A 137598-nucleotide genomic window follows, 5' to 3' on the forward strand; every position below is an offset into this window, starting at 1 on the left:
TGCTCACCCACACAAATGTTAGAGATGAGTTCAGTATTGTTAGTTATTACAAGGTCCAAAAGAGAGTTATTCCTAGTAGGTTCTTGAACGAGCTGGAATAAAAAGTTGTCATTCAGCATATTTACAAACCTACTAGCTTTTTCTGTCTTAGCAACCCCATTACCCCAGTCAATGTCTGGATAATTGAATTCACCCATAGCAACAACTTGACCCAGCTGTGAAGCCGCTTGTATCTGCAAGAGTAGCTGGGCTTCATACTCGACACTTATACGAGGTGGTTTATAGCATACACCAATGATAATTCTTTTTGTTACCTTTTGCCCAGTCAAAATCTCTACCCAGAGTGATTCTACACCCTCACCAGTGCCAGCTATTGTTATTTAGAGCATGGCTTTAATTCAGGCTTTACATACAAACACACTCCTCCACCCTTTTTAATCCCTCTGTCCCTCCTAAAAAGGGTGTAACCATTTAAATTCACAATCCAGTCACATGTTTCATCCCACCAGGTCTCAGTGATACCAATTATATCATAATTTTTAGAACATGCAATTAATTCTAGGTATCCCATTTTACCTGACAAACCATTTGCCAGCATACAGCGGAGGTTACTACTTTTACTTTTGAAATTTGCATTACTTAGTGAAGAATTATATGTTAAGTTAGTATTATTCTGTTTTCCTTGTAACAGAGGGACCTCCTTAGCTGGTAAACTGTATGCCCCCCTCACTCAGGATCTTGATAAACTGGCAATCTGGACGGAAGATGAGATTCAATATCAATAAATGTTATGCACCTGTAAAAATATGCAAGCCACTTAAACCTTTACTGGGACTGCACTAGGAAAATCCATAATGGAAAAGGACCTTGTAGTCCTTGTAGATGATAAACGTGGCTGTAGCAAGCAATGCCAATCAGCAGCTTCAGTTGCCAGGGCTGCCATCAGAAATCACGGGGCCCCGCACAACAATATTTTCTGGGCCCCCCTAGCCACCCCTCCCTCAGTATGAAGGCCACACAGGACACAGGCATTAAAACATGAAGTGCCCCCCTACAAGTTAAAAAAATAACTTTGGGGCCCAGACCCCTCCTACAAGTTTTGGTGGTCAGGTGGTGGTTAAAGAAAAAAAAAACATTGGTGGCCAGGGCCCCCACACATTTAAAAAAAACAAAACAATTAGCCATGGCCCCCACACATTATTAAAAACCAATTAGCCAGGGCTCCCACACATTTAAAAAAAAAAACAATGAGCCAGGGCCCCCACACATTAAAAAAACAAAAAAAACAATGAGCCAGGGCCACTACACATTTTAAAAAAAAAAAACAATTAGCCATGGCCCCCACACATTAAAAAAAAAAAAACAAAACAATTAGCCAGGGCCCCCACACATCTTAAAAAAAAAACCTAGCAAAAGGGCCCCCACACATTTTAAAAAAAACAATTAGCCAGGGCCCCCACACATCTTAAAAAAACCAAAAAAAACAATTAGCCAGGGCCACCACAAATCTTAAAAAAAAAAAAAAACTAGCAAAGGGCCCCCACACATTTTAAAAAAAAACAATTAGCCAGGGCCCCCACACATCTTAAAAAAAAAACTAGCAAAGGGCCCCCACACATTTAAAAAAAACTAGCAAAGGGCCCCACACATTTTAAAAAACCAACTGGTCAGGGCCCCCACAAGTTAAAAGAAAAAAAAACTGCACGTACCTTAGCCAGGGAGTAAAGATGCCGGTATCTTCAGTTTCTTGTGCTCTGATTCGCCAATGAAATGTAAGTCCCGGTAAAGCCGCATGGTGATTGGATAAAGTAGAGGTGAGGTTCAAACTTCTCCCAACCAATCCGCATGTGGCTTTACCGGGACTTACATTTCACTGGCGAATCAGAACACAAGAAGAAGTCATCGGAGCTCAGATTCAGGGGCCCGGCTGTGCAAGTAAGTGCAAGTAAGTGCAGCACGGCCGGGCCCCCCTTAACTCCCCAAAAAATCCGGGCCCGGGACAACAGTCCCCCCTGTCCCCCCCTGATGGCAGCCCTGTCAGTTGCAAACAGGTCTTGAGCTGTATTAAAATGGGCATAGATTCGCAGGAGAGGGGTATTCTTTCACTGTACAGGGCACAGGTAAGGCCCCATCTAGAATATGCTGCACCGTTTTGGCCTCCAGCACTCAAATGGGAAATTATTGAATTAGAGAGGGTGCAGAGAATGGCAACTAAGCTGGTAAAAGGTATGGACAATCTCAGCTATGAGGAAAGATTGGCCAAATTGGGGTTGTTTACTCTGGAGATGAGGTGCTTAAGGGGGAATATGATAACTATGTATACATATATAAGGGATCATATAATAATCTCTTTAATGCTTTATTTACCAGTAGGTCTTCCAGCTGACACAATGGCACCCATTCCGATTAGAAGAAAGGAGGTTCTGTTAAAATATTCGGAAGGGGTTTTTTACAGTGAGAGCGGTAAATATGTCAAATTTTCTCCCTGAATCATTCATATTGGCTGATACATTAGATTGCTTTAAGAAGGGGTTGGATGGCTTTTTAGCTGGTGAGGGAATACAGGGTTATGGAAGATAGCTCATGGTACATGTTGATTCAGGGACTGGTACAATTGCCATCTTGGAGTCAGGAGGGAATTTCTTTCCTTCTGAGGCAAATTGGAGAGGATTCAGCTAGCAGTTGGCATACAGGGCCAGACTGGGAGGAAAAAGCAGCCCATGTATTCACACACATACAAAGCATGATATATATATTTCCAACCCCAAGGTTAACTAGAACTAGTGTTTATTAATAGATATTTCAAGAGTCCATTACTATATAAATCCCAGCAATATTATACACCCTATGTGCTGGAACTGGCCCTTGCAATAAATATTTCACCATAGTTTTTATCACAAATTTCAGATGGATTAGTGGCCCCATACTTACAGTATATTCTACATTTTCCTTTGTGTGCCCCCAGCTAGACCATGCACCTTGCAAATAAGAGGACTTTAATTACCATGTTTGTCACAGGCCCAAAGTGTGGTGTACTTAAAGAGACTAGGCTGCCTCATGCATTTAATACAGTTTTCCATATACAGGCTGAATTGATTGTTCTGAGCATGGATCCTCCTGTTGCCATTATATCTATCCAGGGCCGGACTGGGAGTAAAAAGCAGCCCTGGCAAAAAAAAATCAAAGCAGCCCACACAGAAATGCGTGCTGGTCTTTAATTTAAACACGAGCATATTTTATATATATATATAAATAAATACAAAAGGAGTACATTTCAGTTTCTAATAGTGCATCCTATAAGATACATACCAATAGACATTTAAATTTATGTTTGCTTATCATTTATAGTAGGGGGTACATTATCCCTTATAATACATGAGTGATACTCAGAGTTCCCTGTATAACTCAGCCTGCAGCCTTGTGCCTTTATATGGTCACAGAACAACCCCTCAGTGACTTCTAATATCCTTATCATTTACAGTAGGGGGTACATTATCCCTTATAATACATGAGTGATACTCAGAGTTCCCTGTATAACTCAGCCTGCAGCCTTGTGCCTTTATATGGTCACAGAACAACCCCTCGGTGACTTCTAATATCCTTATCATTTACAGTAGGGGGTACATTATCCCTTATAATACATGAGTGATACTCAGAGTTCCCTGTATAACTCAGCCTGCAGCCTTGTGCCTTTATATGGTCACAGAACAACCCCTCAGTGACTTCTAATATCCTTATCATTTACAGTAGGGGGTACATGAGTATACATGAGTGATACTCAAGAGTTCCCTGTATAACGCAGCCGGCAGCAGTTCTAGAGGTACGCAAGTTAAGTGCAGCACCGCAGGGCCGGTCTTATCAAGAGTGGGGCTATTTTGGTGGGGACCGTTAGACTGAGTTGCCAGCTGGCATACCACAGGGACTCTAGTGCCTGTCTCTGCTTCTCTCCTGCTAACTGTTGCTGTAACCCTGCCTTTTAGTGATGTTGCGGGCCGACCCGAGGCCCGCGGAACCCGCAGGTCGGGCGGGTTCAGGCCCTGGACAAAATGCGCGGGTCACGGGCGGGTGCGGGTTGAGCTCTTCTGCTGCTCTCCCAGCCGACCAAGTACTGCCGGCTTCAGGCGCCGGAATATATAGACTTCCACCTGCCCTGCCCCGCCTGTGACGTTACTGCAGGGCGGGTCTATAAATAAAGGGGAGCAGCGGGCCTGGGTTGGGTGCGGGTAGGGAGCGGGCGGGTTAGGGTCGGGTGCGGGAGCGGGCGGGTTAGGGTCAGTCACTACTGCCTTTGTACCGTATCACTTCCTTGTTCCATTAGCCCTAGCACTTAATGGAACATAGTGGCCCACAACTATTTCATACTATCACAGCCCACTGCCGAAGAATTACAGAAAGAAAAGAGGAGAGATACTTTCTACTTTTTTCAAATTCTCACTCATAACCCTTCATTTTTACACCCTTCACCATTTAGCTTTACTTTTTTTTTCCAGATTTCTCTCCTTTAATTCCTTATTCTGCTTCCCCATCTTCACTCCTATTTATTTTGCCCCATTATTTTTTATTAGATCAGCCTCTCCTTTTTTTTCAATTGTTTAGTCCAAAAAAATGGATAATTGCCTCTTACTGTGGCAGGGAGCATTGCATTCAGGCGCAGCACAGGCAGGCCAGCAATCAGCATAAATATGATCCGCACCTCTCCACACCTATACAGTAGTGTGCTGCAGCTGTCTGTGCTGATGTGGGCGCGCTGAGACAGAGGACTGACAGACCATGCTGCAGGCCCTGTTCCTCCGACTTCCACTGTGAACGCAGCAACACCAGCAGCAGAGAACGGAGAGACGTGGGAGGGGCGGAGCCACAGTGGGAGCTAGGACGGAGGAGCGGTCCTAGAGCCCTCCAGATGCATTGAAAGGTACAGTAAAGTCTAATAAATATTATTTCTCAGGAGCGGCCCACTTAAGCAAAATATAGAGCGGCCCTTAGGGCAAATGCCCGACCACACAGATTGCCAGTCCGGGCCTGTATCTATCATAAGCACAAGGGATTGGGTATATAGCAAGCAACTCTAATATTACTAACTGAAGTTGGTCAGAATTCCTGGTTCTGCCCATATGTCAGTACTGGCATGTGCACTAACAAATGCAGGCATCGTCTTAGCTGTGGCTGGCTGTTACGGACAGCTCATTTACATTTCTAAAGTGAGTGGCTCATTTACATATTACAGCAAGCGGCCCAGTCCGGGCCTCTATATATATATATATCTGTAAACGGACAGCACCACTTCTCCAAAAAAAGCTAACTTGTAGCTGCCCCTGTGCTCGGTATAAACTTCATACACAACTGGAACACCTCTAGTACTGCTCTAAGATATTTTCTCCTCCGTTCAGATCCAGTGTTTCCGATCTCTCCTCCTCCCTGCCAGTCATGTTTGTTGTTCCTGCTGTCCCGTCTCCTCGGTGTTCTTTACAGGTAGTTTATATTTAATTACAAATGGATGCATTTAAAAAACAGAAAAATAACTAAGTAAAAGTCTTTATAATTGTTATAATTATGCATTGTTGTTGGAGCATTTAATTCTATTGCTTTACATTGGATGAGTCCATCATCACTATCACTCCACAAATGGATCTTTCTAATCAACTCAGCTCGAGCTGTATAATAAGCTTACCTACTTGGCTAGAGGATGCCCAAAGAAATTTGAAAACATCTGCCACTTCTAAATAATGACTCTCTCACTCTCCAGCTCTCCTTCTCCCTCCTCTTCCTTCCTCTCGCTTACTGCCAACATTCAATATAATTCAGCCTTTAAAAAATTGACTGTAAAGGATATTGTTCAGCCATTTTTTATGGTGACAACTCTTATTTAAGATAAATCCTTTACAGTCTGCAAGTTTTCAGTACAGATTTGTTTTTAATTTCCCATTCTCTACGAATATTACAAAGTCTGAAAAATGTACACCCTGCTAATGCTAATTTGTAAGCAAATTTTTTATTGTTATTTAAAAAGTATTTTTTCAGACTTAGTTTCCAGATAAACTGATGTACATTAACTTGTATATAGGTGTGGAATTTATTTAATTTATTTGTTGGAGCATATTTTAATCCCTTAATGTGGAAGGGGTGTAATGTTTTGTTTGTAAATTTGAAAATACCTACATGGGAATCCATATTTTCCTCCTGTCCTTTCATTGCTCTCTAATGCAGGAATGTAATAAAAGTCTCAACGAGCAAAACAATTAGCACACATAAGAATTTTGCAATGTAACACTTTTCCTTAAACTGTTATTACATTGTGAATTCTAATTGCAAATTGCCCACTTTTAAGAAGTGTCCTAATCTTTTGAAGGAAACATAACAACTTTTCCAGTAAGAAGTTTTAAGACATTCACTGCGCACTGGTGCTAACTATAAAAAAATCGCAAACCTTCTACTGTTGTCGGAAGTGGTCACTAAACAGTTTCGGGGTTTGCAAAAGCTATATTAAATTTGCACAAAGGCAAATTAGTTTGCAGAGAGGCATAACGTTTCGCATTGCGAATATTTTTTCCCGTTAACGACTTTTATTACATTCCCCCATAAGTCTTTTCCCTCCTCTTTTTATGAATTTTCTTCTCTTATTTTTTTGTTTTGAGTACCTGGTGTGTCTCTCATCCTTTCACTGAAAGAAGGGCTTCTTCTTGTGGCCAGGGTTGCGGTGGTGTTTTTTTTTTTATTGCAGATAATTGAATGTGGCAGTCGGGTTGGGCAATCTTTATTTATTTTTTGTCACTCTTTTGGCACTTTGGCAGCTATATTTCAAGTCTTTATAGCCTGGGTGTAATGTGGGGAGGGAATACTTGTTGTAACTGTCTGGAGGTGATTAAGTGTGCTGTGACTGTAGTGTGGGTGGATGTATCATGTGATTATTTGTAGAGATGGTCTGGGCTGCTGTGCTGTGTTACTATTTGGGATGCTGTGACTGCAGGTGGGGGGGCAAGATTGAAGCACTTGCCTTGGGTGCCAATGTATATTAACCACCACAACCTTGGCCTTCTTGGTTCCTCCACCTAACCTCCTCCTTTGAACGTTATATTCCTATATCTTTATTGTTCCTGAATAATTGCAGGTTACAGTGGCATACAGAGTAATCAATTACATATTTGTTTCTGGTAGTACAACATATTATCTATCTTAAAACAAATTCACCATAGTTTTACTCAGTTTCCAACATTAACCTGTAAACAAGCTATTTTCACCTGGTTACAAATTGCTCATAAATGTTTATTAATAATCCCAGGCCCCCTTTATCTTTAGGTAACATTAAAATTGTTTTTTTTGATTCGTGAGAATTTCCCAACGTATTAGTTTAGAACTAAACCTATCAAGATCTTATATGAGAACTGGGATGGAGAGAGTCATAAATAGATACAATAGTTTGGGAAGTATGGTCATCTTTATAGAATTAATGCACCCAATCCAGGATAGATGATGTTTCCAATTATCCAATAATGACCCCAAATTTCTAAACATTGGAGGGTAATTGTACCCATACTTTATCAAGGGTCAAGTTTCGAATTGAAAAAACGTCGAAATTCGATTTCAAAAAGACCAACTGTAGTGAAGTTGTAGTTTTTTTGGGTGGAAGAGGTCCGTATTCGGCCGAATTCTAATCATACGATCGAAGGAATAATGCATTTCATCTAATTCGATACAAATTTTTTCCCCCAAAAAATTTAAATTTTCAGTCCATCAATTGACTCCATATAGGTTCTAGGAGGTCCCCCGTAGTTTAAAACAGCACTTCGGCAGGTTTTAGATGGTGAATGGTCGAAGTTGAAGTTTTAAAGAGACAATACATGATAAATTTTGATATTCGAATTTCGAAGTTTTTTTCAAATTCAAATCGAAGTTGGACTATTCCCTAGTCGAAGTACACAAAAATTAGCTTGAAATTTGAAGTTTTTAACTAATTTGTTAGCTAGTTTACTAGGATTCCCTGTCCGGTCCCCTGGGATGTTCTAATCCTACATTATGTACAGTAAACAGTTTAGATCTTTCATTTAATTTGCGTGCTAACATTCTCCCTGGTTTATCTAAATTACCTTATAGTTTATGTTAGGCCAATCTTAGTTAATCTCTGTGAATGTTGTTAAAAGGAGATCTAATTCTTTCTGTAATTGGTGAATTTGGGCGGAGTGATCTAATTCTGCGGATTCATATTGTGCCGTAACTACACAATCAAGTTCTTGGGTTAGGGAATTAATAGCTGTCACCCTAGCTTTTTTAGAAGTGTAGCCTTGTTGTATAAAGACTACTCTTACTACTGGTTTATGTACGTCCCAAATAGTGACCGCTGACGGGACGTATGGAGGTTTTTCTTAAAGTAATATGTGAGAGATTCTTTGATCTCCTTTACAATTGTAGGCATGCTCAATAAGGATTTGTTTAATCTCCAGACCCTAGGGCCTGGCAGCTCTAAAATATCAAAAAGAGTGATACAGTTAGGGCAATGGTCTGATCTGCTAATATTAAACAGTTTGGCAGATTGGAAAGATGTTAATATAGCAGGGGTAAGAAAAATGTGGTCAATTCGTATTGATAACTTGTGAGGAGCAGAGTAGTGGGAAAATTGTCGTGTATCAGGGTTATACTCTCTCCAAACATCAATTAACCCATGGAAGGCCAAAAGCTTCTGTAGGGACCTTAAGGGTTAATTTCCCTTTAGTCAGAGCCTCATAGTATATACAGGGTTTCCTAAGGGGCAGAGCCCTTGTGATTGGTGCAGCATGGCTGATCCCAAAGGCAGCCACAAGGTGTTGCTGTGCAACTATATAAAAGGAGATGCCAGTCAGCCATTACAATTACAGATTCACAGATTACAGATTGCTGCAGAACCTTGTTTCACTGTGGAGATAGTGAATCCTATCCGGCAAAATGTAGGCAAAAGGGAGTTCGATAGGCCTGCCAAAGCTGGGCAGGATCCTCCAGTGCCTGAACGCTCAACCAAGTAGGGTTTGGAGTTTGGATTTCTGGATTTGTATGTTCACACTATGGAGAGTGTTGAGAGCTGCAATTCAGCAATGGATGTTGGGAGAGCTCACGCTATAGACAGTGTTGGGAGCAAATACCCGAAGGATTCAAGCCGTGTTATGTGCTCGACTGGGAGAGTCTTTAGCCTATAAAGAGATCATTGCTGTGGATGCCTGTCAACTCTGTATGAGGCTACCCGTCTGTGTGACTCCTTTGGGATGAGTGTTACCTGAGGGAAGGGGTAGGAAAGGATAAGGATCCAGCCATCTCCTGTTTGGAGAAACAGGCTGTTTGTGTGCCTGCCATGTGGGAGCAAATACTTTCTATCAGGAAAGTATGTGGAAAGGTAGCACTACCAATGGAGTTGCGGGACTTTTCCTGGCAGGGAATTACCAGGACTGGACTGCTACAGGTCCGTAGGGTAGTGGGTCATGCTTTGAATGCATTTATGTGTATAATGTTACAGTTTGCTTCCCCTTTAAAATTGCACTTCTTTGAATGAAGTTTATATTTTTATATAATAAAGTGTGTGATTGATTTGTTTCCTAACAAATCAGGTGTATTCCGGGACCCCATTAGGTGGAGGCACTGCCAGAGAGGAGTTTCCCAGTACCTTTCACTTAGCAAAGGGGACTCAGGACCTGCATCGGTAAGAATTATGTGATGTACCACCTTGGAACCAGGGGGGGTGGCCAAAAATGGGTTACACTTCTTAAACTTAATAGTGTCTTTACTAAATTCCCCAGTATTCTGGGCCTTAGCAATAAGTAAACAATCAAGATTCTAATTCCAAACAAGATTGGCGTCTCCGCATATAATCATTTGACCTTGTTGTATGCTGCCTCAGAGATCACCTGACCAAAAATACTGCAGCTCTACCTGTAACAGGAAGAAGTCTTAAAGCAAAAGACAGAACTCTGTCTGTTAATTGTCTTATGTGACCTAACAAGTATGGTTTGTTGGTATGCTTGTGTGCACAGTGAATCATACTGGGGTTGCCCTTATTTTTTTAAATGTTCTATTTAAGATTACCCAATGGCACATACTACTAGAAAAGTATATTATTATGAAAATTGTTTATTTACATGAAGCAGGGTTTTTACATATGAGCTTTATGCAATATCTTTTTATAGAGACCTACATTGGTTGGGGGGTATAGTTTTCCTTTAACACTTACTCCTGGACCAGCCTCAGGAGTCTTTAGAGGAATCGCTTCCAAGGGGAAGAAGCATTGTCCAGCCTGCAGTTAACTTTAAATGGGTTACTAAGTTCGTCACGTTTATAGATAATACTCCAATGTAGAGGATAAGTGGTTCAAGTAGTAGATGAACGTGATTTCTGAGAATTAGTGGTGGGCGAATTTATTTGCCTAGCGCAAATAAATTCCCTCGATTCCCTCGATTTATAGATAATACTCCAATGTAGAGGATAAGTGGTTCAAGTAGTAGATGAACGTGATTTCTGAGAATTAGTGGTGGGCGAATTTATTTGCCTAGCGCAAATAAATTCCCTCGATTCGCCGCCGCCGAATACATTTGCAAAACCACCACGAAAATTCACCAGCAGCAAAAAAAAAAAATGGACGCCAAAAAAAATGGTCGCCAAAAAAAGCACACCGCCATCAAAAAAACCAAAGAGGCACCGGCGCCGTTTTGCGAATTTTTCGGCAAAGCGAAATGCCCCAAATTCACCCATCACTACATTAACCTTTTCCCAGATTGGGAGTATCTTTCTTTGGGATCCACTTAAAGGCAAAATATCTCTCTAGGGTGTGTCTGAGAATCCCAATTTTACCAATGTCTCTAGTCCATCTTCTGGGGTAGTGATAGTATACTGCTTATTGTTAAAAGTGAATGCTAGGCAGAATGGAAACAGTCATCTATAAGGTATCTTACATTGCTGCAATACCTTTGTAATGGGTGCCAAATTACCGTGCTTCTGCAGTGTAGCAGGGGATAGGTCCATATATATTTGATATGGATGCGTGCGGAACAATAGTTTACTGGCCTTCCTAGCCGCAACCAAAATAGTTACCTGAGTTTAGTCGTAGTGTAGGCGCAATATTATATCTCTCGGAGGGTCATCTGGTCTCTTAGGTCTCAAAGCATGGTGAACTCCATCTCCAATCGTGTTACAGGTAGATCCAGATGGAGTTCTTGGAGTATGTCTATGATTGTTTGCTGTAAATCCACAATAGATTCTGGCAGTTCTCGGATTCTGTTGTCAGCATCTTCAATACAGTTGAGTGTATCCTTCAGTTGGGCTTGCAGAGAAATAATGTCCTGTTCATGAGAGTCAATCACAGTTATTATATCATAAATTTTGGCTTCCGCATCATTAATATGATGGTCCAGATCCACCATTTGTTTAGTGAGGTCTGTTGTAATTTTGTTGGTCATAGCGTCTAATTCCTGTTGAAGCAGAATTTTAAATCTCCCTAGAACTACCTCATCCAAGGAGAGTGAAGCATCACCCTGTTCCAGAGAGGGTGAAGCCTGGCTCCCGAATAAACTGCTTTGAGATGCTATTGTGCTATTGTGATGTTGCAGTTTGTTGGGCCTTCTCTAAGAAGTCTGAGACTGGGTGTGTCCCAGATGTTGGGGAAGAAAGGGTTTTAACTTACCTTCTACGCGTTCCGCTGGCTGGCCATACACTTGGGTGGAGGATTCCCCTAATCGCTGTAGTGACTGAGAGCTAATTTGGTGCCAATGGTAGCATCCAGTAGCTTAAACTGCATGGCTGGTGCGGAGCTGTCTCAAGTGATGGCCATTTTGGACAGTGCACGGAGGTGCCCCCTCCTCCTTTGAACTTTAGCAGTAGACAAACACCCCAACTCACAACTCACTAGCCTTTACTATAAATCTCTCTCTCTCAGATTTTAACCCTGTCACTTCCAACGATTTGGCCGATTTGTTATTTTTATTTCAGACCATTTTTGAACATTTTTACCCATAAAGTGGATCACCGACCAGAGGCTAACTCTTTAGACTAGAAGAAAAGAACTTTCATTTGAAGCAACGTAGGGGGTTCTTCACAGTCAGGACAGTGAGGTTGTGGAATGCACTGCCGGGTGATGTTGTGATGGCTGATTCAGTTAATGCCTTTAAGAATGGCTTGGATGATTTTTTGGACAGACATAATATCAAAGGCTATTGTGATACTAATCTCTATAGTTAGTATAGGTATAGGTATATATAATTTAATTAAAAGTAGGGAGGGGTATGTGTATGGATGCTGGGTTTTCATTTGGAGGGGTTGAACTTGATGGACTTTGTCTTTTTTCAACCCAATTTAACTATGTAACTATGTAACTATTTTGAGCTCTTTCACTTCACTAGGGGCCTTTCCTGGGGTGGTCTTTTAGTTTACCCAGGAAAACAATGCTTTTTGACATGTTAAAAACAATCATAGGGGCAGATTTATCAAGGTTTGAAGTGGAGATTAAAACTTTTGAATTTGAATTTTATGGCCAAAACTGTCGAATTTGGCTAGGCAATTGTTAAAATTCGGGTATATTTAAAAAAATTCTAATTAGACTTTCAAAATTTATCATACACTGGCCCTTTAAGAACTCAAATTCGACTATTCGCCACCTTAAACCTGCTGAATCGAGTTTTTAAAATTCAAATCGAATTTGATTCGAGTTACGGGTTAATCCTATTCACTTTATCCCCTAAATTCAACACTTGATAAATTTGGCCCTTAGTGTGTGATAGGTGCAAAGCAGCTTCGTGTGTATATACAACATGCAAAAGGAGCCCTCAAAGTAATACCTCTTCAATGCAGTTGTTAATTCCAGGGATCACTTGTGCCCTGTACTTTGCACCCTGCACACAATTGAGAACTTTTATCTAAGCAGTGAAACTGGCACATTGGCTCTAGGCAAAAGTTGCAATGAGCAAGTTCCTTTATGAATAATTTTAAAGAGTGCCTGATATCACACTTTGCACTTGTACTTGCATACATAATCAAGCTTATAGTACAGAGTCCGCTGTCTATAATTTCACTGGCAGTAAAAATGTGCTGAAATAAATATATATATTTGTATTCTGTATACCTAAATTGCATACATAAAATTCAATTATGTGTTCTAGTCATTTTATGTGGCTATGTTTACATGTAAGTACATGATTACATGACATGGAAAATTGAGTTTCTGTCATCTATAAGGGTACAAATTATCACTGTAGCAGAGAAACACAAAAAAAATGTGTCAAACCTTCCAATTTAAAGGGGTTGTTCACCTTCCAAAACGTTTTTAAGTTCAGTTGTTTTCAGATTGTTCATCGAATAAAAATATTTTTTTTCCAATTGTTTTCCATGTTTTATTTTCTACTGTTTTTCCAAAATTGAGGTTTAAAGTTTAGTGTTCCTGTCTCTTTTGTTTCAATCTGGCAGCTAAGTAATCCAGGAGCAGATTCTGAACTGTTACAAATTGCTACATTAGTTCACATTTCTTAGCAGTATCTGTGGAATATTAACAACTATTGTATCAATTCTAGCTGCTGCTTTTGATAAAACTTTTTAATTCTGCTCAGCAGGGCCAATTATAGGAAATGTATCAGTCTATCAATTTACAAGTTTACAATACTAAACTGGAGGCGCAAAAGTTTGGTGCTAGTTTGAATAGAAAAGTTGTATGGAACAATTGTATATGTGCTTCTTTAAAAGCACACAAAAATCCAAATGAGCAGAGCAGGGGAGTGCATGGCTCAACGCGTTTCGTGACTACAGCGGTCACTTCATCAGAAGCCAAAAGCGCCCCCTGCTGGCAACATATTTATACATATTGCTTAATCCATTGATTAAAAACACCTGGTAAATACCAATCAATCTGATTAAAAACATCATAGTCACATTTATATAAATCACAGTATGAAGTTTCAAAAACACATCTAATCAATATGATCTAATGCATTGTAATATGTTATAATATAACGATATAAACTAGGAAAAATATGTATAAGTATATAAATAAATATCTGTATATGTACACATTGATGAGTTGTATATAATGTAAATACACCAATAAATGAAGTTGCCTATCAGAAATAAGTAGCTCCAAAGCACACAAAATAAAGAAACCATATAGACCCAGATAAAGAACCAAAATAAAGGATAAGCTGCTGTCATATACAATGGGTCCTAAAAAGAAGAAGAAAGGAAGAGAAAAAGAGAACGAGGAAGCAGAAGATAAAAATAAAAAGAGAAAGAGAAAAAAGAGAGAAAAAGGACTTCCAAAAAACTGTGTAATGGAAAATATGTAATAAAAAAAAAAAAAAAAAATATATATATATATATATATTGAGATATAATGGAATATTTGTAAATAAATAAATGTATATGAAAAATAGATGCTATAAGATTTGACATTTACTCTATGAAGCAGTTAAGTTCCCATTCTCTATTTAAGCCTCTAGGTGTCACCGTATCCATGGTGAAAATCCAAAAGGCTTTTTTTTTCAAAAGAACTCTCTCTATATCTCCCTTCCTGAAACAACTCTATCAATAACCTGGAAAGATATACATTTTTTGCCTCCATGTTGTTCTATTAAATGTTTAGCTACGGTATGGCCGAACTCCTATCACCTCTCGACACTCCATTCATATGTTCAGAAATGCGTTTCCTCACTGGTCTATTAGTTTTACCTACATACTGGATACCACATACACAAGTAGCCAAATATATCACATCTTTCGTACCACAGTTGGCATAGAACCTGATATTGTGTGGGTTATTTCTAGACACAAAAAACTTGGATGGATTCATCAGGGTACAGGCATGACATTGTGGTTTACCACATCTATAGCTACCCTTAACACTAAGCCAATTAGAAGGGCCCATTGGTTTCTCTTCCAAAAACAAACTCGGGGATAAAGAAGAGCCAATCGTTTTACCCCTTTTAAAGACAAAACTTGGTTGAGAGGGTAACATCCTTTGTAGAACAGGGTCCTGTGTCAAAACCCCCCAATGCTTATGTATAATTTTCTTCAAAAATGGGGTATCCCTCGAGTAAGTGGTGATGATCTTAGGGAAATCGGCCTGGTTCGCTGAGAGTTGGGTTACAAATCTGCTAGATCTATTAGAATGTGAGTTCCTAGAGACCCTGGCCCTAATCTTTCTCTTGGTTCGCTTTTCAATAAATCCTTGCGATCCGCGCCCACGGCTCTATCATATGCTCTTTTTATATCCATAGTAGTATAACCCCTTTCAGCAAAGCGATCCCACAGATCCATTGCTTGAGAATTAAAGGAATTCCATGTCGTACAAATCCTGCGCAACCTTAAAAACTGGCCAAAAGGTATACCTCTCAAAACATGTTTGGGATGACTACTGTTCGCGTGGAGAAGGGTGTTACGGGTAATGGGCTTACGGTACAAATCTGTATCTATAATTCCATTTTCAGATGTAAATTTAATATCCAAAAAAGCTATTTCATCTACAGAAGTTTCACTAGTAAAGGAGATGTCCCAACCCGTGCAATAGAGTACAAGTTTGTCCACAGTGGCGGAATAACCATCCCAAATAAGTATTAAATCATCGATAAATCGATAATAGCATACAATATTGTCACGAAAGGGATTAGAATCATCATAGATGAATTTCCGCTCCCATAGACCCATAGAAAGATTGGCATAAGAGGGTGCGAAATGCGCCCCCATTGCCACACCCTTTTTTTGTAGATAGAACGACCCATTAAACATGAAATAGTTAGCACTTAGGAGGTAATATAGGGCCTCCATCAAAAATTCATTCTGTACACTTGAGTACAGTCCATGATGGGTCAACCAGAATTGAACAGCAGAAGTACCTCTTTGATGGTCTATGGAAGAGTACAAAGCAGTGACGTCTAAAGTAACTCATCTATATGATGCCTTCCAAACGACTTTCTGTAATTTGTTAATACAGTCAGTGCTGTCTCTCAGATAACTCGACAAATTAAATACCATTGGAAGTAAAAGGCGATCAACGTATTCAGATAAGGGTTCATTCAAGGAACCAATGCCTGATATTATAGGTCTACACTTAACCTCGGTCAGACTTTTGTGAACCTTAGGCAGCCAATGAAAAATGGGTATACATGGATTGGTTCTATTCAGATACGAATACTCAGAATAATTCAAAATTAATTTGAATTTAGCCCAATCTAATAGTCTCAAGACTCTAGTATGGAATACAGTAGTAGGATCTTTATCCAAAATACGATATGTGGTTGTATCATGTAGCTGTCACAATGCTTCTGACTTATAGTATTCTGCATCAAGAACCACAATAGAGCCACCCTTATCGGCATTTTTTATAACAATAGATTTATCTGCTCTAAGATCATTCAGAGCCTTGATCTCCTGATCAGTTAAATTTGCGGATTTGTTACTACAAAATCTTCTACGATGCAACCTACTTAGATCTTTAATAACTAACTTTTGAAACAAATCAATGTGTGCGCCCCTACTTTCTACGGGGTAAAAATGGGATTTTTCCTGTAGCCCAGTTTGTACAATAGATGTACCAACACCATCATGTTGATTTGATTCGACTAAAAGTTCCTCCATCAAGTTAACTGTACATAAATCCTCAAAGGAAAAATTGGTAGTTTCCAGATCATTATGTAGATCTTGTATGTTATATATAGACCGAGAAATAGGCGAGGTAAATGAAATAGATAAAGACAAGGGATCAATCTCATTACTATACTCATCACTATCACAAGAATCAATAGACTGATGAAAATGATTCTTTAAGGTTATTCTACGGATAAAGTTATTGATATCCAGAATAGTATCAAATGTTTGCATGTTCTTGTCTGGGACAAAATTTAATCCCAGACTCAAAACCCAGACAAGACACGATGAGATAAGTTGATAACATTACATATAGAGGTTATATGATTATTCAAAACAGAACTTGGTTCTGGTATCACAGTCGGCCGATGTTTCCTCTGTCGCCACTTCCCCTGCGATTCCACATTAAATCCTCTGGATCGATTGGTTGAGATTGGCTCCTGGTTTTCACTCTCTCTCTGGGACAAAGGGTTCTTGTTGGTCCTTCCTCTGGTATCCTCCTCCGATTTCCCGTGGGAGTGATCCCCCTCCGTGTGTAAAAAATCAGAGGACAAAACTGAACTATCAGATTGTTGGTTATCCCCATCCCTAAATCTCACTTTTTTGTCATGCTTCTTATAGCCTTTATTGGACTTTTTGCCAGCAGTGGATTTATAATGGGTAGTGAAATCCTTTCTCCGAATGTTCCAGTCATATACACGATTAAACTCATAATCCTTCTTATCCCTCAAAAATTTTTCCCGTTTAGTATGCTTTACCTCCCTCTCCAATTTGTTAACAAGATTTTTGATGGTATCCAATTTCTCCGCTATTTCAACACTCACCTCACGTCTTAACAGATCCGATTGAAGTTCCTTGATGCCATCCTGTATTAACTTATGTTTTTTGGTATGGAAATCAATAATAAGTTCCATTAATGTATGGGAACATGCTGACAACGTGGAATTCCAAGATTCAACGAAATCCCGTGAGACATCCGAAAAGGCAGGAAACTTCTTTATCCGGAGGCCCCTAGGAATACGGCCAACTTTTATATAATTTTGTAAAGTGGAGATATCCCACCATAAACGCATCTCCGTAATCATATTTATTTCTTTCCAGTTCATAACACAGATCCATTGCGTCATCAGTAAAACATGTGAATAAATCTTCATTAGTATCTGAAAATATATCAGCAGCTTGTCTTTCTCGTGTGCTAAGGTTACTCATGTCAGCGCCCATGCACTCCACTCTGCCAGCATAATTAGAAATAGAAACATCCTCCATATTGTATGTCATATATGTTGTGGGGGAATGGCTCTTTAGGTAGTAGCAGCAGCAACTCCTTTCACACAGACAGTAGACAGTACACAGGTTTCCAGCTGATCTCTCGTGTGCATTTATTTAACACAGCAGCTTAAACACCAACATAACAGTTCATACCCTTTGGGAAGGCAGTAAACAAAAATAGTCCAGCTGTACTGATAAATGAAAATGTCCTTTTCCCAAAGGTCCCACAGTCGCCCACTTGGGCAATACAAGTCCAGCAAACAAAATTAACTGTTAACTCACAGTCCTTTGGAGATTCCTTGTGGTTTCCTCCTGGAAGCAGCCGCTCCCCAAACACTTAAGGCAGTAGCTGGTAGCCAGTCCTTGCTACCAGATAACTTGTCTTTTTCTGGAAACTTGCACCCAGCAATAAAAGTCCTTATGCTTTAAACACAGGTAACATGCAGTTACTAAGCAAACTTTTAACACAGCACTCCAGTAGCTCTCCTTTCTCTCTCTCCAGGGCAGAGACCAGCCTTAATTGAGACCCCACCTTTTTACTCCAGGTGAGGCTAATCACCTCCCTGCTACTCACAGCCTCATTTTCACATCCCTTTGCACTGCTTCATAGAGGATTCTGGGAGGGATATACTTTCCATCCATGACTTTCCCAACCATGCTACAATGTATACAGAGATGTGTAGGTAAAGTATAATAGTCAAATATACTATATATATATGACACGCTGGCACTGTACACTGCACTCAATAAATAAGAATAAAAAGCATTGGTAGTAACGTTCAATGTTCCAAAAATAGATACTTGTCTTATCAGCAGCAGTAATATTTAGTGTACCAAAATCACTACTAATCCTGTCATTTCAAAAATGTGCATTGTATCAACAGAAACATTGTAGCCAGTGCAGGTGTTTCCAGAAACGAAAATCGAGAAAATGCATATGCCGAAAATACTTGATACAGTGTATCCCTCACCTTGGCTACAGTATAAAAACAGTCAAATCAGGCCGAACTCAAAGGCATAAACAGCATACCAGGTACGCGTTTAGGATCCTCATAGGAGCCGCATATATCTCTCACCACCGCTGCAGTAGAATACCGATACAGGCCAAACTTGAACATGTGTATGCAGCCGATTCAATGAACCGGGACTGCCAGGAGGGCCCGGTGGGCCCCCAAGGCTCCAGTCCGACCCTTTAAAATCCTTCTAAACCACTAGCTGCATCTGCGCTGGTTGAAATGTACAATATATAGTAATATATGTATAGCAACATTGTTTAAAACAAACTTATCTGTATGTAAAATAGGTGCAATGCAGGCTGACCAGGGCCAGTTTACACCCACTGTCTCAATTGAAGTACATAAATTTGGAATATCTCACCTAATTAGGGGATGGTAGGAGGTATGTTAGGAGGAAAGAACAAAAAAATTATTAAAATACTCACCTACATACATGTGTTTTGGTTTTCCATAGGCATAGGATTTCGCCCCCTTGTATAACCCCATTATTGTGGGGGAGGTCTGGGGGACCAAGGCCTGCTCGAAGATACAAAGGGGGTAACAATCAACCATCTAGTCTATCATATTTGCTTTTCTACTTTTCTACTAGTATCACATTGTAACAGACTTTTTCTGTGCAAATGCAAATTAGGGTCAGGAAAGGAAAAAGTAGAAAAAATTTTTACATCCTTGTTTTGTGACGAAAAGTCAAGTAATTTTTCCTTCCTGACCTGCATATGCAAATTAGGATTTGGTTCACCCAGGTACAAGGATTTGGCCGAATCCTGCCGAAACAGGACCAATCCAGGACTGAATCCTGGATTTGGTGCATCCCTACTTCTCTAGCACCAACCAAGTCTATCAGCACTATGTAAATGTATATAGAAATGGTTACTGACTGGGAAATATGTCTTTCTATCTTCTGCATTATATAATGTAATGAACTTGTCTCTTAAATGTATACAATCCTATGAAATGTAAAGTTACTTACAGAATTAATTATGTTGAAAAAAAACTCGGACAAAATATATAATGATGAAAAATATATGTAAAATATATAATCTTGTAAATAACTACCATATGCCAAGCTATACAATAAATATACTCTATTATACAAATATGTTAGATTTAAATGACAAAATAGGTACTTTTCTCAGAATGGAAAATTACATACCACTGAATCTATTATATGAAAAAAATGAATACCAAGTTCCATAAACACTTTAATTACCACAAAATCAGTTCTTTCAGATAAGCCTAATATTGTTACACCACATTATTCGGAACCGGAATTATATGTATGTATATGTATGTATGTATGTATATTTTTATTTTTAAAGCGCTCCTTGAGGGCAAAGCACTGTACAGCAAAACAATAAATTAGTAGTAACAAACAAGGGGTCATTGGAATAAAAAGTAACAATAAATGCATTATTAGAAATACAATTCACATAAATATAAAATATAATTACAATACAGATTAAGTGCTCAGTATCAAGGAAACAAAAGGCAAGAGGACCCTACCCCGTAGGGCTTACAGTCTAAATGGGACTGTAATTATATGTCCGTATGCATGTGCCAACATTAATGCTCCCAAGATTGTATTACCTGATAAGTCTTCTGGACACCACAGCATCTTCGGGACTTTTGTGACTGCTTGTATGCTTCTGTTTTCCCTTAAACTGCAAACCTACTTCTCTCAACAAGTTAATCTGTGGTAATCATTTCACTTTTGCAAAGTCAGCCACAAGCCTTTTCAAGTTCAGTTGATGGAACAACAAAATCCTGTCCTCCAGTCAGTTGAATAGTTTCTCATTGCATCTCTTCGTCTGAAGCTGCCTTGCATAATCTACATCAAAGGGCTCATCCACTGCAAGAGTATACCATGGAGTTTCGGCAGTATTCTTTTGCCACTGTCTGGAACCAGGCAGCCCTCATACATCAGTAATGCTTAGGCCTCTCTGCTCTGAAAGATGAAATTGCTGAGCTGGGGTTCTAGCTTCTTTAAAGGAACTTATTCTGCTGTCAGTTTAGATTGACCAGAGTTTAAGGGAAAGAAAAACTGAAAAGACCAGTCATCCTTTTGCTTCTTGGCTTATGCTTAAGGCTCCTCCTTCCTTCTAAGACAGATTAGAGGCCCTTGACTTCTTTGGAACCTGAACTGATGCAAATTTGTGGTCTAGTTTTTCCCCAAAAAAGTGGCTGTGTCACAGAAGAATGACCCGTTGTCTATATTGTGGTTTATCAGGCAACCTCCTTAACAACTGCCTGACACAACACTCTTGTAAGACTTTTCATAGAACCTTGAAACCACAACTTGACTTTCTCCTCTCCTCACTATTTGCCTTTCTCTGCAGTGGGAGGATAAGGCTCTGGTCCTGCCAGCCATACTGGATTCTGGGGCATGCAGGTGTTTCTTGGACTCCAAGATTGTGAACAGTCATAAAACTCCTTTCAGAGCTAAACAGTATTTTGTTTGCAGCTGAGTTCTGGCCCCATTCTCAAAGAGATAATTCCATTGTGTGTTACCTTAAATAAAATTCAATCTGAAACACTGTTTTGAAGTTGAGGCCTCTATTTCCATTTATTGATGGTTTACCATGGTTACGCAAACACAACCCAACAATCAATTGGGATACTGGCAGTTTTTGTCACATTTACGGTCTGCATGGTTCATCTTTTAAATCTCTGAAATGATGTTGTTTACCTGCAGAGCAACTTTTCCTAGGCTTACCGAACAATATGACTTCTTAGATATCTTTGATAAGAAAGGAGCTGACTCTCTTCCTCCTCGCCGCATCTATCATTTCCTGTTGATCTTTTCTCACAATGTCAAATTCCTTTCAGGAGTATTTACCAGATGGTTGAACCCAAGTTATAAGTCCTGCAGGAATATTTGGATGAGAACCATGCTAAGGGTTATATTTGTCCTTCAACTTTTCCTGCCAAGGCTGGAATTATTGTTGTTGAGAATAAAGATCACTGTCTCAAGCCCTATATTGACTTTTGGAACTTAACTCAATAACAGATAAAAACCAGATATCCTCTCCCTTTAATTCCAGGACATTTCTAACATTTAAGGAAGGATAAAATCTTCTCCAAATTCGATATCTGTCGGTTTTCACTTTTCACTCCAAGGAGAATTGTATGTCCAAGGCAACCTGAATTACCTTAACACTGACAGCAGGTAAGTCAGGTTAAGTCAGGTTAACCTGCTGCCCTGTGACTAAGGATGTGTATGGTCAGATGGCAGCAGCTCTTAGAATACCACTCTTGAACATTCTGAACCAAGCAGAGTCAGCCTATGAGTTTCCCGCTAGGCACCACCCACTGCATCATGAACCAGATCTAGCAGCATATTATAAGGCTAAATTTAATAATTTGCATAACAAATCAAATAGGTTTCTAGCTAATTTGTTTAAAAAAGTAATAGACAACATAAGCCAATGCTTCTTAGAAATAGTTTAAATCAACTAACTAACTTACCTAAATATATAGTAAATATTTTTAAAAACTATTTTGAATCTGATTACTCTCCTTCACATACAAGTTTGCAGTTTCTTTCAAAAATGAGCTTCCTGAAATTATCCAAGGAACAATTTGATTTACTTAATCAACCTATTAATACGCAAGAAGTGCTTTCCATTATTAATTCACTTAAAGATTTTAAAGCAGGAGGTCCAGACGGATTAACATCTCCATTTTATAAGTCATTAAAATTGGAAATAGCCCCTTTCTTAACAAACCTGTACAACAAAATTTATTGTAATGGGAAGACATTAAAGTCTAGCTCTATTTCTCATAGTAAATTAATTCCGAAGGAGGGAAAGGATCCTCAACCAGCCTCTTTCAGACCTATTTCCTTAATAAATCTTGATTTTAAGATTCTAAAGAAAATAATAGCTGATAGATTATTGCAGTTATTACCTAGTATTATTTCTCCTCAACAAAATGGTTTTGTAAAGAATAGAACAGGTGTTAAAAACATACGTACCTTGTTGAATGTTATCTATAAAGCTAAGAAATCTATGAATCCATGTTCAATATTAAGTTTCGATGCTGAAATGCTTTTGATAATGTTTCATGGAAATATCTTTCTGAATGTTGTGATAGGTTTGGTCTTAAAGAACAATTTATTACTTTACTTAACTCTATTTACTCAAATCCTAAAGCGAGAATCGATGTAGATGGAGAACAAAAATGTTTGGTCTTTTCAGAGGTACTCGTCAAGGATGTCCTCTGTCTCCTCTTTTGTTTAATATCTTCATGGAACCTCTGATTTTTCTAATCTTTTTCAAGGTTTGAATATTGATGGTAACCATATTAAATCATTAGCATAGGCTGATGATCTCCTTTTGGTTGTTAGTAATGCCACTCTATCACTTAAAAATATCTTACATTTTTTTGATTATTACAAAACTTTTTCAGGATACATTATTAACTCAAGTAAGACTGACATATTAAATGTTTGTAATGTTATTCCAAGACAGTTGCTTGTAGATCTTCAACTTAAGCACCTTCTGGTAAAATAAAGTACCTTGGTATTCTAATCTTTTCAGACCTTTTTAAATTATACTCTTTGAATTACACTCCTTTAATCCAGACTATGAATGCCCTTTGCAAAAAATGGATTAATAGTTCACTCTAATTGGTAGAGTGGCATTATTTAAAATGTTAATTTTTCCAAAAATAATATACCCCATCCTTAATCTTCCTTTATTGTTAAAACATTCGGACGTACAAAAGTTAGATCGAATTTTGAGCAATTTCATTTGGCAAAACAAAAAAACAAAAATCTCTTTAGCGAGATTGAGAGATTCTAAATGGGAAGTAGTTAAAGAGTTATATAATCTTTCAGAGAAGGAGAGACTAAGCTATTCACAAATTATCTTTTGTAAAATAGGGGCAATCCTGACCAGGGCCAGTTTACACCTACAGACTCAATTCAAGTACATGAATTTGGAATATCCCACCTAATTAGGGGATGGTAGGAGGTATGTTAGGAGAAAAGAACAAAAGAATTATTAAAATACCTACTTACAGGTGTTTTGGTTCTCCATAGGCACTTCTCCATGAACAATAACTGAAATATGACAGTAGAGAAAATGCCCTATGTGTCATACATCATGGAGTCGCAGTCTTTAAGGATTTTCCCCCTTGGTACTTGAACAGGTTAAGATTAACAAAGGTCCAGGGCCAGATGGTATTCATCCCAGGGTAATTAGCGAGCTTAGCTCTGTGATTGCCAAACCTCTTTACTTAATTTTTCAGGATTCATCGAGATCTGGTATTGTGCCAAGAGACTGGCGAATTGCTAATGTGGTGCCTCTATTCAAAAAAGGATCCCGTTCTCAGCCTCAAAACTATAGGCCAGTTAGTCTGACGTCAGTATTAGGAAAGCTTTTCGAAGGGTTAATAAAGGATAAGATACTGGACTTCATAGCAAATCATAATACTATGAGTTTGTGCCAGCATGGTTTTATGCGTAATAGATCTTGCCAGACTAACTTAATTTCTTTTTACGAGAATGTAAGTAGAGACCTCGATTCTGGGATGGCAGTGGATGTGATTTACTTAGACTTTGCTAAAGCATTTGATACAGTGCCACACAAAAGGTTACTGGTTAAATTAAGGAATGTTGGCCTGGAACATAGTATTTGTACCTGGATAGCGAACTGGCTAAAAGATAGACTACAAAGAGTGGTGGTAAATGGAACATTTTCTAATTGGACCAGTGTTGTTAGTGGAGTACCGCAGGGCTCTGTACTAGGTCCCTTGCTTTTCAAATTGTTTATTAATGACCTGGAGGTGGGCATTGAAAGTACTGTTTCTATTTTTGCAGATGATACTAAATTGTGCAGAACTATAGGTTCCATGCAGGATGCTGCCACTTTGCAAAGTGATCTGTCTAAACTGGAAAACTGGGCAGCAAACTGGAAAATGAGGTTCAATGTTGATAAATGCAAGGTTATGCACTTTGGCAAAAATAATATAAATGCAAGTTATACACTAAATGGCAATGTGTTGGGAGTTTCCTTAAATGAAAAGGATCTAGGGGTCTTTGTAGATAACACGTTGTCTAATTCTGGGCAGTGTCATTCTGTGGCTACTAAAGCAAATAAAGTTCTGTCTTGCATAAAAAAGGGCATTAACTCAAGGGATGAAAACATAATTATGCCTCTTTATAGGTCCCTGGTAAGGCCTCATCTGGAGTATGCAGTTCAGTTTTGGACTCCAGTCCTTAAGAGGGATATAAATGAGCTGGAGAGAGTGCAGAGACGTGCAACTAAATTGGTTAGAGGGACGGAAGACTTAAATTATGAGGGTAGACTGTCAAGGTTGGGGTTGTTTTCTCTGGAAAAAAGGCGCTTGCGAGGGGACATGATTACACTTTACAAGTACATTAGAGGACATTATAGACAAATGGCAGGGGACCTTTTTACCCATAAAGTGGATCACCGTACCAGAGGCCACCCCTTTAGACTAGAAGAAAAGAACTTTCATTTGAAGCAACGTAGAGGGTTCTTCACAGTCAGGACAGTGAGGTTGTGGAATGCACTGCCGGGTGATGTTGTGATGGCTGATTCAGTTAATGCCTTTAAGAATGGCTTGGATGATTTTTTGGACAGACATAATATTAAAGGCTATTGTGATACTAAACTCTATAGTTAATATAGGTATGGGTATATAGAATTTTAATTAAAAGTAGGGAGGGGTGTGTGTATGGATGCTGGGTTTTCATTTGGAGGGGTTGAACTTGATGGACTTTGTCTTTTTTCAACCCAATTTAACTATGTAACTATGTAACTATGTAACTATGTATAACCCCATTATTGTGGGGGAGGTCTGGGGGACCAGGGCCGGTACGAAAAGACAAAGGGGGTTACAATCAACCATCTGGTCTATCATATTTGCTTTTCTACTTTCCTAGTATCACACTTCAGCAACAGACTTTTTCTGTCACCACCACTACAGTTTTTTATCTTCTCTATAGGGATGCATCAAATCCACTATCTGGAATTTGGCTGAATCCCTGAATCCTTTGTGAAAGATTCAGAGGAATACTGAAACAAATTCAACTCCTAATTTGCATTTGCATATGCAAATTAGGGTCAGGAAAGGAAAAAGTAGAAAAAAATGTTTGCATCCTTGTTTTGTGATGAAAAGTGATTTCCCTTCCTGCCCCTAATTTGCATTTGCAAATTAGGATTCAGTTCGCCCAGAAAATTTTAAATGGGAAGTAGTTAAAGGGTTATATAATCTTTCAGAGAAGGAGAGACTAAGCTATTCACAGATTAGACAAGGGGTTTTTTTTTTGATTGGTAGCAGAACAAAGTCACAAATAAAGAAGCATCAGTTTTATGAATCGATATTGCAACTATCTGAGGATCATAGACTTAATAGTATTCCTTTGATATCATGGCATTTACTTAATAAACTGTCCAATGATAGTGACCCACTAATTAAATCAAAAGACAAATGAGCTTCCTTTTTGGGAATAAATATTACATCTGAGGATCTCTTGAAGTCTCAGGAAAAATGTAAATTCTGAGGGATGGAGAGACCAACAATATCAGTTCATCCACCTTGGTTATGGAATATTATTCCAGAACGCAACTGATTCTCAAAAGATTTCTTATTGTCCTAAGTGTGAAGAACAAAATGTAAATTTTTTCACTATATTAGGTTGTGTCCATTTATTAAAAAGCTTTGGGAGAGTGTCACTTCTTTTGTTAAAAGATCAATTAATTTAGATATTATATTGAATTCGCATTTTGCTTGATTAGGTATGAAGGATGTGTTGGTAAAAAAAATTTTCTTCGACTAATTTTCCAGTTGAAATTTTTGATTTTTGCTGGTTAGTTATGGCAGCCACTCGAAAATCCATATTTTTGTGTTGGATTAGAGATAAATCTCCGACTATGAAAGATGTTTTTTCATATTTACATCATTTATGTATCCAAGAAGTCATTAGATATAGAGTGGATGATTTATCTCAGAGGATTAAAATTGAGCATAGATGGTCTTTTTATATTGCAACTTTAGAGGATAACAAAAACAAATGTATTCATTCACTGAATAGGTGAAAATGTAGTTATAATATATAAATTTTATTAGAAAGAAAAGTTAACTCTTACAATAATAAATGGGTACTCAGACTCTACAGTCACACAAGGTATCAGTTAATTGTAATGAAAAAGAAAAGAGAAAGAAAAGAACCTTGTTTTGTAACTGTATCAAATACTACACCTCTGTAGTTCAACCAATTCTCTCCAAATATAGTTTCAATTCGTTGTATAGTTTAGAAAAGGATACCCTTAATTGTTACAGTAATCCGAATTGAAACTATGTTGGTAATCTTTAAAATAAACTGATAACACCAGATTAGCAAATTACAATGTTGCTTATTGTTACAGTCTAGTGAATCTAACTCCTCTCTACTGGATATGGCAAATCATATGCAACATTCACCTTCAAACACCTTTTAATAATGATTCTAATAAAAAAAAAACTTTACAATTGGTATCATTTGTTATTTTATTCCGGTTTAACCCACACGGCGATAACCAATTGAACTAAAGATTAGGAGTTAGTTACTCCCTATTCAATCACTTATAATTTAAGGTGCCGTTTATCTTATAAGGATTCCATTTCATTCAAAAAAATTCATTAAATTCACTCTCAATATTCTTAATCAATTTAACCAATAAAAGGTTTACTATTGTAATTCATTAAAATGTACAATATAAAGTGACCTGTCCAATCAATTCAATGTTGAATAATTCTAATTCTGATTAATAAAGTGCCATGTGCAATTAATTAGTTCACCATTCCATTTAGTGACTTGTGCATAAATTAATTAAAATCTAGGAGTTAATCACTATAGTCACAATTAAGAAACCTCCTGGTTATCGACCTCTTGATTAAAAGTTGAGAAAAGTGAAATTGTATAGAGAGTGGAGTTGCTCCCAAGAATATAACTATAGTTTTTTTTCTAAGTCCCTAGGAGCACCACAAAGATGTAGAACGACAGGACCTGTAGGGCTGCGGTCTCAATTGTACCTTTCTATCTGTTTGAAGGCTATCTTAACCTACAAAACCGCAAACCCCACAGTCCTTAGAAGAGAAAATAGATAAGTAAAAGAGTCTGAGAATATTAAAAAGATTTTTAGTTTCAATCCCGCCCCACCATCCGGTGGTTTAAAGCTAAAAACAAGGAGACCCTCAATAAAAAGAACACCTGTTAAAAAAAACAAGGAGACCGTCAGTTGCCCTGACGCACGTTTCGCAATTCGCTTTTTCAAAAGGCAATTTTGAAAAAGCGAATTGCAAAACGTGCGTCAGTCCGTCCAGCATTTAGTGATGGTCTATGTGCTGCCTCAGAGATCACCTGACTAGAAATGCTATAACCAGGTGTGAAAGAAGTGTGGAAGCAAAACACTGAACTCTGTCTATTAATTGGCTCATGTGACCTAACAAATATGGTTTGTTGTGTGCACAATGAATCCTAGGATCCCAAGGGTTGGCCCTTATTTTTTAAAATGGCAATTTTCTATTTAGAATTACCCAATGACACACACTACTAAAAAAGTATATTATTATGAAAATGGTTTATTTACATGAAGCACGGTTTTACGTATGAGCTGTTTTATGCAAGATATTTTTATAGAGACCTTCATTGTTTTGGAAGGTATAGTTTTCCTTTAAAATATTGAGTTAGGTGGTTTTGTATTTCTTTTTGATTATGTGAGAGCTTTATAAATGTGTAATTGAGTCTCCCCAATTGGGGTTGTTATAATTTTTGATGAGAGCACGTGGCATGGGGGTTATAGTAAAAGGTATAGTTTTTTCTCTTGGGATTCACTTCCTTACAAACATTAAGGAGTTGCAGGAAGGCTAGTGTTTTCTTAATGGAAATGATCAGTATAAAAATAAAAACTAGATAGGCAAAAATAGATAGGCAAAATAAAAAATGTTTTCAATATACTTAGCCAAAAAAGCAATCTATAAATGCTGGAGTGACTGGATGTCTAACATAAAAGCCAGGACACTACTTCTTGCTTTGCAGCTCTCTTGGTTTACACTGATGAGTTACCAGACAGAAACTAATCACTGTCTTGAGGGGGGGGGGGCATGGGTCATAACTGCTTTTGAATCAAGCCTGCATGCTAAGGATCAATTGCAAACTCATTGAATGTCCCATGTGGCCCCCCTCAGGTCTGGACTGAGATTCAAAATTGGCCCTGGCATTTCAGGTAAACAGAGGCCCAAACAGGCCACACAACAGCCCAAATAGTAGCTCATGGTAACTTACAGCAACCCCTCTGGCATTTGCCAGAACCCACAGATTGCCAGTTCGGGCCTGGCCCCTCTTAAAGTCACTGACTAACTCAGAGTTAGAGAGCTGAAAAGTAGGAAGTTGGGTTCTGTTCTGTTGTGTTAGACATCCACTCACTCCAGCCTTTATAGATTATATTTTTGGCTAACTAATTATATTTGAAACATTATTATTTTGCACAGTCTATCTATTTACTAGTCTTTATTTTTACACTTAACTGTTTTTTTAACATAGGCTTACATATGCTTTTCAGTGTTGGTGGTCAGTTTGTTGGAGGGGTTAGATCTAGCCATCACAGGATCAAACAAAATCATTTTTTCATAAGCATGATCTATAGTTAAAAGCATTGTTTTTATTCCATCATATTAAAATATCAAAACAAACCCTCATGGAGCCTAACAAGTTTTATGCTTACCTAGCACTTAGTCATAGGCAATCCTATGCTCAATTTTTTTTGTATTATATACCTCTGTTTGGTCACTAGAGGTCTATAGCATGCCACAAATTGACATTTACTACATATATTTCTGTTTCCAAGGTTTCTTATGTGTATCACAGGATCAAAACGAAGGTTTGAGCAGGGCCGGATTTATATAGTGGGCGTCCCTAGGCCTACTGCCGTTTTTCACCCCTGTCCCCTCCCCTTTATTCATGCAAATTTTCATCATCAATGGGGAAATTTAAAAAATTATTGTATCTCCAGCGCATCCCCAATACCAATGTGGGTGTGGTTGGGCAGCATGCCGCCCCCCTAAATCCTGCTGCCCTAGGCCCGGGCCTAGGTGGCCTTTCCCCAAATCCGGGCCTGGGTTTGAGTCCCCATCCATTAGAAGGAACCCTTCTTGATGCGTTTGATACTCTTTGTACTCTGTACTCAAGCAAAAAAGGAAATATCTGAATGCACTGAAAATCAACTGGGGAAAGGGTGACTGAGCAGGCAGGACTCTGTATTGCTGAAGGTGACTGGAATGTTGCATCTGTGGGGCGATAGAGTTGTAGAGCTCATGTCTCCGTCTGTGGAAAAGGAGTGCTGCTTGCCGTTAGAGAGAAGTTGAGGTGTAAAGAAAAAAGACCCGCAATACTTCATGTGTTATGTGACTGGAGGATAGTCAGAGCTGGTTTGATAATAGTTTCTTGCGATTGGAAATAATCAAATTTGACAATTATGTTGTGAGGTTGGCCTGATTGTGCTGGTTTGAACTAGAAGATCTGCGGACCCTATCGTGGTCCAATTTAGCCGGAGATAGATGTAGGGCAAGGGTGGACAGTAAGGTGGCAATTTCTTTTTCCAGATTTGTATATGTTTCTGGAAGGCCCCTTATATGAATGTTATCTCTCCTTGAGAAGTTTTTCTGGTCTTCGTATTTGCCTTGCAGGTCCTTAGTTTGCTGTTTCTAGTCTAGTCTAGTTTTAACCTGTTGGAGGTCAAAAGAGGGCATTTTACAAGCCTTCACTATGGTCTGCTTTGCTGCTAAAAAGATATATCTAATTAGTCATTGTAAATATTTATTCCCACCTACTACTCTCCTGTGGAGTAAAGCTTCAGCAGGGGATTTCCTAAATATTATACCAGTAATCATTATGTAAAACCTGGACCACAATCTATCTTTTTTAGGGCATTGCCACCATATATGTACGAAGGAGCCAACCTGTCCACAACCCCTAAAACATGTAGAGGAGGAAGATGGATACCATTTGGATAGCCTCTTTTGGAATGTTTCCTGTATCAGGGTGATGGGAGAGCATTTGATCATATCATGGAGCATGTTAAGCCAGGTGTTATCATCTAGGCATATGTGTAGGCTTTGCTCCCACTACACAATAAAGTGCAATGCTTTCAGGAGCATTTGATGAACTAATACATGATATATCCTGAAAATAGTTCCTTTATATGGAAAAGAATGTAAGCATAATAGTTCATAAACAGTGAGTGAGGGCAAATCTTGTAGTTTGTTGCCCATTACTGATAAGAAATAATTGTGTATCTAGGCATATTGGAGAATTTTAGCACTGGGCATGTGGTGACACTCAATTAGAATTTGAAATTAGAAATAAACAAATTGCTTTGTGTTAGAAATTCTGAAACAGGTTCCCAACATCATTATGTCAGTAAGAGACAGGTATATATACAAGTAAAGTTTCTGAATAGAGTGTATCTTACTCCATACAGACTTGAAAGAATATACACAATGACTTCAGACCAATGTGTACATGTAATCAGGAGGTTGGATCCTACCTACATGTGTTTTGGGACTGCCCAATCATTCAATGATTTTGGGGTGAAGTCCTGCACCAATCAATTAACGTAAACGTTTTGTGCATTAAGACCCCATTGCTATGCCTTCTTGGAGTAGCCAACAACCTGGGACTTTGGCCCTGTGTCAAACTCTGCTACCTTCAACTTCTATATTATGCAAAAAAGACATCCTTCTCCACTTCCAGATCACTGCTCCCCCAACCTTTGCCTTTTGGCGTGTACTGGTAAACAACACTCTAAACTACCACCACATCATTAGTACAGACACTTAAGTTATGCAAATAAGTGGTTTAATAAAGCATATAATTACAACAGTGTGGAATTACAAAGCAATTAAAACCTATATCTTAGTACATATCAAACACAGTGGGAGAATACCCCATTTTGGACACCAAGTTGATGGGAAACAGTCAATATCAATTTTATAACAGTCATATAATCAGATACCAAGCAGAGAAGGGTCTTATAGTCATAAAATAACTTGCCCTTGTCTCCAGTCCAAAGTATCACAGGGAAATACCCTTCAGTGTGTTTCTATATACATATTAATTGGGAGGCTGTGTAGGAAAATGAAAAGCCCAGTAAGATTTTTTTCATATCCTGCCCTCCCGATGACATTGTCGTCTATACTTTGTCTTTGGCTGATATTAACAGAGGGGACAGGGAGGGTGTGGATACATACCCCAGAAGATGAACATCGGCCTGGGCATGAGTCAGGAAATTTCTGACACCTGCATTGCTAACATGCAAGTCTGACTTCCCACAACCCACTCTGCCCCCTCCTCAGGAATTTCCTTTGACTGTTGGCTACTGAGCATGCTCAGCTCCAAGCTAAGGCAGTGCATCTTCTCAGCTCAGATTACATACCCACTCCAGTCTATCAGCCAATGAAGAGATGATGTTGCTGGTTTCCATAGAAACTCTGCTCCAGCTGTCTTTGTCTCAAACCTCCTTTTCTGAGCTCAGCTTCAATCCAAGCAGGCTTTGCCTGAATTCTTGATTGCTTAAACTTTACACTTTGCAAACATGCGCAGATGTAATTGTCACTGATGATGTGTCCAGGGTCAGACTGGGGGGTCCGGGGCCCACTGGGACTGCTGTCCTGGGCCCCCGTCCAGCCCCTGCCCCCCTACTGTGATTAAAATTGCACCCGTGGTTTCTAGCTGTAGTTGAACAAGAGCCCACAATCCGGTTCCTAGTGAGTTTGGCAGGTGATCATACTTACAAGAAGTAAGTTAAAGGCAGGCTTTGAGATAGGTAAGCATTCCGGTTCACCCTTAATCTTCTCGTATCCTTAGTGGGTAAAATGAAGCGACATGTGTGGAAGCTCTCTCAAGGAGAGAGAACCTTGGGGGGAAAGCAGGAAATGCTGTTCTGTGTTCTAACTGCCTTTTTTTAGATTTGGAACATTGTGAGTAAAAGAAGCAACTATCCGGAAGTAAGGACATCGCTCATTGGAAGAAGCCAGATGATGAAATGCGTCAGCGTTGACACCGGAGTCTGGAAGAAGCAGCTGGAGATCCAAGACGCCAGAGATCACCAGACGGATGCGCTGCATTGATTTTAAAGCGGTTTTAAAGAAGAAACTTTTGTGGGTGTAATATTAACTATTTATTAAAATTGTTTAAACGCTTTCACACGTTGCTTTATTCTACCCACTAAGGATACGAGAAGATTAGAGGTGAACCCAGCGCCGATCCGCGCCTTTATGCCGCCTGAGGCGGCCTTCCGTTGCCGCCCCGACCCCTCCTCACGGCGCTCACATTTTCTGCGCAGGAGGGGGTCGGGGCGCTGCACGACGCTAGTGCAGAGAGCGCGTTTGCGCTCTCTGCACTAGAAGAGCCGAATTTCCGGGTTGAAAACCGGAAATTCGGCTCTTAGTTACCAGGAGCGGCATTTTTGCCGCCCCTGGTAACCAGGGGGGCGCTGCCGCCTGAGGCGAGTGTCTCAACTCGCCTCATTGGTGGAGCGCCCCTGGGTGAACCAAAACTCTTACCTGTCTCAAAGCCTGACTTTAACTTACTTCTTGTAAGTATGATCACCTGCCAAACTCACTAGGAACCGGATTGTGGGCTCTTGTTCAACTACAGCTAGAAACCACGGGTAGGTTTGCCACCTTTTCCTAAATGTACTACCGGCTGGTGGGGGGCAGAAACAAAAAGGGGCGGGCGTGATGGCAAAAGGGGTGGGCCATGACACAAAAGTGGGCGGTACCGCGGAGATTTCAGGACGGATTTCAGTTAAGTTTTACAGGGAATTGGGGGCTGGCCGAGGGGTCTTTTTAAGGGTATTACAAATTTACCGTCAGCTACATTGCCGGTAAATTTGTAATACCAGCCCCAGCCTTGGCAGGTGTTTTACCGGCTAGGCCGTCAACCCTAACCATGTGTGCAATTTTAATCACATAATACCCTCTGTTTTTAGGGGATTGTATTTCACAGAATAAATATAGCTCAAGGTGGCACGCAACAAAATTTAGGTGTGAATTAGCACTTAAAAAAGTGTATGCGAACATTCCATTCATAAGTACTACACTATATTATTTTTCTTTTTTCCCCCCTCAATGGCTTATTGCCTTTGAGATATACAGCAATCTCTCTTTAAAAAGCGTTATCTTGGTAGTCAGCTGCTTGGGGTCTAGCATAGACCTGCCTTTTGTTACAACCTCCTCCCCTTAATTGCGACACTCCGTATGTTACGTCATACAGATTTCTTCCCCTAAACGTTTATAGAATGCGCGTATCCTGTAACATGGGCAGGAAGCGAGTGTCCCGTTAGGGCGGCACTGGTGGTGCAAATAAGACGCACATCGTTGATAGAGCTAGTTTTTTTTCCCTGGGACTCAACATGTTGCTATGCTTTTAAACTTACCAAAGAACAGCTTCTCTGGAAAGAACCCTTATGTGAGTGCCAGAGTAAGTTCGCAACTCGTGCGCTCTGAAGTGGTTAAATAGTGATGAAACGCTACAAGCTGTCACGGTTTATCGCTTACACACGTTATTTGCAATGTGCGAATTGACGGTTCAGGTAACCGTGAATTTAACTTTCCAGCTGAGCGTTCTGTTTGCATAGGTGTCTGCAGAGTCGCATATATTCCTGTTGCTTGTGTCCATTGTGCGCTTTACGCATTAAAAGGGCGAGCGTTTATGATTGTTTTCTCTTGTTCCTTTCCAGCACAATGAAACAACCGCTATTGCCAGTATCCGCTGTTACGTCCGCCCTGCCCGGTGCGTCTCTACAGAAAGCCTGTAAGTTCCTGGTGGTCTTCTGCTCCCTTCACCTCAGCGTTACTATGCTCTACTACTTGTCCGGCGCCGATTCCAGCATCTTCCAGTACTTTTCGATAAACCAACAGCAGCAGACACCAACCGCAATTTACTCTACTTACAGTACCCCGCTAACAACTACTATCGCCAAAGAACTTCCCGACTGCCCGGAGAGCTCTCCTCTGCTACGTAAGTGCCGAGTATTGGCATAGCTCATTTCTTTCTCTTCCAAGATAATCACCAGAGTACGTTGGTTTGTGTTGGCTGCTATGTGCAAAGTGATGGTTTGGGGGTCGCTGTACTCACGGCGTCTTTGGAGGAGGTCCCTGACTGCCGCACCATTTGCTCAGTTCTTGTAATGGGATTCCTAACCTCCCCATCTCATCTCATCTCTCATTTCCAAAAATTGAATTTGTGATTATGGTGTTTACAGAATCCACCATTTTACAGCTCTGTACAATGATTAGAGAAGAAATCATGCAGTATGATAGAAACAAAACCGAAAATAAAGAGTAGTTGCTAACCTTTAATTGGCTAATTTAGTAGATTACAAAATGCAAGCTTTTGGGACCATCTTAAAGGAAAAGTAACATTAAAAAATGAAAGCGTTTTTAAGTAATACAAATATAATGCAGTGTTGTCCTGCACTGGTAAAACTGCTGTGTTTGCTTCAGAAACACTACTATTGTTTATATAAACAAGCTGCTGTGTAGCAATGGGGGCAGCTATTCAAAGGAGAAAAGGCTCAGGTTACACAGCAGATAGCAGATAAACTCGGTAGAACATAATGGTGTTATCTGTTATCTGCTATTTAATCTGTGCTGTTTGATATTGCCATCACTGTTAATCTTTCGTATAACCAACAGAGGGCACTGTGTGATATTGCAGTCACTGTTATTTTTCCATATAACCAACAGATGGCGCTGTGTGATATTGCAGTCACTGTTATTCTTTCATATAACCAACAGAGGGTGCTGTGTGATATTGCAGTCACTGTTATTCTTTCATATAACCAACAGAGGGCGCACTGTTATTCTTTCATATAACCAACAGAGGGTGCTGTGTGATATTGCAGTCACTGTTATTCTTTAATATAACCAACAGAGGGCGCACTGTTATTCTTTCATACAACCAACAGATGGCGCTGTGTGATATTGCAGTCACTGTTAATCTTTCATATAACCAACAGAGGGCGCACTGTTATTCTTTCATACAACCAACAGATGGCGCTGTGTGATATTGCAGTCACTGTTATTCTTTCATATAACCAACAGATGGCGCTGTGTGATATTGCAGTCACTGTTATTCTTTCATATAACCAACAGAGGGCGCACTGTTATTCTTTCATATAACCAACAGAGGGCATTGTGGGATATTGCAGTCTCTCCCCAAGTGTACTGTTGTTATAGGAATGATTAAAAGTGACTGCGATCTCAGCGGGTCGGGTACCGCTGACCTGAGTATAAGCCGAGGTAGACTTTTTCAGCACATTTTGGATGCTGAAAAACTCGGCTTATACTCTGGTATATACGGTAGGTCCCTGTTTCAGGCATGCATTGCAAAATACAAGCTTTTGTGATTGCTCAGATCCCTGTATCAGGCATGCCTGAAGCAAGGATTTAAGTAGTCCTGAAAGTTTGCATTCTGTAATCTATTTATGAAGATTCTCCTTTATCCAGGTCATGATATACAGTATCTAGTAGAATTAAGTCAAAGGCAACTGGACGTTTACAGTTTTTTCTTAAAAAATGTTTCTCCACTCATCCAAGGGGCTTCTGAGTTGAACTGAAGAAGCCACTCGGATTAGTGGTGAAATGTTTTCAAGAAAAACTCTTGGGGGTTATTTATTAAAGTCCTAATGCCAAAAACCCGAAAAAATAGTTTTTTTTACTATAAAATTAAAATGTTTAGTGGAAAAAAAACCCTAAAATTTTTCGAGATTTATTATACCCAAGGATGGAAAAAGTCAAATCAGAAAATCGGACCCTACCAAGGTTGTATATAAGTCAATGGGAGGTGTGTCCATATCCTATTAGTAATTTTACCAGATTTAGAATTAGCCAGATTTTTTGGCAAAAATTCAGGCTTTTTGGGAAAAAGCCCCAAAAAAACCCAAGTGATTTCATGTTTGTCCCCGATCCAGTTAAATCGTTCTTTTTCAATAATAAATAAGATCCAATCATGGATTCTAGTTTGGTCTGATTTTTTTTATTAAAATAATCAGAAAAATTTAGATTTTGATAAATAAGGCCCTAAATGTCCAATTGCCTTTGACTTAATTCTACTAGATATTGTACTTTACTCTATGTTTTCTGGTTTTGATCTATGGCTAAGACAGTACAAAATGTTGCTACTAAAACAAAACAATTATAAAACTTGGAGACATAGGATCTTGCAGGTGATACCGTCTAATTTTATGACAGATATCCCATGGCTTATATATGCAGGCCCGGATTTGTGGCAAAGCCACAAAGGCCTGGGCCCAGGGCGGCAAAATGTGAGGGGCAGCATGCCGCATCATAATGAGCACCGGGGAGCCGCAGCGATCTAGCGCATGTGTGACTATGCGCGCTCGTTTTCGCACTTGTGGGGGGCGGTGCGCGCCAAAGTTGGCAGGCTCTAGGACCTGGCGGTCTAGGAACGCCATACAAGGAAATCCGGGCCTGTATATGTGCCGAGAAAAGCCGATTTGTTTTCTGCCTTCTGCTTGTGTATGCATGTGCACTGAAAGATACAGATTAGCCTGTTAACATAAACAAAGAGGAGATTTTGGCAAAGAAGCGCTAAGAATATGGGAGCATGAGGCATTTTCTCCATCTCTTTTTACATAGGTGGAGAAGAGGCCAATATGCTTCCTGTTCTGAATGCACTGACAGACATGGGTTCAGCATTTCAGCAGACTTGCTGTATTTTCACTTCTCAATCAACTCTGTGTGTTCCATGTCCTTCAGTGCATTCAGGAAAGGGAGTGACTCAACCTTTTCAGAAATGCAGATGGAGAAATTGCCTTGTTTGCCCACAGCTTAAAGAAGTGGTCTCCAGTGACTTGTGAGCAACATGTTGCTCACCAACCCCTTGTGGCAACCAGTGGCCTCAAAGCAGCTTTTATTTGCAAAAAACATGTTTATGGCAAACAGAGCCTCCAGTATGCTGCCAGTCAACAAAATAGGGATGTACTGAATCCCAGGTTCGGTATTCGGCTAAGATTTGGCCTTTTTCAGCAGGATTCGGATTCGCCCGAATCCAAGCGCCTGGCTAAACTGAATCCGAATCCAAAAATTCACGTGGCTTTTCGTCACAAAATCAAGGAAGTCAGAAAATTTTAACTGTGCTGTTCTTTTCGCCTCATTTCCCTAATTTACACATGCAAATTAGGCTTCTACTTCGGTTCGGCATTCAGACGAATTTTTCACAAAGGATTCGAGATTTGTCCTAATCCTAAATTAGTGGATTCAGCACATCCCTACAACTAAGGGCTACAAAAAAGCCAATCATATCCTTTATTTGGCACCCCCAGGAACTCTTGTCATGCTTGTGTTTCTCCCCAACTCTTTTTACATTTGCATGTGGCTCATAAGGTAAAAAGGTTGGGACCCCCTGACCCCTGCTCATACATGTTTTTTATGACTAAATTTGCTCTGCTCACAGGGTGGAAGACTTTGGATTGGCTTCTCTCTTCAAAACAATTCATGTACCATTAACCTCAGATAGCTGCTAAGTACAGGAAACTGCTGAATTTTTAAACGAAAAGCTTCCATAAAAGCTTTTAAAGGTTCTGCAAGTTATTTGAAAAATAGTCATTGTTATGGAAGCTGGCTTCTTTAAAGGAGAATTCAACTGTAAAGTAAAAAAAAACCCTACCCCACATAGACCCCCCCTCCATCTACCGCCCAGCCTAGCTGCTACCCCGGGCAAATGCCCCTAACTCTTTACTTACCCCTCAGTGCAGATTCTGTCCAGCTGAGTTCACGACAGCCATCTTCTTCTCTTCAGGAAAGTAAGTGCCGCATGCGCAGTTTGAGCAATTTTCTGTTTCGCAAAAACTGCGCATGCGTCGAAAGTCACGGAATCTCACTCCAAAGATTACCAAAGAGCCGGAAGATGGTTGCCGTGAACTCCGCTGGACAGAATAAAAATAATATAAAGTTAACTTATATATAAAATATTGACTTGCTAAATGTGTGCAAAATCATAACGCGAGAGGTAACAAATTACATCTTACTAGATCTTTAGACATCAATTGAGGATGAATGCTGCATTTTAAACGTTCCCTGCTTTGATGTGGCTGTATGCATATTTTATACCTAATGCAGAAATTCAAATGAGCTCCAGAATTGGAATTTCGAATGCAAATCACCGCAATGTATTGTTTTCTCTAGAACTCTAATGTAGAAGCGGCTTCTTACTAAATTGTATTTGCACGCAGTAAACAAATACTTAAAAATAATTAGCATATAGCCATGTACATATTGTGACTCAACTGCAAGTTTTGTATGCTAACGATCCTGAGTTTTTATAGATTTTAACCTACAATATGTCACTACATTACTATGTGGTAATGTGTCCATGTATAACTTTAAAGTAATTTGTAATTGCAAAATGGATTGAAAGCATTGTGCAAAGGAAAAAGTACCAAGCTATGTGAAACTGCTTTTGAGCTTTTACTGTGAATATTTTAATTAAATTATATTCCATTATAATAAAAAGAAAACAACTTCATTAAAATATCTATCTATATCTATCTATCTATCTATCTATCTATCTATCTATCTATCTATCTATCTATCTATCTATCTATCTATCTATCTATCTATCATCTATCTATCTATATAACTAGCTTAAACATTAGAAACCATATTCCAGTGGGTATATTTATCAAAGAGTGAAGTTAGAGGTCACCACAGTCCTCTAGACTGAAATTCTGCCACTCTCTGTTCAATTCTGTGGGATTTTTAAAAGAGTATTTATCAATGGGTAAAAATGAAAGTTCATCCTTTGTTAAATATGCCTTTCAAAATCCCATAGAAATGAACGGAGAGTGGTGGAATTTCACTCTAGACGACTGTGATGATCTCTACCTTTACTCTTTGATAAATATACCATCGTATAACATCGTAACAGCATGGATACATTTGTAAAAGGTAACTAATATGTGGAGTACCATTTCCTCGTTATTGTACTTGGTAACAGGGATGGTGTTCATGACCAGAGGTATGCAGAGGTAAGCAGCTGAGCACATCATTGATGGCAGATAAGTCAATGCTTTTCAATTGGAAATGTCAACTTCGTTGAAGGGCTTAGCTTCCTACATATATTTAGAGCATGCATAATTTTTAGATCATGTGTGTTTTGATCAAAAATGATGATCAAAGCCCAGCAATCATACAATTGAGGGAGCATCACAGTCTTCTTAATCTTTCTACCATATCTAGTCAGCCATGTCTGTATATAATAGCTTCCTTTTATATTATTTTATCCTTTTGTTTATATTGTGCTGACACACGCTTCAGAGATAAATAGAGCTTATACTTAATTCATATCCGTCCCTGACCCCGTGATTATTATAAGCTTCGGCCCCTCTGAATCTATCAGGAGCAAATTAACTTTCCTGTTTGTTATTTTTAGAGTGTGAGAGGAAACCAGTGTAACCAGGGAAACACCCCAGTCATGGGCAGAACATAAAAACTGGTTGCTAATAGCGCCCTGACTGATTCTGAACCTGGGACCCAAGCACTGCATGACAGCCTGCAAGGGGATATCAGGAGACCTATAGCCTTTGTTTTACATTTTTGAATACATTGGAACTTAAATACAATTTATTTGTGTTTGAAAGTTCTTTAAACCAATAAAACAGAAATACTTGATGCATTTTAAAGCTGGACAGGTGCATAGTAAATACATTTAGTATAATGATGCAAATCAGTGATAAGCACAAATGTCTGTAATGCAATTTCTTTTTGAAGAGCTTCAGATGTAGAGACTCATTTTTTATTATGTGGAGACTTGACCTGTGTGTGTGTGTGTGTATATATGTGTGTGTAAGCTGGTTGCTGTTGTTAATTTACAGGCCTGGATTTGTGGAAAGGCCACCTAGGCCCGGGCCTAGGGCGGCAGGATTTTAGGGGGGCGGCATGCTTCCCAACCACACCTACAATGGTTCAAAAACACTGGGGATGCGCTGGAGATACAACCATTTTTTAAATTTCCCATGCGCCAATCCCCATTGCTCTTGTCCGCCTGGAGGGGACAGGGGCGACGAACCGCAGTGGGCCTAGGGGTGCCCACTATGTAAATCCGGCCCTGTTAATTTAGTGTGATAACATAACAATGCCAAAGTGTAAGCATGGCTAAAATAGTTACCCATAATTGAAGCTTTTGCAATATAAAACATTACTGCATTTTCTGACAGTTTGGAACTGTGGATACCTTTAGAAAGTACATGACATAACAGAAATTGTACTTAGCTATACAACATTTTTTCATGTTTTTATTATACTCCGCATTTCACATTCGTTTTCTAGCACAAACAGAAAATCATATCATATTTGATTGTTATGTCTCTTTATTTAAAGCAAAAAAGGGACGTACATATGCTAAGTGGACGAAACTAAAACAAAGAAGTGAAAGCACAGAAGCAATGTTTGAAGTGTTAGACCTCAAAAACCATCTGGTGTGCTGTTAGGGAAATGTGGTATATGGCTGCGATAAAAGAGCTGTGTTTATTTGAAAGAATAATTATTTGATCATTTCCTATGTGCTGATGAGCACTATTCCTCCATTTATTTTCAAAAATACAGAGTTCGGCAGCAGGGTTGGCTGTCATTAACTATATACCATTGAGTATATAGAGTAGGTCCAGTGTGCATGTTCTTGTTTGGCAAGTATATCCATGGAGCCTGGGACCAGTAGTAATGTTCACCAAACATTGCAGAAACCAACCTTGCTGTGCAGCTTTGCATTTTAGCATCAGATTTTTGCTTGATACAAAAACTGTTAGGTAAAGTTAAAATTGTGCGGATTGGTTCTTTTACTATGACGATAATTAGATAAACTATGGTGTATTTTTATGCAAGATATAATGACTTAATTTACACTTCTGTATATACGTAAGTGTAAAACTTTTGAAACTCACCATACTAAGGTTACATGAAAACTTGCCTCATGGTACTTTCACTGTGTCATTTTGGTATATAATGGTATATTAGCGATATATAATGCATAATATTTTAATAAGATTATCTTATCAAAAAAAAATAATATATATATATATTATATTGTTTTATGCATTCCTTCTCTATCTGTGTTTAGTTTTTATTACTAGCAAAAATGACTTTTTGTTGAATAAGTGTGCTAGTTGTAAATACAGTATATATACTAGGGATGCCCCGAATCCAGGATTTGATTCGGAATTTGGTTCGGGGTTGGGCCAGGATTTGTCTTTTTTCAGCAGGATTCGGCCTAATCCTTCTGTCTTCCGCACCGAATCGGAATCCTAATTTGCATATGCAAATTAGGGTCGGGAGGGAAATTGTGTGACTTTTTGTCACAAAACAAGGAAGTAAAAAATGTTTTCCCCATTCCCACCCCTAATTTGCATATGCAAATTAGGATTCGGTTCGGCCAAATCTTTAGCAAAGTATTCAAGGGTTCAGTTGAATCCAAAATAGTGGATTCGGTGCATCCTTAATATATACAGGTGTGAAATATGTATTCTTTTGCTGATTGTCATGTTAATATTGGAATTTACATGTTTTTATTTCTCTCTGTGAATTTATATTTCTTAATCTCCTCTTTGGCCAATTTGCATTGCTGTTTATTTTATTATGTTCTTTAGTAGTGTATTGGTATTTGAGCCTTGTAATGTATTTTACCCAATGGCAAATACACAAAAGTAAGATTGGGAGCACCTACCATCAGTAAGAGAAACAAATAATGGTGTGCAGGGTCAAGTGAAATACACGTGCATCAAAAAAAGGGAAGAAAAAAAAATCAAAGCCATTGACAAAGCTCGCATAGGTCAAGCGAAATGAGCATCAGGCCATATTCTTTTAGATTGATATGGCAGGGCCTCAGAATTCTTGCTAAAAATGGTCTCTATTCAACCTCGTTAATCTGGGAGGGAAATCAAAGGCATTGTGGGCCAGCTCTGGGTAGTCGTGAGAATGCCTATATAGGCACTGCAGTTATACTTAATGGGTTACTTATGTGGAAATCGATCAGGCCCTGAGCAGTACCTAACCCTCTATTGTTAATGTATAAGCTATTTCAGTGCTGTCCAAGTTCTGTGGTACCGAGGGCCAAAATTTTACTGGCCTATGTGGAGGAGGGCCGATAATGGAAGTCAGTGTTGGCCACTCCCCCTTTTAAACCACACCCACTGTAAACCACACCCATATCACCACAAGAACTTTTAAGATCGTATCCACATTAATGGTGGTAGCACACCAAAAAACCAAATGGTTGGTGCTCACTGCAGGGAAATCCCTCATCACTCAAATGTGAGAAATTGAAGTCATGTTAAAAACATTCCCTTAAATCCATATGCCTCATCCTCCCCTGTGGATAATACAACAACCCCCCAACACATGATTAAACAACTTAGGGGCCCTTAACAACAATTTCCAAATGCTAAACCCCAAGAACAAACTCCTAACAGGCTTACATCCCACAGGTAGGGTAGGGCAAGCAGCACTGGGCAAGCAGAGAATGGCACACACAGGGAGGCAGGGCCTGGCCAAGGTATTTTTGCACCCTAGGCAAGGGCTTCAATCAGTGCCCCCCACCCAGTCCTGCATTACCATTTCCCACCTTACCAGTCATATAGTCCCCTGTACCTGTGCCAGCACCTATCATATTGCCTCCATTTGTACCTATGCCAATGGCAGTCAATCCCTGAGATTGCCCCAGGCCCCAATCTGTACCTGTGCCATCATAAAACAAAACATCCATCATATTTTTACCCCCAATCTGTACCTAAGCCAGCGGCAACCAAAAGAATCCATCATATTGCATCTGTTCCAGCAGTAGCCAAAAATCCATCATATTGCCCTCAAAAATCCGTGTACCTGTGCCAGCAGCCACCATATTGCCCCATGTACCTGAGCCAGCAGCAGCCAATCCCTTATATTGCCCACAATCTGTACCTGTGCCAGCACCAGCCAAAAAATCCACACTATTGCCTCCATATATGTACTTGTGCCAGCAGCAGCCAAATATCCATCATATCATTTGTTTACCTGTGCAAGTAGCAGCCAAGATATTGCCCACAAATATGTACCTGTGCCAGCAGCTGCCAAAAGGGAGCTGGGAGTGATTCTGTCTGGAACAGGAGGTTTATAAAGTTGAAAAACTATTAAAGGCCAAGCAAACCAGGGTTTAAAAAAGAAAGAAAGGAAATTCCCCTTAAAAGTGTGCCCCGCCCATGATTGCCCCCTAGGTGGGCACCTACTCTGCCTGCCCCTAGTTCCAGCCCTGCAGGGAGGGAAGGCAGAACAGAGCAGGAGACGAGGAAAGCTCTCAGTCTAATATGTACCACACACAGTGACACAGTGCTGGTGCCCCATTAGCATTTTGTATAAAGTGTGAACAGGTGAACAATGTGGGCAGTTTCAGTCTGGGTCTCAGGTGGAACAGTACAGGATTTTAGGATATAAACAATAGAGGTGTCACAAGTGTTGCTTGAGAGCCTGAAGATCATTGCCATCCATTACTCTCTTTTGGCCTTTTCCCTTGCTTACAGAGAGATTTCTCAGGATTATCTTAATTTTTTAATGTTATGTACTGTAGATGAATAAATCCCCAAATTCTTTGCACGTTTACATTGAAACCCCCTAATTTTGTAGGCAATAATGTATACTAAATGGTGCTGATTTTACTTTTGGGTGTAAATTAATATTGTCTTCAAATATGCCCCCTTTATTGGAACTCCCCAGAGATGTTCTCTGGTCCCTGTCCCTGTTTCAAATGAATAATGGGCATGTCCTAACAGTCCCTGCAAGAAGCACAACTGATGGGGGACAGACAATCACAGACCTGCAGTCACACAAGCAACAACAGACTTTGGTTCCCTATCAGGTCAGCCTAGCTGCAGTTTGGTTCCTACCGTGCAGTGTGCGGAGTGCTCCTGGCTTCAGTCACAGCCTGGGAAAGGAGGCAGCAGGAAGTGGAACAGATGAGCGGGACTAGTAGGGTTTTTGCAGAAATTTTCAATAAAGTTACCAGATACATAACTTTTTAAAGTACATTCCTTCTATATCTAAAATAGTTTAATGCACTGGCACATTCTTGTCTTTTTACATAACATGTCTCCTTTAAGTCATCAGTAGTGAACTACATATAAATACTGATTAATATGAGCTTTTTTTTGTAAAATTAGCACACAGTTAAGACTGGTACTTCAATCATTCATATGTGTTGGCCTAGAAGTAAATAACTACTTTCACCTAGTAGAGTTCACTTTCTTCTCTTGACAGATAATTAATTTTTCATACTCCACACTCCCCCAATAATTCCCTCTGCATTCTTGCCTTCTAAAAGAGAATTGTTCTAATTATGATAGTAGATAGATATGTAGAAAACTACCCCTTGCAGTTTTTCCACTGGGCATTTACCAGTGATGTATAAAAACTGAAAGCCTGGGTGGGGGTTAAAATAAATAAATTATGGTGATGCTGATAATGGGAAGAGTTCCTGACTGCATATGCATAATTTTCCACACAGATGTACGGATCCATTTTTGTATCTAGATGTGTGTATTGATGCATGTTTGCGGAAAACTGCTTTAACTTTCATTGTGTGGTTTAATATTCAGGAACCAATATATATAAGGTAAGAACAATCCTTCTACACCTTTTTAAGTTTTCATGGAGCATTATCCTTCAAACAAGAAGTTATGACAGAATGTGTTTTCAAAAATAGATTATGAAAGTTTGTTTTTAAACAAAAGACTAACATATTTGCACTGGCTTATTTTACTCTAACATTGTTGACCTAAGTGCTGAAATTCATGGTTAATGGTCCACAGTTCACTGGCAAAAGATATAGACTAAGCAATACCAAAGAGGGATGAAATTCCTTTGGCTGCCTAATATATAGGCACTACAATACTAAACAGGGAATTAACAGCTCAAAGCAATAGTAGAAACAAAATGATTAACTTGCCTTGACATAGATGTTAATACTACTTTTCTAAAGGTATCTAGCAATGAGCGTGCAGTTACACTGACATCCAGTTTGTTTCACTGCAAAGTTGCATCATATTTCCACCAGTGACCAATCTTCAGAGCCCATAGCCAAATGAAAAGATAAAGCTTGAGGGTATCTTATGAAGTGTCGGACTGGCCCACCGGGATACCAGGACAACTCCCAGTGGGCCCAGGTGTTAGTGGGCCCTCTTGCTTCTAACCATTAGCCTATTTCATGATCCTTACCTATTCCTTTATGGGGAAAAATGCTTAATAATGGAAAAATATAGTAAGTAGATATAAAAGACTGGAAGAATATGAGGTTAGGAGAGCAGGAATAATAGTTTGGAAAGTGGACCCACAGGTTTTCTGATGGGCCCATGGTCTAAGGTTTTCTGCTGGGCCCCTGGCATCCCAGTCCGACACTGACCATATGAGGTGGTCCAATCCATTACACTACAAGTTACTGCATGTCTAATTGCAGAACTGGTCTCTGTAACAACGTAGGGGTCATTATAAACCCCTAAGGCACAATTGCAAAAGCCCTATTCAGGGCAGCACGTGCCTGCCTCATAGATCTCGCTTATAATGCTGCTTTCTGTACTGAGTACTGCATCAGAAATCCAGTACAGAGAGCAGCATCAGGAGGCACCTGCCATAAAGGGGTTGTTTGGCTTTAAATTAACTTTAGTATGATGTAGAGAGTGATATTCTGAGACAATTTGCAGTTGGTTGTTATTACTTATTTTTTTGGCTTTTGAGTTATTTAGCTTTTTATTCTGCAGCTCTCCAGTTTGCAATTTCAAAAGTCTGGTTTCTAGAGTCCAAATAACCCTAGCAACCATGCATTGATTTGAATAAAAGACTTGAATTGAATAGGGTAAGTGACACACATTTGAAAGCTGGAAAGAGTCAGAAGAAGGCAGCAAATAATTCAAAAACTATAAAAAAAAAAATAAACAATGAAGACCAATTGAAAAGTTGCTTATAATGAGCCATTCAATAACATACTAAAAGTTAATTTAAAGGTGAATCACCCCTTTAAGACAATTGGTAAGGACAGGGCCCCAATGTGGGCTGTTCTTCCTGACAGTCCCCTTACTCCTCTGAATAATACGCATGGTAAGGCATGGGAGGAAGGATGCCTACATGCCTCCCCCTGCCACTAGTTAATATAAAGCCAGTGGGCTACTCTACAGCTTTCTTTAATTTATAAAGAAAGCTGTATTAAGGTGCTGAGAGAAATACATGTCTTTATTTTTGTTTTCACTGTTGCTGGAAGACAATGGGTGTCTCCATCTCACTGCAGGGACTCGCAGATATGCAATATGTTATAGTTGTTGGATTTCTTATACAAAAAGATGTTCATTTATGGCATATGCTAGATATGAAGTGTGTGAGATCACACCTTTAAGTTACATCCAACTGGAAGCCTATCCTTTACATAAATCCAGAGGTGGGTGAAGTGTTTGGATGTTTTTCATGCATACTTTTAGTCCATTTACCATGCAACAAACACCATCCTCTGTAAAGAATAGGCATCATGCTAGGAGAACTGTAGACTATTAACCTTTAATTTGAGCACTAAAGTCAACAATGTTAGTGTAAAATAATCCAGTGCAAATATGTTAGTCTATTGTTTAAAAACAAGGTTTCATCATGTATTTTTGCAATGAAAACATTCTGTCATAACTTCTTGTTTGAAGGGTAATGCACCATGAAAAATTAAAACGGTGGAGAGAGATTGTTATTACATTGGTTCCTGGTTATGAAACCACACAATGAAATTTAAAGCAGTTTTCCACAAACATGCATCAATGCACACATCTAGATACAATAATGGGTCTGTGCACCTGTGTGGAAAATTGTGCACGTGCAACCAGGAACTCCTCTGATTAGCATCATCACCACCTTCATTTATTTATTTTACACACATTTTAACCCCCAACAAAGAATTCTTACGTCACTGGTATATACCACCTGTTTCAATCTTTCACCTCAACTGATGACAACTCTTAATACACCTGCAGTGTAAACCACACCCAAACGGGTATCTCTTTGCTGGTCTGGTTGAAAATATGAGAATTTGGGAAACTTAATTTTTTGTGTATATCAAGCTATGGCCCCAACTCTGGTTTTTGTTTTTAAATTCTTTCTTTTCCCAAAGTTTCATGTCATAAAGGACTAGTACTGATGAGTGTTCTTACCTGTGCAGTCTATTCATTCAAGGGGCAACATGACGCGTTCCACCAGTGTTCAGTGCTTACATGGAAAAAAGGCAAAGTTGTACTCACTGTTAAACTATTTTAAACCATTAAGTAGGGGTTCCATGAAAGTTTGGCCACAAAAGTCATACAGACAAAGACAAAAGTTCATCTGCACTCATTATCAATATGCTAAAGAAATTAATATATTTTGTGCATTAAGCTACCAAAAAAATCCCCCCCCTTTAAACAAAGCAGGGATTTTTGACATAGTTGGCCTGCTTGAATATACTGTAATATCTGGACAAAGTCAACCCTGGTTTAAAATTCCCAAATGGTTGCCTTTTTTATTGACCGCCATTGGGATCACCTGACTTAAGCCAGGAATGAAGGGAGCTATAACATGGCGCTGGCCACTAGTCCTGTATAAACTATACCAAAAAGAGAAAGTTGTGCTCACCACTAAACAATTTAAACCCTTTAAGTGCCACCCAACGTAGAATCTACGTTCTGTGGGAATGACACTTGAAATGCCACAGAGCGTAGATTCTATGTTCTGCAGCATTTCAGGGTTAGGGAACGGAGGAGCGGCTTTTCAAGCCGCTTGCTCCGTTCCTTTTCGTTTCCCCAGCCCCCAGGCAACGAGCAGGGGCTGGGAACGAGTGGCCCCGATCGCCCAGGGGCCCCAAGGCAGCAGCAGGCACGTGCAATATATGTGCCCTGCTGCTGCCTGCACTTTCAGAACGGAGGAGCGACTTGTAAAGTCACTCGCTCCGTTCTTAGTGCTATCCTCGGGTTCTCCAGCCCCTAGGCAACGAGCCTAGGTGAAGAACAGGGGCCCCTAGGCAGCAGCAGGCACGTGAAATCTATGTGCTCTGCTGCTGCCTGCACTCTGTGAACAGAGGAGCGGCTTGTAAAGCTGCTCGCGCTGTTCAGACTCATTCCCCAGCCCCCAGGCAACAAGCCTAGGCAGGGAATGAGTGGCCCCTGAGGCTCTATAGCCCAGGGGCCCCAAAGGCAGCAGCAGCACGTGCAATGGACATGCTATGCTGCTGCCTGCACTTCCTGGCCGCTAAGCTCCGCCCCTTTTACCGGATCATCAGAAGAGGATGGTGCCATCTCTGCCTGCAGCTCTCCTGGACGATCTGGACCCTACTACACCCAGGTTAGTGCCCATCCACACACACAAACACACACTTATTTTCCCATTACACACTTACATTCACACTTACACACAATCACATACATTTTTGGGGGATCATGGGGGTCACACACATTCACAGCACCCCCACACGCTTGCACACGCACACAACATGCAATTGGTCAGTTGTACATACACATACACACTTACACTATGTTGTGTCTTTGTTTTTTTTTGTTTTTATCGCATCGTCTGTTTTTTTTGCCTGAAAAAAGTTTCATTGCCATTGCGAATAGCGTATTTGCTAATTGCACTGCGCAATACCTTTTGTATGTTATTTTGGTGGTTATACTGCAATTTTGGTGATTTTTGTGCATTTTTAGCCATTTTATTGCATGTTTAGCCATTTTATTACATTTTCAGCTTTGCGAAGGTGTTGTTCCCCTATTTCTGTCTGTAAAACCTATTTGGCCATGCTAAAATATTCAACCATTGATTCTGACTGCTGATTACAGTAGGCGGAAAAAAAAAAAGCATTGATTTTTGCGGTTTTGTTGGATTTTAGTGATTTTATACCATTTCGCTTTGTTCTTTGTTACTTCATTTTGACCATGAAAATTTTGTCTGCTATATAACCATTTGGAGGTCTCTGTGTGCAAAATAGTTTGGTAAATCTTTTCATATCAGGCATCAAACTGTTCAGTACACCCCTGGCGTTCATATTTAGGAAGACTTTTGCTGGTACGTTACAAAATGTGGAGTATATAATGGGGTAAAATGCTTGCTTTGTGACTATTTTCAGAAATTCCATAAAAACTATTATGTTTAGCATTGCTTTGCTGTTTGGTAGTTTACAGTAGAAAGATGCAATTACCTGCTTTAGATTCGTCTGAATGTGTACTTTCGGAAAATATATGGTTTTCTAGGGTCTCCATACTGTTAGGGGGTCTTATGGTGCATAATGCACATACCAGGTGCAGATATTTCACCAAAACCGACAATTTTGGGAAAGCCTTGCGACTCAGTAATTTGGAGCAGAAAGGCATGGGTACCCATTTTAGATTCGGTAGAATGTGTCCTTTCCAAAAATATATGGTTTTGGGGGGTAAACGTATATTTCTGTGTTTTTACCCCACAAAAAATGCAGTCAATGTGTTAATTTTTCAGTAGCTGAAGTAAAGTCCTGGACAATTTGGATGTGCTAACTTCATATTGGGGTCTCTAAATGCCAGGTACTTTGGTAAACCTATGCACAATGGGGATCAAACTGTTCAGTGGACCCCTGGCAATCATATTCAGGGTGCTTTTTCTTGGTATCTAATATAGTGTGTGATATGTGGAGCAGCAAAATAAAACCTTTGAAGTGATTTTTCAAAATTTTTATACATTTTTATAAAAACTGCTACGTTCAGACAAGCTTTGATGTTTGGTAGTTAGGAGTAGAGAGGCATAGTTACCCATTTTGGAATCCGCAGAATGTGTACTTTCTAAAAATATATGGTTTTCTGGGGTAAACCTACAGTTTCAGGATTTTGTGGCCTTGGAATCTAAAGTATGCCGTTTTCTGCCTTCTGCTTTCAAAATTCGGTAATATACTGCCGGGAGTTTTTGCTGTACAGATGTCCTAAATTTGGCTAAAACTATACATATCTGGCACGTTCGAGAAACACGAGGCTTTCAAAATCAGTTGGATTTTCATGCGTAAAATGAAATATTTTTCTGGTATAAATGCATATATTGTGAAAAATAGGATTTTTTCATTTTTTTTTTGTATTTAGAGCTATAAATCTTTTTGCAGAGGTGGAAATACATGACAACTCAGGCAGATTTAGAAAGCTCAGTTTCTCCCGAAAAAAACAATATATAGTTTTCCTAGGTAAACTATAGGTTTCCCCTCAGAAAATGCCACTAAAGTGAGAGAGCACAAATGTTTCAAAAACGGCTGGCATTTCGCGTAACCAAAATGTGAAATTCTGCTGGCACTTAAAGGGTTAAACCATTAAGCAGGGGTGCAATTCCCAGCTACAGTGTGGTGATCCCAGTGGTGGCTAATTTGAAAGTTGGGTTATTTTTTTACTGTATTTAATCCCCTTTTCCTTTATGAACAGGATCGTTTTTTCAGAGCTCCCTATCTAGTTATGTGAACAGCAAACATTCCCTTCTTTAACCCTTTAAGTGCCAGCAGAATTTCACCTTTTGGTTACGCGAAATGCCAGCTGTTTTTGAAACATTTTGTGCTCTCTCACTTTAGGGGCATTTTCTGAGGGGAAACCTATAGTTTACCTAGGAAAACTATACATTGTTTTTTTCGGTAGAAACTGAGCTTTCTAAATCTGCCTGAGTTTTCATGTATTTCCACCTGTGCAAAAAAAATTTATAGTGCTAAATACCAAAAAAAAATGAAAAATTACCATTTTTCATTGTATATCAATTTATACCAGAAAAATATTTCATTTTAGGGATGAAAATCCAACTGATTTGGAAAGCCTTATGTCTCTCGAACGTGCCAATACCAGATATGTATAGTTTTAGGGAGATTTAGGATTTCTGTACAGCAAAAATTCCCGGCAGTATATTACCGAATTTTGAAAGCACTAAGGCAGAAAACGGCATACTTTAGATTCCAAGGCAAAAAATCCTGAAACCGTAGGTTTACCCCAGAAAACCATACATTTTTGAAAAGTACACATTCTGCCGATTACAAAATGGGTAACTATGTCTCTCTACTCCCAACTACCAAACATAAAAGCTTGTCTGAAAATAGCGGTTTTTCAAAAAAAAATTCAAAATTCTGAAAAATCATTTCAAAGGTTTTATTTTGCTGCTCCGCATATCCCAAACTATATTAGGTACCAAGAAAAAGCACCTGAAATATGATTGCCAGGGGTCCACTGAACAGTTTGATACCCATTATGCATAGGTTTACCAAAGTATCTGGCATTTAGAGACACCAATATGAAGTTAGCACATCCAAATTGATCAGGACTTTACTTCAGCTACTGAGAAATCAACACATTGACTGCATTTTTTGTGGGGTAAAAACACAGAAATATATGTTTATGGTCATTGTTCATAAGTTTACCAAAGTATCTGGCATTTAGAGGCCCCAAAATGAAGTTAACGCATACAAACAGTCCCGTGGGTAACTTCAGCTAATGAAAGATCAACACATTGACTGCATTTTTGTGGGGTAAAAACACAGAAATATATGTTTACCCCCCAAAACCCATATATTTTTGGAAAGTACACATTCTACCGAATCTAAAATGGGTACCCATGCCTTTATGCTCCAAACTACTGAGTCGCAAGGCTTTCCCAAAATTGTCGGTTTTGGTGAAATATCTGAAAATTGCCTCAAAGCTTCAACTTCCCAGCACCATATCACCCATGTATCGTTACGCACCAAGAAAAAGCACCCTAAATATGATTGCCAGGGTTCCTCCAAACAATTTGGTGGCCATTGTTCATAGGTTTACCAAAGTATCTGGCATTTAGAGGCCTCAAAATGAAGTTAGCGCATACAAATAGTCCTGTGGGTAACTTCATCTAATGAAAAATCAACACATTGACTGCATTTTTGTGGGGTAAAAACACAGAAATATATGTTTACCCCCCAAACCCATATATTTTTGGAAAGTACACATTCTACTGAATCTAAAATGGGTACCCATGCCTTTCTGCTCCAAACTACTGAGTCGCAAGGCTTTCCCAAAGTTGTCGGTTTTGCTGAAATATCTGAATATTGCCTCAAAGCTTCAACTTCCCAGCACCATATCACCCATGTGTCATTACGTACTAAGAAAAAGCACCCTAAATATGATTGCCAGGGTTCCTCTGAACATTTTGGTGGCCATTGTTCATAAGTTTACCAAAGTATCTGGCATTTAGAGGCCCCAAAATGAAGTTAGCGCATACAAACAGTCCCGTGGGTAACTTCATCTAATGAAAAATCAACACATTGACTGCATTTTTGTGGGGTAAAAACACAGAAATATATGTTTACCCCCCAAACCCATATATTTTTGGAAAGTACACATTCTACTGAATCTAAAATGGGTACCCATGCCTTTCTGCTCCAAACTACTGAGTCGCAAGGCTTTCCCAAAGTTGTCGGTTTTGGTGAAATATCTGAAAATTGCCTCAAAGCTTCAAATTCCCAGCACCATATCACCCATGTGTCATTACGTACTAAGAAAAAGCACCCTAAATATGATTGCCAGGGTTCCTCTGAACATTTTGGTGGCCATTTTTCATAAGTTTACCAAAGTATCTGGCATTTAGAGGCCCCAAAATGAAGTTAGCGCATACAAACAGTCCCGTGGGTAACTTCAGCTAATGAAAAATCAACACATTGACTGCATTTTTGTGGGGTAAAAACACAGAAATATATGTTTACCCCCCAAAACCCATATATTTTTGAAAAGTACACATTCTACAGAATCTAAAATGGGTACCCATGCCTTTCTGCTCCAAACTACTGAGTCGCAAGGCTTTGCCACAATTGTCGGTTTTGGTGAAATATCTGAAAATTGCCTCAAAGCTTCAACTTCTCAGCACCATATCACCCATGTATCGTTATGCACCAAGAAAAAGCACCCTAAATATGATTGCCAGGGTTCCTCCGAACAGTTTGGTGGCCATTGTTCATAGGTTTACCAAAGTATCTGGCATTTAGAGGCCCCAAAATGAAGTTAGTGCATACAAATAGTCCTGTGGGTAACTTCAGCTAATGAAAGATCAACACATTGACTGCATTTTTGTGGGTAAAAACACAGAAATATATGTTTACCCCCCAAACCCATACATTTTTGGAAAGTACACATTCTACAGAATCTAAAATGGGTACCCATGCCTTATTGCTCCAAACTACTGTGTCGCCAGGCTTTCCCAAAGTTGTCGGTTTTGGTGAAATATCTGAAAATTGCCTCAAAGCTTCAACTTCCCAGTACCATATCACCCATGTGTCATTACGTACTAAGAAAAAGCACCCTAAATATGATTGCCAGGGTTCCTCTGAACATTTTGGTGGCCATTGTTCATAAGTTTACCAAAGTATCTGGCATTTAGAGGCCCCAAAATGAAGTTAGCGCATACAAACAGTCCCGTGGGTAACTTCAGCTAATGAAAAATCAACACATTGACTGCATTTTTGTGGGGTAAAAACACAGAAATATATGTTTACCCCCCAAAACCCATATATTTTTGGAAAGTACACATTCTACAGAATCTAAAATGGGTACCCATGCCTTTCTGCTCCAAACTACTGAGTCGCAAGGCTTTCCCACAATTGTCGGTTTTGGTGAAATATCTGAAAATTGCCTCAAAGCTTCAACTTCTCAGCACCATATCACCCATGTATCGTTATGCACCAAGAAAAAGCACCCTAAATATGATTGCCAGGGTTCCTCCGAACAGTTTGGCGGCCATTGTTCATAGGTTTACCAAAGTATCTGGCATTTAGAGGCCCCAAAATGAAGTTAGCGCATACAAATAGTCCTGTGGGTAACTTCAGCTAATGAAAGATCAACACATTGACTGCATTTTTGTGGGGTAAAACACAGAAATATATGTTTACCCCCCAAACCCATACATTTTTGGAAAGTACACATTCTACAGAATCTAAAATGGGTACCCATGCCTTATTGCTCCAAACTACCGAGTCGCAAGGCTTTCCCAAAGTTGCCGGTTTTGGTGAAATATCTGAAAATTGCCTCAAAGCTTCAACTTCCCAGCACCATATCACCCATGTGTCATTACGTACTAAGAAAAAGCACCCTAAATATGATTGCCAGGGTTCCTCTGAACATTTTGGTGGCCATTGTTCATAAGTTTACCAAAGTATCTGGCATTTAGAGGCCCCAAAATGAAGTTAGCGCATACAAACAGTCCCGTGGGTAACTTCAGCTAATGAAAAATCAACACATTGACTGCATTTTTGCGGGGTAAAAACACAGAAATATATGTTTACCCCCCAAACCCATATATTTTTGGAAAGTACACATTCTACGGAATCTAAAATGGGTACCCATGCCTTTCTGCTCCAAACTACTGAGTCGCAAGGCTTTGCCAAATTTGGCGGTTTTGGTGAAATATCTGGAAATTGCCTCAAAGCTTCAACTTTCCAGCATCGTATTGTCCATGTATCATTACCAGCATAAAGCATCCTAAATATAAACATAGGGGTCTACTAAACAGTTTGATGCCCAATATGCATAGATATACCAAACTATGTGGCGCACAGAGACCCCCAAATGACAATATGTATAGACATTTTCACGGTTGACGCGCTGGCTGCTGCAATATAACCACTCGGTGTGTGTATTATGCGACATTAGACCACCTAACAGTACAGAGACCCCAGAAAACCATATATTTTCAGAAAGTACACATTCTGACGAATCCAATATGGGTAAATAAGTGTTTCTACTGCAAACTGCCAAACTGCAAAGCAATGCTGAACATAACGGTTTTTATCAAATTTCTGAAAATTGTCACAAAGCTTGAATTTTACCCCATTATATGCCCCACATTTCGTAACTTATCAGCATAAAACATCCTAAATATGAACGCCAGGGGTCTACTAAACACTTTGATGCCCAATATGCATAGATAAACCAAACTATGTGGCGCACAGAGACCCCCAAATGACAATAGTGTATATACATTTTCACGGCTGACGCACTGGCAGCTGCAATATAAGCACCTGGTGTGTGTATTATGCAACATTAGACCCCCCTAACAGTACAGAGACCCCAGAAAACCATATATTTTCAGAAAGTACACATTCTGACGAATCCAATATGGGTAAATAAGTGTTTCTACTGCAAACTGCCAAACTGCAAAGCAATGCTGAACATAACGGTTTTTATCAAATTTCGGAAAATTGTCAGAAAGCTTGAATTTTACCCCATTATATGCCACACATTTCGTAACGTATCAGCATAAAACATCCTAAATATGAACGCCAGGGGTCTACTGAACACTTTGATGCCCAATATGCATAGATATACTAAACTATGTGGCGCACAGAGACCCCCAAATGACAATAGTGTATATACATTTTTACGGCTGACGCGCTGGCTGCTGCAATATGAGCACCTGGTGTGTGTATTATGCAACATTAGACCCCCCTAACAGTACAGAGACCCCAGAAAACCATATATTTTCAGAAAGTACACATTCTGACGAATCCAATATGGGTAAATAAGTGTTTCTACTGCAAACTGCCAGACTGCAAATCAATGCTGAACGTAACCGTTTTTATCAAATTTCTGAAAATCGTCACAAAGCTTGAATTTTACCCCATTATATGCCCCACATTTCGTAACTTATCAGCATAAAACATCCTAAATATGAACGCCAGGGGTCTACTGAACACTTTGATGCCCAATATGCATAGATATACCAAACTATGTGGCGCACAGAGACCCCCAAATGACAATAGTGTATATACATTTTCACGGCTGACGCGCTGGCTGCTGCAATATAAGCACCTGGTGTGTGTATTATGCGACATTAGACCCCCCTAACAGTACAGAGACCCCAGAAAACCATATATTTTCAGAAAGTACACATTCTGACGAATCCAATATGGGTAAATGTGTGTTTCTACTGCAAACTGCCAAACTGCAAAGCAATGCTGAACATAACGGTTTTTATCAAATTTTTGAAAATCGTCAGAAAGATTGAATTTTACCCCATTATATGCCCCACATTTCGTAACGTTTCAGCATAAAACATCCTAAATATGAACGCCAGGGGTCTACTGAACACTTTGATGCCCAATATGCATAGATATACCAAACTATGTGGCGCACAGAGACCCCCAAATGACAATAGTGTATATACATTTTCACAGCTGACGCGCTGGCTGCTGCAATATAAGCACCTGGTGTGTGTATTATGCGACATTAGACCCCCCTAACAGTACAGAGACCCCAGAAAACCATATATTTTCAGAAAGTACACATTCTGACGAATCCAATATGGGTAAATAAGTGTTTCTACTGCAAACTGCCAAACTGCAAAGCAATGCTGAACATAACGGTTTTTATCAAATTTCTGAAAATTGTCAGAAAGCTTGAATTTTACCCCATTATATGCCCCACATTTCGTAACGTATCAGCATAAAACATCCTAAATATGAACGCCAGAGGTCTACTGAACACTTTGATGCCCAATATGCATAGATATACCAAACTATGTGGCGCACAGAGACCCCCAAATGGATATATAGTAGATAAAATTTACAAGGCAAAACAAAATAAGGCAGTAAAGGGTGAAATGCAAAAAAATCCAATAAAACCACAAAAATCAATGGTTTTTTTCCAGACTAGTGTTATCGGCCGTCAGAATCACAGTTTGAATATTTTAGATGGGCCAAACAGGTTATACGGCTAGAAAAAAGTGAACACAATATATGCAGAGCTGAAAATGCAATAAAATGGCTAAAAATTCAATAAAATGGCTAAAAATGCACCAAAATACCCAAAATTGCAATATAATCACCGAAATAACATACAAAAGGTATTGCACAGTACGGTTAGCGAATACGCTATGCGTAATGGCAATAAAACATTTTTTTCAGCCAAAAAAAGAAACGATGCGATAAGAAAAAAAAAAAAAAGCCACAATGCCATGTATGTGCGTGTGCGTGTGTACAAATGGTAAATTACATGTTATGTGCGCGTGTGTGCGTGTGCACATGTGTGTAAGTGCAGTGAGTGTAAGTGACCCCCCCCAATCCCCAAAAATGTATGTGTAAGTGTGTGTAAGTGTGAATCTAAGTGTGTATTACTGTAATAAGTGTGTGTTGGTGTGTTTGTGTGTGTAATTGTTGCACTAACCTGAAAAAGTCGCTGGAGACTGTTGCAGGCGATCAGGAAGAGCCCCTGGAAGACATCTGCCTCGTGGTTCCTGTCTGTGTGCTGTGGGGGCGGAGATCGTCGATCCGGTGTAGGCTGCAGCAGCAGGACACGTAAGTAACACGTGCCTGCTGCTGTTTTTGGGCCCCTGGGCGATCGCGCCCCAGGGGCCACTCGATCCCCTGCTCTGCTCGTTGCCTAGGGGCAGGGGATCGAGCAGGAACGGAGCGAGCGGCTCTAACAGCCGCTCCTCCGCTCCTGAACCAGGAAATGCTGCAGAACGTAGAATCTACGTTCTGTGGCATTTCAAGTACCTTTGCCACAGAATGTAGATTCTACGATCTGTGGCATTTAAAAGGTTAAGCAGCAGCATTTCAGTATCCTGTTATCAGGGCTTCTCAGTGGACTGGTTATTTTTTCAGCTCCTCTGAAGTTTGATGGGACAGGAAGTACTAAAGTGAAACTGGCTTCATATTTATTTGCAAGGTTTCTGTGTGAGACCAAAACATTGAGTAATAAACTTTTTTTTTTTTTTGCATTTTTTTTGTTTGAAACTTATTTATATCATCCTTGTTCCTGTGTATTTTTGTTGTACTAGCACACGTTTTTTTGTTGTATATGGTTTGCACCCTTTGGATTACTTCATAAGTATAATTACAGGAAAAACTAAATTTTACATCCCCCTAATTGTAATTATTTTCACTTGTTTTACATTTTTTGTGTGAAACCATTTATATTTTATACATAATTGTCAGGACTCTAGGAGATCAAACCCTGGCTTGCATGGTTTTCAGGATGTGTCATATCCTGTGAAGCCATTGGAGGTGTTTGGCGCTTGTTGTTCGCAATTATCCATATAGACTCCTGCTACCTTAAAGGTAGGACTACATGGACGTTTTTGGCGCGATCCAACGCGCTGCAACAAAATACTAGCGTCAAGATCACATGCGATGGAAATAAGGTAAGTAATGCAAATGTCGGATGAAGTCACAGCGTTGATCCGACGCGACTGTTGGATGCAGACGAAGCGTGCAGCGTCTGCATCCGACAGTCGTGTCACATTGGATCTACGCTGCGACACCATACAACAATGCATTCACTTACCTTATTTCCATCGCATGTGATTTGACGCCGGCGTTTTGTTGCAGCGTGTCGGATCGCGCTGAAAACTTCCATGTAGTCCTATCCTTAGTTACTCTGTATCCACCCTCACTCTCATTAAGGCCAGGTCTCAATAATCTGGTCATTATGAGCCTATTTATGCCAGTCCCCTTCTGCCTCCCATGTTAGTGATGTTGCCCCTTGTTCCTGTTCCAGCCTCGCTCCTGAACCCCCACTCCTGTACACTCACTTACGATTGACCTCTGGATTTGATAAGCCTGTTTCTTGGACATTCTCTGTGATTATACTCCGCCTTCCTCTGACTTTGGCCTGTCCCAGACTATGAGAGAACTCTTCCTGTCCCAGACCTCTTGCCTGCTTACAGACTTGCTCCAGCTCACCTTACTAACTGCAGGTTGTACTGGATTTGTTCCCTTCATTTCAGCTTATTCTGCATTGTTTTTGTTTATTTTCTTTAAATCATCTTGTTGCAAGTCATATGGCTTCCACTTACATTTTACCTAGCAACATGCATAACCTGGGTTACACGGCATATAGTGGGACATTCACTAAGATTCGTAGTTGCGCCAGGCATAACTTCGCCGCACTTCGCCAGGCGTAGTTTCGCCAGCGCTCCGCAAATTCACTAAAATCCGAAGTTGCGCTGAGGGGTAGCGTAAGGTTGCGAAGTTGCGCTAGCGTTGATTCGCTAAGCAAAGCAAAGTTACGCTAGCGATGGTTAATTTGCATACGCTGCCAAATTCAAATTTCAATGGAGGAATATGTAGCAGCACTATAAATGCCTGGGAAACCTTCAAAACATCAAATAAAATTTTTATTTTGCCCTACACATGTGCCCACTGTATGGTTAAGTTGCCATGAGTTAGTAAATGTAGGGGGGAAGGAGGGGAGCCCCAAACATTTTTTCTATCTTTTTCAGACTATCACCCATAATATAGAAAAAAAACGCCAGAGTTTTTTTGGGACTTAGAAAAATTCTTAACGTTTTTTGAAGAAATCCCTATCTACTCTATTGCGCTTCGCCTGGTCTGATGTGGCGAAGGAAGTCTAGCGTAAAAGGTAGCGTTCAGAACAGAACAATTCGCACGTTAGTGAATTTGCGTAGTTACGTCCGTTGCGCAAATTCGCCAGGCGTAAGGGTGCGACGTTACACTAGCGAAGTTACGCCAGCGTCCGTTAGTGAGTTTGCGAAGTAACGAAAAGGCCCAACGCTAGCGTTAGGCGCTTCCGCGCGTAGTGAATTTGCCCCATAGTCTCTCACCTGAGGTAGTTCCTGACAATAATACATGTCCCTGATTTTCCTTTTTTCCAGATTTTACTCCATTTTTTTCTGGTCCCCTGAAAAACATAAAATGTGGCTTCTACTGTATACGTTAAGTTATTATGGCTTTTAAATTATTGCCTCCTTTTATCTTGAGTTTAAAAAGCACTGTGTAATTTATTTCTGAGTGGTGCTTCCATTTTGAAAAGCTTGAATGGTGGTGGTCTGTTACAAATAAAAATGTAAAGAATGATTCTTTAACATTATACATGCATTAGTTCCTGGAATTTAAGTCAGTCTTCACTTGTTGTACAACGGTTTTCCATAAACGTGCCCCACTACAGATGTCTAGATAATAATGGACCAGTGGAATAAAGGAAGGTTGAGCGGCTGTGTAGCAAAAATATTTTGGAGAGAGTTTTGCTTGGATTACCTTGCTTTCTGATAGTGTTTACGCTCACATATCCTGCTTAGTCCCATGATTCAGAACAGGAAACTTTCCCTATTTCCTCAAGCTGGCAACCATTGATCTGGTCATTTCTAGATAATCAGTAGCATGCTGTTTGTAAGAGATGTGTTTTTAAGCTCTGTTAGCAGGCCAATCAATTTTTTAGTATGATGTAGAGAGTAATATTCTGAACCAATTTGCAAATGTGTTTAATTTTTTATTATTTGTGGTTTTTGGGTTATTTAGCTTTTTATTCAACAGCTCACTAGTTTGCACTTTTTTTCAGTCATATGGATGCTAGGGTCTGAATTACCATAGCAACCATGCACTGAGTTAAATAAGAGACAAGAATATATATAGGAGAGGGCCTGAATAGAAAGAGGAGTAATAAAAAGTAGCAATAACAATAAATATGTAGCCTTACAGACCATTTGTTTCAGAAGAAGAAGGCAAATTATTTAAAAACTATACAATATAAATAATGATGACCACTTGTAAAGTAGCTTAGAATTGGCAATTCTATAACATACTAAAAGTTAACGTATAAAGGTGAACCATCCCTTTAAAGGAGTATAAACCCTTAATTTAAAAAAACCCTACATAGACCCCCCTCCCTGCTCCCCCCAGCCTAGCTGTTACCCCTGGTAAATGCCCCAGCTCTTTACTTACCCCTTGGTGCAGATTCCGGAGTTCACGGGCGCCATCTTCTTTTCTTCAGTCTTCTTCCATAGTTAAGGGCACTTCCGCAGTTTCCTCAAATGGCCGGTCCCGAACAGTTGCGCATGCGCCGAAAGCCATGGAAATTGCTGGAAGGCAATTAAGGTTTTTTTTAATTAAGGGTTTGTACTCCTTTAATTTGGGCAAGTCCCTATTCTATCAGTTACTTTTTGCATGTAATCTGTAGGCAAGGCTGCAGAACATATTAATGAATAATATGTATTATTAAATTTATAATAATGTGCCCTTCACTCACTACAGACAAGAATGATATGTACACAGAGAAACTCTTTGGAGATCATTTGATTTTTGATTATGTAGCATGCTGTATTGATTTTACCCAATACCTAACCAAATTTGTTAAGTATCCTAGAGAGTTACATGTGTAGCTGAGAATCAAATGTGTTAAAGGAGACATTTTGTGTGAAAATCAAGAATGTGCCAGTGCATTACATCCTTTTAAATATAGAAGAATTATGCTTAAAGTGATACTGACACTATAATTTTCTTTTCAAAATATGATTTAATCTACATTAAAAGTTACCTATAGGTCATGTTGGTCATTTTTCGCTGATAGTTCTGCTTTTGTAAGTAATTGTCACTTGAAGTTCCTAAACCTGACTGTTTTGTCAACCTGTCCCTTCTTAACCTGCCAGTTAGTTAGAGTTTCTAATGCTAACGGACTACTGTTGCACAAATATGGCAGCCCCCTCATAGAGGAACAGGGTAGTACAAAAGGTAATGTAAAAGCATCAGGCAAATACTTTTATGGAAAAATTATAAATAGCATTCAAAGACAATGTTATGATTAATATTTAAAAAAGCATATTTTCTGACGTTAGTATCTCTTTAAAATAATAGTGTTTCGGGCTGATTTATCAAATATTTCTGCAAAAACCCTACTAGTCTCACACATCTGTTCCACTTCCTGCTTCTTCTTTTCCCGGCAGCACACAGCACACTTCACTGTAGGATAGGAACCAATCAGCAGCTCAGCTGACCTGAAGAACCCACCTCATATTATGCATAACTGCCTACAAGATTGTGGATTTTTTTAGTTATCTAACATGTCTCATTTAACACTTAGGGCGACATTTATTATGCTGCGAAAATATTACCGTACATAAATACGCACACGCACGCCTCATTCCGATGTAATCCGTTTATGGCGATGAAATAATTTAGTCGCTTATTTATGAAGGTATGTTTACGATACTTGCGAATGCGTATCGTATCGTATTTTTCCGACGATTGGTTAGCGCACTGAATCGTAATTTGATGCGGATATTATTATGTGTAAATCAGCGAATAACGTGTGACGTGTTATGTTACTGCGCATGAGCATTACCTCCGTTTTCGTAGCATTCACTGGTGCTAATGCGCATGCTCTGGCATTTACGTCACGTTTTGTTATAAGGCATGGTTGAAATTTTGCGTATCTTCGCAAAACACACATTTCTCATTGTGAAGGAATTGTAATGGTGGCTGATGATAACTCTGAAAGTGGTGGTCATACAACAAAGGCCGGAAGAAATATCAAATTCACCTTCGATGAGAACTGCGCTTTGGTAGACAAGGTTGTTCAGTATTATGATCACATTTATGGGCATTTAGCTCCAAAAACTTCTCAGGCACGTAAAAGAGCTCTTTGGCTGAGAATATGTGAAGCAGTTAATGCAGTGGGTGCTCATCCACGAACAATTGACAATTGCAAGAAAAGAGTCAGCGACATCAAAAGGTTGTTGAAGAAAAAGTTAGCTGAAGAAAAGAAGTATACACGTGGTACTGGAGGTGGTGCTCCACATGAAATACATTATTTGGAATATGAAGAAGATTTTAAAAAGGTGATGGGACCAGATATAGTAGATGGCATCGATGGGCACATTGACACTGATGGTAAGATTTCTTTTTATTCTATTTTTTCTTATGTTCATATGTATGTACCCCTTTACAGCAGTTTACATTCTTGTTTAAAGGAACAAATTAAACAATGAAACAATGTACTGTTGCCCTGCACTGTTAAAACTACGCTGCTGTGTAGCCATGTGGGCAGCCATTACAAGGGTAAACGGCGCTTATGTGTTATCTGCTATCAACCTGGGCTATTGAGCCATATTTAAAATGCCCCATGGCTATTGTTATTTCTTTGATTTATTTGTTTTATTTAAGAGTCTGCAGTTTCATCAAGGTCTGTTGTGACTGGAAACCATGAAAATCCTACTCAGATGTTAAATTCCACTCAAGGTACAAGTTCATCAGCAACCACTGGAGGACCTAGTGACATAGGTATGTATTATATGTCTATTCTAAATTCTACATGCATAGTTAGTTGGCTAAACAATATTTTTTTAAACAGATGATACCGATCTTTCAAACCAACATGATGCTTCAGAGGACAACATACTATATTCTAGTGATTTCCCTGGTTAGTATTATTATGTATGTTTATTATTTTTCATTACAGTATATATGTCACATACAATGAACTAATATATTTGATTTAGATGTCCCAAATGATGATGCTGGTTCAACTGTGACTTTGGTACTGGAACCTGTATTGCAAAGTGAAGGGGATCACATGGACAACCCTGGTAGAACATATCCTAATACAAGCGAAAATAATGATAGAGGAGAAATTTCAGATCTTCTTTTTCTCTCAAAAGTCGTTGAAAATTTTAGTACCAATACAAATGCTGTGAGAAAGCTGGAATTAAGGAAAATAAAAAAGATGTATAAGGTTGAGGCTCACCTTAAAATGTTAAATCAACATGTGTTAGAGATTCGTAATCAGCAAAGGGCAGATTCTCAGAGAACCAAACAGTACCGTTCAAGAAATATTTCTGATGCAAGAGAATAATAAAATATTGCACAAGATATTACAGGAACCAAAACAAGTAAACCACTGTAATCCTACTACTGAAGCTGTCTCTGCTGCTGCTTTGAGTTCACAAAAATACAATACCCGCAATGGTCGCAATAAAAATGATAGCAATGCTGCTAAAATTACATATGAGAAAGTTTTCACTAAAAAGAGAAAGAAGTAAAAAAAAGTGCAAAACACAAATTTTGTTCCATAGCATGTTTTATTTTTTGAAAGTTTGCATTTCCAAAAAGTGCTCTTCTGAAGTTCAATATTGACATGGTTCCGTAGAATTTACATTGTCACAGATAACTGACATTGAGAATTGGTAATCCATTTCTGACATTTTCTGTGGGAAAAAAAGAATATGGTTAACATTTGTTCATTGTAAGCAAAATAAAAAGTTTACAAAAACTTACATCTGAAGTGTGAGTTGATTAACTGCATCCTCACATTTCTTCCACTGTCAGTAGTTTCATTACAGCTGGAGCTTAACTGCTCTTGCACACTTTCAGAATACGTTTCTATGTCAGGCACACCATGCTTTAAAGCCAGATTATGCAGAATGCAGCACACTATAATGATATTTATTACTTTTTTGGGTGTGTATTGTAGAACTCCTCCAGATTTATCTAGACATCTAAATCTGGCTTTTAACAATCCAAATGTTCTTTCAATTACTGATCGTGTGCTGCGATGTGCTTCATTGTATTTCTCCTCAGCTTGTGAATGTGGGTTTAGTACAGGAGTCATGAGCCATGGACGACATCCGTAACCAGAGTCACCTTAGACAATAAAGAAATAATATATACATCATATATACTATATATGCATTAATATACACATTATACTAATTAAAAGGAAAATGTTGCGAAAAAGAATATTTAATATAAGCTTTCTCATACTGAAATAACAAACTTTGAAATAATCAAGTTTATATTCACTCTTCCTCTCTCAGCATCTGTTTGTTTTTATTCTGTCTTCATGCAGCAGTTGGGTTGCAGACGAATGATCCAATATATCTTGTAGGGGGGGCTCCTTTCCTAGCAGATCTATTAGAGTTCACTCAAATGACTGATTCCAGTACAATCATAATATGACAAATGAACTGCCTTTTGCACAAAATCTGCATGTACAGTGAACTCTGTATCTTCTATGCAAAAGGAGCCCCGTATGAGATATATTGGATCATTCATCTGACACCCAACTGCTGCATGGAGACAGAATGAGGAGAAACAGATGCTGAGAGAGATAGTGGAAAAAAACTTGATTATTTCAGAAACAAAGCAGAATTTAAAACTGATTGCATTTACAGTTTCTTACTTCAGTATGAGGAAGCTTATATAAAATTTTCATTTTTGCTATAGTTCCCCTTTAACTAAAAGGTGAACCACCCCTTTATTAAATTTTTAAACTTTTTTTTGTTAGCTAATCTGAAAGCTCCTTTACATCATATGCTTATGTTATGTAAGTTATTTAGGCATGAATTGTAATGCATACACAGATATACTTACCAAGTAACCAACCATCTGGCATGTGTCCATCTTCAAATTTTTGAAATAAGGAGGACTGCCGAAGAACATACGAGTCATGTGTAGAACCTGGGAATCCTGATATAACACTCATTATCCTATGTTTACCATCACAGACCATCTGTACATTTATTGAGTGGAAGTGCTTTCTGTTTCTATATTGCTCTTCACCATGGCGAGGAGGCCGCAGTGGAACATGTGTACAATCAATTGCACCTAACACATTAGGCATTGCAGCTATTCGGAAAAATTCAATTTTTACATCATCCCACTGTGCTCTAATGAATGTATTCTTTAGCTTTAAGTGCAATTGCTGTTAAAACAGTTTCTAAATACCTTGAAAAGGTAGGTTGACTTATGCCTGAAACAATAGATGTAACAGCCTGAAAGGAGCCTGTTGCTAAAAAGTGTAATACAGCCAGTAATTTTACTTGTCCAGGTACTGCATGTGTCCGGCCAGTCAAAGGTTCAACTTTTTCTTTTATATTATTATATAAGCTGAGTATAGCCTCTCTGTTTAGGCGATATCTCTGAACTATCTCACTGTCACTTAGGTTGTCAAGGTTAGTTCTTTCCAGAAATAGTCTAGGCCTTCTGACTTTAACAATATTCTGGTGGTTGTCAGCGTTGTTGCTTCTAGAGGTTATACTGTCTTCTGTGTATTATGGTTCTTCTTGCTAATGAAATCGATAGGTCTGACAAAATCATCTCCATTATTCTCACCGACTACTCACTGTCCTGCGGCGATCGTTATGCGTAATACGCATCACACAGTAACGCTACGCACGCAACTACCACAATCACGCGAGATTTTGTAATGTGTAATAGAGATAACACTGGACAACAGAAGAATGGAGCAACAATCTGTGTTAGCCAAAAAAAAAAATTTCACCCTTGAGGATCTGCATTTTATGGTTGACTACCTAGATAAGTATACATATGACAATCCACCAGTTGTGAATACGAATGCTTATAAGCACAAAGTTATGGGAAAGTTAGTGCGAATATTAGGACGCAAGACTGGAGTTCAAAGATCTATAAAAGAAGTTCAAGTACGCTATTCAGATCTAAAAAGAAGGGAAAAGAAGCTATATTTACAGATACTACAAGACATAGGTGCATATACTGTATGCCTTATACCAATATGAGTATGAGTTATTTTATGTTATTTATTGTATTAACTGATCATGTACATTTTTTAGGTAAGTCAACAGAAGCCATGGAAAATGAACCTGGTACAAGTCAAAAAACAGGTAATTATATATGTCTTTCTATGATTTCAAAACTTTTTTATCGTTGTTTCTATTATCAGTTTTAATTTAATTTATATTTATTTTATAGCAAGTTCCCAGGGTGAAACTTCAACAAATGAAGCTGAAAAAAGCCAAACATCAGGTATAATGATGAATGTATTTATTTTTTCCCTCATCTTTTTCCCTTTATCATTTCTTTTTTTCTTACAACTCTTGCTATCATTCTCTTTAGACTACTGTATTTACCTTATTCTTCTATCTGCTCTCTCTCTCTCTCTCCCCCCCCCCTATTTCCCAAGACTTTTCGCTTACATTCCTTTCTACTTTCTTCTGTTTTCTTAATAATGTTGAAGTCTATAGAAAAATAGTATATAGGCAACACTGTTATAGTTATTACTTACTATTATCAATAATAGAGAATTATTTGGCAAATCCAAATGGAAGCTCAGTCTGTCGTAAAACATTTTCAAAATATATCACCCGTATAGAATCGATTTGTAGTCAAAAGTGAACTTATGATCAGTTACTGTATACGATGAGCAGCAGTGTTATAAAGTTATTTGTTTTTTTTGTAGATACAATTGATTCAACAACTTCTACAAATGCAATGTCTTCATCTAAAAAAAGAAACAAAAAGAAAAAACATACATGTGATTGTGACATTCACCTAACTGAAGTGAAAGAGATAATACAGAAAGTGGACAACAAAGTGGACTTTCTGCTTCAAAAAATGGAACCCTTACTCAAGGTTTCTTTTGTAATCCAGCAAGATGCAGAGCAACAGTCACAAGTTTAGAAAAATATTTTATTGTAGTCATTACATTTAGATTTATGGTGTTTTTTTAGATAAAGGAATAGTGACACATTCCATATTTTAACACATTCCATATTTTAACACATTCCATATTTTAACTACAACATGCCAACTTGGAATATAAACAGTGAATTTTTTTTACAAATTTTTTTCAATTACACACACATCCCCGCAATACTTTGTTTTACTAACTCACATCAGTCAGTAACTTCATGAGTGACATCATACTTGAGGGGGTGTCAACTTGTCAAAAATGTAGGAATCTGCATTCAGCCTAATTGCACTTTTTATAATGAAAGTTCAATCCACTCAGAAGGATTTAACGATCATCCTGGAATATCAACCTTTCATTGAGAAAGAGGAGAGCACTCAAACGTCTGTTTAGTGATTAATATTTATTCATTCTGCTAAACACAGTGTTTAGCAGCATGAATAAACATTTATCAAAGCAGTTAATCTGTGTTTGAGTGCTCTTCTCTTTCTCATTGAAAGGGGGTGTCAAACTTCAGAGAGGTTGGAGGACAATGTGGAGTGTGTCACTATTCCTCTTGGGCATTACCCTTTCTTTATTTTCATTGATAAGATAATGCAAAAATTGCAGATAATGCCAAACATTTTTTCTATTGTTTAATTATGTTATCCTATATGTGACTGTGTTAATAATAACTGTAACACAACAGACCATTGTGTTGCATAGTTAATTAAGGAGACAATACATATTCAAAAATTGATAGAAACACATAAGTAAATTATGTGTATCTACATATTACATAAGTAATTATGTTTTGAACATATGCTATTGGGTATTACCCTTCCTTTATTTTCATTGAGAAGATAATGCAAAAATTGCAAATAATGCCAAAAAAGTTTTCCTGTGTTTAATTATGTTAATCTACAGATAATTCTTTAATAGTAACTAAATTCTCAAATGTGACTGTGAGAATAATAAGAGCAACTGTAACACAACAGACCATTGTGTTGCCTAGTTAATAATTCAAAGTTGATATACAGGCATAAGTAAACTTTACACAATAAAAATAAGTCTCTGGTGTACTTTTGTTGGCTGAGAAGTAGTTTTTTTTTATCAATTACTATTCTGTCTGTCTGTATATGTATAGGGTGATACAGTCTCTTATCTGTCTGTCTATCTATATTCATCTCTCTTCCCCCTCGTTATCTATCTATCTATCTATCATCTCTCGTCTCTGACTGATTCACCTGTGCCAATGACCGATTCACCTGCGATAATTCACCTGTGGAGCCTCTTGTGCCACTGACTGATTCACCTATCTATCTTCATTCTCTACAGCAACCAATATAAAATCGTCATTGATCCATAGGCGTATTTTAACAGCGAATTTTGAATCGTAATTTATAGAGAGAAATAAAAACGCCACTTGATGAATAAGCGATTCTTATCCAGTGGCAGAAAATCTCGTGACTTGCGAATCATGGTGTATGTATAACGCAGCCATCGAGTTTTTCCCGGTAACTACATTAATAAATTGCCGGATTTCGATTTAGCGTATATTAGTGCGTAAATGTATGCGTATTATTCATACGAGCCTTTATAAATGTCGCCCTTACTCAGTGTTTGCTGTAAGTAAAGTGTTGCCATCTGAGCTTAATTGCTGCTGGGAAGTTACAATTGTGGCATTCACCACAGGAACAAATAATTGATGCATACTCTCGCAGTTGGATACATTTTCCCATAAATATCAGTTGCCCTGGTAAAAAAAAAATCTAAGCAGCCCACATTTATGAGTGTGATGCGCATGCATGTAGCTACAGGTCATCATTTATTTATTATTATAGCACCAGCAAATTGCACAGCATTTTACCTTAATTTATAAGAAACAAGGGCCTTACAATAATTAATCAAACAAGCTTACAAGCTGCAATACATACCATAATTGTTGCCATTTACAGGTGCATGTAAGAAAAACTCAGTGGAAGTAAAAAACCACACAAATCGACCCTCATAGGTAAGATACCTTAAAATATTGCAGGAAACAAAGGGTAAAAATTACAGCACAAATGGGGCATCTTACACAATACCCTACTAAGTAGACACAGAAGCCTAGCATAATCTGCTCCAACTTACAAAAATGGTCCCTAAAGTACAGAGAATAGATACCTGATTACTAGGGTGGGGGAACCCAACCCACAAAGATAAACACCAAGACCAAATCATTATCCCGAGACAGTAACCCAGAAGAGACCTGAATGGCAGAAAATACCAATGCAGGAAATTAAGACAGTTCCTGAAAAAAATAACGTGAATATTCCATTTAATGTCAGAGGAGTAACTAAGTAACCAAACTAGAGCTTTATTGAGCTAGCTGTAGCAAAGTGTATTTAAAACCAGATTGTTCCCTGAAACCCAGAGCAGGCCTTCATGAAGGAAACCCTACCTCTAGAAAAAGCAGTCCACAACACAGTGTGAAATCCAAAAATAGAGGCAGACAACTAGAAAAACAATAGGAGTGTGATATCTAAAAAGTGATTCAGACATAGATCCCTGAGATCGTGTTCTTGGACACAAAATGAAGAAACTCAGTAGGAACAAATAGGCTCAGGAGCAGGACTTCAAATTCCTTGCAAAGAAGCATTTATTGTGCAATTCCACATGTTTCGAGGATGACCCCTTTGTCAAGTGTGCGAGGAGCTACAATTAAGGTATCCAGATTGACCAGAAGCAAGGCAGAAGTCATTATTGTACTACAGGTATGGGATCAATTATCGGAAACCTATTATCCAGAAAGATTCAAATTACGGAAAGGCTGATGGAAAATTTTGATGATTTGGCAGAGGGTCGGTGAAAACTATTTTTGTGTAGGAGGAATATGGTTTAGGCTAGAGCCCCTGGTTCCATTGAAAGTAAACACGGCAAAAGAGCAGGACTATGCAGCACTAGCCAAGCCTATGGAGATGTACTTATATACTTTTAACTATGATGAATGAAGACTTATTTTTTTAACTTGTATTTTTGGTCCTGTGGATTCTTTTGAGTGCCAGACAGTCCTGTTCTTTTGCTGTGTTTTGGTTTGTCACTCCCTGAAGCTGGGGGTCTTGGGCTGGTGCACCTGGACCACACAATCTACTTGGTGAGCCCTTTACATTGTTATTCTGGTGCACCTAACATTTTTCTTCATTCCATTGAAAGTGGACCATTTCCAATGAAATTTTTCTGCTATTTTGTGACAACAGTTTTGGGAAGCATCTTTTCTGTTTCTCATAATAATTACTCCATGCACAAAAAAATGAATTAGCAAGAAAATTACAGTTCAAATACTAGAACATGTATTCCATTTACAATCTATAGATCTGTGATTTGACAAGCTAATTAATTTTTTGCCCAAAATGTATTGCCTAAAACTATTACATTAAAATTAATCAAAGTCTCTTGGAAATATACAGCTTTGACAAACTGGTGAAATTTATTGGATGTGTAACCATAGAAATTGTTGGGGAGGGAGCGGGTGTATAATATACCTTACTGTCTTTTTGATGTTTTTTTAAAACCAGCATCTCTTATCATCTTATGTGAAGATACATCTTTTTGTTTAGTGTGTAACAGCTGATCTGTAAATAAAATAAACATTTCTAATTAGTTCTGCTATACTGCTTTGGATAATGTGGACATTTAGGGGCATATTCATCAAGGGTCGAATTTTGAATTTGAAAAACTTCTAAATTTGAATTCAAAAAGACCAACCGAAAGTAAGTCGAAGGTTTTTTTTGGCCAAATAGGTCCGCTTTAGATCGAATAGGTCCATATTACAATCCTACGAATTGAAGTAAAAGCTTATATGATCAAATTCGAATCAAAGTTTTTCCCAAAAAAAACTTTGATTTTTTTTTTTTTTAAAGTACTTCAATTGACTCAGATACGTTCTAGGAGGTCCCCCATAGGCTAAAACAGCAATGCAGCAGGTTTTAGATGCTGAATGATCAAAGTTGAATTTTTAAAGAGACAGTACATGATACATTTTGATTTTCAAATTTTTTTCAAATCAAATTTGGACTATTCCCTAGTCGAAGTACACAAAAAATAGCTCGAAACTCGAATTTTTTGAATTTGAAAATTCACCTTGACCCTTGATGAATTTGCCCATTGATGAAATATAAATGAATGGCCACATAAACAGTCAATTTACTTATAAGTATATTGTGACCTCTTTTACTTACAGGTGGTCCTGTTACTGTTAATTTCAATGTACAAGTCAATATAACAGAAGACATTAAAGCAAATCCACATGTAACAGAGGGTGGTCACTACAAACCAAGTGACTGCAAAGCATTGCAGAAAGTAGCTATCATTATACCATTCAGAAACCGGGATTCACATTTGAAATACTGGCTTCATTATATGCATCCCATATTACAGAAACAGCAGCTGGATTATGGAGTGTACATTATCAATCAGGTAAGACACCACATTGGACTAGGTTGGATGTAAACTTGCTTTACTAACACAAAAAATCGTAACATTGTGATCTGCGCTGGACAATCCGATAAAATTGGGGTTTTCGTCTGATAATACAAAAAAGTTGAGTTTTTGCAGCAAATACACATATATATGCACACAGATGATATTTATTTACAAATAATACAATATACACTTATATTTATAAAGCTACATAATGATTTTACACAAATGCATAGCCAAGTGTAACATTCTGGAATAAACAAAAAACATTGGCATTAGGTGTCGGCACATTTAACACATTATTTTACACCAATTTATTGCAGAAATTCTATACCTTCTGAGTTGTGTAACATAATATAATTTTAGGCAATGTAAAATATTACTTTTATACATTCACCAATTAGGTAATTGCAATTATTTTCCATAATATATTGTGTGGTGTTAATTTCACTCTTATGGACAGTGGAGTTGCACCAGCTTGTACCACTTTTTGGCATAATATATAAATATGCCTATGGGAGGTTCATGCAGAGTAAATGTCAGGAAGCAAAAAAATGCCTTTTATTTCAGCTGGTAGCAGTATAGAAAAAAAATAAAGTCAGTTTTCATTCAGCAACCAGTTCTTCAGCACAATAACAGAAAAACAGAATTACTTACATCTTGTCATGTAACAGTGTCTGTATAAGTATATACAGGTATAGGATCCCTTATCTGGAAACCCGATATCCAGAAAGCTCCGAATTACGGAATGGCTCTCTCCCATAGACTCCATTTTATCCAAATAATCCAAATTTTTAAAAATTATTTCCTTTTTATCTGTAATAATAAAGCAGTAGCTTGTACTTGATCCCAACTAAGATATAATTAATCCTTATTGGAAGCAAAACCAGCCTATTGGGTTTATTTCATGTTTAAATTAATTTCTAGTAGACTTAAGGCATGAAGACCCAAATTACGGAAAGATCCGTTATCCGGAAAACCCCAGGTCCCGAGCATTCTGGATAACAGGTCCCATACCTGTACTGTTAGCTTGAAACCCTTGGTCTGGGCTTTCCCTCAGACTTTTGTTCTCGTTCTCTCTCGCTCTCGCTCTCTCTCTCTCTCTCACGCTCTCTTTCTCTCGCTCTCTCTCTCTTTTAATGTAAAAATAAGAACCATTTGGCTTATTCCCTTTGTCAAAAATAAACATTGGTGGTAACTCCTGTACAAAAAAAAGAAAAAGAAAACACAGCTTGCCAGGTTCCCCTACACAAGTTAAAAATAACCCTTGGTGGCTTGGGCCCCTGCACAAGAGAAAGGGTCCTTGCTGACTCAAAACATGTTGTGTATTTTGGAATAAAAGTTTTGCAGCACAGTACTGCGGATGCTTTGTGGCCTCCTTCATACAACGTGTATTGATGAAGCTTTGGTCTTTAAGGTGTGACCCAATTGAGAAGGTGAGCCCACTCAATTAAAGTTAAGGGAAGAGCTGGGAAAATTGCATAGGATTGACATACTGAACATATCCTCCTTTAACAAATCCAGTGCCCCATGTGGCTGTCGCACATACAATAGTTTAAAGGGTGAGAAGCCTGTAGAGGCTTGCGGGGCTTTCCAGATCTAGAATAGCAGAAAAGGGAGCAATTCATCCCAGTTTCTCTTTTTCAGAATCTACAAGTCTGGTTGAACTGCTCAACTAAATCATCACTTTGCAGGTGATACACCATATATGCCAGTTTCATGCAGAGTAAATAAGAGCAAAAATTCTCTGTAAGAAAAATGGCTTTTCTATCAGTTGACCGCAATACTGTATAGGAAAATTTCCTTTCAACAGCCACTTCAAAAAGTAATGACAACTCTCATCCATGGATGGATTTTAATGAAGGTTTCGAGATGCTAAGCCTCCCCAAACCAGTCAGGAAGAAAACTCCTATTAAATCTATACCCCCCATAATTAATACTTAACCAACAGATCATATTAAATAGCCTATTATATAGATATCTGTAAATAGTTTTATAACTTTTATAGTTTTAACATTGAGCCAACATTTCATGATAGTCTCTGTTCTCCATCACCTGACCAGAAATAATGCAGCTCTAACCATAACAGAAAGAAGCGTGGGAGTAAAAGACAGAACTTTGTACATTAATTTGCTCATGTGACCTAACATGTATGTGTGCCCTTGGTTTGTCACTCATGGTAAAGGTTACTTTATAGTTGAAACAGGTATACACCCCCCAAAAACTCACATTTTTGTTCCAACTTCAGTGGTGTGCTATCTAGCAGTATGATCTTGCTAGAAGATCATACCTTTTGGTATCTCTGGAAGAGATACCATCTCTAGCACCTAGTATGTGTGCTTTGATATAATAATGTTGACCTTGGCATCTGTTTTGAAAGACAGAAATAAAAAAAGAAAGGAAGAAGGGCGTGGCTTGCGCGTGCATGTAGCTGCACGCATTTTCCTGTGGCTCCGGTCCGGTGTGGCACTAAGCGGTTCAACACAGCAGTCCCAGGGGGGGTAACCGGCAGCAAACACTCAGGAACGCCAGCGGACATGACCAGGAGAAGGCCTAAGCAGCAGCCGCTGCAACTCACTGATTTTTACGGGTCCCAGCCGAAAATCTCTCTGCGCAGTAAGGCCCAAGATGGCGCCCGATCCTCTTCCAACGCATCCTCGCCAGCGTGAAACAAACCTGTTACAGAGCAACAGACAGATAAGTATGATGATGACCCGCAATGCTTGACGCAGGCAAACTTAAAAGTTATGCTCATCCAGCTCAGGGAAGACATTCACTCTGATACTAGACGTGCTGTGCAGGATTTGAAAGCAGAAATGCAAGCTATTGGTGAACGCACTGACCACCTTGAAAACAAGATGGCAGAATTGGTACAAGTGCACAACACCATGGCTGACACAGTTAACACGCAGGACACAGAGATAGAGAGGCTGCAAAACAAGATTGCTGACTTAGAGGACAGGTCTAGAAGGAATAATGTGCGGTTAAGGGGGATCCCAGAGGACATCCTACAACCTCAGCTTTGTCAGTATGCCCAAGATCTCATACTGGCTGTGCTCCCAGAAACCCCTACAGACCACCTCATGATAGATAGGATCCCCAAACCCAAGACCGCACCGAGCAGTGCGCCAAGGGACACAATCCTCAGGATCCATTTCTTTCAAGTTAAAGAGGATCTGATGCGGTTTACCAGACAGCACAAAACTATACCATCACCATATGATAAAATACAGATTTTTGTGTTATTAGCACAATGGTTTCAGCCAAATGCGCTCACTTTAGCATCTAAGATGTATCAATGGTCCTAAAATGTGTTAGTGTTAATGCAAGGGGGTTGAATACCCCCCCGAAAGAGATTGCTAGCACTTGCTGAATGTAGAAGGCAGCACGCAGACATTGTTTGGTTTCAAGAAACTCATTTCAGAGTAAAAGATCAAAGTAAGGTGGAAAATAAATATTTTAAAATGTTAGCAGCTGCAAGCTCGCATACCAAAAAAAGAGGTGTAGCCATTTTATTTCGAAATTCTTTAAACGTCGAAAGTGTAAGGCATTTGGCTGATTCCAAGGGCAGATGTTTAATTGTCATATGCCGGATTAATCAACAGGAATACAATTTGGTTAATCTTTATTCCCCAAATACAGGTCAGAATGTATTTTTGAAGCAGGTATTAGACCAAGTTCAGAATGTCAAGCAAGGCATAGTCATAATCGGAGGGGATTTCAATAACATATTGGATCCGGCAATGGATAGGACCCCCCCAGCCTCAGCCCTGCCCAAACAATATAGCAAAACAGTAACCAAGGAATCCCTTAGGTTTACAAAATTGCTGGAGCAGCATAATTTATATGACGTGTGGAGAATACATAATCACACTTTAAAGGATTTCACTTATTATTCAGCCTATCACAAGTCACACACTAGATTAGACCTTTTCCTGATCTTCCCACATACAATCCACCTAACATCTCACTGTACAATACAAAGCACAACTTGGACGGACCATTCCCTTGTAGCATTTACACTTCAAGAGAAGCATCAATTTTAGACCCCCATGGAGACTCAATAATGCACTGGTATTGGATAAGGGAATTCAGAATCAGCTGACAACTAGCATAGCTGATTTCTTTTCCCAGAATGACAGCCCTGACATAGCTGATCTTACCCTTTGGTGCGCTCATAAGGGGGTGATTAGAGGGCAACTGATCAGTATAGCCTCACATAGAGTAAAAACAGCAAGGGCTAAACAAGAACAGTTACTACTTAAAATTAACCAGTTAGACCGACTAAATCGCACGGCTCCCTCACCCACTGTATTGGACGAATTAAATAGGCTCAAGGAGGAGGTCAACCTGCTGATTTTAGGTAGATGCCAAGTTCAGCTTACAAAACTTAAATGTACATCATATGCTATGGGAAACAGAGCAACAGCCACTCTTAAGAAACAATTAGTGCAACAAACACTACAGTATAGGATTGGGAAAATACAAACTGCATCTCAACAAACTAAGGTCAACCCTAAAGATATAGCTGATAAGTTTGCAAATTTTTATAGTGGCCTCTATAATCTTAAGGACGACACGTCCACAACCATACCCTCAGAGGTAAATATCCGTACATTCCTTGGCCAGCTAAATCTTCCTGCTCTACCTACCTCTAAGTTTGCTATCTTAACTAGCCCAATCGAGAATGCAGAAGTCCTTCACGCGATAAGCACTATGCCGAAACATAAAGCCCCAGGCCCTGATGGGTATACGAATATGTACTACAAAACCTTCGGCAACTTACTCTCTCCCTACCTTACCAGAGCCTTAAATGCAGCAGCCATACAAGGGAAATTCCCTAAGAAAATGCTGAAATCATATATTTCAACCATTCCCAAACCTGGCAAAGACGTCACCCAATGCCCAAACTATCGCCCCATCTCTCTCCTCAATGGCGACTTAAAAATTTACACCTCCATACTAGCAAAAAGGTTACAATCTGTACTAGCCCACCTAATCAATAATGATCAAACAGGCTTTGTACAAGGTCGCCAACTCCATGATAACACGAGACGACTGATCACCTTAATACAACAATTACACAAAAGTAACACACCATCCTTAGTATTAGCACTAGACGCCGAGAAGGCATTCGATCGTGTAAACTGGACTTATCTTACACTGGTCCTCGAGGCATTCCAAATTCCTAGCCCATTTATCACTGCCATTATGGCTTTATATTCAGATCCGACTGCTCAAGTTAACATAAATGGCTTTTTATCAGATCCATTTTCGCTAACGAATGGGACTCGGCAGGGATGCCCCCTCTCGCCTATCATTTATATTTTAAGCAAAGAGCCACTAGCCCAGGCCATAATGCAGCGACAGGGAATACATGGCATTACGATAGGCCCCCAAGAACATAAGATATTACTGTTCGCAGATGATATTGCATTAACCATAACTAACCCTGCAATTGCTTTACAGGAACTGTTTGATTTAATTGGGCAATTTGGTCAACTCTCACATTATAAATTGAACATTACTAAGACACAAGCGCTACCAATACATATGCCAGATGCGGACATTCTCAGGCTAAAGCGGGACTATGACCTAGACTGGCAAGTGCATGCGATTGGCTACTTGGGCACCAAAATGACAGCAAACCCAACATACCTTTACCAATACAACTATGGTCAAATTCTGAAGGATAATAATACCACCCTACAGCAGTGGAACACCTTATACAAATTTCGGGCTCTACCCATTCCTTTACACAACTCCTTTTTTCAACAGCTCCAGAGACTCTTACTAACCTTCATTTGGAACAAAAAGAAACCAAGAATATCGCAGGTCATTATGTACGCAACTAAACAAACTGTAGGGCTTAAAATGCCCTAACTTGCAACGTTATTACAAAGCCACCATCCTAGACCAATTATCTGATTGGCATCTACCCTTAGGTTCCAAGAAATGGGTGGACATGGAAAATTGGATTTACAAATCCCACCTGGGACACTCGACCGTAGCACATATATGGTCTATGGACAAGCATCACCGCACCGTTGTGGATGTTTTGCCTCTGCCCATACAAGCAACTTTATGGTCATGGTACACTACGAAACATAACCACAATCTTACCAATCCCCCGACCACACTCCTGCCACTTGACATCTTGGAAGAGATTATTCCAGACTTGTGTCTGACCCAATGGCGGACACGGGACATAACTAAGATAAGTGACCTCTATGATCAAGAGGGACTGAAAACCTTCTCCAACCTAGGACTTGAATACAGTCTCCCGAGTGCACAGCTATATACGTATATAAGGATAAGACATTTCCTCCATACAAAGCATTGGAATGGAATACACCAGCCAACTCGATTTGAAGTTAAATGCTGGGCCCCTATGGGGAAAAAGAAAGGAACCAAAACTATCTATGACCTACTACTACAGCATGGTGTGGTGAAAACTCCACCGGCATTAGTGCACTGGGAAAAAGACTTGCAATTACCTCTACCGGCAGATCTATGGAACCGGTTGTTTCAAAACACGGCCAAATACTCACAGGCACTAAAACATCATGAGCTGACCATAAAAATAATGTACAGGTGGTACATGACTCCAGATAAAATTTACAAGGCTTTTCCAAACACACCCGATCTTTGCTGGCGGTGCCTGACGGAATCGGGCTCTATGTTACATATATGGTGGTCCTGCTCAACTGCAACACAGTACTGGGAAGCAGTGAACCTGTTAATAAACGATCTTGCTGACCCTCACATTAAACTCAACCCAGCACTGGCACTGTTAGGATATTATCCTGAACAAAGAGATATACAAACCAGGAGAACTCTGTTACTAGCCGGCAGAACCTTAATAGCAAGGAACTGGAAACAGCCCTCTTTACCCACTTATGCGGAGATAAAAGCAGAATTGTACACATGAGTGTAAATCTATGTATACAGGTTATTGCTTATGGCCACGAGCTTGCTCCTGCATACATGTACAAGTTTCCTGTTGGTATTATGGGATATCCAATGCATATTGTGTATTGCTTCTACAGCGGAACATGCCAGTTCTCCACACTCTCCTCCCCCCCCCCCTTTCCTTCCTTCCTTCCTCTCCTCTTTCTCACTTTATAATCTCTCCTGCTTGATGAGAGTTGTTGTTAACACTTAAAAATTGTTAATAAAAAAAAAAAAAAAGGAAAACAGATAAAAAAAAAAATTCTGTAAAGTGGATCAAAAATGAATGTACTCAAAGCACAATATATAATTCTATATTAGATGAATAGTTTAGAACAAAAGATGACGTTTCCTTTTAACTCTGTGGAGAGGAATTATAAGTCCCCAAAGAATTTGTTTCTTAGAAACCTGGAGCAGAGGCCCATGACTATTATCTGAAAGACATTCTGTTTGTTCACTGTTGCATATGGTATCATGTAGCAATACCAAGCATTCAAGTTCTGCAAACATCAGGCCTTTATCAATCATGAAGCAATCACCTGTATCATTGAATCAGGTAGATGAACACGATAATTCATTCAAGTAATGATCATACGTTGAGGCCTATTTATTAAAGTTTGGATTTTAGAGGTTTTTGAAACTCACTTTCTCTAAAACATGACATTTATTAAGTTTTGAATGAAAAAGTTTAGAAAGGAAAATAATGCTGAATGATGCACTAAAGAATACGAATACCTCTAAAACCTCTGATTTTTTCTGACAATTCATCTAAAAAATCTGAAAAAAATTAAGTTTGAATTAATTTAAAATGGTCCAATTGTTAGGAATGTTAGGACTGCAGTGTGAGGTCGCTTGCAAAGTGTGAGTTAACGTTCTCTTTACTCAGCATGAGTTAACAAGCTCAGGGGAGTAGCCTATCAGCAGTGAACATATGTTTTTTATCTCAGGGAGCACACACATCATTGGCAGTTGAATTTGGTTCCCTGTGTGTTGTGCTGGAATCTTCATGTGTTCCTGAATGCTAGTTTAATATGTACTGCTGTGTGTTCTGTTAAACTGCTCAGAACTGCACTTTCCCTGGGGTAATACAAACCTTTCACCTGGAGGAAGTTTCCTGCCCATGTCCCATTGGTATCACAATAAGATCTGTTCTTCAGTTGCCACTTCATTCTGTTAAAAGTACTGTTCAGTTATAGTAGCCTGACTCGTGCAGTTTTATCTCCCTTGAGTGACGGCTTCAGTGCTCTCCTGCCCACAGGCTGAATGTGCTGGGAGAAAACAAAACTGCTAGGCTGAGTCCTTTAAAAGGAATACAAATGTTGCTAACAGCCACTGGGTTTGCCAACCTTGTTTAGTATCAGTTATAATTGCCTTCAGCCATTGGGATCAATAACCTAGTAACTTACTCTGCCATTTAACACCAATAGGATCAGTACAGCTCTCATTGACTTCTATAGGACCTTGACAACGTTTACCTGCCAGTTTTGTATTTGAGGTTTTTGTGGTTTTTACACATTTTTGTCATAGAGACAAAAAAAAAACACCCATTGACTTTAATGCGTTTGGACAAAAAAGTTGCCATAAGAAAAAACGCCCATTGACTTGCATTTGGAGCAAGAAAAATTGTTTCATATGTAAAAATGTTTTGATGTGTCACAAATTTTTTCAGCGAACTGAAACAGGACAGATTTGCTCAATACTAATGGCCAGATTTCATCAGGGCAGTTTAATGGATTTTAAAGGGGTTGTTCACCTTCCAACACTTTTTTTCAGTCCAGTTGCCCTCAGATAGTACACCAGAATTAAAGACTTTTCACTTACTTTCTATTTGTGAACATTTTTCTAATAATGAAGTTTACGTTTTTTGTTTTTCAGCTTCTTATGTCCTTTTGTATGGGGGTCTCTGACGGTGTAAACTATTTTAAATTATTATATTGCTTGATACATTTCTTATCTTTGGCCCTGCTGAGCAGAATCCGAGTTTCATTAAAGACAGCTGTTGATACAATGGTTGCTAATATTTCACATATGCTGATGAACAATGGTAACAGTTCAGAATCTGCACCTGGATTACTGAGCTTCCAGAATCTTCATATAAAATTTTGGAAAAACGGTAAAAAATTTAAATGGAAAGCAATTGAAAAAAAGTCTTCATTTCTGAACAATCTGAAAACAACTGAACAGGAAAAATGTTTGGAAAGTTAATAACGCATTTAATCATACTGCTTAACCATTTCGGCATGTACTGTATAGGAGATCAGGGATCAGTTTTACCAGACCGTCTTGCAGTTTTATCTGATCACAAATGATCTGTCAAAACTGCAAACTTAATCTGCCACTGTGCCAGTCAGCTCCATTTCACTTAATGCAGTTCTGATAGCATGGTTTTTTTTGTATGGGCAGTTGTGTGAACCTTTTGGCCTGTGGGCTATGAAAATGTATCTTTAACTTCTGTTAATTAAAAAATTGCACACAGGCTAAATTTATTATATGTATTAATTAAATAACATTAATGTGGCAGAAAAATATTTGCATAAAATTAGCATATGATGGATTCCCTAACATTATTACATTTTAAACCATAAACACGGATTGCTTAAAGATAAATAAAAATAAATTCCATATTGCTCTATTTTATACAATATGTACAGCAGATGTTTGAAAATTCTTTTTTTAATGTGATTTATTCTTTAAATAGGATGGAGACAACACATTTAACCGGGCCAAGCTAATGAACATTGGTTATGCAGAATCTCTGAAAGAGTATGATTATGACTGCTTTGTGTTTAGTGATGTTGATATTGTCATTACGAATGACAGAAATCTCTACAGGTGTTATAACCAGCCGAGGCACATATCTGCGGCTATGGATAAGTTTGGGTTTGGGTAAGTACTTTATCTTCTTTGCATTGTTACTGTTGTACTGTCCTTTTAAAGAGCATTCACTTTACCCTAAAACTATTGGACCATGTTAACATTTTCTTGATTCTCAGTTATCATACATTGGGCCAGACTCAATTACATGCAAAACACAATCTCTTTTTTAGTTCCAAATAGACTTCTGTTGAGTTTTGAATAGATAAACAATGACACAAGTTTTCTTATCAAATGTGCCTTCAGGTTACATACTTTTGTAGGATGCAAATGCGTTATTTTTCAGGCACACGAGTCATGCTACCCTGTTTCTGTATACAGGTATGGGATCCGTTATTCACAAATATCCAAATTATAGGAAACCCATCTCCCATAGACTCTATTTTAATAAAATAATTATTTTTTAAAAAAAATAACTTCCCTTTTCTCTGTAATATTGCAACAGTACCTTGTACTTGATCCAAGCTAAGATATTTTGCGGTTGTGTGCTGAGTACTGAGATCACCAAACACTTGATACCTACCCTGCTATCAGGAAGGGTGTTGTGTGACAGGTCATAGCGCTCTTAACATTAATTCTTGTGCCCCCAAAAAGTAAGGTGGTGAGCAAGGGGTTTGAGGGTTTATTTTAGAACTTTTTTTTTTTAGTAACTTAGGGGGTTATTTACTAAACTCCGAATGAAAAACTCACGAAAAAAATCATGATATTTTTTTTTTATATAAAATCAGACTTTTAAAAAAATCACTAATTTTTCAGAATTTATTAAACCGAGTATGGAAAAGTCAGAATCTGAAAATCCGGCATCTCAGACCTGCCGAGGTTACATATAAAGCAGTGGGAGAAGTCCCAATGATTTTTCGGTGTACGCTGGGTTTTGTGCAATACCCCGAAGTTTTCGGGTGAAAATTCCAAAAAAATTGTGAAATTTGTGAAGATCGGATGAAAAAATAAAAAAAAACGTGAAAATCTGATTTTTTTTTCCAGCAAATTTTTGGGAAAATGTAATAATAAATAAGCGTAAAAAACTCTAGGGGATTTGATTGGAGTTTGTAGCAGAACTTTGATAAATAAACCCCTTAGTAGTATCTGTGCAAATGCATATTTTTTCTTATGATTATAAAATGGTGTTATATAAAATATGGTGGTCCTATTTACCTCAGGTTATATTTTTCTTAGGCAGGCACCTCCCTGCATGGTTGCATTTCTTGGGAAAAATGAGACCAATGGCAGATCAGTAGACAGTATCAGGTTTGATCCTACATGGCCATTAACTTTTAGAAAGACAGAGACTGGCAAGACCAAAGCATTTGTTTCACAGGCTTAATTCTTCCGCTTCTTGTAGCTTATAAAGGAAAGACAGCCCAGACCAACGCCCATTTTCAGTGGCATAAGACCACCATCAAAGAGACAGGCTGCTACAACCACATGGAAGTTTAGCCATTTTTCCTGCAGAATAACTATGCTGCAGTACTGAATGCACAAAAATATGTCATTTTGTGTATATATTAATAAAAATATTGTACTATTTGCCAAATTTAGATTCATTATTTTTGCCCTAGTCTTTTGCTACTCCAATAAAAACTTGTTTCAATTATTACAAAGATATGACACCCCCCCCCCATAAATAATTTATGGAAAAACAGTGCTTGTCTTCAAAGAAAGCCAACTTATAAAGTAGCGATTCTTCATTCTGAATAATATGTCATTGTATTAATCTATTTATTCTGCATACTATTTGTTATCATATTGATTTTTATGGTTTATTGTCAAAACCAAATAAAATATTTTAAATCTATGAAGTAGCGATTCTTAACTAATGGCTAATGACACAAAATCGCCTGCATGATCCTCTTTAATGTCGGTTGTCAAAGCTAGTAAAATCTTCCCTGCGTTACAGTCCATGCTAGGGCAAGACAAAAGAATTACATATCTATCAGGTAGAGAATGGGTAGAGGATGAAAGCTATCTGAATGTGTATTTCATTAAATTATATTAAAGGACCAGTAACATAAAAAAAATTTTTAAAAAAATTCGTTAGTATACAACGGAAAAAAGACACCAAGACAAATTAAACTTTCAAATAGCAAAGCCTTTATTAAGAAATAACTTACAGAAACTCCGCTTTCCCTCCTCTTCAGAAAAGGTGACAGGGCGACTATCTATCCTGCGGCGCTTGATTTCTCCTCCCTGGCTATTCTACTGACAGTGCTCGCTTGCCTGAATCCTTTGCCACAGATCTTGCAGACAAAGGGCCGGGCCCCGGTGTGCACTACCTGATTGTAGAACTAAGGACTAGAAGAACAGTATTACCAAAGCGCTTGTGCTAAAAAATGATCAGCAGCGCAGGAAGAGGAGGTATCGGCACCGGTTCGGCCTCGGCTCCCCCCACAGGCTGCATGTTTGTGTCTGCACGCCTTCTGTCGCCAGGCTGGAATGGACGCGTTGCCCTCCTCTTCCCTACCTGCACCTCTTGTGGAGCCAATGGGGAGCCTGCCCACATCTCCTTCCTACTGCTGCTGTTGGACACCTGGGAGAAAGATGAAGAAGAGCTGGAGAAGAAGATGGGGGCAGAGGACACGTTGTCAGTAGAATAGCCAGGAAGGAGAAATCAAGTGCCGCAGGATGGATGGTTGCCTTTTCTGAAGACATATTTACTAAAGGGCAAAGGTTGAAATTTTTGCCTATTAACTTGGCATTTGATGAAGTTAATCCAGTGAATTGCCAATTTACTAAAAGCTCAAGAACAAATCTTTTGTAAAATAAATTTTTCCAGGTTCAAGCTAGCAAACTGCAATTATAAAGATAGAGCAGCTACTTTTGCATCTCATTACCTACATCACCTCTTCCATGCCAATATCCCACTTACGTAACTTCTTTGTTGCAAAAATTCTGTAGCTAATTTTCCTCATTACAATTGTATGATGAATATCACTGCCACATTTTCACTGAGTTTTTGCCAGCAGAAATGTTGCCACATTCCTTATATAGCTGATGAATTGAGGCAAACTTTGGTTAAAGGAGGAGAGAATTCACACTTTAGTTGGCATACCCCATAAGATCCAAAGACTTCACATTACTGAGATGTAAGGTTTGTGTGGTTTGGTTATGGCCCAAAAACATGTTAAGCCAAATTGGTCTGATCATACAGTGGCATATGGAGACCTGTTAAATACAGAAACAGGTAAGCAAACCACTTGTCTTCTTAGCAGCTCTATTTAATTTACATATGCACTAAATCCAGTTTTTTTTCAGTTGAATCACAGGTTTTTGACTTTATATTTATAAGGCCTCTATGCTTGCTTGCCACAATATTTTTATTTTTCAGTCTGCCATACGCCCAGTATTTTGGAGGTGTATCTGCTCTAAGCAAAGAACATTTCAGAAAAATCAATGGATTTCCAAATAAATACTGGGGATGGGGCGGAGAAGATGATGATATATACAACAGGTAAGAATGTGCTGTACAGTTCTATGTACACAAATAAAAATATACATACTGTAATCTTGCAGGATCCACAACAGACACCTCCTTCACTCTAAGGTAGTTTATTGATACACGGGGTGACATTTTACTTAGTCAGTTGCTCCCTCTGCTCCTGGGCGTTCCTTACACGCAGGACAGACCAAGTCGGCAGCTTATTGGCCCGTGTATGGGGGCCCCCGACGGGCTTCCCCGATCGAGATCTGGCCGAAAGTCGGCCAGATCTCGATCGGATGGGGTTAAAAATCCCGTCGGATCGCGGCCGCATCTGTTCGTTGATGCGGTCCCGCGATCCGACCGCCCGTTTGGCGAACGATAGGATCCGATCGTTGGGCCCTAGGGCCCACGATCGGATCAGCCCGATATTGCCCACCTCAAGGTGGGCATATCGGAGGGAGATCCGCTCGTTTGGCGACAACGAGCGGATCTATCCGTGTATGGCCACCTTTAGACCTAGACCAAGTTTTCAAATACATATTTTTATTATATAGAATATTTTCTTTACTTATTAAATACCCATGAAACATCAGCTCGGCAGTCTCCGTCTAATTCAAGGATTGTACTCTGCAGTTTTCTCTTAAAGCAGCTTTTTGTCACCCCAGTAACCTGTATGTGGGGTGATGCCAGATAAAGCAAGTTTCTCCTTTTGCTTCAAGGCAGGAGTACCCCTGGCTGTCATGTTACTATTCAAACACACTTCTAGGCGCACAGATATTTCTGCAGTGATCAGGACAATTATTCAGACAGTATTCAGAAGTACCCATGCCATTGTCGGGCGATGATTCCATGCACCGACAATCATTTAATTAATTCAGTAATTGACAAACTTTCATTAGAGTGAATCCCTAATCCCTAGTTTAGGTATTAACTTTATTTTATCTTCAACTAGATGTGATTCATTTAGCACAACATTAAACCCCTATAAGCACAACATGCAAAAAGTCCTCTACTTTATACCTGCAGTTTAAAGGCACACGCCTCCCATGTGCCAGATACAGCAGGGAAAATAAGTATTGAACACATCTTTTTTTCTCACTAAATATAATTCTAATGGGGCTATTGGCATGAAATGTATGCCAGATGTCAGTAACAACCCAGGTAATCCACACATACAAAGAAATCAAAAGAAATAAGTCCATAAATTTAATTATTTGTAATAAAGTGGCATGACTCGGGAAATAAGTATTGAACATGCTTACTGAAATGTATTTAATACTTAGTAGAAAAGCCTTTGTTGGTAATGACAAAACTAGTTGCATGCATTGCTCAGGTGTGATTTTGGCCCATTCTTCCAAACAAACTGTTTTCAAATCTAGAAGGTTCTGGGAGCCTCTTCTAAGAATTCTGATCTTCAGTTCTTTCTGTAGATTGAATTCAATTGAATTCAAGGTGGATGACTTACTGGGCCATTCTAGCAGCTTTATATTCTTTCCCTGAATCCAACTGATAGGTGTGTGTTTGGTATCATTGCCTTGCTGAAATGTCTACCCTCGTTGAATCTTCTCAGCAGATTCTTATCAAGAATGTCCGGGTACATTTCTCTATTGATTCTTCCTTCAATTGTATGAAGTCTGCCAATACTATATGCTGAAAAACAGCCCCACACCATGATGTTCCCATCTCCAAACTTCACTGTATGGTGTTTTTGGGGTGATGAGCAATACCATTTCTCTTCCAAATATGGTGTGTGCAGTGACATCCAAAAAGTAAAATTTTGCTCTTATCTGACTAGAATTTCATTGGCCAAATGTTGTGCAGCAAAAGAGTATCAACATGCTTTTTGTTCAGCAGTGGGGTTTTGTGCAGTGAATGTGCATAAAAGCCATGTCGGTTGAGTGCATTACTTACTGTTTTCTTTGACGCAAATGTACCTGTTAATTCAAGGTTTTTCTGAAGCTATCCGCGAGTGATCCTTGGCTCTTGGACAACTGTATTAGTTTCATTTAATTCACTTTTTTACAGTTGATGCGATTATCATTTACATTAGCTTGCCATTGCCAACTTTACACCTGTCAGATGATGCCGCCCGTGGCATTCTAGCGAGCTGAGTTGCATGCAGCTGGTTTGCCATGGTAACTTTGCACTTAGCATCTAATTGAAGAAATGCACTTGCAAGGCAGCGCTTTTCAAGCAGAATTATCGCACAGATCAAGTTACCAGTACTTCTCTCAATCATTATTTTGGGGTGGGGAGACCTTAGATAAACTGTGTCAGACGGGGGGGAGGGGTCCAGGACCACCGGTGCTACCACATCAGGGACCCACACCCCCCTGGGCCCCCATACCAGCAGCAAACTGATTCTGTTAGTAAGTGCATTTACAGCATGTATTGTCTTACGGATTCCTTATCTTTTACAGGATTGTAGCCAAAGGCATGTCAATCTCTCGGCCAGATACTGTAACTGGTAAATGCCAGATGATCAAACATAATAGAGATGAAAAAAATGATGCCAATCCAAAAAGGTATTTTTTTTTTTGGAACCACATATTTTTTTATTAAGTTCTAGGATGTTTCAAGTGTGTTTTTTTGTGAAATAATATTTTCCATTCCAGTCAATTAACAACCACTATATAATTTTGTTAGTGTGTTTTCATTAAGAGTGTATCTTGGCAATGTAAGATACAGGTAATAATGTTGTAGATGAAGTTGAAAAAAAGACACCAAAAATACATCTAAAGCTGCTTCAATTTTCTTCGCGACCAGAGGGACTTCCTTCCTGACTGTTCTGTGTTTCTGTGTTTCCATTTCTGTTCTTTGTTTTACATCATGTCCAAATCTATCAACTGAAGTAATGTTTTGAGGGTGCTGAAGTTTGCTTTCCTGAAATTCTTGTTTCAGGAAAGGAGTTCTTGTTGACTTCTATTTGTTTTTTGCAACAAATATTAAATGAATCCGATATAGCACCTTTTGTGGTTGGGTCCTCAAAAATATGTGACATGAAGTTGTCATGCATAATATTTATACATTTGTTTCCAGTTATTGTGCTGGCAGTATTACTCCTCCATGGGTAATTCAAATTCCCTCCCATTAATAAGATGCCCAACCTTGCAGCCCTTTCTATTTATAACAGAATATGAGCCTCTTCACTTTCATTACAGGGGGTCTGTAAAATAACCCTACAATTAAAGAGGATGTTCACTTTCGTTACAGTTTATTTTACAAATACATTTCTTAATCAAACCAAATTATAAATATTGTTTAAATGGCCAAATCTGTAGTAAGGGCCTGATTGATGCCTTACAGTCTGTTACAAGTTCAACCCATAAGGTTTCAGCTTTCTTATTCTCCTGCACACGTTCTTCCATATTACAGGGTTTACAATCATGCTCAAAATACAGACATACTACTTCTATTTTCCCTTGCATTTTTAAACAAGGCCTTACTGGCCAAGCTTCTTGCATTAGTAAACATACTTTTGATACAAATACCAGTTTCCTATAGTTTACTTATGGTCCTTCGTGCCATGTATAAAATCTCCCATATATCTCTCTGTCCCCATTTTCCCTTATTATACCAATATCCTCATGTAAAGTATCTTCCACAAACTTTGTGCTGCTATTCCTCTGTCTAGTTTAAAATCTCCTCCAAAATTCTAACTATTCTCTCCCCTAAATCAGCTGCACCATCATTATGGTGCACTCCATTCCTTGGCAAAGTGCCTGTAGTCGATGAAAAATCTACACTAGCAATACCACAGTAGTACTACACTAACAATACTGTTTCATTCATTCATGTATTCATTAATGCTTCTTTGCATACATGATGGCAGAATTACTAAAGGGTGAAGTGGCCGTTGCTAGTGAAAATTCTACTATGATTAAGAATTAGGATGAGAATTATCAGGGACATCACTAATTTACTAACAGGTGTAGAGGACAATTTGCTAGCACAGTTCCACGCCCTATCTCCTTTTTGCTCAGGCGAACGTTCGTTACTCCGCAAATTCATTAAGTGAAAATTTCACCTCTTTTGTCAGTTTCCTTAGCCACCTTAGACCTGATGAACTGATAATATGAAGCTACAGCCTTCTTAATTAGTGAACATCATATCCTGTATGCCAAAGTCATAAAAGTTCTAAAAATCACTGGTGTTTTTTCATATTTTAAAGGGGGATTGCCTATAGAAGTTTTAGCTTTTAAAAATGTGTGTGTTAACATTTTTTTTCAACCATTTGAGGGGCATGCCACATTTGTTTTAGGATGGGCTCATGTCTAGGACATTAGGGATGTCTTTTGTCTTTATTTTGCTTCCTTGGGTATTTGTAAAAATAAGTGGCCACATAACTGATTCCAGCATAAACAATATATAACAAAATAATGACTTTGGTACAAACCCTGCATATAGAGAGGCAGGATTTAGAGAATGATGTAGAGAAGCTAACCTTAGGGGTTGTTGCAAAATTATGAAGCAAAAAATGAGTCTTGCATATATATCATATAAGCTGATGCTGCAGGGCTGGTTATTACATTCTGATGCTATTTGCACTGGTTTCAGAGATGCCATATAATGAGAATCTGAATTAATTACTAGCCTTATCAGCCTTATATCATGAAATTTATTTTTTATGTCTATATTGTGCTCAAGTAACTGACGGCACCACAGAGCTTGTTTGGTGAATCATCAGAAAAGAAGATGGGGAGCTGCAGGTTGCATCTTCAGTCTTGCCACAAAGGCACATAGAATCTAAGGTCCAATCACATTCTCATACATAGTCAGTTTTATTACAGGTCAGTATGGGAGCAAGCTTTGAGTATGCAGAGAAAAGGCAACCATAAAGAGAACAAGACAATTAAAAAGGAAAAGTAACACCAAAAGTGTAGTTTTAAAGTAATTCAAATATATTGTACTTCTGCCCTGTACTAGCAAAGCTACTGTGTTTGCTTCAGAAACAGGTTACCAGATAATTGTGTAAGAACTAAACCCATTGTATGCTACATAGCTTAACTATTCTCTGCATTAGCCCTATTTCAGCTTAAATGTGTGTCTCCCATAGCTATACAGCAGCTTGTAGTTTCTGAAGTGCACCAGTTTTACCAGTGCAAGACAACACTACATTATCTTTTAATTACTTTAAAACACTTTTTAATGTTACTGTTTCTTTAAGAGTTCCAACATGTACCTCAACAGTCTTAAGTGGTATTTTCTGCTTCGTGGAGTATAATGTCTTAATTTTTTTTTTTTATCACAATTTTTTAAAAAAAAGTTTGAATCTTCTTTAAGTGCTTGCTGACATTTTTAAATATTTTCTTCTTTCTTTCAATTAGGTTTGACTTGATTTCAAAAACAAGAGAAAGCATGGAAAAAGATGGGATTAATTCACTCTCCTATAAAGTAGTGAAGACAGAAAAGTTTCCATTATATGTAAAAATCACAGTGGATGTTGGTATTCCATCACGCTAATGTTTTTGGACTTAAAAATGCATTGACTGTTCAAAATGGCTTTAACATATTTAAATGTGGCTTTCAGCAGCCAGATTTTAATACAGAATATTTTTTTTATATCTCTACAATATAGCCAAAAGATGTGGAGTCAACTATATATAAGTATTTATAATTTTAATATCTAATTGTATTTGACCAAATTAGTGACACATATCAGGAAAAGACCGTAAACTCATTGTGTACAATGCTGCTATTTATTTATAAATGTTTACACAGTTATGAGAAAAGGTAAAAAAATAAATAAACCAAAGCCCATAACAAAAATTCACATTTCATAATGTAAAATTGTTCAGTGGACAGTAATTACATTGTGAATGTTAATTGGGCACTGCTTGAAATTGGCCTATTTTTTTGGGTGCAAAAAAATAACTTTTGTTGTAAAACTGCACCCTGCTTTATACACTGCAGACTGATACAAATGATAACATGCGTAACCATTTACAATTATACCTTTATTTTTTGGCTAAAGTATATTCTGGGCCGTTCCTGCTATGAGCACATTGCCTCAGGCGGCAGTGAACTGCCAGTTACAAGGGGCGGCAAAAAGCGGCCTCCTGTAACTTTAAGAGCCGAATTTCCGGTTTTTAAACCATAAATTTGGCTCTGCTAGTGCAGAAATCGCAGTACGGGCTCGTTGCGCTAGCGATGCAGACCCTTTTGACCCAACGTTAAACTTTTAAGCGCAGAGCGGGTGAAGGAGGCGGCATCGGGGTTGCTGCCTCAGGCGGCAGCAGCCCACGGTTCGCCCCTGAGTATATTTAAAAAATCTCTCCACCTGAAAAGGCCTTGAAACACCATACAGGTGAAGTAGAAGATGTGTGGAAAATTCTCTCGCCATTTAAAAATACTCCCGCCACTTTACTCTTTCTTTACCATATTTCCATTATTCACAGGGATGGAAGGCAACATGCTTCCAGACTGCAGAGAATTAACCAATTTATTTGCAATTGCTGGTATTCCATATGTAAACAAAGGTGGACAAAATGTAATTATTTATCAGTAATGTATCTTGAACCTATGATTATATAAAAATGATAAAGTTCTCTGATCATCAGAGTGGGCCAAACTAAAACAAACTTACTATATATCTATCTAATAATACAAATATATGCTTTTGATTACTAGGCATGTTGGATGTAGGAAAAGTATAGAAACAATGACTCATTTTGATAAGCATATTATCAGTAGGGATGGGTGAATTTGACCCGTTTAGTTTCGCCAAAAATTCGCCGCCAGCGAATTGTCGCGGACACCCATTAAAGTCTATGGATGACAAAAAAATTTTGACATGCCGCCATACAAATCTATGGGCGTCATTTTTTTGGCAAAAAATTTGCCCATCCGTAATTATCAGACCTCTCCATCTATAGTTAACTATGAATAAAAACACTGCTTCACTGTAACATCTGAAGCTGGCGAGAAGTGATCAGTCTAGGATGTGACAAAGAAGTGACCAATTACAGATAAAGAACAGCAGAGAAATACTATACCATATACCATTTTAAGCAAGAAATTCCCATTTTTTTTAAATATGCCCTTTTTCTCTGACGATAAAACATTACTTTGTACTTTATCCTGACTAATCTCCATAAATTTGTAATAGTGTCAGATCTATTGGGTTTAATATTTCAATGTTTTTTTAGGATACATAAGGTAAAAGGATTTAAATTACAGAAAAATCCCTTTTCCAGAAAAACATGCATGCCAGATAATAGATCCCATGCCTCAATCCCAATCTGTAGTACACAAGTGATTACTGAATGAACTCCTGATCATGAAAGAATGTGCAACATAACCATTATAATAGAAATCACAATATAATTACCCAGAACTGCTACATAACTAAGGAGCAGTGACTGAGAAGTGTTTTCCACAACCGTATAAATGTATTTTGAAATAATGATGCCCTATAACTTGTTCCAGGTCCAGGTGATTGTGTATTTGAGTGACACATTAAAGCTGTTCTGGCTTGGTGTCCCATTGTCCCGTTGGTGTAACTGTTGCAGTCACCTAAACCTAATATAAATGCAGCACATTTATCTTTACTACATTAGTGAAGTTAGATTTTAAGTGAATGAATTGATTAACAGTAGGCCTCGTTGGAAAGTAGATACAGTTTAGAGTTAAACAGATAGGGAACGGGATCTATATTCCTATTGCATATATTATGACTCCTTGCCTGGAAATTATGCCTTCTATGATAAGAAATAGATGAAGATTCTTGGTTTTAAACCATATTTATTAAAGGTCTGTGCAAACTGTCTTTCAAGTAAAAAAAAATATTTCACGAGAAATATTATTTAATATGAAAAATATATATGTCTAACTTTAGTTTTCTACTGCTAAGATTTCCATCATAAAGCTTCTCTAGGAGCTCATGGTTCCTGGAACATGGGCTAAAAAGATAATATTCCAGCTTTACTCAGGATCCAATGTTGATTGCAACTCCTGTTTGGTTATGAGGCTTCATATGAAATGGAGTATACTTACAATATGTTGATTGACATACTTAAACTAGAATTGTGCCTTAAATCCCAACAATCATTCATATCTTTACACACATATACATCCAGTAAATTGCCTTCATTATAGAAAAGTGTGATTATGCAGGTGAAACACAGGGTATCACAAACCCTGGTGCCTTATGGCGGCAGTTCACCAACAGGAGATATCTGTGCCATGAGAATTCTCATATACATTCCATACCCACAAACGTACGTATCTGCTGAAACTAAATCACATGCTGTACCACAATGCTTTTGAATTTAGACTGCACAAGATATGCTTTGTTATTTATATATGTTTACAATGCATTGTTCATGTTAAAAAAATGAAAAACGGTCTTATGGCAGTAGAATGTCAGTCTCAAATCTCTAGGTGCTGACAATGCAGTAATTTTTGTACCAAGAGAGGACTTATATTTATCTAATGTATGAATAAGGAAAAGATGACCTTGTGGTCCCGTGCATGTTTAAACAAAACACAAATCCTAGACAACTTTATTTTTCAGGCTGGGTTATTTATAAATGCACGTTAAGGTATGCATGATTATATATTTTACAGAATCAGATGCCCAGAGTATTTGAATTCATGTTACAAATCAAATTGGTTTATCTTTTTACTGTATGTTCTTTCACATATTGTCTTGTTATATTTAGGGAAATAAGTGCATGTGAGTTTAATGGAGCATAAATATTATGGCAATGTTGATGATACATCTCTGCATTCTTATACAGTAGGTCTAGTACTGTTTGCAAGCTCTTGCTTTACAGTTGCCAATTTCAATATTTTTTTTTTGCATTTGTGCTTCATTAAATTCTGCATGAGGAAAAACAGCAGATTAAAAATTGTGACAGTGAAAGCAGCAATGCAAAAAAACACATATATTCTCTTGAATGTGTTAAATGTACTGATGGCTGCTCCTACTGATCATATGAAAATGCTAGAAGAGGAAATTACAGTTTCTCTAACAGTAAGAAATTCATAGTAGATGGAGTTTTTTTTTAAAAAACAAACAAACATTCATTAAGTTAAACCATTTTATCAAAATGTAACCTGCCTACCTGCTGGTTGATCCAGAGGTGGATGAAAAACTACAACTGATACTTTTCAATTTGCCTCAAATGGGGAAAAATTCAGGTCTTTGTGCAGATAATCAATTTATATAAATTTTGTAGGATTTTAATACTATTGTACATCAATGTTTACTTTCAAATTGTATCATTTAATTATATTTGTAAAACAATATGCTTCCAAAATTATTTTTACATAAAATTATATAATAAACAAATATTTGGTAATCTATTCCATTGTTTCTAGTTATTTCTTTAAGAAGGTAAATATTTTTGTGTGGGTGCATGCTTCATACCTTCATTACCACACTTCCAATATAACCATTCTAATCTTAGTAATACATAATAGGGTAAAACACAGGAATCCTTTTAGGAAGGCTGGGTTTTGTCCAATAATCTGAAAAATTTGGGATTTTCAGGTGATTACCCCAAAAAAAATCGAGTGATTCAGGCGTCAAATCCAAAAAATGAACACAATTCAAGTTGTTGTTCGATTTTATCGAGTCTTTTCCCGATACGACTATTTTTGAGTTACTTTATTGATAAGATAAAATTGTGGATGGGAGTTTGGTTGAGTTTTAGTAAATAACCCCCTTACTGTTGGATGTAGATGCATAAACAATACACAACATCCTACTTTATCTGATCTGATTTATATTACAGCAAGGGGATTGTACAAAATCTTATGCTGTTGCATGACAAGATTTTTTGGGTCAGATAAAATCTGGTCAGACATAATGAATATAACACATAACACTACATCACAGCATTAACTCAAATTTTAGGTGATTACACAAGTGATCTACCATATCAACAGGGAATCTCTTATCTGAAACAGAATACTTATTACAATCTATATGTACAAGTGAGAGTGACCTGACTATTAACTTGGACTATTACAATATTACATTTTGCAAAAAAAAATTTTTTAATGTGAGTCTCTGTGTTTTTTTCTATTTTGGAACAAGATTTAGAGATCTAAAATATTTGATATATAGTGAAAATAGTGATCTGGAAAGCTCCATGTCTCCTGAATGTGCTTAAACCATATATCAGGAGTGCCCATACTTTACTAATGCGGGGTCTACCTTTAGTGATGTTGTCGCATTGTGGGACTATATATGTATATGTATATATATATATATATATATGTATGTATATATATATATATATATATATATATATATATATATATATATATATATATATATATATAAACAAAAAACAAGAAATGAGCTGTTCGCACACCAATAGATAGCGATATACCAGGTGCTGCCACGGTGTCGAATATTTAACAGTCCATGGATAGTTAGCAGCGCACACTGGAATTTTTAAAAAAATTTATTTATTTATTTAAATTTTTAAAAGAGCATAATACATGCATCGACGTTTCGGTCCTGGTCTTGGACCGTTATCAAGACGATATATATATATACATAGTTCAACATAGGCAGCCGCACTCTGATCCGGATCTGTTAATTCGATGGTGGGTGCTGGATCAAAATTTGTTATCATATAATTCCACAAAGAACCGCACTCCAACTTGTTCTAATGAATAAATTCACATTTTATTGTGTTCAATTTGCGTGTCCAACGTTTCGGCCCACATTAGGGCCTTTGTCAAGGATAAACAAATGCAGTGATGTTAACATATTTATACCCTCACTCCTTAAAGAGTGTTTGGCGCCAAGTATGAAGTCATGTCAATTAAAATTCCACATTCTTAATTAACCACAGTGAAAGAAAAATATATATATATTCTCTCACCACTGGGTGTCACTATTGTGCAATGAAAATAGTCCATTTGGAAGCATATTCTGCCAAGGAACCACAAATAAGACAGTGTTATCTCCCTTAATTTTTAAAAGGAAACATTTTGTTTTAGATAAGAACAATCTAGACAATAAGTCAGTATTCAAACTTGCTTTACACTTAGTCACACAAATAAATCTCATTTTATTTAGTCACTATTGTCTCAAACATGTACTGCAGCATGGGATATCAGTTAAGTTAGGAAACAACTAAGTACTAGTTGGCCATTTAATCCATTGGGGGCAACACAATTTAGTTCATGTATCCAGTATGCCTCTCTTTTTAGCAGGGTCTGAGTATGATCACCCCCCTCGGGGACTGATTAACACTTGTTCTATTGGCATGCACCTAAATGCTGCTGGGCTATGTTTGGCCTCAGCCCAGTGTTTTGCCACCAACTGTTGGGATAAATCTTGCTTTTTGCCTTTTTCGTTTATCTCTTTTTGATTTTTCTCAGGGTTTAGTGCTGCCCGTATACTGTATCTATGCATGCCCATACGCTCCTTCAATTGTCTGATGGTTTTCCTACAATATATTAAGCCACAGGGACACTTTATGATGTAAACTACCATTGAGGTAGTCATTCTCTGCTTAATCCGGTATCTTTTACCTGTTTGTGGGTGTGTGAAACTGTCTCCTATGATTAAACTGTTACATAAAACACCCCCCCACATTTGTGCACTCCTGGTCATTGTGTTAGAAAATTTTGTTTTTGACCCATCATGTATTTATCACGGGGGTCGGACGGACTTATACTTTCTTTCAGATTTCTACCCCTTCTGTAGCTGAATTTTGGTTTGGTCTGCAATTTTTTGCTTAAGCTATCGTCACTAGTGACCAAGGCCCAATTTTTTCTTACACTTTGTCTGACATGACTGGAGTGTGTCCCATACTGGCTCACATAATACACATCCTTTTTTTTTTTTTAAAAGATTTATTTATTAGTCCAACACATAGCCATTCAAAGTAGCATAGTCAGCACATTAAACAAATAATGCAGTTGGCAACGCATCGGAAAATTTTTTAGTTAAACCCCTGGAAAAACAGAGAGGATGCGGAAAGGCATCCGGGGAAAAGGCGGAAGGTCATAGAGAGAGCAGCGTGAGAAGGAGATAAGAGAAAAGGTGAGATAAGGAGAGAGGAGAAGAGGAAATGAAGAAGAAGAAAAGAAGAGATGAGGGAGGGAGACAGTGAGCGAAATAGCAGCTACAGGAGATTGCGAGATACAATTAAATGGTCAGTGTATTCACCATCGTGCGGTTACAAGTGCACATAAAGACTAAGAGACAAACATTCTAAAGGACCCAAGACACGTGAGGCATACACCTCGGTCCGTTCAACCCGAATAGGAAAGAGCAGCAGCCGGTTATCAGGGATCTGGTGGAAGCCAGTCAATGTGGGGGGAGTGGGATTCTCCAAGTCTATTGGAGTAGGAGTCGTGATGTAAAATCCACAGCGACCAGGTGTTATTAAATTTAGTTGGGCAACCCCTGGCTGCATAAATTTGTTCCAGAATGGGCAGGGTTTGTTCCACCAGACTGATCCAAAAGTGTAGTGTGGGCGGCTGCTCCTCTTTCCACTTAATAGCAATGGCCTTTTTGGCCTGAAAAAGCAAAAAAAGAAGGAGATTCCTTTCTGATCGTGAGATCACAGTGTCCGCGAGATAGTTGAGAATGAGAACCGTTGGATGATGTTCTATAGGCAAGACCATGAGCTGTGTGAGATGAGTAACAATATCAGTCCAGAACCGATGTATCTGTGGGCAAGACCAAACCATATGAAAAAAGTCAGCTTGTGAACTCTTACATCTGTTGCATTGATCAGGTATTGCAGGGTTAATTTTGTGGAGCAGGGAGGGCGTATAATACGCTCTATGAAGATATTTAAACTGAATGAGTCTGTCACGAGACCTAATAAGAGGAGAGAGGGTATCCTGCAAAATTGCATTCCATTGTTCAATAGTGAGGTCAGGGATATTAACAATCCATTTCTCGTAAAGACCCTGGGCAGATGAGGGCTTGGCTCGACCAATCTGGCCATACAAAGTTGAGAGAGGTTTGCAGAGATGCTGCCTGCGAAGTAGGTCTTCAATTGGGGAAGTTTTGATCTGTAGAGTTTTGGAGTGAAATTGCTGGGTGCATGCCTCAACTGCAAAAAACGGAAAAGCATTCTGTTGGGAAGATGAAATTTTTCCTTGAGCTGACCAAAAGTGAGTAACACATTATCTGCATAAACATCATTGACATATTTAACATTGAACTGTGCCCAAACAGCGGGGTCAGGTATAGTGAGCAGTTGGTCAAGATACGGATTACACCATAGCGGAGTGAACGGGGAAAGAGCTACATCAGAGTTAGAACACCCCGGGTGTACCTGTTTCCAGGCCCTAACCGCATTGAGTCAGAGGAAGCTTATCCCTGTAAATGAAGTTCCTAAGCCCTTCCAGAGAGCCAACTATTTGGGCCTCAAGGAGAGTAACCGGGTCCTCCGGGGTAGGCTCAAGCCACCTTTTTATGGGTAATAATTGGGAGGCCAAAAAGTAACCCAGCATGTCAGGGGCCGCAAGTCCACCTTCAGTAAGGGGAGGGAGCAATGCCGAGTATTTGACCCTTACCGGCCCGGGGGACCAGTACAGTTTGATGAGCAAGGAGCGCAGATGCTTAAAAAAAACAGGGGGCAGCCAAATGGGTGATTGTCGAAACAAATAAAGGAATTTAGGGAGAAACTTCATCTTAAAAAGGTTGATCCTGCCGATTATGGAAAGTGGGAGCCTAAGCCATCTATCTACTGCTTTATGTAGGGAGGCCATAAGCGGGTCTATATTCAGTTCCTTGAATCTACCTATTTGGGGGTGGATGTGGATACCTAAGTATTTCAGTACAGGAACCTGTTGCAACGGGAGGTCAGGGTCAAGGAAGGCCAACGCCTCCGGGTCAAGAAGGAGAATGGTGGATTTAGCCCAGTTGATTTTGAGGCCCGAGAAGATGGTGTGGGAATTTATTAGCTGAAGAGCTGTTCTAAGGGAGGGACCTGGGTCGTGTAGGTAAAGGAGGGTGTCATCAGCAAAGAGGGATATTTTCTCCCTGAGTTGGCCAAACTCAAATCCCCGAACCTCTGGGCAGGACCGGATCAAGCACGCCAGGGGCTCCATAGCCAGTGCAAAAAGACCAGGGGAAAGAGGACAACCCTGACGGGTCCCCCTAGCCAAGGATATAGGGGGGGAGATATCTAGATTCGACATGACTCTAGCCATGGGATTAGTATAGATAGCCCGAAGCCAAATTAAGAAATTTTCCCTAAAGCCAAATTTTTTGAGGGTTTCCCAAAGGTAGGCCCACTCAACAGAATCAAAAGCCTTCTCGTTGTCGAGTGAGGCTATAATCCTGGAGCCCATATTGTCATGGGGAATGGTTAAATTGGTATAAAGGCATCTGATGTTAAGTTCCGCAGCTTTATGGGGTATGAACCCAACCTGATCTGGGGCCACTATGGAAGTGATAACATGGTTAAGTCTCCTGGCGAGAACCTTGGTTAAAATCTTATAGTCAGAGTTGATAAGTGAGATAGGTCTATAGGAGGCACTTAAATGTGGGGGTTTCCCAGGTTTCAATATAAGTACTATGATGGCGTCCTTAAAGGAAGGTGGGAGCTGGGCCGTGGCGAGGGTGTGGTTGAAAACAGCAGTAAGGTGCGGGGCTAACAGGGGGGCATAGGTGGTATACCAGAGATTGGGAATACCATCTGGGCCCGGGGTTTTCCCTGTAGGTAAAGTTGATATGGCCTCTAAGACTTCCTGTTCCTGAATAGGGGTATCTAACAGAGCCCTGTATTCCAGGGGGAGAGTAGGGAGATCAAGGTTCTCTAAGTATTCTGCAATCTCGATGGGCAATTTTTGAAGTTTGGAGGAGTACAACTCCGTGTAGAAATCAGCTAGACACTTAGGGGCAGATTCACTAAGGGTCGAATTTCGAAGTTAAAAATACTTCGAAATTCGACCCTCGAATTGAAATCTTTCGACTTCGAATATCGAAGTCGAAGGATTTAGCGCTAATCCTTCGATCGATCGATCAAAGGATTTTTCGTTCGATCGAACGATTAAATCCTTCGAATCGAACGATTCGAAGGATTTTAATCCAACGATCGAAGGAAAATCCTTCGATCAAAAAAAGGTTAGCAAACCTATGGGGACCTTCCCCATAGGCTAACATTGACTTCGGTAGGTTTTACCTGCCGAAGTAGGGGGTCGAAGTTTTTTTTAAAGGGCAAGTACTTCGACTATCGAATGGTCGAATAGTCGAACGATTTTTCGTTCGATTCATTCGATTTCGTTCGAATTCGAACGAATTTAACCAATTCGATGGTCGAAGTACCAAAAAAATACTTCGAAATTCAAAGTATTTTTCATTCGAATCCTTCACTCGAGCTTAGTGAATCTGCCCCTTATTGATCGCAAACGGGCAGGTGATGAGCTCCCTATCAGTGTTCTCTAAGGCATGAATGGCCGGCCTGGTGTATTCATCCAAGAGAGCTAGCATCCTACCATTTTTGTCACCTTTCTCATACAGTGCAAATTTGTGATAGAGTTGTCCCTTGTGGGCCACCTTCCATTGCGCCTGGGCAAATTTCCGCTGCGCTACTACATGGTCAAGTTTAGTTTGTTCATTGGGGCATTGGATGTACCGCGCCTCCGCCTCTCTCAAACCATCCTCCAGCTCAGACATCGATCGTCTCGCCTGTTTCTTGGCATAAGCTATTTTGGCAATATAAGATCCTCTAAGCACAGCCTTCATGGCGTCCCAGACAAAGGGGAGAGGGGCACTGTCTAAATTAACCTGAAAGTATGATTCAATCGTCTGGTGGATCTCTTTCTGGATGTCAGGATGGGTAATCCAGTAGGGATTAAGTCTCCACAGTCTGTGGACGGGACTAGAGTGCATACGCCAAGATATTACTAATGGGGCATGGTCAGATATGCCTCTGGAGAGAAACTCAGACTTGAGGATTTTGGGAGACAGATCGATCGAGGCAAAGGCGAGGTCAATCCTGGACATAGAACATAATACACATCCTTAGCGGCATGTTTGCATCTTATACTTGTGTTACTTTGCTCCCACAATGTGTTTTTGCGATCTTGTCCTATGGCCCATTGTTTGGTGTCATTTATCAATTTCCCTGGGTAACCCCTTGCTAGGAATTTCCTGCCCATGTCCTCCAGATCTTGGGCCCGTTTCTCAGGATCACTATCAATGTGAACCACCCTCAACATCTGTGATTTCGGTAAGGAATTTAACAGATGGACTGGGTGGTTGCTCTGGTAGTGGACAATGGTGTTTCTGTCAGTAGGTTTAATGTGTATGTATGCATGTGTGAATTTTGGCATCTTTCTTATAGACCTTAACATCTAGGAAGTCGATATGTTCACTGTTGTATTTCAAAGTGAACCTGACTGGGCTATCCATTTCATTTAGCTCATTTACAAAATGCTGCAATTCAATTTCTGGACCCAGCCACACAAAGAAGATATCGTCAATGAAGCGCCTATAGAAGGCCCCATATTTTCTGAACATGTAATGGCTCAAAATATTTTCACTTTCATATGCATACATATATGAGTTGGCATAGGCGGGAGCGACCTTTGATCCCATGGCGGCCCCTGTACACTGTATATAGTATTGATCCTCAAATTTGAAATAATTTTTGTACAACAATAAAGTTTAGCAGGGACAGGAGTGAATTCCACTGGTGGCCCCTTGTATAATTCATTTCCAGTTATAAGTTTGCGTACGGCATCAATGCCTTTTTCATGAAGGATACAAGTGTACAGGCTCTGCACATCCATAGTCACAAAGGTTATCTCAATACTTTCAATCATTTTCAAAAAGTTGTTAGTGTCCTTAAGCTAACTGCCAATCTGTTGAACGCATGGCTGGAGTAAGTGATCCACATATTCAGCTATCCCTTCATTTAATGATCCATTTGACGAAATGATCGGGCGGCCTGGTGGGTGGGATACATTTTTGTGGATCTTGGGCAGGGTGTAGATCACTGGTTTAACCAGATATTCCGGTAAAAAATAATTGAACATGTTCTCAGTGATCCAACCATTGATTATGGCAATGTTCAAAATATCACTCAGCTCCTTCTTAAATTTATTTGTTGGATCCACACATAATTTGTTATAATTCAAAGTGTCACTCAATTGGGTAAGGAGCTCCTCTCTGTTATATTTGTAGTCCAGTATTACCACTCCCCCACCCTTATCAGCACTCTTAATGATAATCTCCTCCTTTGTTTCAGGGATCGTATTGCCTCCCTTTCTGCTCCGGATAAATTCCCATGCCATTTCTGTTTGGTCCCATGCCATTTGGACATGTCTTCCTTTAACATTCTATTAAAAGTTCTAATAGAGGGATTATAGCTTACTGGATCATATGTACTTTTTAATTTAAATTTGCCTCCAGCCTATAGCTGTTTCCCCTTCTGGGTGATTTGTATGTGCCAAATCAGTAGTTTCCCCATAGTCTGCCATCCCTGGGCCAAAATGTTCCTTTAGACTTAGTTGCCGTGTAAATTTGTAGTTATCAATATAATGATTAAACTGGTTTACACTCACCGCCGGAACGAAGCCCAGTCCCTTTTTAAGTAGCGATTCTTCTGTGGCTGTCAATCTGTATGAGGATAGGTTGAAGATTAGGTCGTCCTCTTCTGTCTCCCCCTGGAGCGGGTTGCGGCTGGCGTGCTTTCCTTTGCCGCGGCAGTGGCCTTCCCGGGTCTCTCACAGTGCGATCGCTTCCACCTAAAAACGAACTGCAGGCTCTGTATATCCAGATGTGCTTGCTTCACCGTCACTTTCGGATCTTCCACTATCTCCTCTGCGTGCAGGTGATCTCTGTGCACGCCACTCTGGTCTCCGCCTGCGTGGTTTGGACCCACCTCCCTGTTGCCACCGATATACTGTACGCTCCTTGTAGTCCTGCGCTACTCTGAGGCACTTGGAGTTCTTCAGGGCCAGTAGTTCTGCTTTATATTTGTCGGTTTGTTCCTGGATTCTGGTAAGCCAGCTACTTTCTTTATCAGCTTTTAGAATCGGCAGATTTATACTTTCAAATTTTGTTAGATCGCTCTTTACAGATTTCAGTTCTCGCCCAGCTTCTTCTATTACTAACAGCATTAGGTCCAGGGCACAGCGATCAAGGACCTGGCACCATCTTTTGCAGAAGTCTGGTTGTTTCTGCCCAGGGTCGGTGTGTTGGCAATTCTGAACCCTCTTGGAATTCTCTTTTCCCGATAGTAGTCTGACAGGGACACTCCGTGCAGATGTAGCTCAATCTCTTTTTTCTTTAAACTGAGTAGTTCATGGTAGACTTCCCTGGCTCCCAATTTTCCATATGCTTCTTCATATGAATCTGGGAATAGTATATTTTCTATATCAACAGCTGCAAAACTCCCATGTTGCGATAGATAAGAGCTTTGATTGCCGTCATCCATTTCTCGCCGGGATTCAAATGTATTTTTTTGTCTTTTTCAATGATTGCCGGGGTGCTGGGTGCAATTTACCAGAGTATCTTGTCTAGATTGTTTTTATCTAAAATTTTTAACAAAATGTTTCCTTTTTAAGTTAAGGGAGATAACACTGTCTTATTTGTAACTAAATAGATACTTTGTACAAATTTCACAGGTTCCTTGGCAGAATATGCTTCCAAATGGACTATTTTCATTGCACAATAGTGACACCCAGTGGTGAGACAATATATATTTTTTTCTTTTCTTGATGCTTTCACTGTGGTTAATTAAGAATGTGGAATTTTAATTGACATGACTTCATACTTGGCGCCAAACACTCTTGAAGGAGTGGGGGTATAAATATGTTAACATCACTGCATTTGTTTATCCTTGACAAAGGCCCTAATGTGGGGCGAAACACGCAAATTGAACACAATAAAATGTGAATTTATTCATTAGAACAAGTTGGAGTGCGGTTCTTTGTGGAATTATATGATAACAAATTTTGATCCAGCACCCACCATCGAATAAACAGATCCGGATCAGAGTGCAGCTGCCTATGTTGAACTATGTGTGTGTATATATATATATATATATATATATATATATATATATAAAGGTTGGAAGGATCAGCACACTCCATTTTGCGATGAACAAAGTGTTTTTTATTAAACACACATAACTCCAACGTTTCGGTTCCACCTGGGAACCTTTATCAAGGATCCTTGATAAAGGTTCCCAGGTGGAACCGAAACTTTGGAGTTATGTGTGTTTAATAAAAAACACTTTGTTCATCGCAAAATGGAGTGTGCTGATCCTTCCAACCTTTATCTATGATTTATTGATCGTGCACCTCGAGCTCACAAGCTAAGGAGTGCGGACACCACAGACAATTTTATATATATATATATATATATATATATAAAGTCCCACAATGCCTGCACTCAATCCGAAGAATGAAGCCAGAGGTGCATGATCCAAAATAGAATAATATATGAACAGAAGATCAGCACTCTCTGTAATTAGTGAAACTGTTGATTTATTTCACAAAATATCACATCTTATCCGACGTTTCGGTCCCACGTTGAGAAAGGTTCCCACGTGGGACCGAAACGTCGGATAAGATGTGATATTTTGTGAAATAAATCAACACAATTTCACTAAATTACAGAGAGTGCTGATCTTCTGTTCATATATAGATAGATAGATAGATAGATAGATACTCCAAAGTGAGTGCACTCAAAACAAAAAAATGCCTAGGTGCAGGTAAAAATGGTCATACAATAAATTTGGTACAATCCGCACTCAAAGGACTTCATATATGAAAAAAAAAAAAAGAAAGAAAAAAATACTTGCTTTCAACGTTTCGGCTCCTCCACTCGAGCCGTCTTCAGCAAGTGAAGTCCTTTGAGTGCGGTTTGTATCAAATTTATTATATATATATATATATATATATATATATATATATATATATATATATATATATAATAAATATCAACAAACTAGGTGCACACCAGGATTTTCAAGACTTGAGAAAGGTCTTAGTATCAGACCAAAACGTTGGCCGGTTCTTTTAAATGTAAACCAATAAAAATGGAATTTTAATCTTTTTTGAAAATCCTGGTGTGCGCCTGTTTTGTTGATCTTTGGATAATACAGCTGCTTAAGGTAGCACCCAGGTATTTAGTGCGTTAGGATTATGGGACCTATTATCCAGAATGCTCGGGACCTGGGGGTTTCCGTATAATGGATCTTTCTGTAATTTGGATCTTCATACCTTAAGTCTACTAGAAAATCATACAAACATTAAATAAACCCAATAGGCTGGTTCTGTTTTCAATAAGGATTAATTATATCTTAGTTTTGAATCACTACAAGATACTGTTTTATTATTACAGAATAAAAGGAAATCATTTTTAAAAATTTGGATTATGTGATTATAATGGAGTCTATGGGAGATGGCCTTTCTGTAATTCAGAACTTTCTGGATAACGGGTTTCCGGATAACGGGTCCCATACCTGTATGTATATAAATATATATATATGTGTGTGTATATGTGTGTGAGTGTGTGTATAGAGGACGGACAATCTCATCCTGTGAGTTTTCTATACTAATGCAGGGTCTACTTTTAGTGATGTTGTCTCATTATAATCTACATCCATAAAAGCTTTATAAGCATTCTGTTCCATGGAAAACATTACTTATATATTGATTTATGAGAACATGTATATTGCTTTAACCCTTTCACTGCCAGCCAATTTGGCCAAGTTGGAACTTCTATTGCCAGACCGTTTTTGAACATTTTTTGCTCTTTCACTTTAGGGGACTTTCCTGGGGGGGTCTTTTAGTTTACCCATGAAAACAAGATATTGTTTTTTTCAGGACAACCTAAGCTTTCAAAATATGCTAGAATTTAGTTGTCATTCCAGTCCTGTAAAAAGATATGGGCTTCTAAGTGTATAAAAAAAACAAAAAAAAACAGTTTCACATGATACAAACGCATATATCAGAAGCATAATTTATTTTATGCATGAGAACATGGCAGATTTGGAAAGTTCTGTGTCTCCCGAACGAACCAATACCAAATATATATAATTTTATGGAGATTTCTCACTTCGATAGTTGAAAACTCCGAAGCAGTAAACTACCAAATTTCCAAAGCAACGCTCCACAAAACAGCATACATCTGATTTCAAGGCCAAACATTCCACTAACAGTAGGTTTACCCTAAAAAACTACCCCTTATTGGAAAGAACAGATTCTAACGAGTTCAAAATGGGTAAATATATATTTGTACTCCAAACTACCAAGTTGCAATTCTTTCCTAAAGTTAGCAGTTTTTATAAAAATGTGTTACATTTTTGAAAAATTACCTCAAAGTGTCCAGTCTACAGCATTGTATCTCCCACATATCATTATATACCAAGATACAACACCCCAAATATGAAAGCCCAGGGTCCGTTGAACAGTTTGATGCCCAATATGCATAGGTGCACCTAAGTATGTGGCATATAGGGGCCCCAGAACGAAGACACCCCATATGAGTTATCAGTTCTGGATTTCCAAATACTGCAAAATCCGCACATTTACATCATTTTTCAAGGGGCAAAACTACAAAAATGTATGTTCCCCCCAGAAAACCATATACTTTTGGAAAGTACACATTCCGACAAATCTAATATGGGTATGCACATCTTTCTACTCCATAGTACCAAGCCGTAAAGCTTTCCTACATTTCGCAGTTTTTATGACATTACTGAAAATCAACTCGATATTGCAAATCTGAAGCATCGTATCTCACACATATCATTAGATACCAAGATAAAATACCCTAAATATGAAAGCCCAGGCTCCGCTGAACAGTTTGACGCCCAATATGCATAGGTGCACCTAAATATGTGGAGTATAGGGGCCCCAGAACGAAGACACCCCATACGAGTTATCAGTTCTGGAATTCCAGATACTGCAAAATCAGCACATTTACAGCATTTTTCAAGGGGCAAAAGTACAAAAATGTATGTTCACCCCAGAAAACCATATGTTTTTGGAAAGTACACATTCTGACGAATCTAATATGGGTATGCACGTCTTTCTACTCCAAAGTACCAAGCCGTAAAGCTTTCCTACATTTGGCAATTTTATGACATTACAGAAAATCACCTCAATATTGCAACTCTGAAGCATCGTATCTCCCACATATCATTACATACCAAAAAAATACCCTAAATATGAAAACCCAGGGTCCGCTGAACAGTTTGATGCCCAATATGCATAGGTACACCTAAGTATGTGGCGTATAGGGGGCCCCAGAACGAAGACACCCCATATGAGTTATCAGTTCTGGAATTCCAGATACTGCAAAATCAGCACATTTACAGCATTTTTCAAGGGGCAAAAGTACAAAAATGTATGTTCAACCCAGAAAACCATATGTTTTTGGAAAGTACACATTCTGACGAATCTAATATGGGTATGCACGTCTTTCTACTCCAAAGTACCAATCCACAAAGCTTTCCTACATTTCGCAATTTTTATGACATTGCCGAAAATCACATCAATATTGCAACTCTGAAGCATCGTATCTCCCACATATCATTATATACCAAGATAAAACTCCCTAAACATGAAAGCCCAGGGTCCGCTGAACAGTTTGATGCCCAATATGCATAGGTGCACCTAAGTATGTGGCGTATAGGGGACCCAGAACGAAGACACCCCATACGAGTTATCAGTTCTGGAATTCCAAATACTGCAAAATCAGAATATTTACAGCATTTTTCAAGGGGCAAAAGTACAAAAATGTATGTTCACCCCAGAAATGGGAAGAAGAAGGGAGTCACCTCACACACCCTGGCCGTCCAAGTTCCGTGACACCTGGTGCTCGATGAAGGAGGTGTTGGCAACCTCCACAGCAATCGAGAAGGAAGAAATCACCGGCACAACAGGTTATTTCCAGCAGGGAAACCCTTGCTCGTTTATTTTGCATCCGCAAAATAAACGAGCAAGGGTTTCCCTGCTGGAAATAACCTGTTGTGCCGGTGATTTCTTCCTTCTTGTTCACCCCAGAAAACCATATGTTTTTGGAAAGTACACATTCCGACGAATCTAATATGGGTATGCACGTCTTTCTACTCCAAAGTACCAAGCCGTAAAGCTTTCCTACATTTGGCAATTTTTATGACATTACAGAAAATCACCTCAATATTGCAACTCTGAAGCATCGTATCTCCCACATATCATTATATACCAAGAAAAAGCACCCTAAATATGAAAGCCAATATGAAAGCCAAGGGTCCGCTGAACAATTTGATGCCCAATATGCATAGGTACACATAAGTATATGGCGTATAGGGGCCATAGAACGAAGACAGTTCTGTAATTCCAAATACTGCAAAATCAGCACATTTACAGAATTCTTCAAGGGGCAAAAGTACAAAAATTTATGTTCACCCCAGAAAACCATATGTTTTTGGAAAGTACACATTCTGACGAATCTAAAATGGGTATGCACGATTTTCTACTCCAAAGTACCAAGCCGCAAAATCAGAATATTTACAGCATTTTTCAAGGGGCAAAAGTACAAAAATGTATGTTCACCCCAGAAAACCATATGTTTTTGGAAAGTACACATTCCGACGAATCTAATATGGGTATGCACGTCTTTCTACTCCAAAGTACCAAGCCGTAAAGCTTTCCTACATTTCGCAATTTTTATGACATATACAAAAATCTCCTCAATACTCCAACTCTAAAGCATTGTATCTCCTACATATCATTTTATAACAACATAAAACTCCCTAAACATGAAAGTCTAAACATACCCAATATGCATAGGTACCCCTAAGTATGTGGCGTATAGGGGCCCCAGAAAGAAGACACCCCATACGAGTTCTGTAATTCCAGATACTGCATAATCAGCACATATACAGCATTTTGCAACAGGCAAAGGTACAAAAAACTAGGTTCACCCCAGAAAACCATATATTTTTGGAAAGTACACCTTCTGCCGAATAAAAATTTGCTAAAACTGTCTTTCTACTCCAAACGTACATACTGCAAAGCAACGCTAAAGGCAGCGGTTTTTATGATATTTCTGAAAATCGCCTAAAAATATTGCAGTTGGTCGCATTTATCTCACCCAATTTCTTATATACAATTAGAAAACACCATAAATATTGACGCTAAGGGTCTACTGAACAGTTTGACGCCCAATATGCATAGATATACCAAAGCAGGTGGGCACGTGCGGACCCCAAATGAAAATAGTGCTTAAGAATTTTCTCGGCTGTCAATTTGCCTTCTGTGAAGATAGCACTCTGACTTCATATAATGTGCCGTAAGACCCCCTAACAGTACGAAGACCCCCCAAAACCATATCTTTTTGGAAAGTACACATTCTGCTGAATAAAAATTTGCTATAACTGTCTTTCTACTCCAAACTTACATACTGCAATACTATGCTAAAGGCAGCGGTTTTTATGACATTTCTGAAAATCGCCTAATAATATTGCAGTTGGTCGCATTTATCTCACCCAATTTCTTACATACAATTAGAAAACACCATAAATATTGACACTAAGGGTCTACTGAACAGTTTGATGCCCAATATGCATAGATAAACCAAAGCAAGTGGGCACGTGCGGACCCCAAATAAAAACAGTGCATAAGAATTTTCTCGGCTGTCAATTCAACTCCTGTGAACATAGCACTCTGACTGCATATAATGTGCCGTAAGACCCCCTAACAGTACAAAGACCCCCAAAACCATATATTTTTGAAAAGTATATATATATATATATATATAAGAACTTTGGGGGAGTCAGCACTCTCGTCACTAGTCACTATGTTCAACTTGCCTGGGTGCAGTGTCCAAAATTTTGAAATAATTATTCAGTAAAGAAGGTCCGCACTCTCAGGACTTAAAAATTAGATAATGTTTTATTAACAAAAGTCGACATGCAACAGTCTATCAGCACAAGGCCTGTGGTCTCCAGAGGAGTCCAAACTTTCAATCAATATCCTGAAATAACGAGCAGTTAGACAAGCCCTAGTCCACTGGGCACATCTCCTGCAGGAAAAACCAGTACACGTCAGAGTGACAACGCAACTACAGTTGCATACATAAATCGTCAGGGAGGAACAGCAGAGCAGCACTAGCGGAAGCTCAACAAATTCTCGGCTGGGCAGAGTTTAACTCCGTAAGATTGTCAGCCATACACATACCGGGAGTGTCCAATATAAAAGCGGATTTTCTCAGTCGATATCAACTGGATCCCAGGGAATGGGATCTTAATCCAGAAGTGTTCACAGAGCTCCTGGACCACTGGCTCTGGATGCCATCAGATCTACAGTATCTGAGGATGTCCCCAATCGGAAGGTCCCAAGATTTTTCGCTTGTTACAGAGATGTACTGGCGACAGGAGTGGACCCCATAACACAGGTCTGGAACTTCGACCTGGCCTGCGTATTCCCTCCTCTTCCCATGGTTCCTCGGTCCTCAAGAAGATCAGACAGTCTCCCATCACAGTTATAGTCGTGGCCCCATACTGGCCTCGAAGGACCTGGTTCCCAGATCTTCATGATCTATTAGTGGCGCAGCTTATCCACTTAGATTACAGACCAGATCTTCTTCATCGAGGACCGATAGCTCATCCCAATCCCGGTCTCTTCGATTTGACCGGATGGCTGTTGAGTCATGGACTAGCAGAGGAAGTGATCTCAACAATGCTGAAGGCACGAAAACCCACCTCATCAAAATCATATCATAGAGTGTGGCACTCTTATTCTAATTGGTGTAAAGAGTACGACCTGCCCTTCCTCGAACTACCACAAATTCTGTTATTTCAGGCTTAAAGCTCAGCTCCCTCAAGGTACAAGTGTCTGCCTTATCTATCCTATTTCAACGTCGGCTAGAGTTGGAAGATACAATACACACATTTCTCCAGGGGTTGGCGCATATGGTTCCCATAAATCTTTGGACAGAGACAGAGATTTTTTTCTAATTTTGGTTCTGTACATTACCACAATGAATTTTAAATAAAACAATTCAGATGCAATTGAACTGCAGACTTTCATTTTAATTCAGTGGGTTGAACAAAAAGATTGCATAAAAATGTGAGGAACTAAAGCCTTTTTTTAACACAATCACTTCATTTCAGGGGCTCAAAAGAAATTGTACAATTGACTCAAAGGCTATTTCATGAGCAGGCGTGGGCAATTCCTTGGTTATGTCATACTGAACTGTGAACCGATCAAGGATGACCAGTTTATCAACAGTGATTGGAATCTATCTTACCCGGCCTATGGGAAGGGGAATGTTGCATACTCACCTCGGACTGCATGTTTACCATAGACTTTGTGGGCCATTTCTGGCCTCTTGATTGAACAATGGACATGATGGGGTTAACAACACAGTGATTTATTTAAATAACAGGGCGGTGAGATACACAGTGTGGTTGTAAGGGCTCATACATGTTGATAACACTTGAGTTTTTTTGGATATTATTTGCACTTTTAGTTTTGAGACCACATATATCAAATTGAAATGGTATGGTTTCCATTCATAATGAGGATCCCCAGGAAAGCCATGCACAGTAAAAGTACAGAGAGAGTTTAGTACGGTGATTTGGGTGATTATGTTATTTACAACAAGGGTATTATTAAACACAAACAACACTGCTAATATTGATTTATGTGTATGAATTGAATTATCACTACTAAGTTTTTTATTTTCTATTTATTTTTCATCGTTTTAGTACCATCGATTATGTGTTATCACTGATTAGGATTCACGTTGTCCAACAAATCAGAGGGGGTATGTGTCAGGTCCCAGTGATCCAACACTTCAAATTAATTTTTAAACTAACAATATAACATGGCAGAACCCCTTAGTTTAAGTCAGTGGCCACATGAGACATATAATAAATATAAAAAATATTTTTAAAAAAGGGTGTATAGGGTGATTGGCGAATTTATTCACCAGGCGCGAATTCACTGCGAATTTGCCCATTTGACCACTGGCGAATAAACGCTAATTTGCCACATAAATTCACTGGAGAAAATTCACGACATCAAAAAATTTTCCCGGTGTTTCGCATATTTTTGCCAGTTTCGAAAATTTCTTCCATCGTGCTGGCAATGTCATGCTGGCGAATTTTTGCTCGCGTTAGCCACTTCACCCTTTAGTAAATTTGCCACTATAAGGGAATAACTAAACATTTCAGATATGCAAACTTTGCCAGCATAAGGTCATCTTTGCAATGCATTAACTGGGAAAGGCTTTTCACAGGGTTAAACACAAAAGAAAAATGTTTCTTAATAAAATCTTTAAAATGCTGCTTAAAAAAATGATGTCAGTTTACCCTTGTAAGTGGTTACCTTTATGGTTTAACCCTTTAAGTGCTACGGAATGTAGAATCTACTTTCTGTGTATAAAATGCTCTAAGTGCCACAGATTGTAGATTCTACGTTCTGCAGCACTTCCTAGTTTGGGAGTGGAGAATTGGCTTATAAAGCCCAGGAATTTCACCCAGGGGCCCCAAGAGAGCAGCAGATACATGCCAACTACGTGTCTGCTACAGGCACTCTTCCTGCTGGATAGCCTCTCCAAAGGACCCCCTCCCTGATGGCGCAGATCCTCGAGCTTCAGTGGTCCTCCTGTACCTCCAGCCTGCCTACTTGCTTTTTTCAAAGTACCGTATATACTCGAGTATAAGCCGAGTTTTTCAGCATCCAAAATGTGCTGAAAAAGTCTACCTCGGCTTATACTTGGGTCAGCGGGCAGTAGCTGAGATTGCAGTCACTTTTAATCATTCCTATACCAACAGTTCACTTGGGGAGAGACTGCAATATCCCACAATGCCCTCTGTTGGTTATATGAAAGAATAACAGTGCGCCCTCTGTTGGTTATATGAAAGAATAACAGTGACTGCAATATCACACAGCGCCCTATGTTGGTTATATGAAGGATTAACAGTGATGGCAATATCACACAGCGCCCTCTGTTGGTTATACGAAAGATTAACAATGATGGCAATATCACACAGCACCCTCTGCACATGGTAGTGGGACAGTGGGACAATGCACACAGTAATCCGTTTGGCAATATTCTGTCACCATCAACTTTGCAAAGAAGTCCGGTTGATCGCTGGGGGGGTCGCTTTGGCAGAATGTGCGCTGCTGGGAGACAGGGCTGTAGTTGTGTCTAGGCTTATACTAGAGTCAATAAGTTTTCCCAGTTTTCATAGGTAAAATTAGGTACCTCGGCTTATACTCGGGTCGGCTTATACTCGAGTATATACGGTAAGTGCTGCTACACACTCACAAACACAAACATTTTACACTAATATACACTTGCAGTTACACACACTCACATTTTTAGGGGATCAGGTGGATTTACACATTCACAGCACTTACTCACTCAATGTTTTCTCGCTATTGCAATATTTTTTCATTGATTATATTACAATTTTGGTGCATTTTTAGCCATTTCTATTGCCTTTTCAGCTCGGTTTAGGTGTTATATCCATAAAAATTATTTGGCCAACCCAAAACAATCAGACTGTGATTCTGACTTCTGATTACACTAGGCCAGAAAAAAAGCCTTGATTTTAGTGGTTTTATTATATTTAGTGTTTTTATTGCATTTTGCCTTGTTCTGTTTCTTGTTTTTGTCCATGTTTTATGTTGGTGTGTTCTGGGGTATATAAAGGGTAAATTGCAAGCTTTGTGACAATTTTCAGAAATTTAATAAAAACCGCTATATTTGGCATGGCCCTGCAGTTTGGTAGTTTGCCAAAGAAAGGCATATTTACCTATTTTGGATTTAGAGTGTGTATTTTTAGAAAATATGTTTTTCTGGGGTTGACTTACTAATTTGCTACTTTTATCTCACATAAATCAGGCAGTAATTCGTTTGGTAGTAGAAATATATGCTATGAAATGTATATGCACTAATGATTTTGGGGTGTCTAAACACCAGATATTTTGGTAATACTAAGCACAATGGGCATCAAACTGTTCAGTGAACCCCTGGAATTCAGATTTAGCATGTTTCTTTGTACTTTATGCTATGTGGGAGATAACATACTAAAGTGAAAGCTTTGAGACAATTTTCTGGTATTTAGTCAAAACAGTAAATTTTGGGAAACCTTTGTAACTCAGTATTTTGGAGTATAAAGGCATGGCTACCCATTTTGGATTTGCCTGAATGTGTACTTTCCAAACTATATGGCTTAGGGAAATCAATTTATTTCTTTGTGATTTTGGGGTCTGCAAACGCCAGATACTTTGGTAATCCTATTCACAAACTGTTCAGTGGACCAATGGCATTCATATTTTGGATGTTTTTTCTTGATACCTTATGCTATGTGGGAGATTCTAGAAACTGGAAGTTTTGAGGCAATTTTCAGGTACATTATCAAACTGCCTGTTTTTGAAAAGCAATTAAACTTAGTAGTTTGTATTACAAAGACATGGTTATCCATTTTTGATTTTTCTGAATGTGTACTTTCCAAAAATATATGGGTTTTGGGGTCAACTAATGTTTTTGTGTTTTAACCCCCCCCCCAAGTCAATGTATTGATTTTCAGTAACTGAAGTGACCTCTGGGGAAATGTTTATGCACTAACTTCATTTTGGGGTCTTAACCACCAGATACTTTGGTAATTCCATGCACAGTGGGGATCAAACTGTTCACTGGACCTCTGGTATTCATATTTAGTATGTTTTTCTTGTTACCATATGCTCTGTGGGAGATGCAAACTTGCAAAATGAACTTTTTGAGGTGATTTTTCAGAGTTTTTATAAAAATGGCTGTGTTCAGAATAGATTGTAGATAGATATTTGTTAATTAGGAGTATAAAGACAGTTAACCATTTTGGATTCGGCAGTACTTTTTTTAATTTATAACTATAAATCTTTCTCCAGAAGTGGAAATACACAAAAAGTCTGTCACTGAGTACAAATGAAATAAGAAATTCTACTGGCACTTAAAGGGTTAACAGAAGTGTTGGACTTGAGGTTGGTAAGAAAAAGCATGCTTTTAATGCATTTCATTTAGCTGGCACAGTGAAACGTATATCAGGTACAATGAGGCCAATAAAACATGCATCAAACAAAGCTATCAAACAAGCTGAAATAGTGATGGAAAAGGGTATTGAAGTAAAAGGAGTAAAATAAATCCAAAATTATTTTTTAAATATGTAAATAGTAAGAAAATAAAGCAAGACATGGTGGAACCTTTTTTTATCAGTGGGGGGTCAGCTGGCTGATGAGAGCAGGGAAAGAGAAGAGATCCTAAACTGTTATTTTTCATCTGCCTACACAATGGAGGAACCAGCTAATGAAGCTTTCCTTTTTAATATACCCAATGCTAATAAAACTATTGATGTATGAGTGACTCAGGTGGAAATTCAAAACAGACGTAAACAAGTCAAGGTAAACAAAGGTCCAGGAACGAATTGTATGTATCCCAGTTTATTTAGTGAGCTTAGCTCTGTTATTGCCAATCCTCTTTTCAGGATTCCTTGAAGTCTGGCATTGCGCAGAGAATTTCCTTGTGTGGTGCCATTATGCAAATAGGTATCCTGTTCTCAGCCTGCAATCTATCAGCCTGTTAGTTTGACATCAGTGGTAGGAAAGCTTTTGGAGGGAGCAATAAGAGAGAAGATGCTTGAATACATTGGAAATGGCAATATTTTGAGTTTGTGCCAGCATGGTTTTATAGGTGATAGATCTTACCAGACATATTACCTTCACATTTGCCTACTATGATGAGATGAGCAGGAACCTAGATAGACTGTTAGGAAACTTACAGATAGACATATTATATATATACAGGTGTGGGTTCCTTTATCCAGACACTCCAGAAAGCTCCTATGGCAATCACCAATTTATTTAATATTTCAATATTTTATTTTTAGTAGATTTAAGGGATAAGGATCTAAATTACAGAAAAATTCTTTATCCAGAAAACCCCAGGCCCCAAACATTCCTGATAATAGATCATACATCATTTATCAGTATCTGTAGTACACAAGTGATTACTGAATGAACTCATGATCATGAAAGAATGTACACCACAACCTTCCATGAATTGGGATTCCCAAACTTTAAGGGGCCTATTTACTAAGATTTTGATTTCTTTTTTTCCACAAATTGTATTTTTTCTCTAAAAGTGTGTTTCAAGATTTATTAAGTGTAAAAACTATGAAAAACTTCAAAACATAAAAGCAGAGTCCTATAGAAGCCAAAGGGAACTGTGCTGATCCAATTGGACCTTTTTTAACCATTCAAACTTTTAGAGGTTCTCTTCGTAATTGTGCACATTTTTAGAGGTTTTAGAAGTTCTTTAGCACAATAGCATAGTTCTTTAGCACATTAGCATTTTCTTATGTTCATACTTTTTATAACTGGATCTTTCTATAACTTTCATGACATTCGTAGTTTTAGAGAAAAATTCGTTTAATAGTGGTTTCAAAAAGCACTAATACAATTCAAATTTGACCTTTAATAAATGGGCCTCTACTAAAAAAATCATTAAAACTTTAAATATACCCAATAAGATTGCTTTTCCTCCAGTAAGGATTAGTACAATGTACTCTTTTAATATTACAGGCAGGGTCGGACTGGACATGGGAGGGCCCGCCGGGTTACTAACCTCCGCCCCCCCATGCGCGAACATCAGTGCGCATACACTAAATTTTTTAATTTTATTTGGGGGGCCCGGAGATCAGGGGAGGGGGCTGGGCCGGCAGGGGCCCACCAGGTTTTTTCCCGGTGTCCAGTTGAGCCAGTCCGACGCTGATTACAGATAAAGAATAAATCCTTTTTACAATTTTTCATTATTTCGGAGATAGCCTTGCCATAATTTGGAACTTTCTGGCTAACAGGTTTCCAGATCCCGTGCATTGGAATCCTATAATTACCCAGTTAACTGTTACAGAGTTTTGGAACAGCGGCTGAGAAGTTTTTTCTACAACCATTTTTAAATAATGATGAACCTTCACTTGTTGGGGTTCAGGTAATTGTGTATTTGATTGGTTTGACTGACACATTAAAGCTTTTCTGGCTTGGTGTCCCAGTGACCTGTTATATATTTGTGTAATTGTTGCAGTCCCCTAAATTTAATATAAATATAGCACAACATTTCTCTTGACTACATTAGTGAAGTTATATTTTTTAAAGGTACACTTTTATTAGTTTTAATGAGCAGACACAAAAAAAACACACAACATTATGCCAAGCCAGGGTTACATCTCAAAGAAAGAGACAAGAGAGGTGATACATGAGTAAAATAAGGTACGCAACATTGGAGCCAATAGCAATATAAGCATGTGGTAGAAATATCTGTGAAAAGGGGAAGTTATATTTGTGATAGCATATTGTAATATGTTGTCCAATGGGTGTGCATGGCCTTGTGCCATAATAAATAGAATGCACTGATAAACAGTAGGCTTTGTAGGTAAGTAGTTACAATCTAGAGATAAACAGATAGGGAACAGGATCTATATTCCTTTTGCATTTGCTATGACTCCTTTCCTGGAAATTATTCCATCTCATATGATAAGAAAGTCTTGTTTTTAAACCATATTTATTAGCCTGTGCAAAATATTTTTCCATTGAAGAAAAAATATTTCACAAAAAACATGCGTTAATATGAAAAATATATATGTCTAATTTACGTGTTCTACTGCAAATATTTCAATCATTTGGCAATAAATATTCTTTTGCCAGGCATAAAGCCTCTCTAGGAAGCTCATGGTCCCTGGAACATTTAAATAGAAAGGGATAAAAAGATAATATTCCAGCTTTACACAAGAGCCAAAGTTGATTCCAGCACCTCCTAAACTCCCTTTTGATTAGTCAGCATCTTTAAGGGGGGCCACATATAACATAACTGTTCAGTGAGTTTGCAATTGATCCTAAGCATGCAAGTCAAATTCAAAAGGAAACAGTTATGGCCCATGTGCCCCCCCTCAAGTCCCTGATTGGTTACTGCTTGGTAACCAATTAGTGGAAACCATGAGAGCTGAAAATCAGGAAGTAGTGTTCTGGCTATTATGTAAGACCTATATATATATATATATATATATATATATATATATATATATATATATATATATATATATATATATATATATATATATATATATATATATATATATATATATATATATATAGGAGCAGTGACCAGCTCCATGTTGTAGCTCCCACCCTTCCCAGCTATAGTCAGGTGATCCCACTGGTGTCTAATAAAAGGGCAGCCAAGTATGGAGGTTTAGTTTGAAAGCAGCAAGTAAGTTGCAGGTAAAACCTAGTCCCTTTGTAAAATGTATAATGAAGCAATAGAATTCTTAATAAATCAGATAAAATTGAGCATAAGACTGGCCAGATATGGGATGACTTTGACGTAGTTGGTCATCTTAAATATATTGCAATATATGGACAAACAATCCCTGTTTTGTTTAAAGGGTAAGGCATTTTTTAGTAGCAGTATGCACAAAATGTCGCTGTCTTAAATATTTTGATAATGGGTTGAGTGCAGAGGACTCTTGTATTTGACTATATATACATATATATATATATATATATATATATATATATATATATATATATATATATATATATATATATATATATATATATATATATATATTTTACATTTTTGGCTAAAAAAAATGATTTTGAAAATACTATCTATTTACCCAGTTGTTATTTTTATACTGAACAGTTCCTTTAAGGGGGTTATTCATCAAAGGTCATATTTCGAATTTATGTGAATTATTTTTTTACTGTAATAAATTTGAATGTACTCGCAATTACATTGGGAGGTTATTTATCAAAAGATTTGAACGTCTAATATTCGATTGAATAGTTCCAACATGAAAATTGGAATCAAATCAAGTTTTTCCTCCCAAAAAAACTCGAATGTCAGGAAGGCAATTAACATATTCAAATGGTTCAACTGACCTCTGCCTGTCAGGCTTACCAGGGTTTTCAGATGATGGATCTTGTCAAGCTGTAGAAGGACTCACAAGCGGCTCGCACAACACTGAACCCACCTGAGGATGTTACAGGGGGAACCGTGAGTGGAGAGAAGCCAGTGAGGCTACACAGGATTGAGGTACCAGAGGGTCGAGAAGAGAGGCGTAGTCAGGCAGATCCGAGGTCAGAGGCAGGCAGCAAACAACAGGAACGATAAACAGGTCGAGGTCTGGGTATTCAGCAAAGGATCAGAGTCGAGGGCAATCAGAGGTCATACACAGGAGTCAATAAGAAAAGTATAGCTAGGTCTCCCAGGAATAAACCACGATAACCAGGCACAGAAGGAATAAAAAAGTAGGTTTAAATACCTTAAGTCTTGGCGCCGCTTTTTCGCCAGCGTCGGCACGCCTGCGTAAAGACGCAGGCGTCACTACGTTCTGTGCCGTCCATGCGCGCACACGCGCCTGCGCTTCGACGCTCGTGACGTTAGAGCCGCCGAGAGCCGCCGCGCTGGAACCCTTCGGTAAGTAACCTTACATTGCCCCCTACCGAGATGCGGCCTCTGGACGCAGATGCTAGAAGGCTTGTCTGGATGAGTCTTGTGGAACTGAGCCACAAGTCTAGGGGCATGTAGATTTGAAGAGGGCTCCCAGGAATTTTCTTCCGGTCCATAGCCTTTCCATTTGACCAAATACTGTAGTCTTTTCCCTCTCCTTCGTGAATCCAAAACCTGTTCAACCACGAATTCTTCTTGGTCATCAACTATAAGAAGAAGAGTTCTTCCTGGAAATTATGAGAAAAAAGAGACTGGGTGAAGTTCCTCTTTAATACCTGATCTTTGGGAAAGAATGGCTCCAACAGCATTTTCCGAAGCATCCACCTCTAATATGAAAGGAAGCGAAGGATCAGGGTGATGAAGGACAGGAGCAGAAATAAAAAGATCTTTTAAACATTGAAAAGCTCTTTGAGCTTCTGAGGTCCACATAAATTTTACATTGGCTCGTGTGAGACTGGTGATAGGTGAAATGATTTGAGAGAAATTTTTAACAAATTTTCTATAAAAATTAGCGAAGCCAATAAATCGCTGGACGGCTTTTCTAGACGTGGGAGCAGGCCAATCCAAGATTGCTGAAACTTTTCGGGGATCCATTTGAATTCCTTGGGGAGTGATAAAGAAACCTAAAAATTCCACAGAATCTTGTTCGAAAATGCATTTTTCCAGCTTAGCATAGAGCTGATGAGTGCGTAAGCGTGAAAGAACCTTCTTCATATGTACTCTGTGGTCTTCGAGAGAATTGGAGAAAACAAGGATGTCATCTAAGTAAATTATGACAAAGACATCCAAGAAATCACGGAACACGTCATTCACTACGTGCTGGAACGTTGCTGGGGCGTTACATAGGCCGAACGGCATAACAAGGTACTTGAAGTGTCCGTATCTTGTGCGAAAAGCGGTCTTCCACTCATCTCCTTCGCGGATCCTGACCAGATTATAGGCCCCTCTAAGATCCAATTTCGAAAAGACTTTAGCTTCACGAAGCCGTTGGAATAACTCTGGGATGAGTGGAAGTGGGTATCTATTCTTAATAGTTATTTTATTTAGTTCGCTGTAATCAATGCAGGGTCTTAGTGAACGATCCTTCTTTTCTACAAAGAAAATTCCAGCGCCAGCAGGAGAAGTGGAATGACGAATAAAACCTTTGGCTAAGTTCTCATCAAGATAGTTGCGAAGTTCCAATAACTCAGGCTCAGATAGAGGGTATATACGACCAAAAGGTATTTGTGCACCAGGTAGCAGGTCGATAGGACAGTCATAAATGCGATGTGGGGGCAAAATGTCTGTACCCTTCTTATTGAAGACATCCTTAAAATCTTGATAAGCCACTGGAAGATTGTCAGGAACTCCTTGCGAAGATGCTAGCGAGAAAAGTTCAATAGGCCTGCAGGATCTTATTGGTTGACATCTTGAGAGACAGAAGTCAGAAGAAAAAAATATTTCTCCAGAAGCCCAATTGATAGACGGATTATGCTTGCGAAGCCACGGCATCCCTAAAATAACAGGAAATAAGGGTGACGCCACAATGTCAAAGTTCAGAGTTTCAGAATGAACTTTATTAAGGGACATAGAGAGGGGAAAAGTCTCTTGAATGACTGGACCAGATAATATGGGTGAACCATCAGCAACTCGAAGAAACGTGGGATTCTTTTTCTCGTGCAAGGGAAAACAGTGAGCCTTAGCCGTTACAGAATCCAGGAAACACCCACTGGCCCCAGAATCAATTATTGCTTGCAGTTTCACCGACTTGTCTTCCCACTGTCAAGAAAGTGGAATGGTAAGTAATGGAGTAAAAGGAGACGTAAATACTGGAGATTGGTTAGAAACTGCTTTACCCTTCAAGGAGGGCCGAGTGGGGCAATCACGAAGCAGATGACCAGCAAGTCCACAATAGAGACACAAATTGAGCCTCCGACGTCTTAAACGTTCCTCAGGAGTTAATGCTGATCTAATAGCTCCGATCTGCATGGGTTCAGGGTCCGCAACCGAAGAGGAGACAGCAGGCAACCGAATTGGTGGGGAAGCATGAGGAAGTACCCACATTGGGGAACCTTGACCCGACCTCTCAGCTCTGCGCTCACGGAGTCTGGTGAGCAAAATGAGATCGTCTAAAGTCTCTGGGATTCCCGTACGTGCCAATTCATCCTTTAGGCCTTCTGACAACCCCAGACGATACTGGTGTTTGAGTGCAGACTGATTCCAGTCAACATCTGCTGCAAACTTGCGGAACTGAACTGTATAATCTTCGGCTGGCCCACGCCCCTGACTCAGAGAACGAAGTGACGCTTCAGCCGCCGAAGTCCTGTGCGGATCATCATATAATATGGCCATAGCTTTAAAGAAAGACTCCACTGTAGCCAATTCTGGGCTCTGCAGATCCATTAACCGAAAAGCCCAAGCCTGGGGATCTCCGGACAACAAGGAGATAACAGTACCCACCCGAGCCTGTTCAGTAGGATAGGTACGAGATTTCAGAGTAAATAAAAGTTTACAGTTATTTTTAAACAGACGAAAAGTCTTCCGATCACCGGAGAACCGTTCCGGGAGATGAATCTTGGGCTCAGGAAGGTCAGAAGGAAGTACTTGGCTCTCAGAGGCAGATTGATCAGCCGCTGATACGGAGGCTGAACCACCGAGAGGCGACTGCAGGGTCCGCATCTGATCTTGCATCTGGGCGTAACCTCCCTGAAGTTCACGGACCGCTTGAGTAAGCGAGGATAACTGTTGGGTAAGGACTGAGAATGGTGATGGCCCTTCCGCTTGATCCATTAGGCCTGGTTATACTGTCAGGCTTACCAGGGTTTTCAGATGATGGATCTTGTCAAGCTGTAGAAGGACTCACAAGCGGCTCGCACAACACTGAACCCACCTGAGGATGTTACAGGGGGAACCGTGAGTGGAGAGAAGCCAGTGAGGCTACACAGGATCGAGGTACCAGAGGGTCGAGAAGAGAGGCGTAGTCAGGCAGATCCGAGGTCAGAGGCAGGCAGCAAACAACAGGAACGATAAACAGGTCGAGGTCTGGGTATTCAGCAAAGGATCAGAGTCGAGGGCAATCAGAGGTGATACACAGGAGTCAATAAGAAAAGTATAGCTAGGTCTCCCAGGAATAAACCACGATAACCAAGCACAGAAGGAATAAAAAAGTAGGTTTAAATACCTTAAGTCTTGGCACGCCTGCGTAAAGACGCAGGCGTCACTACGTTCTGTGCCGTCCATGCGCGCACACGCGCCTGCGCTTCGACGCTCGTGACGTCAGAGCCGCCGAGAGCCGCCGCGCTGGAACCCTTCGGTAAGTAACCTTACACTGCCATTGACTTGTAAATGAACTCATCAGATTTTAGGTGGTGAACTGTCGAATTAGAACTGTTTCCATGGTCAAGGTGTGATAAATCTCACATTCAAATTTACACTCAAATTGGGGGATTAAAATTCGAATGTCTGAATTTTGACACCAAAAAAACAATTAGAAAATTTGAATTTACTATTCGAAGTCTTTATAAATCTGCCCCTAAATTTTAGCAATCCTTCAGATCTTTACACTGATTACATTCACTTATAATAAAGTGCCTTGATTATAAAAAAAAAATATGTCTATGCAGGTGAAACACAGGGTATCACAAACTCTGGTGCCTTACTAAATCGCATCCCACTATGGTTTTGAATTTGATTTTAGATTACACAATATATGCTTTGAGAAATTTGGGGCTAATTTGGATGGGCAAATTAGCCGGAATCAAATTGATTGTTACCCAGTTCATAGATTGAATCATACTGCAGGCCCATACAAATCTGTTATTAGAACCAATGTGGGCTTTGTCTAATGGGGTTTCCTAACCATCAGCTACTGTATATCCGTGCAGGTGAAACAAGCCATCCTTAAGGGTGCACTGCAAGGTGCAAGCCACTCATAAGCATCAAGAATAGAAAGGCTAGTTTAGATTTTGCTTAAAATCATCTAAAAAAGCCAGCACAGTTCTGGAAAAACATTCTTTGGACAGATGAACCCAAGATCAACCTCTACCAGATGGCAAGAAAAAAGTATGGAGAAGGCGTGGAACAGCTCATGATCCAAAGCATACCACATCATCTATAAAATATGGTGGAGGCAGTGTGATGGCTTGGGCGTGCATGGCTGCCAGTGGCACTGGGACACTAATGTTTATCCATAATGTGACACAGGACAGAAACTTGAATTCTGAGGTGTTCAGAGACATACTGTCTGCTCAAATCCAGCTAAATGCAGTCAAATTGATTGGGAGGCGTTTCATAATACAGATGGGCAATGACCCAAAACATACAGCCAAAGCAACCCAGGAGTTTATTAAAGCAAAGAAGTGAAATATTCTCGAATGGCCAAGTCAGTCACCTAATCTGAACTCATTTGAACATGCATTTCACTTGTTGAAGACTAAACTTCGGACAGAAAGGCCCACAAACAAAAAGCAACTGAAAGCCGCTGCAGTAAAGGTCTGGCAGAGCATTAAAAAGCAGGTAAGACAGAATCTGGTGATGTCTATGAGTTCAAAACTTCAGGCAGTCATTGCCAGCAAAGGGTTTCCAACCAAGTATTAAAAATTAACATTTTATTTTCAATTTTTTAATTTGTCCAATTACTTTTGAGCCCCTGAAATGAAGTGATTGTGTTAAAAAAAGGCTTTAGTTCCGCAAATTTTTATGCAATCCTTTTGTTCAACCCACTGAATAAAAGCTGAAAGTCTGCAGTTCAACTGCATCTGAGTTGTTTCATTTAAAATTCATTGTGGTAATGTACAGCACTTAATTTAGAAAAAAAGTTGTCTCTGTCCAAAGATTTATGGGCCTAACTGTATTTCCTTCAGGTTGAGGTGTGCAAGTTTTGAACAGACAGTATAAGTAGAATGCTGGGACTCCTGTGGAACTTGATCTTGTGGGTAGCTGTTCTGTTAGTGGATCTTAAAACACAGAAGTTTCAAACAAATGGAATTGAAACAAGATAAATAATTTGTTATAAATTATTTTCTTTTCTCTGTTATTGTAACTGTTTTCAGTAAATGGTTTAATGAGTGACAGCAAGAGTGAAGGCCTGACTGCATAAATATGGTGCACAGTAAGCACCATATGTACGCAGATTTGGAACAAGAGTTCCAAACTGCTTACCTGTGTGGTAAATGTGAGCAACTCGCCACTTTAGAGACTCACGTTAGAGCCCTAGAGAGATAAATTGAAACACTAAGGTCAATTGAAAATCTTGAGAGGAGACTCTTGCTCACTGAGCAGGGCCTAACTGGTCAGACAGTTTTGGGGAAGGAGACAGCAACGAAATGATAAGACAGTCATCTGGGTAGTAGTCAGAAAGTCTTGTGTGGGGAAAAGGAAGACTGATCCAGGGTTTGCGCATCCAAACATATTCACTATCTTGTATGAAGAGGATGGGACTCTGGTATGGAAGTTCTAGATGGGCCTGAACTTTCTAACAGCCAGGAGACCAGCCTCTCTAGTAGTGGTGAAGAGGAGGGCTAGTCCTAAACAGACTGTGGTTATAGGGGATTCAATTATTAGGAAAGTGGAAAGAGTAATTTGTCGTCCAGATCACTACAGCCAGTTTGCTGTTTTCCTGTTGCCAGGGTTTGGTTAATCAAGTAGTCAAATTATTGAGTAGAGCTGGGCAACTGTCTTGGTACATACACGTATTGGTGCCAATGACAATATTAGTGTACGATGGAGGGCCTTGAAAAGTAAGTTCAGGGATCTAGGAGCTAAGATTAAAAAAAGGTCTTCCAGTGTAATATTTTTCAGAAATTTTACCTGTGCCACATTCAAATTTAAAAAGGCAGCAGAAGCGTATGAACCCAAATGTGTGACTAAGTCTTGGTGTAGAAAAGAAGGGGTTGGGTTTCTAGAGCAGTGCGCTGATTTTTTTCTTTGGGTATAATCTATATAGGCGTGATGGTTTGTACCTCAATAGAAAGGGGTCTGTTGTGCTAAGGGAAATTGGTCACGAGTAATAGTTGAGGAGTTTTTACACTAAGCAAAGGGGGAGCTAGAGTATTATAGGGATGCTAGTGTAGACAGGGAATGGAATTAGAAAAGGGTCATGAGGGGTCAATTGCATAGTGTTAATATCAGAGGGAAAAGTAGACTCCACTGTCATGTAAGTTTATAATGTAAAATGGGAGAACTGGAGTTGACTGCATTTACTAAAATTTAAAAAGGAGAAAAAGTACCCCACTAGCTTCAAACTCGCTCAGCAGTCTCTAGCAGTTTAAAACTACCTAATTCAAATAATCTCAATTGCGTGCAAATTAGCTAATTACTTTATTATAAATCCCAAAAAAGTGCTTGTGCTATGATTTAACCGATTAAATTCCAATGATTATGAATTAATTAAATAATGTGATACAATTCATTCTATTATATATACAGGGGTTAAGAGAAATTAGTACAGATATACCCTTAGCTATAACCAATTCTATTTCACGATAGTGTATATCCTTTTGCAACAGGATATATTGGTCTAAGAGTTAATAGTAACCCCCTCCAATCACTTTAAGTTAAAAAACTTTAAAGTGCAAGTGCTTAACAATTAATGAAGAATAGTAATTTCATCCAGACTGAACAAAAATTCATAAATTTGAAAGTGCTCGATAGTGCGTCTGATAAAGGTGGGAATATTGTACTGTGGCCTAATGATATGTATCTGAAAGAAGCGGAGAAACAGTTGTCCTCTATTAGTTATAAAGAGATTTTGGGGGATCCCTCGGATAATTTTAAAGTAAGTTATGATAATATGTTAAAACAAGCCGTTAGGGATAACCTAATCACTAAGAAGGAACTGATATTTCTGACAGTAGAGAGTCCCAGGATAGCTACTTTATATCTTCTTCCCAAGGTCCATAAAAATCTATCCAACCCTCCCGGAAGACCCATTGTATCCGGGAATGGAAACCTTAAGGAAAAGGCCAGCCAATATCTTGATCTCAGAATAAGACCTATGGTTGAGAAATTAGAGTCTTACGCAAGAGACACACTGGATGTCTTATCCCAGATAGAAGAACTGGGCAATAAAAAACCTGTGTTGCTCATGACTCTGGATGTAGAATCCCTATATACATCTATTAGACATGATCTGGGAATAGAAGCTTTAAGATATTTTCTGGTCAAAGACCTTGGGGAGGAAGAATGTATGATTGATTTTTTATGCAGACTAATGAGGTTTGTGTTAAATTACAATTATTTTACATTCAATAACAAATTCTACCTCCAAATACAAGGGACAGCCATGGGTACATCGTGTGCTCCCTCTTATGCCAATTTATTTTTGGGGCATTGGGAACAAACTATTGTTAAGAACATCCAGCCCTCATACCAACCAAAAATATTAAAATGAATTAGGTATATCGACGATATACTGGTGATATGGGATGGCACCAGGGAAGAGGCTATTGAATTTGTTACTCTACTTAATGGTAATGATCGTAACACCATGGAACTCTCTGAAAAATCTATTTCCTTTCTTGATCTCCACATAGAAGTCACAAAGGAAGGAAATTTGGTGACAAAAAACTTTAGAAAAACTACAGCTACCAACTCACTTCTAAGTTTCTCCAGCTTCCATCCACATTCAGTAAAAAAATCGGTCCCTACTGGTGAATTTTTAAGACTTAAACGCAACTGTTCTTCTATTGAGTATTTCAAAGAACAGGCCATAGAATTAAAAACTAGACTTAAACAGAGAGGCTACTCAGGTAAGATAGTGAAAAAAGCTTATCATAGAGCACTAGTCACTGATCGAAGCCAGCTCTTAGTAACCAAAGAAAAAACACAGGAACCGAATAATGTGGTTAGATTCATAACCACCTATAACGCTGATAGCTCACAGATACAAACCATTCTGGATAAACATTGGCCCATACTATTGGAAGACAACACCCTTGGAATGATATTACAGAAAAGAGCATCAATATGCTATAAGAGGAGTCCGAACTTGAGGGACCTAATCACTAGGAGTCACTTTAAGATCTCACGTAATAGCAAGCACAAAAATTGTGGGTGCTTTCCCTGCGGTGAATATGTGCATTAAGATGTGAAAAATTACTAACTTTGAGGATCGATTTGGCATTAATCATAAAGTGAACTATTATATAAATTGTCGGACTCAAGGTGTAATATACTGTATTGAATGTCCCTGTAATAAGAGGTATATAGGGATGACTACACAAATGCTGAAAACAAGAATGCAGCAGCATTACACTACGATTAGAACAGCAGGAAATGAGAGTAAGAATGATAAAACAATTTCCACGGTAGCTCAACATTTTAAAAAATCACACAATAAAGATCCCTCTACAATGAAATTCTGGGCATTGGAAAAAGTTGAATTAGGAATACGTAGAGGAAACTTGGAACAAGCCCTGTTGAAACGAGAGAGTTATTGGATCTTTAGAATGAACACAGTGTGCCCTAAGGGAATAAATGAGAATAATTTATTCACATCCTTTATTTAAATTCATAACAGTTTATTCACCTTAGTACCTAAATTTAGAAAAGAAACTTGATCTATTCATTTAGCCAATTTTAAAGAAACATGATTAATCTATAAATAAATAAAAATATATAAAATATTTTAATATATGTTTTAATAAATAATTAATAAATATGGTTTTTAAATAATTTATTATATATATACACAGTAAAAATTTGTTAATGGTTAAATTAATTGATCCACTTAAAGTAGAAAGTCCCCCAACTGTTATGAATCATGACCGTACCAATAAGATGTATGGAGAGGTGTCAGAGGGCAGTTGCGTCTTCACAGATTCCCCTTGTCGGATAATAGCGTGAAGCTATTTGGTTACCAGGACGACGCGCACAAGCTAAGACGTACGTAGAATGCGTGGGCGAAGACAGGTGGAATGAAGTCTCGCGATAACTCCTCAAGATGACGCACCATACGGAAGTGTTTTAAACCCGACGGCAGGGGAGCTTTCTCATTACGCCTTGACAAAGCCAGTATTGCGAAACGCGCGTCGGCGTTCTGAGTCCTTTTTAACCTTAACTTTTTCAATTTAAGTCAATTGGGTTTCAAAGTAGTGGAGGGGGTGGGGAGGTCTCAAACCTCAACCAGTGCTCGGTTCCTAGCTAATCTATCTGATACTAAAGCTCACAAGAGCTCGTGGATTTGTGGTTTTTTAGGCCTATATAGTTTTCTTCAAGTCTAGGACTAGATTAAAATTTGAGACCACAGTCCCGGGTACTCTGCCTTCTTCGTCTTTGTGGTGTCCCAGGGATAGAAAAAATCAGGTAGTAGATTTGGGACAACTCCACCTCTTCTTCTTTTCCATTTCTGACTTAATTTCTGAACCTGAGCATTGTGTGTTTTTTAATATTTATCCTATTTATTGCGGTCTCTATTTAATCAATTATCTCAACTATAATTTATTGCAAAGCACTATCGAGCACTTTCAAATTTATGAATTTTTGTTCAGTCTGGATGAAATTACTATTCTTGATTAATTGTTAAGCACTTGCACTTTAAAGTTTTTTAACTTAAAGTGATTGGAGGGGGTTACTATTAACTCTTAGACCAATATATCCTGTTGCAAAAGGATATACACTATCGTGAAATAGAATTGGTTATAGCTAAGGGTATATCTGTACTAATTTCTCTTAACCCCTGCATATATAATAGAATGAATTTTATCACATTATTTAATTAATTCATAATCATTGGAATTTAATCGGTTAAATCATAGCACAAGCACTTTTTTGGGATTTATAATAAAGTAATTAGCTAATTTGCACGCAATTGAGATTATTTGAATTAGGTAGTTTTAAACTACTAGAGACTGCTGAGCGAGTTTGAAGCTAGTGGGATACTTTTTCTCCTTTTTAAATTATTAACTTGTACTGACTTAGGTCAGACCTCCGCTTCTACCGCAGGATAAATTTATTTAATAAGGGATCACCTTTTTGTTTGACTGTGCATTTATAAAAATTATATCATTGGGATAAAACATTTGACTGGGCTGTGAATTTAAATGGTTACACCCTTTTTATGAGGGACATATGGAATAAAAAGTCTGGAGGTGTTTGTCTTAAGTTTTTACTTAACTGGACTAGTGTTGTTAGTGGAGTATCGCAGGGCTCTGTCCTCGGTCCGTTGCTTTTTAACTTGTTTATTAATGACCTTGAGGTGGACATTGAAAGTACAGTCAAATCTAATTTCTGACTCATCATTTATTGTTTGGTTACTTATGATATACACTAGATGGCAATGTTGTATTACAAATCTAATTCTAGTTTCTAGTACTGTTTAGTTTGATATGCAAAAGTGGGTAAAAGGTGAATTGCAAGTAAGGTGTAGTACAGCAAAGATAAAAAAAAAATCAGATCTTGTCAGGAAAGCTGAAGAGATTTGGTAAGCTTCTATGCAAAGGAAGGAAATGAGAAAATAAATGAAAAAATATGCACAAAGTTTATTAAACATAAACAATCTGTGGCTTATTTATATAACTTCCTAGTATTTTTGCATTTGTGTATATGAAAGGTAGCTGCTATGGTTTGCCTTACATACAATTGAAGAAAGCATACAAAAATGTCTGTTGTAATAAATGCCTCCTATTCTTATCATAGACTAATGCAGTTCTTGTCTGTCAGTAATGATTTTATTTATCTTTTAAAAGACAGCTACACTGTGGCAGCTTCTGTTATACATAAATAAATATACAGATTAATGTTTTATGCACAAAAATTATGGATTGGAATGGATGGTAACGTCCAGAATTAGCAGATGCAGCACCTTTATCACCTTTCAGTGCATAAACCCTGCAAATATACTTCATTACACAACAAACTTTATGATAATTATTTATGAATAAATTTGGTATACACAATCATTGCTTTGCCTTCATAAATACATGCTTTCTGACCCTAAACTTGCCTGTGTTGTCTGATATACAAATAAGTCTACACTTGCCCTGAACAGTCTCTTGTGTTGTTTTAACGCTTCTATTACAGACAATGACACTTATTTTAAGACATGTACTGTCATGTCTAAAACAAAAGGCTTGTGTTTATAGTAGGTAAAAGGTATTCAATCATGCCTATGTATATGAGCAGGAGGTAATTACAATTAAATGCTTTTGTATTTCTTTGGGTCCTTCGCACAAATTTGCCACCATTTCTCAGGCTATTCTTGCTTCTCTGCTCAGACAGTATTCATGTATTTTAAACACAGGAAACAAAGCCCTGGAGGTTATTAAATTTGACAAAAGGTGCATTAAATACCATCCACTGTTTCTTATAACTCGTAAAAAATGTATTACAAAGAAAAAGGTTTCAGTACTGCACATGCACTTACAACACCCACAGGCCTCATATAAGAATGTTGTTTATAATTTAAATCTAAAAATGAATATGGCTAGAAATGCCATATTTTATATACTGAACTTGAAGGAGTCTGAAAGTTCAGTATCTCTATAGTAATGATTCATTCCTTCAAATCTGTACACAGGGATTTCCCATCTTGGATTTTATTAAAAGTGCAAGTGATACTTCTAAGATAAGCATAGGGGTTGTGGCAAATTATCAAACTGAAAATTAGATTGGCTGGTCATATAGGCTGATGTCAAAGGGCTGCTTATGAAGTACCGATGCTAATTATCAGAATGATTTACTAATCAGTCTTATATTGTGACATTTATATTCTCTATATACAGTATATTGTGCATTGGTCCCTAAGCTCAGGTAACTGAAAACCGAACAGAGTATGTACAGTTAATTGACAGAAAAGAAAATGGGGAGCAACAGGTAACATCTTTGGAGACACATATCTTCACTGCTTAAGGGCTGAAATTGTCTTGGCCTGGTATAGAAGCCCAATGTATTATGTACAACATTTTTGCACTATTTGTTTAGCTCTCCTTTACAGTGATAGCAATAATGTCTATTATTTGTCAGAATCACTGCTCCCAAAGCAAATTGCGTATTAAAATAAAGGATTCAGACTATAAGGCTTGTTTAAATGTAAAGGGCAATTTTTAATGGTTTTCAATCACAATGTAGCATTTTAACTCCAGAATTGCAGTCTTAAAGTGACTGTGTGCTATGTTGCATCTGAAGGTGATTTTTCAGTAGTGTCTAATGAAACCTACTAGTGGTCCCCTGAAACTATAGATAAATCCAGGTTGGCAGTAATCCCATTGTTCCCTTGCTTCAAGGAGAGTACTATTCATTAGAATAGGCTGGTTGGGTGCTTTGGCTGTTCTGCAAGTACTGTACAAGCACAACAAGTGCTTTGTCCTTGTGTTTACAATTGTAAATGAGCTTTCATAAATTGTTAAATAGAAACAAGCCAAAAACCCCATCAAAAGTTTTTTCTTTATTTAACCGAACATATCAACATTAATAAAAATTGACTTTGCAATCATTTATTCAACAAAAAATGAACCGATATGTAATTTGTGTCTGTGGAAAAAAAGTACACACTTGAGCAGAGCTAACTAACCAAAATGTCTGAAGTTTAAATACATAACAATGCTTTCTATTGAGCTAGTCAAGTGTGGTGTTTATACAAATGGCCTGTAGGTGTCACTGTGGACACACAGTGACACAGTACTTTCTATACAGCTTAAAGTGATAGAGTTAGTTATGTAATGGCTGCATGAACCTGCTAATAAAGCACTGTTATACTCTACGCATCCTCGGCTACCAAAACACAACAAATTGGTGACAAGATGTCTCTTCTACCTCTGCAGCAGCCTGCAGCTTTTGTCTCAAACCCTAGTGAGCCTACCATACCTTTACTGCTTGGATCTGTATGTTACATTATTGCTGCTGACCAAGGGGAGATTTCTACTGCTAGAAAGCTTGCTTTACTTATTCACTGCCTGGAAGCAGAGGGACATTGTATATTCTATACATTACCATTACCTGATGATACTTATGAAACTACTCTTACTGCTATAAAGAACTTTTTCGTGCCAAGAGTAAATGTGGTGGTTGAAAGATATAAATGCCACCAACGTGGACAACGTAATGGCGAATCCACAGAACAATTTGTAGCAGCTTTGAGAGAGCTGGTTGTTACCTGTGACTTTGGGAATCTAACAGATGAAATGCTAAGAGACCAAAAAGTGGAAAAAACAAACTCACCTCACATTACAGAGAGACTGCTACTAAAGCAAGATTTAACCCTTTCAAAGGCTATTACAGGAATACAGGAAGGCAGAACACTGAGGACTGTGGTCTCGTTACTACGTTTAACTGTCTGGTAAAGAGAGCTAACTTTGCTATAAAACCAACAAATCCTCAGTGCCTTAGAGATAAAAGAGAATAAAAGGAATGAATGCTGCGCTAATAGCGCTACAATTCCATTAAATCTCTCTGGATCCGAGATTCAATTAGGGTTTAAAAAGACCAAACAAACAGCTACACTGAATGCTGGAGAGTGACACACCCCTCCAGATCAGCTGCAGCCAGCCAACCAGTTCAAGCAAAGGTTGCTACAAAGTATTAAAACGTAACTTTTAATTTAAACCGTTTAAAAAGTATTATTAGTTTGGCCACACCAGCACACACACTCACAACGTGGAAAACAACACTACGCCGTGCGGGACCTTGTCCCTAAAAAACACACATTTAAAATCTCATCACGTAGGTAGGAAAGGTGGTGGGTATACAGAAAGTATTAAGTCACCGGTTTAAATACCCATTATCAAATAGCTGCTCCAGGGTGCAATCATCAGTATGTCACCAAGAAAGTAATATTGGTTCCCACCCTTCCACCCTTCCCCCAGCCGAGTTCTACCTAGCTACGTTGGGAGGAGTGGGAGCTATTCACACCACCTTCCACCTACGCCACCCTACGCGTTTCGCTGACAAGCAGCTTCGTCAGGGGCCCCTGACTTTTATTCATGAATTGCTGACGCTTTAATTTTAATTGGTTGATACCATTAACTCACTTTAAAATTATAACTACAGCACTAGCACCTTATTTAATTCATATAAGAACCATGAACTTTTAGATTATTCAGTTGTGTGTAGATACATTTTGTTGAAGGTCACAGCACCTAATTTATAGCACTTAAGCACTTTAATCATAATTATTTGTATTAACACAATCGATTGAAATACCATTAATTGTATGTTGGTGCTAAATTGATTGAGAACTAAGCATATGTTTATAATAGCACTAAGCACTTATATAATTAGATCTCAATTAATTTTAGTAAGGCAGTGTGGGGTTTTACTGCTTTCTCTTGTTTTTAGTAAGTTTATTGGCACTGTCAAAGTTGATACTGCTTCGGCTAACAAGGGGCACTCCATTAACCTGATTCTTGATACAGGTTCAGCTGTTTCTATACTTCCAAAGGATATTTTCTTAAAATACTTTGCAAAAGATCCGCTTGTTGCACCTGCCCTGAGATTGGTCAGTTACTTAACTTTGTTAGACTTGGTTGCTTGCCAGTCACTGTACAATTTGAATCAAATACTGCAAAATGTGACTTTTACATTGTGAATAAGGGTACTGCTATACTTGGAAGGGATCTCTTTGCTGCATTAAACCTACAATTAGTTGATGGTCTCATCACTACAGCACCAGTGCCTGCCACACAGCCAGTGTCTAAAATTTCACCACTTCAGCCAGTACCATTTCCTGATTCAGCATGGGAAAAACTTGCTATTGATATTGTGGGTCCTTTTACAGATGCTCCTATAGACTGTAGATTTGCTATAATGTTGATAGACTATTACAGTAAATGGCCAGAAATTGCATTTGTTTCTCATATAACATCACCTACAGTAATAACATTTCTGTCTACAGTCTTCAGCAGAGAAGGTAATCCAAAGGAGTTAATATCAGACAATGGACCACAGTTTGTCTCATCTAAGTTTGAATTCTTTCTGAGAGAGAGGAATATTGTGCATAGGAAATCATCAGTGTATTACCCACAAGAAAATGGAGAAATTGAGCGACTCAACAGTCTGAAAGTCTGAAAAAGTCTGAAAAGTCTGAAAAGAAACACTACAGACAGCAAATCTTAATGGGAAATCTTGGAAAGTATTTACAACAGAGTTCCTACATAACTACAAAGCAAGGCGCCATGCAACAACCCAATCATCTCCAGCTGAATTGGCAGACAGATGAGCACTAAGTTTCCTGTTGCAGACCTCAACTTCCACAAAATACTGTGCCTACAAAATCATCTACAGCTGACATTGTGAAACATCAACAAGCCAAATGCAAGTCTTATACTGACAGAAAATGTGGTGCAAGAGAAGTGCACTTTCAGCCTGGATCTTTAGTCAGAATTAAGAAACCAGGACTACTGAAACAAGGATCTAAATTTACTACACCACTTAAAGTGAGACGCCAGCGAGGACCATACACATATGAACTTTCTGATGGACGCATATGGAATGCAAGTCATCTTGCTCCTGTTAGATATGACTTTGGAGAAACTCCACTTGATGAAGGACATTTCCCTACTCCTGATGCCATCTGTAATAGACCTGAAGAAAGTGAACCTATAAGGCATACTGATAGAATAAGAAAACTACATGCATGACCAAGGACTATGTAATGTGAAGAATGTATAATATTGCTTTGAGATGCATACTGTTTAATTATTGCTGTTTATTACATTTGCCCAAATGTTTTCCTACTATAGGGGGGATATGTGTTGTTTATACAAATGGCCTGTGGATGTCACTGTACACAATGGTTATACTGTGAATAAACAGTACTTTCTATACAGCTTAAAGTGATAGAGTTAGTTAAGTAATGGCTGCATGAACCTGCTAATATAGCACTGTTATACTCTACTCATCCTCAGCTACCAAAACACAACATCAAGAAAAATACACCTTACTTAAACTATATACATTATTTGAATATTGTTTCCTTTAGTCCTGGAATTACATAATCACAGCAGTGTCACAGAGTTTCATTTAAAAATAAATTTTATTATACAGCTTTTTATGTCTGGGAGACAGGTGCCCCTAACTACAGATATATGTAGGGTTTCTATTCCTTCCCATCTTTTTCTAAAGACAAATGTACCATAAATTAGTTGTTTCTAGTTTTATTGTACATTCTTAATGCTGACAAATTGGATGTTTAATTGCATTAAAACAATAAACAATAACAGAAATTACAGAAACTCAGTTTTGATGCATTTTTGTATGTTTGTATGTATTACTTTATTTGTAAAGTGCTGTTAAGAAGCCGCAGCACTGTACAATGCATAAAAGTACAATATATATATATATATATATATATATATATATATATATATATATATATATATATACACACACACAACACACACACAGGGAAGACAAATCACATAATAAATATATACAGAATCATATCAGAAGAGCTATGTGGTAAGAGACATAGTGGGAAGGAGGTCCCTGCCCAGTAGAGCTTACAGTCTAAGTGGATGGGAGGCTAACATACAGGTACAAATTGGAGATGAATAAGTGCACAAGGTAAGGCATAGTCAGTAGGCACAGGACTAGGCTAATGTTCTAGTACTCCAAAAATTAGGCTCTTAGTTTTTACTTGAAGAGAAAAATATACACTGAACAGCAAGTTCTAAAGAGTTGGTGCAAAATTGCATCCATTAGTGCCTATACGGGAAACACTTGTCCCAGCACATTGATTTGGCCATAACAGGTCCCCATGAATTTGTTTTGAAAGCAGCAGATTTACTTATCTTTAAAGAGTCTGTACCACTGTACTCTAATGTTACTTGAGATGTAACACTGGATGCTCAAAGAGCATATTGACGGTTGTCTCACTGTTTTGTGCCACTTCACCTTTAACACAAAAGTGGATGCATTTTGCTTAGAGGGACAGAGTCAGCTTTACTAGACACCACAAGAGAGCACAGTTTGGTAGAGAAACTTTAATGCAGCCATATGCATAACAATACAGAGAAAAGACCCGAAAACAGCCAGGTTGCAAAGGGGCGTCTGCAGTATAAAGAACCCAATTGAAATTATTCATTAATGTGTGAATGAATCTCAGAATTCCAGAACATGCATTAAATCTTGCATGGCCTGCACATATGAGATTAGTTGTATGACTTCATAAGAAATGTAATTCACTACATTAGTCGTGAGTTCTGAGTTTTTTCGCATGATGTGATTGTGGTAACTATTGTAAAATTCGTATTATCGTCTTTTGCTTTGGGATATATTAATGACTTCTTGCATATTAGAAATGATTTTGTTCCAGAAAGGACAATATTTACATGAAACAGTCATTATTAAATTATTAAACAGTCATTAAACATGGAAGGACTAACAAAGTTAAAGGATTTAAAAATACAAAAACACAAGTTATTTATTAAGAATAAGAAAAACATACACAAAATATATTTTCCAGCTGTCACCATAACA

At 38.7% G+C, this 137598-nt stretch overlaps 2 protein-coding genes across 4 annotated transcripts; both read left to right on the forward strand.

Annotated features, from left to right (window-relative positions):
* Positions 1 to 33607: 33607 nt before the first annotated feature.
* b4galt1.1.L (UDP-Gal:betaGlcNAc beta 1,4- galactosyltransferase, polypeptide 1, gene 1 L homeolog) lies at positions 33608 to 91773 on the forward strand. 3 transcript variants are annotated; one of them, XM_018254167.2, is made up of 7 exons: positions 33608 to 34459; positions 34607 to 34887; positions 72291 to 72526; positions 82179 to 82366; positions 85680 to 85802; positions 88193 to 88297; positions 91100 to 91773. In XM_018254167.2, exons 2-7 carry the CDS (start codon positions 34611 to 34613, stop codon positions 91233 to 91235), a joined length of 1065 nt encoding a protein of 354 aa, XP_018109656.1. In that variant the 5' UTR covers positions 33608 to 34459; positions 34607 to 34610; the 3' UTR covers positions 91236 to 91773. The 3 variants fall into 3 exon arrangements, with proteins under 3 accessions (XP_018109656.1, XP_018109645.1, XP_018109653.1); XM_018254156.2 differs by having other exon boundaries at positions 33609 to 34347; XM_018254164.2 differs by having other exon boundaries at positions 33610 to 34335.
* On the forward strand, positions 65566 to 69150 carry LOC108696053. The gene is made up of 4 exons (XM_041561196.1): positions 65566 to 67146; positions 67233 to 67283; positions 67372 to 67425; positions 67859 to 69150. The coding sequence occupies exons 1-4, from the start codon at positions 66882 to 66884 to the stop codon at positions 68077 to 68079; spliced, it is 591 nt and encodes a 196-aa protein (XP_041417130.1). The 5' UTR covers positions 65566 to 66881; the 3' UTR covers positions 68080 to 69150.
* Positions 91774 to 137598: the final 45825 nt, after the last annotated feature.

This window comes from Xenopus laevis, chromosome 1L (genome assembly GCF_017654675.1).
Source record: "Xenopus laevis strain J_2021 chromosome 1L, Xenopus_laevis_v10.1, whole genome shotgun sequence".
Taxonomy (NCBI): Eukaryota; Metazoa; Chordata; class Amphibia; order Anura; family Pipidae; genus Xenopus; species Xenopus laevis.

What these genes read in the sequence shown, in the direction of transcription:
- b4galt1.1.L (XM_018254167.2), top strand. Translation starts at nt 34,611, where the DNA reads ATGAAACAACCGCTATTGCCAGTATCCGCTGTTACGTCCGCCCTGCCC. An exon ending in GGAGAGCTCTCCTCTGCTAC is followed by an intron (nt 34,888 to 72,290) that starts GTAAGTGCCGAG and finishes TTTTACTTACAG; the next exon opens with GTGGTCCTGTTACTGTTAAT. An exon ending in GAGTGTACATTATCAATCAG is followed by an intron (nt 72,527 to 82,178) that starts GTAAGACACCAC and finishes TTCTTTAAATAG; the next exon opens with GATGGAGACAACACATTTAA.
- LOC108696053 (XM_041561196.1), top strand. Translation starts at nt 66,882, where the DNA reads ATGGAGCAACAATCTGTGTTAGCCAAAAAAAAAAATTTCACCCTTGAG. An exon ending in TGGTACAAGTCAAAAAACAG is followed by an intron (nt 67,284 to 67,371) that starts GTAATTATATAT and finishes TTTATTTTATAG; the next exon opens with CAAGTTCCCAGGGTGAAACT. An exon ending in TGAAAAAAGCCAAACATCAG is followed by an intron (nt 67,426 to 67,858) that starts GTATAATGATGA and finishes TTTTTTTTGTAG; the next exon opens with ATACAATTGATTCAACAACT.